The sequence below is a fragment of the Nuphar pumila genome, chromosome 1 (genome assembly GCF_984573655.1).
Source record: "Nuphar pumila chromosome 1, dmNupPumi1.hap1.1, whole genome shotgun sequence".
NCBI classification, from domain to species: domain Eukaryota; kingdom Viridiplantae; phylum Streptophyta; class Magnoliopsida; order Nymphaeales; family Nymphaeaceae; genus Nuphar; species Nuphar pumila.
Genome location: NC_143249.1, coordinates 24,565,357 through 24,699,916, shown reverse-complemented (window position 1 = coordinate 24,699,916; position 134,560 = coordinate 24,565,357). Strand labels below are relative to the sequence as shown.

At 37.0% G+C, this 134,560-nt stretch overlaps 2 protein-coding genes across 2 annotated transcripts; one reads left to right on the top strand and one right to left on the bottom strand.

Moving 5' to 3' along the window:
• The first annotated feature begins 15,421 nt into the window (after positions 1–15,421).
• LOC149848388 (KH domain-containing protein At1g09660/At1g09670-like) lies at positions 15,422–37,521 on the top strand. Its single transcript, XM_089994109.1, has 7 exons — positions 15,422–15,845; positions 16,577–16,668; positions 19,468–19,586; positions 34,410–34,544; positions 34,662–34,778; positions 35,366–35,509; positions 36,853–37,521. Exons 1-7 carry the CDS (start codon positions 15,730–15,732, stop codon positions 36,997–36,999), a joined length of 870 nt encoding a protein of 289 aa, XP_089850235.1. The 5' UTR covers positions 15,422–15,729; the 3' UTR covers positions 37,000–37,521.
• A 6,706-nt stretch (positions 37,522–44,227) lies between these two features.
• LOC149848387 (agamous-like MADS-box protein MADS1) lies at positions 44,228–73,808 on the bottom strand. Its single transcript, XM_090011394.1, has 9 exons — positions 73,797–73,808; positions 73,510–73,691; positions 55,338–55,419; positions 55,024–55,085; positions 54,571–54,670; positions 53,666–53,707; positions 52,964–53,005; positions 45,809–45,958; positions 44,228–44,455 (listed from the first exon to the last, which is right to left on the bottom strand). Exons 2-8 carry the CDS (start codon positions 73,689–73,691, stop codon positions 45,812–45,814), a joined length of 657 nt encoding a protein of 218 aa, XP_089867520.1. The 5' UTR covers positions 73,797–73,808; the 3' UTR covers positions 44,228–44,455; positions 45,809–45,811.
• Between the last annotated feature and the right edge of the window lie 60,752 nt (positions 73,809–134,560).

Below are 134,560 nucleotides of genomic sequence, written 5' to 3'. Positions count from 1 at the left end.
GGAGAATGGTAGGAGAATATTTATGTCATCAAGGAGTCTTCATCTGTTCGTGATGTTTCACCAAAATCACAGGCTGTCCAGACATTGCTGTCCAAAAATGATTTTAGTTTATCTCTGTATAATAAGCCAAGAATCTGGCATCGTCGTTTGGGTCATTGTAATCACTCATTTGTTGAGAGACTTGCGTCTGGTGGACTTATTCTACGGTCTAGTTTGAGTGTTGAGTATGATTTTTCACTTTATTCCGGTTGTCAATTATGTAAGAGCCATGTTCTTCATTTCAATTTAATAAATCAAAGAGCTTCTATGCCTTTTGAAATTGTCTATTCTGATGTCTGGGGACCTGCCCCAAAATTCTCTTTATCAGGTAGTCGCTATTATGTTATGTTTATCGATAGTTGTTCAAGATATACTTGGATTTACTTTATGAAGCATAAATCTGAGGTGTTAAAGCTCTTTTGTTCATTTCATGCTCTAGTCTGTAATCAGTTCTCGTCTAAAATTCAATATTTTTAATGTGATGGTGGTGGGAAGTATTTATCAAAGGAATTTACTAAATTTCTTCAAGATAATGGAATAAGTCATCAAATTTCTTGTCCTTATACACAAAAAAAAATGGTGTGACGAAAAGAAAATACCGACACATTATGAAAAGTGCATTGAGCATGTTACATGATACTCACATCTCCTTAAGTTTGTGGACCGAAGCTTTTCATTCCGCTGTTCACATAATAAATCGTCTGCCAATGAAGTTACTAGATAATCAATCTCCTTATTTTACACTCTTTGGTGTTCACCCTAACTATAATGAATTGCGGGTGTTTGGCTGTGTATGTTATGTTCATATTGATAGTTCTCAACATAACAAGTTTCAGGACAAAGCGTGCATGTGTAAGTTCGTTGGATATGCTGATCAGTACAGAGGGTATCGTTGCTATGATTCTACCACTAATCACATCAGAGTATCATGGAACGTTGTATTTGATGAGACTAATACCGAGGATTTAGTGAGGGCAAATAGGCACATCAAAGATGTTGAAAGCTAGCAACCATGGCTTGCGGCTGAGCTATTTGATCAGGTGGAGAGACACGACTCTTCACCACATCATTCATTACCTATTGAACATAATGGGCCAAATGCACAGATGCAAAGGGAAGAGTCACCAGATGCACATAACATTACAATGCCTGTCACAACTATCACAAGGTATCAAGGGGATGTCTACGTGTGATGGAATAAAAATAATGCTCAACTTCTTGATGTGCAACCTAGGAAGTGTGATAGGATTCATCATCCTATTAAAAAATGGGTAAGTTATGACAACTTTTCTAGAGAATTACAATTGTTCATTTCCCAGGTTAAAAAACAGAATGGACCCATTAGTTTTGCACAAGCTTCTATGTCAATCAAGTGGGTTGAGGTCATGAATGAGGAGATGGAGGCTTTACATGTGTCTGGGACTTGGGAGATTGCCCCTAGACCCTCAGACAAAAATGTTGTAGGGTCCAAATGGGTTTATAAGATAAAATATAAAACTGATGGATCTATTGAGGGCTACAAGGCGAGACTAGTAGTAAAGGGGTTTACTCAAGAATATGAACAAGACTATAAGGAGACTTTTAGCTCTGTGGTCAAGATGAGAACCATTCGATTAATCTTGTCTTTATCGGTTCAGTATGGATAGACTCTCAATCAGCCTGATGTAAAAAGTGTTTTTTTGTATGGTACCCTGAAAGAAGAAGTGTATATGGAGCAGCCTCCTGGTTATGCAGAACATCGTCCCAGTACACATGTTTGTAAACTACGAAGAGCCAACTATGGGTTAAAGCAGACTTCTCGTTCGTGGTTTGATAGCTTCTCACTCAAAATTCAAAGACACGGGTTCCTTAGGTCTCATCTTGATCATTCAATGTTCATTTTCCAAAATCATCAGGTGAACACTTTACTTCTCATATATGTGGATGATATTATTATTACTGAGAACTCTACTGAACATATAAAAGCTACAAAAGACTTGTTGAGTCGGCAGTTTATGATGAAAGATTTGGGTGTTTTGCATTATTTCTTAGGGGTTGAGGTCGATCGGCATGACAAATATCTTTTATTAACTTAGCACAAATATACATTGGATTTATTGGATAATACAGGTATGAAAGACTGCAAACCGTTGTCCACTCCTAGTGTACTTAATCACAGGCTGAGCTCATAGGATGGGGAGACATATGGAGATCCTAGGCAATATCGAAGTCTTGTGGGTATGGTCCAATATCTCACCTTCACTAGACCAGACATCGTGTATGCAATGAATTAAGTCTCGCAATTCATGCATGACCCACACACAGAACATATGAATGCAGTTAAGAAAATTCTTTGATATTTAAAAGGAACTCTTGGAGATAGCCTAGTCTATCATCAGTCTAAATCTAATGGTGAGAGACATCGATTTGTTGTATATACAGATGTCGATTGGGCTGGAAATCCAAATGATAGACATCCAGTTTCTGGGTACTGTGTTTTCATTGATGGAAACTTGATAGCATGAAGTAGCAAGAAACAATGGGCGGTTGCACGATCCAACACTGAGGCTGAATACCGATCCATGGCAGTAGCTACAACAAAGGTTACATGGCTGAGACATCTCTTGACTGAAATAGGAGAAAATATTCTATCCACTACCCTTTTATGTGATAATCAGAGCGCCATACAGATTGCCTTCAATCCTATTCACCACAGTCGCACTAAGCATATAGAATTTGATCAACACTTCATCCGACAAAAGGTAAAGAAGTGGAACCAACATACATTTTGATGATTGATCAGGTGACTGATTTGTTCACTAAGGGGCTTACAAGCATACGGTTTTGGTTCTTGAAGAACAAGTTGTCCATGGTATAAGACCATGCACAACTTGAGGGAAGGTATTGAGATTGTATGTTGTTTACATTGTTTGTTCATTGTTGTCATTATTGGGTTTGTCAGACCCGATCCGTGTCCGACATACCCAATCAAAATTGTAACATATATAATGTGGGAATATAGGGCACGACAAAGTGCATGGATTGTTTCTTTTCAGCAGCTGCCGCCCCTTGCTCAATGCACCTTCTCCCTTTTCTTCATTGACAAAACCCTGGTACGCATATTCTCATAGTTTTCAACTCATAAAAGAGCTCATTCTAACTTGTAAAGTACTCTTTTTTGATATTTACACGGAGAAACCATTCCTTGGGTCAAATACCTAGTCGTGTTCGCTCTACTTGTTATACTTAGGGTTGTTGTCCTGACAACGTAAAACTCCATGGGCTTAACCCTTGCCCTCAGGGAGTCTACACTTTTTGGCTTGCTCAAGGGGTAAAATAGACCTGACAAGCTAAACATGAACAATAGGTGTTCGGTTTGGTTTGGCTCGCATAAGCTCATTTAAGTAGTAATAGATATATTTTATATCATATAATATAATAAAACACATAATTAAAGTATTTTGTTTACAAGCAATAGGTTTATAGATAAATTTTTATTGCTGATAACTATAAAAAAATATATTTTTGCAATCTTATCACTTCCAGCTCTGAATCAATATATTTTTTCTTATATGTCGGTAGCCTTATCCAAACCTCATATATCTTAATCTTACTTTTAAATCTTATAAAAGCAAAAGCATGGGTAGTTGTGGCAAAAAAACTTTTTCTTTTTGTGACTTTTTCTCAAGTGATCTATATTACAAGTTCTCATAATGAAATTATAAATTTCTTTAGGCATTTGTAAATTTTGTTCCAAAAATTTGATTCTTCATATGGCAATTCTATAAATTTGCATAAAACTAATACTAGCATATCTAGTTAGTCAATTTTCATATTTCCCAATTGCCAATCATTAACCTCTTGTAAAAATAGATATTGAGAGTGCACAAGGGCTCCACTGGGAGGGGCAACTTGTGAATATCACCAAGTTAGGGGTCATCACAAGTTTGAAATCCACAAGTGGTGTTTTATATTTGCCTCAATGTTACTCAACTTAAAAAAACAGGCTATTTTTTCTTTATACATTTTGGTAATTTTTAAAATCAACTTGTTTGTTTTCTTTTTCATTCTCTTACTAGATTAAGGAGTAACCAAGATGGTTTGTTCACTTTTTAGAGCTCCGATCTTCAACTGCAAGTAGCATAAAAGGGTATTTATTTGCTTTAATATTTATATATATATGTGTTTTTAATGAAAATATTTAATTTGAAGTATTTACATATTTTATAATTAATTTTGTTTTTTCATAATAAAATTTTAACATAAACCATCTTTATCTAGAGCTCGACAATATAGACGGGCCACTACACTTTGCTAGTACAACTAAAGAGTGATAAAAAATGTTTTATGAGACACTATTAAGTTATAATGAGGCACAATATGTGTTCCCGACCATCAAGTTTTTCACTTTGTTTTTATCTAATGTAATACCTCTTCGTCCTCTCTAGGTGTTGTAATGAGCTTTGCCCTAAGATCTCCTGTGTACAAGTTGATACAAGACCCTTTGTACGTGCTTATTTTTTGTTAGAATAAGTTTCTGCTTTCTTGCCTTGCATTTTTGCTCTCTTTATGTGATTGTGCATACACGTGCTTGTGTTGTTGTGCCCGCCTGTTTGTTGAGCAACTGCTTGCATGCATCAGCCCCGCACTTGGGAGGCCAGCCTCCGGTGTTTGGGAGCACCGAGGAGTGTCACAGGGGCCTTCATTTTCAATCTTTGACAAAGTGGTATCAGGGCCTTGTTGAAGCTGGGAAAGGGTCTCGACAACTAGTGTTGAGCGATCCAACGACAATCGTTGATCATGGTTTCGAAGATGACCAAACCGTCTTACAAGGGAACTCACCTTCAAAAGCAGAAAGAAGCTGCTCAGAGGAGTCAAGTTCCTCCAGAAGAAGAGTTCACAATGGATGACTATGTGGCAACTCTAGTGCACGATGTTGCCAAGGTGACAAATATTATGACCAGCATGGAAAAGTTGGTTCACAATATGAATAATGTTTTTCTAATGCTTGATCACGAGATAAGTTTGTTGTGGAAGGAGTAAAAGACCGTGGACAATCTTATCATCAAATTTGAAGAACTGCACACTGAAGAAATAATCGAGCTTTGCAGGAAGAATGACTAGCTAGAGTGTCAATTGAGCACTGTCTCAACTAGAAGGAGTGCAATAAATGAGGATAGACCGCATATTAAATTTCCTGAACCTGCAAAGTACAAGGGTATTCACAATTCGAAGGATATCAAAAACTTTACTTACCTCATGAAATAATACCTCAATGTTGCAGGAGTTGAGGAAGATGCAGACAAATTGCATACCACAATAATGTACTTTGCATATGATGTGATGTTGTGGTGGAGACGCCGCCTAGGTGATGTTGGGTATGGTATTGCTATGATTGATTTGTAGGATGATATGAAGCGAGAGTTACACAACCACTACTTGCTAAAGAATAAAGAGAGAATTGCCTGTAACAAGTTGATGTCATTAAAGCAAAGTGGGTCAATTTATGACTATGTTAAGGCTTTCACCTCGGTGATGTTGGACAACGAGAATATGACCGACCAAGATCATAAGTATCACTTCATCTATGGACTACAAGGGTGGGTTGCTACAATGCTGAATCGGCAAGACCCTCCAATTCTTGCTTTGATGTTTGTTGTTGTCGAGCGATTGGTTGAGATTGATAGACATGATACAAGATTTTAATAAAGACCATTAAAAAATAATCATAAAAACAACAACAATCAAAGGGATAACAAAAAGAATGATCATGTGGATAACGCTGACAATGAGAACCGACAAGGTGATGACCAACATAATCATGACCATCAGGATGGACAAAACAACAATCGACACAAAAATAACAACTATAGAGGGTGAACTATCATCGTCATGACTAGTATCACTATCATGGTGACTACTGGGCGAATGACTATCCTAATAGGAATCATGGTTAGGAGAGTGCAAATAACTACAAACCCAAAGTTACGAATGCCATTCAAGCTGAAGAGAGGCATGCTGCTGCAAAAACACTGACTATGGGAGTTGTGCAAATGATGAATGCTATGAAGGTGTCACTTACCATCAAATCACCTATAAGCAAAAAAGCTGATGTACTTGAAAGTCCTAAACATGAGACTTACCAATGCCTTAGTAGACATGGGTGCCACACACTTCATTTTTCTCAAAGCAGAGCAATTAAGATTGTGTTGGGAAAAGGAGAGTTGAATGAAGGTGATCAACTTCAAAGCCAAATCTATCTATGATGTTGTCCGCGATGTGCCACTATGCATCCTGTTTTGGTCTAAAAGGGCTACATTTTTTGCAGCCTCAATGGATGATTTCAAGGTTATCTTTGGAATGAAATTCATGCGAAGTAACAAGGCAGTGCCAATGCCTCATTTGTGCATTGTTAGTTTTGAGGATGAGAAACAACCTTGCATGATTATCACACTGCTTGCACAAAAGCCTTATGAGTGTTTGGTGTTCACGCTCCAACTAAAGAAAGGTCTGAAGCGAGGTGATGAGACCTTTCTTGTGATGATCCCTGAAGTAGAAGAAGTGGGTGATGTTGTTGATGTCCCATGGGCCTTACTGCCAATATTGAAAGATTTCAGTGATGTGATATCGATCGAGCTGTCAAAGAAGCTACCTCTATGGCATAAGGTAGATCACCAAATTGTGTTGGTGTCGGGTGCATAACCACTTGTGATGACACCGTATTACATAGAGACTGCTGAGCTACTGGATCTGCAGAAGCAACTTCATGTCATGCTTGAAGCCGAGATTATTCGTCCATCCAAATCTCCCTTTGGAGTGGGCATGCTATTTCAAGCAAAACACAATGAGTCAAAGTGTTTGTGCATTGATTACTGAGTATTAAACAAATTGATGGTGAAGAACAAGTATCCACTTCTTTTGATGGCAAACTTGTTTGAACAACTTAGAAATGTCCGTATCTTCTCAAAACTGGACTTGAGATTAAGTTATTGACGTATAAGAATTGTTGATGGAAATGAATCCAAGATCATATATGTAACACACTATAGGGCGTTCGAGTTTCTCATGATTCCATTGAGCTTGATGAACGTACCCATGACCTTCTCCACCTTGATGAACAAGATATTTTACTCGTTCCTTAACAAGTTCATTGTGTTTTACCTGAACAACATACTTGTGTACAATAACTTGATGGAGGGGCATGCTCAACACCTTTAAATTGTGTTTCAAGTTCAAGGATAACAAAGTTATATTAAGATGACGAAGTGTCTATTCATCTGAAAATATGTGCACTTTCTTGGCCATGTCATAGAAGGAAGCATGCTAAAGATGAATCACCAAAAGATCAAGGCCATTCAAGAGTGGGAACCATCTGCTAAGGTTCACGAGTTGCACTCTTTCTTGAGGCTTGCCAATTACTATCAACGATTCATTCAAAGATATTCATTGATTGTTGCCCCATTCATTGATCTGTTGAAGAAAGACAATCCATAGTTATGGTCTGATGCTTGTCAAGATGCCTTCGAAAAGCTAAAGCAACCCTTGACAAAAAAACCCGTGATGTAGTTATTTAACTGCCATAAGCCATTTGAAGTGCAGACAAATGTGTTTGACTTCATGATTGGAGAGATGTTGCTATAGGAAGGACATCCCATCACTTTTGAAAGCCACAAGCTGAATAATGTCGAGTGACAATACATAGTACATAAGCGTGAGATGTTGACTATCGTGCATTGTCTTCACATATGGAGGCATTACCTTTTGAGGTCATAGTTTATTGTATGAACTGACAATATTACAAGAAGTTACTTCCAAACCTAGAAGAAACTGAGCTCGAGACAAGCTCGGTTGCAGAAGTTTCTAGCAGAATTTGATATGGTTCTGGAGTACAAGTCAGACATGACCAATGTTGTTGCTGATGCATTGAGTCGAAAGGCTGAACTTGCAGTGCTGCATAAAGGAGAATGCAACACTAGCCAATCGATGAGCCATCTTCTTGAGAAGGTTCAAGAAGGATTGAGGAATGATTCGATGACCCAACAACTTATCACTTTAGTGAAGGAAGGAAAAACTTGAAGGTTCTGGTTGGAAGATGATTTGCTCTGCAAACTGAGGATCGTTTGTACATCTTGTGGTGGGTTACTCTATGAAGGTGTTTGATGCAGGAGTGTCACAACATGCACTAGGCTGGTCTCTCAAGGCACTAGAGGACACTAACGTTATTAGAGTGTGTATACTACTGGTCATATATGTACAAAGATATTAGCGGATACATGCACACTTGCTTGATTTGTCAACAAGACAAGGCCATTAACTAGAGACCTACATGATTGTTGGAGCCATTACCTGTGTTGAGTCATTTGTGGGAGTGTGTCACCATGGATTTCATTGTTAGCTTGCCTAATGTACAAGGGTGCAACTCAATTCTTGTGGTAGTGGATAAGTTTTTGAAGTATGTTGCCTTCATGCCTACCTTTTCCACTTGCTTTGTTGCTAACACTATAAAGTTATTTGTGAAGCATGCAACCCAACATTGAGAAATCTCAAAGAACATTGTCAGTGATTGCGATGCTCATTTTACTTAAAAAAATTTGGCAAGAAGTATTCCACTTGATGGGGGACAAACTTGTACTTCAACACATGTTTTCATCTTCAGACTGATAGGCAGACCGAATAAATCAATGACATGCTGGAGGAATATCTTTGGTACTTTGTTAGTGTCAACCAAAGAGATTGGGTGGATTTGCTTGATATCGCCCAAATTCAGCTACTATTCAGAAGAACGAGTCATCTGACCACAATCCATTTAAAGTTGCAACATGACAACATACACAAACTACACACTTTTTTATTGCTCAAGGATGTGGGAAAACATCTTATGCATACTAGTTCGTCAAGAACTGACAGAACCATGTGGAGTTGGCAAAGGTATATCTGAACAAGGCGACGAAGCACATGAATAAATGATTGGACGAGAAGCGTCGACCTGCAGAGTTTCATGTTGGAGACAAAATGTTGATGAGGCTCTTATCAGAGCGCATAACTATCTTTTGAGGATACCATGAAGACCTCATTCACAAATATGATGGCCCTTTCACCATCACAAGGCGTGTTGAAAACTTAGAGTATAAGTCAGACTTACCAGCAAATTTTAAGGTAAATCCAGTCATTCACGTATCCAAACAGAAGTCGTTCCATGAAGATGAGGAGGATTCACAACAAAGCATACCTCAATGTGCTCCCATCCTATAGTGCACGCCTTCAACAATCAGCACACCTCACAAAGAACCAAAATTGATTTTGAACAATTTCAACAACTATATTGGTGAAGTGAAGAAGTATTTGATGCAGTGGAAAGGACTACCAGAGAGTGAAACAATATGAGAGAAAGCATCCACCATGAGTATGCTTGACCATCTACTGGAGGAGTACCATGCCCAATTGACATCGATGACAACAACTTAGGCGAAGGAAAATGTTACAGATCGCCAAGTTTTTACTTTGTTTTTACCTGATGCAATGCCTCTTTGTTCTCTCTAAGTGTTGTAATGGGCTTTGCTCTAAGATCTCTTGTGTACAAGGTGATACCAGACCCTTTGTATACACTTACTTTTGGTATAATAAGTTTTTGCTTTCTTGTCTTCTTGCATTCTTATTATCTCTTGCTCTATGCCTTTTTGCTTTCTTTATGTGATTGTGCTTGCATGTGCTTGTGTTACTGTGCTCACGTGTTCGTTGAATGACGGCTTGTGTGCATCAACCACACACTTGGGAGGCCAGCCTCCAGTGTTGGAGAGCACATGGGCATGTCACGGGGGCCTTCGCTTTGAGCCCATGACAATATTGATGCTTAGGGTGTCCTACGTGCAGGAGCCATCTGGGGCATGCCATCATCGTTTGTGAGATAGACTCTTGTCCTAAGCAAACACTAGAATTAATGAACACAATTATTAACTAAATGAAACTAAAAGCTAATCAGATATCTATTTTCTTAAATAGATGGATCTAGGTAGTGTCAAATCAAGAACATGAGCCCTCTTATACGCAAGTTAATAGGCAATATTTTACCAATTACTTCTTAACAAGAAAAAGAACTTAAGACATCGGCTGTGGTGTGTTGAGGTAAAATGACACAAACCAACAAAAGTAAGAAAAATTAATCCTGCTATCATGACAAGTATGGTCCTTTGTTCCTAGTTGTAAAACAAGACAAGGATACACTGCTGCCATAGGCAGAATAAACTTGGTGCTCTCCTTTTCTTCCATTGGATTCTACTTGTCCTCTTCCTTTGGCCAAGCTCTCAACCAGTCCAACTCTAGCATTTAGTTTCACACTTGCAAGCATCTTAAACAGTATTACAAGTCTACCCTTACTGCTCACAGGGGCTCTGCTCATCTAGCAGGGGCCAGTTATGAATCTTACCAAGTTGATACGACATCACAAGTTTAAAACTCACGGGTACGTGTCTCTTACCATAAGGTTGAAGCTCAGTGTACTCCCCAGTTGCCAATGAAGACATCAAAGGTTTTACCAATCAGAGGCCAACAAATGTGCAGTTGGTGATGGTGGGAGTTTTTCCTTGGATTAATCCAAAAAAATGTCTACCCTTAGTTCGAAACTTATGGCGTGCATCCCTTTGTGGTGAGGACGAAGCTGCATAATAGACTTTGTGATTATCATTATATATATATAAAGTTCACAATATTTTTTTCAAATTATCACCCATATTTGTCACTATGCTAAATGGAACGAAGTGGCCAAATCCATGGTAATAACATCCATAAAGTTAAACTTATTTCTTGCATGAATTTGATCTTATGCATCCAAAACCATATCCATGAAGCAGGATATATACACTTTTTTTTTATATATAAATGATGAGGAACTCATGCTGAAGCTAGAAAAAACCTTAGGTGGGGACTCACGACCACCCTGCTTTACTTGATCTACCTCTGAAAGCTACGGACACACCCATGTTCTAGCAAGGTTTGATCCGTCACCTTTATTTCAGCACCCTCATAACCTCATCGCTGGCCACACGGCGACACATACAAATGGGTCGGTCAACCCATTTGTGAGACCTACATACCTTTCTGCTTTAAGTGCCCATTTCACCATTATGGTTTGGACATGCGGCTTGAGAGATGCCGTCACCATGGCCCTATTTGGGTAGCTGCAATTAGGGATGTCAGTGGATCGGATTTTTTATGATATCCAACCGAATCCAACTTTGTTTAGTCAGACCAAAACCATAACCGATTATAATTAGATGTGGATAAGGTTTTGGGTTTTTGCTCGCGGTTTTGATGGATGTCCAAATTTGATTACATGTAAGCAAATATATTTGGTATGAGCTTTTCACCATCCAAATCAGTTTAGGCAACATCCAATTAGTTGATTACATGTAAGCAAATAGTTAGTTGTAACACAAGGTGGTCGGGGCCCCACCCGGGGGTTTTCTCGCTTCGGCGGGGGTTTCTTGTCATTAAAAAAGTTATTGCTTCATAACTCCCACATGTGAACAAGTTATATAGTTGCATTCCATTGGAATCTGAACCAGATCCACTTCCAAAATTGAATCCAACACGATTTGAAAACCCTAAAATGAGTCTGGACCCAGATTCACATGCACTAGATTAACCTCACTTAGCTTTGCCCACAGTTAGCGAAGCTAAGGGGTTGGGGTTGGAGTTGGATTTGGTTTGGGAGTGAGTAGAATTGAATCCAACATAATTTGAAATTGCCTGATCTGATTAGAAGTTGGATTCAGATATAGATGGGTAGACATGACCAAATTTGGATCCGACTAAGATATGTTTACATGTGTTTGATTTTGGATGATATTCAGGTTTGGATTAGGATTCAGATCTAAAACTGGAACTGAATATGACTTATTTATTTAAGCAAGGATCTTAAATACATCAGCGAATCTAACTAAATGGTAATTGGTCGATCAGATATCTGAACCAAATCCAATCGGGTGACATCCCAACCAAAACCTTTCGCCCCAATCCCTAAGAATGTGTTTCACTACCTCGGGTCTTAGATCCGAAGAACTAATGTGGCACGGGGCAGGAGCTGATGTTGCTCCTGATCCACACCCAAATAATTTTTTTGAAAGACAAGCTGGGGTTGGGCTGACCCCACCAGTTACTATTCAATGTACTACTGGGGTTTGAACATGCAACGTCCCACCACAAGGAGATGTCCACTAACAGCTCTTACCAACCACACTGGCCTCAAATATGCAGCGAGTGCTCCCACAGTTTTATATTATATGTATGTCAGGCTAAGTCCAGAGTGACTGGTTCTCCATCCTAGGTAGGGGTGGCAAAACCTGACACGACCGGCCAACCCGTTTAATAAATGGGTCGACCCGCGTAACCCGTTTATTAAACAGGTCGGGTTCAGGTCGGGTTCGTGTTTGCCACAGCCGACCCGTTTAATAAACGGGTCGGGTTCGGGTTGAGGTATGCTGACCCGCCAACCCGTAGGGTCGACCAGCCAACCCGCCAACCCGACACGATTGCCACCCGTATTCCTAGGGTGAAAAGATCATGTACAGGTGCAATATGATATCACGAATATTTGTGCATTAACCACCTGATCACCCTTCGTCTTGGGGATAGGGCCCATCAGGTGTGGGACCCAAGACCTGATGGAGGGCGATCACCTGCTTAATGCACAAATTTTTGTGCAATCATATTGCATCCTGAGGGTGGTTTCTTCGTGTCAAAAATCAATAAAAAAATGTCATATCTTAGATCTTTACTTTTGAATATCAGAGATTCTTCATTTTTGAAGGAAAACTCATGGACCGTTGGACTGACTTAAAGAGGTCAGGCTGCATCCATAAGGCATTCGAACACATTTTTTTTACTAGACCAAGAAAAAACCCTTCTATCATGGACTGCATATTGACAGGCCTCCGGTTGGTAACCCTTGAGGGTTTCGAACTCGTGACGCCCAGTCAACTAGGTGACATTTATAAGACGCTGACAACAGATAAGCGGAGCCCCAGTGGGCCGTTAAAAACACTTTAATTGAAGCACGAATGGTTGGTAGGAGTTGTCTCCTGGTGGGACGTTGCAAGTTCAAAACCCTATTGATACGTTGAATAATAATTGGTGGGGGGCCTGCCCATATAGTGACAAAAGTTTTTATCGGCAAAATCTCATCTTTCAAAAACTTGTGAGAAATTGAATTTTTTTCATAAATTTTGCATTTTTTGGCAAAATCTTGGACATAAGAAAATAAATTAAAAAATATAAAAAATATTTTTTATAAGAAAATATTAATAAAATTTATTTAAAAATAAAAATACATGATTTTTTCATAATAATTAGTCATTTAAAACATAAATATCACGTTCAAATCGTGGTATTTATGTTTTCCCCATAAATCTCATGAGAAATTGCCATTTTAAACTTTCAGGCAATTTCTCACGATATTATCGCGAGATTTTTATAAATCTCACCATATTTGTCACTATGGGTCTGCCTAACCAGGTCCCATCTCTTCAAGACCACATCTTCACACACTAAATAATAGCACCTCCTATCATACTCCTTTAAAAAGGAAGAACATCATTATCTTAACATGATTTTGATAATGACACTAATAAAATTCTATTACATTCGATGAACTATTGAAATAAAAAATCCCAAGTAATTAAAGCTGTTTCTTTTAACACTTTCCTCTTTCCTTTTTCATATTTCAATTTTTTTTTGAGAAAAAATTAAAATTGACCATGCATTTCCTCATAATTTAACTTTGAATATTAGAGAAAGGTATCATTTTTAACCAATACGGTTGCATCTCACTGTTTTACTGCAGTATCAGCTCTGCATTCAGCAAAAAGGAAACTTGTAAAGACTTGTTCACCATGTAACATATATATATATATATATATATATATATATATATATATCTGCAAGGTCAGATTTGCTAAAGACATCTCCCAAAATACCTTGCCCTTTGGGGGTAGGCGTCTAACATCTATTCTCCACTACATATATGAGAGAGAGATGATATAAAACATTCCGTTGGAGCATGTCTACTATGTTTAAGAGGAACTTAGCTCGGGTCAAACCATAGTTACCAAAAAATGAAATAGATACGAGAAACAATGCAAGGGGAGAAGCAAGTGTTAAAAAAATGGTATGAAGCAGGAAGCGAGATTCTTATAACGATTGTGCAAGTGCATGAAAAATGAAAAGGAAACACATAAAAAGCAATACTAAGCACAGGAGGAAACAATTAAGAATTGATGTGAATACAAATGTAAAACTAATTAATAAAAACCAACAGACAAGTTTGTTATAAAAAAAAATATATTTAATATGAAAAACGTAAGAAGTGAGGGACAAGAAACTTTGTTATAAAAAAGTATATATATATATATATATATATATATATATATATATATATATATATATATATATATATATATATATATATATATATATGAAAAACATAAGAAGTGAGAGAGAAGCCAGTGAGAAGCAACAAGAACAAGATACAAGAGGAAAACACTAAAGAAAAAAAAAATGGATTCAGGAAAATAAAAAGAAGTGAACTTTTCACTATAGGGAATTGAGTTTCACATATTTTTTAATTTATTTTTTATTTAGTTACATGGAGAAACCCAAGGTTTGGGAACAGGTGGATCATAGATTGACTCCTTAGGAGGGAAAACTCCCTAGCTAGGACCCTTGCCCCAGGGCTTATGGGCGTCATCTTGTGCATGCCCCTATGATAGCCAAAACTCATACTCACTACACCAAACCCTCTTTGAGACAGATTTCCATATTTTGGGAGTGGGTTTCTCAAAGCTTTTATTTTTTTCCGAAAAAACAAGAAGTTTCCTGCTTTGGAAGTGAGCTTTCCCATGTGGCAAAAAGTTTTAGATGCTCAATGGGGGCTCTGCGTGGTTGGTAGAAGCCGTCAGTACACGTTGTCTGTTCAAAACCCAGTGGTACCTTGAAGCTTTCGGTAACTTTGCGTCAAACCTACAGTGACTAAAGTTAAAAAACTGCCGCACAAAGGACAGTCAAATTTTTTTAAAACATGTAAATTTTGGTTTTTACATGCTTCTATTGGCAGAATATCGGTGAAAAATGATAAATAAATTGATTAAAGTTTACAGAAATATTTGTAAATCTATAGAAATAAAACGGGCCATCTTTTGTTTTTTTGGAGATGACAGTCGATATAAACAAATAATGAAAATATCGGTTCGTTTGACTCGTTTGCATGCGTCATGCATGTCATCATTGCAATGCATTTTGACGACATGGCACGCACGTGTGCATCCATGCAGGCGCGACACGCTACGTATGCAAAAGCCCGAGCCTCGCACGTGCGAGGAGCTACATGTACTACAGCAAGCGTATCCAAGGTCCTCTATTGGAGGGCACTGGTCCTCTCCACTCTCCAGAGGAGGGAGAGGTGCCCTTGGGCCTTGCCATTGCCTGAAAAAAAAAATAGTTTGTAAAAGACACACACAGACAAAGTCCGAGTTAGGTCATCCCGCAGAAAATCTAGCGTTGGTCTCACAATTCTCTGCTTCTCATTCCGATCGTTGTCTCTGTCTGTGAATCTGTTGTATTTTCGTGTGCCCACCCGTTTAACTTTTTTTCCTTCGAAGAGGGAAAAGAGAAGAGACCCATCAAAGGAAAACGGTGGGAAACAGAGGGAACAGTGACAGCATGGCTATGAATGAGAGAATCCCGCCGGGCACTTATTTCCAGTACTCTCCTTCCGGAGTTCAATCGTCGCCGTACAACACAATGAGGCCGTCGACGGCGTCGATGGATCGAGAGAGGTCAGTGTGCTCTTGGGTTCTTCTTCTTCTCTCTCTTGGTGGAATTGGTTTGTTGGGTGTCTCTGTATTTCCTTTTTTGAATTGGTTTTGGGGTTTTCTGATTTGGGGTGTCATTTGACTGATATTTTTGGGTACCCATATGGGATTTTGTGGGTAATTTCGTGTAATCTGATTGTGGATATTTATTCAACTTTTTTAACTAGTTGATTTTGATGGCTTTGGATTCAATTTTTTTTTTCATTAGTTGGTGGGATTTGTTCTTTGAGTGTTTCTGATCTGATTCATGGTTTTGTTTTTGTTCTTCTTCCATCTTTATCTACCATGCTCTTGGATTGAGGTTTCAGATTGTTTCTTTGTGTTTTAGCCTTTTAGGTTGTGTCCATCGATTCTAGCCATTTGCATGCTTTGTGGTATTATATTGGTTTTACAAATTTGTGTTTGATTAGTTATTAAGTCATCTGTGTTATCTTCTCTTGCTCCTGAGAGAATCAGTGGCTGGTTGATTCTTGTATTTTTTATTCATGGTTTTGCTTTTTAGTTACTCCTCCTTGATGCTTCTTTTTTTTTTTTTGTAATTTTTCATTTCATTCGCATTAGAGTTCGCAGCTAAATGGCTTAGTATTGAGTTGTTCTGGTTATTTTTCTATCTTTATATGAAGTGCTCGTTGTTGGTGGTGTATCTGTTTTCCATCTCTTGTTGGCTTATGGTTTCTACTGATTTGGTGGAGCAGCAATAGATATTTGGCTGAATTGTTGGCGGAGAGGCAGAAACTGGGGCCATTTATGCAAGTTCTGCCACTTTGCAATCGCTTGCTGAATCAAGGTAAGTCCTTCGCCCACCATCTGGAGTTGTATTTGGCTCTTAAATTCTCTTGTTTTTACGTATATTTATGAATTAGTTGCATAGTTGGCTTCTATTTGTAAATGCATCTAGCCTTAATGTTGGATTCTTAGGGTAGGCGAATGGAAGAGCAGTTTTTTTTCCTTCATAAGTTGGCCAACTGATGCCATATCTGGGTTTGTAGCTTCACTTTTATATTGTGGTTCATTGTTCATGTGGTATTTTTATCGAATTACTGGTATATTGTCAGTAATTTTTCTCTTACATTGAGTTATATGTTTTTAATCTCTTTCCTTTTGATAAACTTAGACTGCCTTAGCTTGCCAAAATTGTTTATATTTCTTTTGGCACATTTTTTACAACCTTGCTTCTGATTTAGGGCTTATAGAAGACTCTGATGAGCTGCTGCAGGCCCTAGTTAAGCTTAGGGAGTTTTTCTCTGAGTTGGGTATCTTGTCTTATCAAGTCATCCTGTTTAATAAATACTTATGATAACAATTCAGAGTTTGGTGGGAGTTGGGATTGCTGAGATATTAGTTTTATCATACTTGAACCTCGTAGAAGTGGTAGTGAACATTCAATCAGTCAGAAGTTCTGGTGCTTGTTTCCATGGTTTGATTACTGTTGACTTGCTACTAGAGTGGCATTATTGTCTCTCATACAGGTGGGTGCTGCCGCATTGCGAGCATATTGAAGGCCTACTATCGGACTATTTTCTTTTTGTCACACTACATTATTCTGATAGGCTAACATGATGTGCTTATCATTTCTATGCCATTGCAGTTGAATGGTTGGTGTTTTCTTGTCTGTTAAAAAAGTGCACATGAAGTGACACTGGTTTTGTTCCAGTTGTCCTGTATCTCCATTGGTATGGGTTTTGAGGATGGAAATCACGATTCTTTGATTTGGTACCTTTCATTAGTAATATATTTCATGATTCCTTGAATTGATTCTTTCCATATGTTGAAATTTTGTCGTGGAAATTGTTTTAATTTTGTTTTTTATTCTTTTTACTGTTTACACTATTATTTCCTAGTCCATTATGTAATAATGTCACCAGTGGTTAGACCTCTTTCAAGTTAGTTCTCTTAGAAATATGTTTATATTTGGGTTGATATTGTCTCTCATGTGGCATCAGAACATAATTTGAAACTTGGATCAACTTCTTATACGCATGTGTATTAATCCGCTTCTTTTATGTGTGAATCCAAAAGAATGCATTCTTGATGAGATGATCTTCTACTATTTCCACTGATATGAGAAATTGAGAATTATGAGCTTAGCATGGAGAGTGAGAATCATGGTAACAATTCCTTTAGATTCACAAACAAAATTAGTGCATTCTTTGTTTCTTCTAAGCATAGTCACCAATATCATTCTCAGCAATTTTTCAACAAGGTTTTCTAAGGAGTTTTTTGTTTTTCAAAAAGTTATTTTCTCAAAAAAATCTTGGGAAAATATTAGAACTTTTAAAATTTGAAAAAATATAAAGAATGACAAAAGAGATCGAAGAAACAAAAAAGACAAAGCAAATACTTAAAATATATAAGGTTTTTGAAAATCTTTGTCTGCTACTTCTTCCTACTTTTTGATGGTCACTATTTTCTTAAAATGAGAAAACATGTATCCTTTACTGTTTCTATAGAATAGCTTCATATGGACCCATTTACTTCAATTTGTATGTGCACCTATTTTGCAGTTATCTGATTTTGTGCTACTTTTGGCTACTTCACATCTTGTCTGTCATGGTCTGATTTGTTCTATTGACTACACATTCTCATCTATGTGAAGGCTGTGTTACTTGGACACTGACACAAGTGTCGGTGTCAGACACGGGAAGAAATGTTGGACACAGCGGGTCTTAAAAAACTAAATACTTGGACACAACAATATATATATTTCTTTCCCATTTGTAATTTGATCCTTGATAATTTACAGTTTTATGAGCATGTAAAATTGTAAGTATAAAAAGTAAAAAACAAATCATCAAGACTAATGGGAGTGTCAATGCGTGTTGAATACTTCCCAAGTAAGTATCTTCCACACCCTAGATTAATTGACACTTTCTTGTTTAACAAGGAAGTGTCCATAAAGCTGGTCACCCTTGTCCTTTATGCAAGAAATTGGCTAATGGGAGTGTCAATGCGTGTTGAATACTTCCCAAGTAAGTATCTTCCACACCCTAGATTAATTGACACTTTCTTGTTTAACAAGGAAGTGACCATAAAGCTGGACACCCTTGTCCTTTGTGCATGAAATTGGATACTCGTATGGACACTCCTTGGACACAGCGTGTCCAAACACAATTTAAGTTGTCGGACACCCGACATGCGTGACCAAATTTTTGGACACTTCTAATTTTAAAAAAAGTGTGTTAGTGCCGTGTACAGGAGTGTCGGTGTCAGGAAGTGTCCAACATCGACACTTCAGCTTAGGTGAAGTGTCCATGTAACATAGTGTGAAGGTAATATCTGTGTTGTATTTTTGCGATCTTGGACAATTTGGCTGGTTTGTGTGCCAGGGTAGTGCACGCCTTAGTCCACAATCACAGGTTTAGATTTTGTCTCTTCATTCATTTGCTTAATTTTGTTTTCAATTTTTTTGCATTCATTTGGAGAATGATCATAATATGCGGAATGGAAGGAGCATTTTGCTCATCAGTAACTATTAGATATTTTTCTGATTAACCAATAGGGTGGCATACAAAGAAGTTGCTGAATACTTTCAATGGTTACTCTTTATGATAAGGATGTTATTGTTGAGTTGTTTTCCTTACTGCAGAAATTGTTCGTGCATCTGGTCAGGGTTTCCTTGATCATGGAAGCCCCTTGCGATCAGCAGGCTTACTCTCAAATGGATTACCAATGGATTTGGAGGGATGGTCAGGCATGCAGGCAGAGGTAATGCTAATCCATAATATTGCTTTTAACTCTCATGTTTTTTTTTTTTTTTGGGGGGGGGGGAGAAGAGTACGAAAAGAGCTCTAATTCTCATTATAGGTATCAACTTGTGTTGCCAGGATATAGCTGTAGGACACTTGTGGGGAAATTTGTTGTTATTTTTTTTTTCAATTTCTCCCAAACAGAGGATGCAGTCTTATAGGTAGGTTGATGATTGAGGTGTATTGTGGTTGTGGCTAGTTACTTAACGGTGAGAGATCAACTAGCTGGGTTTGGAGAAGTCTGAGCTGGACTGTGGTGCAAAGCTTGATTTGGAGAATGATAGAGAGGATCCAAGTGATGGTTGTAGAGGAGCTAGGACATAATAATGTTGTTTGGTTTTGAGAGCATAAGATACATAGAGGCCTGCATATTGTGGAAGTTTATCTAAGTCATCCTTTTGTTTAAAATTCCTGTCCTTGTTTGTAGTTCAGAATTTTGAAAACTCAAAGAAAGGTAGCGAAATTTGATAAAATTAAGGGAGCTCATATAGAATATTGTTGTCGATGGAACAATGAAAATCTTGATTCTAATCCAATTTCATTTCTTTGCTTGACTGCTACTTGGGTAAATTCAGTGTTAAGATCTTTGATTGGTTTCCTTCGTAGCCTAAACACATTGCATTCCAGATGTGATCTTGATTTTAAATTTTAATGGTATTACTTGAACAAAATCATGGGCTGATATCAGTTCTCTAAGCGGGCTATGCTATAATCCTTGACCCTTGTGTAAAGCAGTCTCTGCCAGTCCAGCTGTCAAAATGTACTGAGCATATCTTGGTGTAGTAATGTCTACATATCCATAAACATGTACTCTAGACCTTGAGATGCCTGTGACAGTTTATATTGTTAGTGAACAAAGGAAACTCAATCTTTCTAATCCAGAGTGGTGCAGGAGGTTCATTTCTGCAAGATGTTAACAATAAAAGAGCACACATGGTCTTTTTTCTTGCATCATAACTAGAAATTTAGTTGTTGCCTCTCGGAGTTCTGAATTGCTGACAAGTCTTTGAAAACCTAGTCTATTGATGTCGCTTGCAGTATTTTTGCAACAATTGACTGTAAGTAACCGTCTGCATGGTCTGTTAATTTGATAGAAACCCGACCTATAGGGAGAGACAATTTCTACAAATTCGGCCTCGGGAAGGCTCTGACGCATGGAAAAACCAGGAAAGAGAGAAATCCATACTTGATCTAGCTAGGCTCTGCGTCAGATATGACCAACAGTGGGCTGCGTCTGAGGAAGACATGAAAGAGATGGAGAAAAGGTGTTCCCTCTAAGGTTAGGGCTCAAGAACAGGAGGAACAAAAAATGAATCAATCTACTATTTTCATGCATAATTAATTAAGAATAATAACACTTATTTATAGAGTCTACCAAAGAGTCCTAAAAAAATAAAGACCAAAAATAAGAATCCAAATAGGAAAGGACATTCTCCAGTTAGATTGGGCCTCTTAGGCGGATCTGGATCTACAACGACTTCTCCGAGTTGGACTTGGAGGATCCAAAACAATCCACTCCTCTCAAACTCGCTTTGTCCTCAAGGCGAGAGCTCTCTGAAAACTATTGCTGCAACCGATCCTTATCACCTCAAAGGTTAAACACTAGGCGTGTGGTTTTTCCATGTGCCCTGATGAGATAGGGTCTCGGGACATATAAAGTCTGCCTCCGATCTTGGTTTGGATATGGACTGGGTGGGGTTAAGGTTTTAGTTAATTTTGGATCATGGATTGAGTTGAAACCTGGATGGGTAAGAGAATGGTTTTGGATAAGATTCAACTGGATTGGGTAATGATCCATTTGTTTTAAATGAATCAATCTACTATTTTCATGCATAATTAATTAAGAATAATAACACTTATTTATAGAGTCTACCAAAGAGTCCTAAAAAAATAAAGACCAAAAATAAGAATCCAAATAGGAACGGACATTCTCCAGTTAGATTGGGCCTCTTAGGCGGATCTGGATCTACAACGACTTCTCGGAGTTGGACTTGGACGGTCCAAAACAATCCACTCCTCTCAAACTCGCTTTGTCCTCAAGGCGAGAGCTCTCTGAAAACTACTGTTGCAACCGATCCTTATCACCTCAAAGGTTAAACACTAGGTGTGTGGTTTTTCCACGTGCCCTGATGAGATTAGGTCTCGGAACATATAAAGTCTGCCTCCGATCTTGGTTTGGATATGGACTGGGTGGGGTTAAGGTTTTAGTTAATTTTGGATCATGGATTGAGTTGAAACCTGGATGGGTAAGAGAATGGTTTTAGATAGGATTCAACTGGATTGGGTAATGATCCATTTGTTTTTAATAGGGTTTTGGGTTAGTTGGATTATTGTGGGATGGATTTGATGGGTTTAGGGCAAAAAACATGTCAATATGGCTAGGATACGATCATGTTGGTTTGGTGCGGGGGTGGCAGAACAAAATTCTGGATCTAAGAAACGGTCTGAACCAACCCCGAACCGGTCTGACACTGGTAAAAACCAATACAAGTTTCGTTCGGATCGGGTTGAATAAGTGCAACAAGGCCGAACCTGTTCAAAAAGCCAATTCGACTTGTTAGGGCATCGGGGGGCTCCCTCTCATGTTGGGAATGGAGGTGCCTCCCATCGTGACCACACTGCCTACACCAACGTCTCCTCCGTCAGGCACGAGGATGTTGTTAGGCCAGGTCCGACCGGTGGAAGGGCACTGGTCAGAATCCGTCCGAGTGGGCCTCCTACGCAAGGAGAGGAACAATGGTGGGAAGCAATCCCACCCCAAGCTGTGGGCGGCCCCTTCGGTGAGATGGAGAGGGGTCGGTCGAATGAACTTGGTCGGTGGGTGCAAGCTTGACGAGACAACTTCTTTGGTCGGCGGACCGCTGTGAGTGGCAGGAAGGATGAGTAACGGGGGAGAAGATGGATTCAGCAGAGGGAAAAGTTAGGAAAAAAGAAGAGGGTTCGGGCAGGCAATGGGCTCGATCGTCCGACGATCGAAGGTGACGGCAGGAGCGCCATCCCGTCCTTTTCTTCTTCTGTCGTTCTCAGTTGCATCAAGGGCTGAGAGGGACGGGTTGCCCTCCTCCAGCGGTGGCAGTGACAACAAGTAGTCAAACAGGGTCGGGTTGCCCTCCTCCAGCGGTGGCGGCAGACGGCCTAATCAGGCGAATAAACGACCCAAGTAGAGCAGGGGCTCCGTTGTCAGTCATGCGGTTGATGCCAAGGGTCTGGTCGGCTTCCATGTTGTCGTGCAGGCGAAAGACGACTAGGTCCGGCCGACGAGAAAACGCCGGGTGAGTTTCTACTGATGGTACCCCTCTGTTAGAAAACAAAGGGTTCGATAATGAACCCATAAATGCACACTAAAGGTGCAAATACACAAACCCACTAAGGGGCAACCAAAAGCACATAAAGTGCTAAACCCACAAAGGGGTTAAGCCAAAAGGCTAAAAAAATATCTCTTTATTATGAAAAATAGGGTAAAAACCCTTTTACAATGGAGTTAAAGCTCCCTCAAGAATAATGAAATACAAGGGGAAGACCCCTATTTATAACCCTTTAGAGGAGCCACATAGGGGGCTCCCAAAGGAGTCGTTGGGAGCCCCCAACGGTCACATTTGTGACCGTTGGGGGCTCCCCAACGATTCTTTTGGGGAGTCTCCCTAGGTGGCGCAAACCACAAAAAGAAGAAAATAAAAATAAAAAATAAAAAATAAATTACAATCATATTCCAAATGGAATATACGTAAAAATACATGAAATGACTAAAGTACCCCTACGACTAATAATAGAGAAATATATATTTTATATATATATATATAATTAGGTAGATACATATGCATATATACCATATATGTATATGTATCAACCTTTATATATATAAAATATATATGATTATACTGATTAAGGAATATATTTTAACACCCCCCTCAAACTTTGCGTGGGGAATGAAAAGATTGAAGAATACAAGAGGTAGAATCTCAAGGCTTCAAGAGTCTTCAGTAAGGATGTCATGAAAATAGCAAATGTCTTCCTCCAAAAGTCTTTATTGGTGAGCACCTTCCATGATCTATCCAAGTTACTCCTTTCTATCTCATCTTCAAGATCCTGTGGAACAAACCAAGAACAGGTCCAAGTAAAATATATCTTTGCACTTTAATCAAGTGGAATATTCCAAACAAGATAAATCAATCAAAACCATATCAGATGATTCTTCCAGGACAAGATAATTACTTATGCATGCAAAATGATTTTAGAAGACCATCTTTCAAAATCATATACTTAAAAAATAATGAGAAAATTTCAAAGTGTATGCGGAAATGTATAGTAAGAATGCTTAATGCATTCACATGATTCAATAATGAACAAACAAAAGACCACAATGAGGAACATTGAGATAGTTTATGAAGTGACTGTTAGAAAGTGGCTTTGAATACATTAGGTTCAATAAAGAACCCATACACATGCACATGAAGTGCGAATAAACCCATTAAAGGGAACAACACAAGCACATAATGTGCTAACACATAAACCCACACAAGGGGCAAAAATATGACATAAAGTCATAAGTTGAATATTATTGAAGAAGAAGGAAGAATGGGGTATAAACCCCATACAATGGAGCATAAGCTCCTCTAAGGAGTAAAGAATACAAAGGGGGAGACCCCTATTTATAACACAAGAGAGGGGCCACCAAGGGGGCTCTCAAAGGAGTCGTTGGGAGCCCCCAACGGTCACATTTGTGACCGTTGGGGGCTCCCCAATGACTCTTTGGGGAGCCTCCCTAGGTGGCGCAAACCACAAAAAATGGAAAAATAAAAAGAAAATTAAAAATAAAATTACAAACATATTCCAAATGGAATATGCGTAAAAACTGTGAAATGTCTAAACTACCCCTATGCCTATAAATAGATAAATATATATTATATATATAATTAGGATAATACATATGCATATATACCATATATGAATATGTATTATCCTTTATATATATATAAAATATATATAATATTACAATTGTCGAATGATACATTTTAACACCCCCCCCTCAAGCTTTGCGTGGGGGAACGAAAAGATTGAAGAAAGCAAGAGGAAGAATCTCAAGGCTTCAAGAGCCTTCAGGACGAATGCCATTGTAAATGTCTCCCTCCAATGTCTTTAACGATGGGCACCTTCCATGATCTATCCAAGGTACTTCTTTTCCTCTTATCTTCAAGATCCTGAGGAACAACAACAAAGAACAAGTAAAAAATATCTTTGCACTTTACTCAAAAAGGAACATTCCTAACAAGGTGCAAAATTTATGCATAATAGGATAATTACTTTAGCATGAAAAGAAAATTTAGAAAACCAAACTTTTCAAAATCATATATCATGTTTAAAGAGTGAGCGAAAACATATTGCAAGAATGCATAATGCATTCATAAGGTACAAACACAACCCCATAATGGGAGAATAACAAAATAGCCCATTAAGGGACACCACAATAATCCTACGAAGAGGCATAAGCAATATATACTTTATTGAATGAGATCCTAAAAGGCCATAAAGAGCATATGCATATATTATCATGAAATGAATTAATACGTAAAGGAATCATTAATGAACATGCTTCAAACATGTAATGAAGTGCCAAACAAGAGAAACGAAGTCTTCAAGCATACATTAGACAAAAAATAAACACAAGAGTTCACAAGGTTTTAAATCCATTTACAAGGCAAAACGAATAGTGTTATTTGAGTAGAGAATCTTACCCATTTAGGAAAATCTCACTCAATTGACAAAAATGACACATTTTGCATACAAAAGTGGCCAAAATACCATAAGCACTTAGTATATAGATTAAATGCCAAAAAATCAATTTGATTTTAAAATATGCATATCAAAAATATGATTCACTTGAATATCTTTAAAACACAAGTCATGAATGAAATTTTGCAAATTTCAACAATAGTTCATCCATTACAAACAACTACCTCATTAGTCCTCCAAAACCCATAAATCAAGTGTATAAGCTACTAGATCAAGAATATAAATATAATGCCATTAAAGGTCAAAGACACACACAAAGGTGTGCAAAAGAATCTCTTGTCTACATATAATAATACTTGAAATGAGTGCATCTACGACAAGAACAAGAGAATACACGCCAACATGGACCAAAAGCATCTCTTGTCTACGTAAAAATACACTCAAAACCAAGTATGTTCAGCTACTAGAACAAGAGTACCAAGCCAACTATGGGCTAAAACACAATACATCTTTTGTCTACATAAGCTGACACTTGAAATGAGTGAAATAAGCCAACCATGGGCATACATCTCAGCGACTAGAGCAAGGACACAAACGCCAACATGAACTAAAATCACACACCATGGTGTGAATCAACGTGCCTTGTCTACATAAAATAACACTCAAGACAAGTGTGTTCAGCTACTAGACCAAGAGAGCAAAAGCCAACAAAGGGCTAAAAACACACGAAGGTGTAATAAAATTCTTGTCTACATATGATGACACTTAGATAAGGGGCATAAAAGGAGAAGACTTTTGAGGTAATCAAACTTGTAATGACAAACATATATATAAATCAAACCTTGAATCAATAAAACAATATTCTTCAAAAAAGAATACCCATAAAAACAACATTTTGGAATAAACTATGTAAAAGTATCTTCAACAAGATATAATAACCGATAGAACAATATTCTTGAAAATAAATGTGTGAACATACGCACACCAAGTTCATATGGAACACTTGTGCAAAAAATCACAAAATCACAAATGTGCAAATGCACTCATAATTTTCATAAACAATGGAAGGTTGGGCAATAATCCCTAAAACCTTGATTTCAATATACCTTAAAACATTTTAAGGTTTCAAACATCATATATCCATCACATTTATATATAAATAAGAGCATCCATAAGATCAATGGCCAACATCAAACTAGTGACACACTCATATACCAAATCATTCTAGAGTCCCAAGGTGCCCATAACTCACCTCAACCCCCATCTATAATATGGTAAGTGGACAATCTAAAAAGACATAACAACGAGTGTCACACTCATAATTAGAGATCATATATCAAATCATTCTAGAGTCCCAAGGTGCCCATAACTCACCTCAACCACCATCTATAATATGGCAATTTGGACAATCTAAAATGATATAACACGAGGTGCCCATAACTCACCTCAACAAACATCTCTAATAAAACAATAATAAGGCCAAAACAATGATGCATTAAAGAAACATGTGATGGACAAATATAAATGCCACAAAAAGGCAATAAACACTTTAGGAATCATTTTTCAAAGAAGAGGACCGATTAAAAATTGAATCAAAGGTCCAATATAATTCATTACAATAATATGCTTTATAACAACAATTTTGCATAAACATGAATTATGCTTAATCCTAAAAGAAGTCATTTATACAAAAAAGACTTATTATGCAACTAACACAATTATGAAATATTAAGCAACATCATGCGTAAGAACCGATTTGGAATAATCAAATAGTCAAAAACAAGCCTCAACTATGATAGATATAAAGTGCAATTAAATGCACACCAAATGATAATAGATGCACTTTTATGCAATGCAAGATTTTTAAATGACAATAATCTTGAATAAGCAAATAACAAACTTAGGCCAATATAGACATTCATAAAGATGGTGAAGTTTGAAAAATCTTATGAAATCCACTATTGTAACTTAAAAAATGATGCTCACAACCAATCTCAAAAGATCCACAAAGGGTTACAAGTATTAATGAATCGTTGAAGGATATTATGCAAGGAAAAAGATACTCACAAACAATCTTCTCACAACAACCATGAAATCTTCATAAAAGAGTATATACTCACAAGAAGATTATAAGGACCGAAAGGCTCCTTAACGAGAGCTCAAAACACACAAAATTCTTAAAGAAGGGGGAAACTCCACTAAAGTGAGAGAAATTCCAACAAAGAAGAATAATAGATTTGTTAAAAAAACCTTATGATAAAGTAAGATTGTACTATGGCATAAATCTATAAAATTAAACATTTATTGAGGAAAAATTCAAAAGCTTTTAAGTTTTATAAAAAAACATCACTTAATAGATTATTACGAACTCCTAATGTAATAAGTACGCAACAAACATTAGTGAAGACCATAAATTTTATAATGAGACAAGCTCTTTAAATCAAATTGAAAAATCTTTTAAGAGTATAAAGATGCAAAGAAAATCACCATATTCCATAAGACTATTTTAAAACTTAATTCAACCGGAATTATATAAAAAAAAACTTTCTTAATTAAATGTTGCTCATATAAAAAGGACACATTGGGTAAGTGAATCAAAACTTATTAAGGAATTTAGCATTTTTCGAAAAACTACATCTCACAAACATTTTAATTTTAACATACCTTTCTTTAAAGTCTTACCATATATAAAAGGTATTCTTATAAACAAAGTTAGATTTAAAATATAAATTCAAGGCTCCAACGGTCATAAATCTTTACCGACCTATTAAGTTTTGAGCAATTATATATCTAATTTTTTTTTCGCCAAACAAGTTATCATTTTCAAAATTTTCAAAGAAAAAACATACGAAAAAGTATGTATACGAAAAAGATTCAATAGAGTATCAAGTAACTCAAATTTTTTTAAGAAGACATAATGACAAAGAGTACACATAAAAAAACACATTAAATTCTTCATACAATATTTAAGGAAATAGAATGCATACCTAATAACTTTAAGAAAGAAAAGAGAGAAAAATAAATACTTCACCATTTTTCTTTAAAAATTTCTTGAATACCACGCTTTCCGATGCACCAAAGAGCAACTCGATCTCAACTTGGCTCTGATACCATGTTAGAAAGTGGCTTTGAATACATTAGGTTCAATAAAGAACCCATACACATGCACATGAAGTACGAATAAACCCATTAAAGGGAATAACACAAGCACATAATGTGCTAACACATAAACCCACACAAGGGGCAAAAATATGACATAAAGTCATAAGTTGAATATTATTGAAGAAGAAGGAAGAAGGGGGTATAAACCCCATACAATGGAGCATAAGCTCCTCTAAGGAGTAAAGAATACAAAGGGGGAGACCCCTATTTATAACACAAGAGAGGGGCCACCAAGGGGGCTCCCAAAGGAGTCGTTGGGAGCCCCCAACGGTCATTCTCCCCAACGACTCTTTGGGGAGCCTCCCTAGGTGGCGCGAACCACAAAAAAAGGGAAAAATAAAAAAGAAAATTAAAAATAAAATTACAAACATATTCCAAATGGAATATGCGTAAAAACTGTGAAATGTCTAAACTACCCCTATGCCTATAAATAGATAAATATATATTATATATATAATTAGGATAATACATATGCATATATACCATATATGAATATGTATTATCCTTTATATATATAAAATATATATAATATTACAATTGTCGAATGATACATTTTAACAGTGACAACATAAAGAGCCTTCAAAGAGCCAATACATAAGAAAATATATGAATCTTAATCAAGTGAGAACTTAAAAAGCCATTATGAGCATATGCATATTGAATCAACACTTAAAAGAGTCATTAAGAGTCATTAATGAACACGCTCCAATCATACTTTAATCAAGTAATATTACTTGAGCTTACAAGATAGGAAAACAAGTGTTTATTGATTTGAGTAATTCTCTTGAAGGCGGTTTCACAAAGGAAATGCTCAAGAGCATAAGATAAAAGAGAGTGTATAAAACACAAGAGTTCAAAAAGTTTTAAGTCCATTTACGAGACAAAACTATCAAAATATATTCTTTGATTTGAACAATATGTGCACATAGCAATTGTGCTATAAAGTGAACATTTAATACCGAATTTCAAATTCCCATAAATATGCAATTTTGTAAATCTCAACAATAGTTTATCCATTACAAGCAATCACCTTATTAGATCTCCAAAAAACCTACAAATCAAGTGTATAAGCTACTAGAACAAGAACATAAACATAATGCCACTAAAGGCCAAAGACACACACGAAGGTGTGTATAAACACATCTTGTCTACATATAATAATACTTGAAATGCGTGTATCAACGACTAGAACAAGAGAATAAATGCCAACATGGACTAAAAAACATCTCTTGTCTACATAAAATAACACTCAAAACAAGCATGTTTAGCTACTAGAGCAAGAGTACCATGCCAATCATGGGCTAAAAACACATACGAAGGTGTGACAATACATCTCTTGTCTACATAAAATGACACTTGAATTGACTGAAAGAAGTCAACCATGGGCATACATATCAACGACTAGAAGGACATAAATGCCAACATGGACTAAAAATCACACACAATGGTGTGAATCAACGTGCTTTGTCTACATATAATAACACTCAAGACAAGTGTGTTCAGCTACTAGACCAAGAGAACAAAGCCAACAAAGGGCTACCAACACATACAAAGGTGTGAATAATATGTCTTGTCTACATATGATGACACTTAGATAAAAGGCATAAAATGAGAAGACACTAGAGGCAATAAAGCTTGTAATGAAAATACAATTAAAGAACATCAATTTCTCAACATACCTTGAAACACTAAGGTTTTAAACTTTAGACATCTATCACAAGTATACATAATTAAAAGCATTCATACAATCAACGGCAAAAAAACAAATGAGTGACATACTCATAATTAGAGATCTCAAAACAAGTCATTTTAGAGTCAAACTACAAGTTGACAATCTAAAATGACATAACACGAGGTGCCCGTAAGTCACATCGACAAACATATCTAATATATCAAGGCCAAAAAGGATTGATGCATCATATAACAACTTGTGATGGACAAAATAAGGGCTTTAAAAGGCAAAAATACTCTTTCAAAAACACAATGACACAAAGAAATCATCTTGGGATAATCAAGAGAAGAAAACCAAGCTTTTAAAAAATCACAAGAACCATAACGGTTCACAAAGAGAGCTTTAACACAATACCCAAAGAAAGAATATTCAAAAGTACTTGAAAATTTATAAAATTGAGATTAAATTCCATACAACAAGTTTTAATATTCTTTGATTGTGATGAGATATTCGGAAACATATAAAGTGGTATAATCACTTACAATGTCTATTAATGATTAAACAAAAGAGTCAATATCCAAGTCCATTACACTTTCACAAAAAGAAATGTGCACAAAAGCTTCACAATGTAAAAATGTCGACGAAGAGACAATACACATACAAGCACAATGGCTTTACAAAAGATGTGCATGAAAACACTCACACAACACTTGAACAAATACGCACAAAGGCGTAAAAATAGCAAACATGCACTAAGGCATGTATTTCATAGAAAAGAAGGAATGCTTGAGACCCTCAAGCCTTAATTATGCAATTATATGCTTAACAAATGCAATTTAAGACAAAGAAGACCATATTACGGCCAACGTAGGCATCCTTTTAAAAGAAGAGATACAATCAAGAGGTTTTGAAACCTTATGTGAAAAATACAAACAAACAAGTTTTTAAAGTTGCATCATTAGAAGAAAATCAAAACTAATGAAATCTTTTATACCAAAAGATGCAATAGACACACTATGCATATTAAGATTCTATATAGTGTGGGAAGTTCTTTCAAAAGATCTTTCTTAATGAACACAATGGTTCATACAACATATTTAACACACAAAAAAAAAAAATTCAAAATTCTTTAAATAAACCAAAAACAGTGAAAGACCATTAGGAGTTCTCACAAATAGTTATTATTAACAAGAACTACTTAGGATTCATAAAAAAGTGAATAACAAAGATTTAGATATGAGAAATTCTCATACAAGAATTATATCAAATTTTCACAAAAAATGCACTAAAAACTATAAACAAGAGAGGACCTCAAAACAAATTAGGCTTCATATGAGAGTCTAGAGCTTTTAAGCAAAGATCATTAATTTAGCAAGAAAACATATATAATTTTAGAAGTTAACTTATAGGTCAATCATGAAACAATTATGTAAAAAATCATAAATCTCACATAATTGAAGACAATTTTGAAAAACATAAATTACTATTATATGTGATGGGTAATCGATGAATGTATAGAGAAGTATGTGAATTATCACAATCCTTCATATACAAAAAAATTTCAATCTTATCTAAACTTTCTTTAAGAACTTCTTACACATACAAAAGATTTTTATCACAACCATATATGCTCATTTATAAAAAATCTCTAAAAAATATTCGTGTATAAACACAATGCTAAGAAGTGTGCACAAGGGTACAAGGAAAACTCTCACAAATGCACAAAGGCACGGATAGTATGAACTTCAAGCTTTTAATACTTGAAGTCAACATAATAGAAAACACCTAAAGCCATACGAGTTCAAGAAGGATTGACATCAAATTTTAAAAATATAATATACGACCCATTTTTGAGCAATCATATATTTGAAAAACAAACAAGTTTACCAAATTTTAAAAGGAGATATTTTAAAACATGCGAACACGTGAAATGTGAAAAGAAAGGATTCTGTTAAAATGTAAACTGTAATATATATATATATATATATTATTTATTATTATTATATTTTCTTTTATTATTTTCTTTTTCTATTTTTCTTTATTTTCTTTTTAAGCATCTAGTTCAATAGAAACTAGATATTTGATGGAACTTGACTGTGCAAATAGCTGTTGGACTGTAGTCCAACAACTATAATAAATGCTGTTGGACTGTAGTCCAACCGCTATAATAAGAGACATTGGACTACAGTCCAACGTCTCTTTTGGAGAGCTCAAAATGAGCTTTCATCTCTCTTCCACTTTTTTGTATATATAGGGGTGAACCCCTTCAATGTAAATGACTATGCTTCTTAAGCATTTTGTTCATGAATAAAGTATTATTTATTTTTCAAGTGTTCTTCCTTTTATACCCTTTCAAGGGTCATGCTTGTAGTGTCTCCAATAGACACTTGTTTGTGAGTTATTCGTGCATTTGTTGAAGACCACCATTTTATTACAGATTCAACTATCATAAATACTAAATGTACAAAATATATGCAAGAAAAATAATTTCATAATGCATAATACTTTAAGAAAGGGGATACATACCGAATAACGTCAAAAAAGAAAAGAACAATGAATACTTCACCATTTCTTGAGCGACACGCTTTCCGATGCACCAAAAGACAACCCGATCGTGACCTCGCTTTGATACCATGTTAGAAAACAAAGGGTTCAATAATGAACCCATAAATGCACTAAAGGTGCAAATACATAAACCCACTAAGGGGCAACCAAAAGCACATAAAGTGCTAAACCCACAGAGGGGTTAAGCCAAAAGGCTAAAAGAATATCTCTTTATTATGAAAAATAGGGTAAAAACCCTTTTACAATGGAGCTAAAGCTCCCTCAAGAATAATGAAATACAAGGGGAAGACCTCTATTTATAACCCTTTAGAGGAGTCACGTAGGGGGGCTCCCAAAGGAGTCGTTGGGAGCCCCCAACAGTCACATTTGTGACTGTTGGGGGCTCTCCAACGACTCTTTTGGGGAGCCTCCCTAGGTGACACAAACCACAAAAAGAAGAAAATAAAAATAAAAAATAAAAAATAAATTACGATCATATTCCAAATGAAATATGCGTAAAAATACATGAAATGACTAAACTACCCCTATGGCTAATAATAGAGAAATATATATTTTATATATATAATTAGGTAAATACATATACATATATACCATATATGTATATGTATCAACATTTATATATATAAAATATATATGATTACATTGATTAAGGAATATATTTAAACAACCACCCCATCCCATTAGATTAGTCACGAGATGGAGAGGGGGTCGTACCCGAGCTCTGCAAGCGCTCGTTCTATTCTGTCGAACTTTCATATGTAGTGATCATGAGACAATCTATGCTACTATTAAGATTGTCAGGGAACTCGTTAATCTTTTCCATCGCTTGAGTAAATTTCAGACATGCCAAGGTTTCAATTAATGTGATGATAGGAACCTGAATGAAAACCGTGAAGGGCATGAGCCCTTATTCTCACGTCCGACGCAAGCGGTTGGTCGGCGTGATTCTCTGGATCGCCGCACAGAAATCGAGAAGGCTGCACGAATTTTGAGGCAGATGCTCTAATACCACTAATAGAAACCCGACCTCTAGGGTAGGACAATTTTTACAAATCCAGCCTCAGGAAGGCTTTGACGCATAGAAAATTCGGGAAAGAGAGGAATTTGTCTGGATCTAGCTAGGTTCTGCGTCAGATAAGGCCAACAACAGGGCAGATGGAGAATATCGACTCCTCTGGATGGGCTGCTGCTGAGAAAGACATGAAAGAGGAGAGAGAAAATGCGTTCTCTCTAGGGTTATGGCTCAAGAACAAAGAGAACAAAAAATGAATCATTCTACTATTTTCATTCACAATTAATCAAGAATAATAATACTTATTTATAGAGTTTACCAAATAGTCCTAAAAGAAATAAAAGACAAAAAATAAGAATCCAAATAGGAAAGAGCATCCTCAAGTCCCTATTAGACTGGGTCTCTTGGGTGGATTTGGATCCAGAATAGCTTCTCGGGGTCGGATCTAGGATGGTCTGTAACATAATTATTCCATGCGGCTCTTATATTTGAAAGTTATCACATTGATATCTTAGTAATGTTCCCCCCACCACTCCCTTTTTTTTTGTTTTAACACAGTCTTGATCTTCTAATTGTCTTTTGAATATCAAAAAATCGTATATGCTAAACTGGTTTTCTCATATCTGGGTTCATTTTATCAGGAAAATGGATCCCTTCAGAGGATGAGTATTTTGCAAGCATCATCAATGGGTTGGCATGGAGCACCTGGAGTTCCTACCACTCCTGTTGTAACAAAAGTTGTAAGATTGGATGTTCCTCTGGATAAGTTCCCCAACGTATGTATGAAAAAATAAATCTGATCTCCAAATATAAAAACAAGTTCACATTGGTCTCCTTGTTTTGCTGATCTTGTCTTTGTTTTCCTGTTTTCCTCTGATTTGCTTCTCTGCTAGTATAATTTTGTTGGTCGATTACTTGGACCACGGGGGAACTCCTTGAAAAGGGTTGAAGCTACAACACAGTGTAGAGTGTATATAAGAGGTCGAGGCTCAGTCAAAGACTCTGTAAAGGTACTACTTCTTGAGATATTATCCGAGTTACATTGGGAGGTAGATATTTCAGATTTGACTGCAGTTGCTTTTTATTCTGAAACTGTTGAGTTATCTTTCCTTTTATATTTTTCATTTTCATATTCTTCTTGTACATAAAGAGGTAAATTACAGGTATTCACTTTATGGTGATTGAAAATTTGTCCTGGCTTACTGCTTTCTAAAATAGATAGATCGCCCATCTAGAAGCTCTTGATGTTTGGTCCCAGTTGCTCTCTATAATGTATGGTTCATCTATGATTGGGCTGATGACGGGGATTGAACATGAGTTTATGTACCATCCACTGCTTGATCCACACCAACTGGTTCACCATTCTTCGTTGATATGCCAAATTGCTGACCAGCCTACTGCCATTCTCGTCAATAGTGCTCTGTTTCCACTCTTAGCTTCATCAACTTCTATTTGTCAAACCTCTTTTTTATTTTGCTTCAGTATGCACAGAAAGCTGATGGAAATTTTGATTAGTTTTGTCTACATTGCTATCAAAAACATGTTCTTGAATGTTTTTGTTTTTTTTACCTTCTAATGGATCTATTTGTGTATGCAGGAAGAAAAACTGAGGGACAAACCTGGCTATGAACACCTAAATGAGCCACTACATGTTCTCGTGGAGGCTAAATTACCTGCTAATGTGATTGATTCACGACTAAATGAGGCTATTGGAATATTGGAGGATCTCTTAAAGCCAGTGGTACTAAAATGTCATTCATTCCCTATTATTCATGATCAAATCAAATTAATTAGAGACAGCTGGTGATTTATCAGATTGAAGCTGACTTTTATCACTACGGCCCTTTTTGCAATCTGGAAAAGCAATTGGAAGACAAAAAATTGCTAAACTTTTTATGGAGAAAAAAGTTGTATGTCCTTACATCCGACTTTTGTTTTCCCATAAAAGAAAACTAAAACAGACAAAAAAGTGAAGTTAAATTTTTTCCATGTTTGATAGAAACTTGGAAACACGGAAAAATGGTGGGTCCCACCTGTTTTGGAAAAAGTTTTTCCTTCTTTCAAACCTTTTACCTGTAATCAAATAGGGCCTAATGGACCTAGGCATCTACAGCTGGCTCTGTTCTCAGTCCATTGGCAACTATAACATGGAAACTTGTATGATGCAATGATTCCGCTGCCTGGAGTTGAAACCAAGTTTCTCCAAGCTCAACCAACTAGGGATGAATTCCTAATGCCCTGGAGCTGAGTTGCAGGTTTATGGGTAAATCTTACTGCGGTTACCCAAACTATAGCTGGTAACTAGTTCAATAACAAATTTACAGTGACCTTTGATGTGAATTTGGTTGAGCTATACGGAGTTGGTGGTGTCCTTGTTCACATTTCAAGTCGTGTCACTCTTGACTTCATACTCAAGGGGAATGGAGCCCGAACATATTGGCATATTGCAGCTTTTTATAATGTGACATACCTAGTTCAATTTCTTCATACTGTTTTCTGCAACTCTCTCTGTGTGTATATATATATATATATATATATATATATATATATATATATATATAGAGAGAGAGAGAGAGAGAGAGAGAGAGAGAGAGAGAGAGAGTAATGGGTAGGTGCTAAATGATTCGTGCTAAATGTGTTTTTCAGTTTTTTTTCAATTTATTTTTAAATTCTGATCATACAGATGAGATCTATGTACTTGATTTTATAAGTGTATCATTCCGACACATGGGTGGGTTTTTATAAGGTTCAAAAAATCAACGGTCCAAAATCTTTGTAAAATTTTGAAGCTCCAAATATCATTTTTTCATCAAAAACACATCAGGTGTGGATTCCTTGTGAATCGACCATGTCCAACACATTTATGGGGTCGGAACTGCGAAAAAACACCAGAAGAGCAGAAAAACTCTTTTTTAGCACGTATCATTTAACATATTTAATTTATCCCCTACCCATTACTCTCTCTCTCTCTCTCTCTCTCTCTCTCTATATATATATATATATATATATATGTGTGTGTGTGTGTGTGTGTGTGTGGTGCTGTATTTTTTGTATTGATTTGTTTATTCATTTACTTGTTCATAGGATGAATCCTTGGACTACTACAAGAAGCAGCAGTTGAGAGAACTGGCTTTGCTGAATGGCACTCTTAGAGAGGAGAGCCCATACATGAGTCCCAGTGTCTCCCCCTTTAACAGCTCTGGGATGAAGCGTGCTAAAACTGGACGTTAACCATATACACTAATGCTTCAGTAGCATCTGCATATTCTCTATGGTGTTATTCAATGGGTGGCATGGTTTGGCATAGGAATAAGATAGTCATTGTGGTGCTGACGTGCATGAATTGGAAGTTCACATACACCAGAAAATGTGCTGAAAACGGTCACACATGCACGGTTGGGGTCTCAATGGAAGATACTGCTGGATATGCTGGTGGGAGCGAAGAAGGGTCAAGGATTCTGGTGTGTGCTTCTGAGTTTGTAGAAGCTTTTCGTCTGTCACTCAGAACATTCATGTGTTAGCTTTCTCCTCCGTTCATCCATTGTTAATTCTTTTTCTGAATCCTCTGCCAAAGTTAAATTTCGGTTGACTAGATAATATTGGGAAAGTTTCACTTGGTACTCCCTTCGTTAGCACTAGTTTTTTTCTGAGTTGGAGACAGACTTGCATCTTATTAAATTAATGTTTATTCTTAGTTTGGGCTATCTTTTGAGAGCATTAAGATCATAATCAGAATTATTTCAGTAAAGAAAATGTTGTTTATGCTTTATATTTTTCAAGCCTGTTGTTTTATATGCCAGATGACCATCTTGGGGCACAACTTGCAAATGGTTCAATCAGCTAGGTTCAGAAACACTTTGGTTTGTTCTATGCAAATACACTTATTTTCACGTATTGCCCTATTCTGATACTGCATAACCAGTTATCCGAGTTGTTGCTCTACTGTCTGTACTATTCAAGACATAGAAAGAATGTGTAAGCTGTATTCTCAATGAGGTCCAGTGGGGATCAAACCTGGTCATTGTTCAGTCAGCAGCATCTACCATAGAACTATGGCTTAACCCCGTCTGCTGCATGACTGCATCAAACTAACTGGTTTACTTTAACAAAGTTGGACATTTTGTACATACGATGACAAATTTGTATCCGAAAATACAGGTCCCTTGTTTTTTCTAATTTTGCAATGGAATATATTAGGTAGCATTGCATTATTTAATGTGATGATGTTTGGTTCTCCATTCCTCACACCAGAATTATCTGATTCTTTTAATTTATGGCTGTAGTCGTGCGGTAATGTGCCATCCTTGCCTCATTTGGTGAATCTAGATTTTGGGAGTTTGTGATGAAAACAAGCCGGTTTGTTAGGAAAGCACCTGAAAAAGAATAGGTCTGGAATCGACATATTGATTAATTTGATATTTAGTAGTTCCTTTTGATACACTTGAGATCTTATTATAATGCAATCTTGGTGATAGGACTCTCTCTCTCTCTCTCTCTCTCTCTGCAGGTTCATTATTTTATATTAAAGTGATGAGATTTATTAGATGAAAATATATAGGTTGGACTTGAATATTTTTTCTTAATACAGAACATTTCCAGAGAGAGCCAAAAGTAGACGAACAAAGGAAACCCTGCTGTAGGCTTCTTCCTGCTCCTTCCCCTATCTCTCCCTTCTAAGCAGATCCTATATATGGTAATATAGCTATAACTTAATAATGCAGAATATATTCTTGGCGCATTTGAAGCTGCTTTAAAATTTGGACAAAAATGAATCATTCATGAACTTACCATTTGCTTAGCAGAGATTGTGGATGGTTTAGTTGCTCAAAAATAATTTTATATTCGTTTGTACATGCAATCTAATAGAAAACACTAATGTTTTCACAAATTCTTCCATTTTTTGTAGATCTGACCTTATACATGTGATCTAAATAGTTTATTTAGTAGAAAACAGGTTTTAGGTCATGTTTTTGCGAAATGTAAGTTGGTTTCCAAGGGCTTCAAAAGTCCATGGGCTACGATGTACCAAAATTTCATGACTAAAAAATCATATTTTTATGTCGAAAAAAGATGATTGAAAGTATGATCTCTACCAAACAAACTATGCTTAACACATCTATAAGGTGAGATTGGGTGGATGCAATTTGCACCTATGTTTTTCTAAGTCAGTAAATTTTGGTACATTATGCTACGAGGATGCAAGAGTGAAAAGCAAAGTTAGTCATATTCAACAAGGGGACTCTTTTATTCTTTATTTTCCATAGCTATTCAACAAGGGAACATGGTAACTTCTATATAGACAGTGCAATAAAGCTTTCTCTGGTTTGATGGTTGTACATGCTAAAAGTCCATTCGGATACGCTTCTCATCCTAGTGTCTTGCAACACTTATGGTTTACTTCCTTTGTTAGGTCTCAATTTCTCCCCTATAAATCTCCCCAATAGTTAGGAACAATTGCCACTTCATTCCCATACATGTTAGCTTTATTGTGGTGAAGAACCAAAATTGAGTGGTGCAACCTCCTACCAAAATCCCAGCTTTTGAAGAAGCTTTCTTTTGTATTCTTTCATGGAAACGAAGTCCTTTAAAGAAGAAAGCTGGTATGACTAAAACTATGCTTGGAAAGAAGTTTGGATGACTAAAACTATGCCTGGGCAGTTCCTTCATTGAGCATAACAGAATGAGGACAAATTTGTACCGTATCAAATCTCTATTCTTATTGGAGAGAAGAAATGAGATAAATTGAAGTCTTCCTATTTGAACCATGTCCTATTGTTACTAGAGGAAAGATCAGGTGCAATGTCATTGCACACTTTTGGTGTGCTGCTGCACCTGATCACCTTCCATCTGCTGTTGGGCCCTACTGCTGACCGGCTGTATGCCAAAAGTGGAAGGTGAACAGGTGAGCACCACACCTGACAGGACCTGTCCCTCAAGATGGAGGGTGATCATGTGCTTAATGCACAAATATTTGTGAAATCATATTGCACCTGATCTTTTCACCTTGTTACTAACGGTCTGTTTTATAGTAATTTGGACTACTGCCTTGGATCCTTTCATGGGTTTGCTACAAAGGGAAGAATAAGTCTAGATTGTTGGTACTTGACTGTGTCCAATTTGCAGATCCACCAAATCTCTCTCTGCCCAATAACTAATGCCTCAAATTCTGGGAGGAATGAAAGAATGAGAGCCACGTGTTCCATGGCCAAATACGATGTGTTTACGTGCACCATGACTAAATACGATGTCTTTAAATTCATGCCCAAGCGGAGCGATGTCAAGCATTCGAATTTTATCCGGTATTCTATTCCATTTAGTTGCATTTAGTAAAGCCAAAGCCATATCTGATTATAATTGGATGCAAATATGGTTTTGATTTTTTGCTACCATATCCGAAAAATATCTGAATTTGATGGGTATCTGATCTATTTACATATAAAAAAGCTGATTTGGTATGAGCTTTTCACCATCTGCATTTGAATCTGAATTGAAATCCATTTAGCCCACATCCAATTAGTCGGATATGGTATTGGCCACATCAGAACTGTTTACATCGTTACTCTCGTGACAAGGTTTTTTACTTAATCAGAAACTATTGATGTGTTTATTAATGCTTATTTATTAGTAACATGATTTAAATCAAACTAGTGTAAAACAATGTTATCAGTATCGGTGCTTTTCTGCCGATACGCATTGTATCGGCAGAATTGTGATACATTGTAGGCCTGGAACGGTCATTTTTTAATAAATGTAAAAAATACCAAAAAATATTTTTAATAGTATTTTAAAATTATTTCAATGGTGCTAACAAGTATCAAGTTATGATTGACACATAATAAATTTTTTATTATTTTTTGGCCGATACAGAACAATTCAGTTGAGTATCGATATCGGCCCATACAGTTGAATTGGTGGCCCAACGATTCATGACCGATACCGATACTGACAACATTGGTCCAAAGATAATTTTGAATTTTTTATCACAGTTTTAGTGCAATGGGCCAATCATTTTTTTTTGTTTTGACGTATCTGTAAATCCATGTGGACACAAAAAGAAACTATTCTGATACAATTTAAGTTACTGGCGATACATAACTACAAATTAATTGTTGTAACAGTGTTTTTTGTAATTGGTTAGGACGGTTAGGAGATTAATTGAACAGGGCCTAATAATCTCTCCCTTGATTTTTAGAGGAAACTAAAGATGAATCAATGACAGGTTAACATAAAGAAAATCTTTATATATATATATATATATATATATATATATATATATATATATATATATATATATATATATATATATATATATATATATATATATTATGACATTTTTACCCTTCACACTAACATACTTCCTGAGGTTTGCAAACTTTCTTATGGATCAGTCATTTAAAGGAGCTTCGTATCGATAGCTCACAAATATCATACTATATATATATATGCAAATGTCACCACATATTTGCAGACCTCCTTGACCATCAATAACTTAAAGAAAACACACACACACACACACACATATATATATATATATATATATATATATATATATATATATATATATATATATATATATATATATATATATATATATATATATCACCACACATTTGCTTACTTCCTTGACAATTAGTTACTTAAAAGAGATTCACATGGTAGCTTGTGAATGTCGTACTATATATATGCGAATGTTGCCACACATTTGCAGGCTTCTTTGACGATCAATTACTAAAAGAATATTCACATGGTAGATCACGAATGTCGTACTACATATATGCTAATGTTGCCACATATTTGTAGTCCTCATTGACGATTAGTTACTTAAAGAAGATTCGAATGGTAGCTCGCAATTGTCGTATTATATATATATATATATATATATATATATATATATATATATATATATATATATATATATATATATATATATATATATATATGTGTGTGTGTGTGTGTGTGTGTGTGTGTGTGAATGTCGTACGATAATTGTGAATCGTTTTGAGAAGCTACTTTAAGTAACTAATCTTCAAGGAGGTCCATAAACCTCAGGAGGTTCGCTATGTGAAGGGTAAAAATGTTCTAAAAAGTAGGGCATCGGTCATTGTGGACATGGGGTGAATTTCACAAATTGAAAGGCATTTAAGAAAACATGTCATTTTGTAAGGATAATACAGTTATATATATGTGTGTGTGTGTGGTGTGAGTACACACTTGATTTACATAGTTCTAAGCTCTAAAAGATATCATTTTCATATGTTAAAGTTGACTGGAATATGAGATTTTATGCTATTTTTAAACCACCTTTTTTTCATGAATTGTAAGCCATTGATTTTTATTCTCACAAAAAGGAATTGTATGGTGTATTAAACACATTTAAACCTTCTAATATAGTAAATAAATCATGGCAAACACATGTATATGATTAGATTTATTTTTTGAAGCCCTTAAAAAACTTGTTTATATGTCACAATCATACGATTCAAAATTCATTTCCCACTCAACAAACATTGTAGATCATATCTATAACATTTAATTTACAAAAAAATCTAAAACCTATGATTTTCAGCTTAATAGTTTCATATAATTTGGTTCTTTTAATGCCACCAAATATTAACTCTTTAACAACACCGAGGTGGTATCCCATGTAGTAAGCGGGGTCCTGTGCCAAGCTGAAGGCCGATGTTTTGCTACATGAGGCTTAATAGGGATGGCAGTGGATCGGAGGGAAACGGGCCCTACCTCGCCTCACCCCGTTTGGAGCCGGGATAGAGGATATGAAACAGGGATGGAGGTGGGGATGAAGGTTAAAATCAAAACCGGTGCAAAGATAGAGGTGAGGATGGACTTACACTTTTCCCTGCCCCACCCCACCCCGTCTCTGATTTCCTTAGTAATAGCTAAAATACGTTTAGGGATTATAGTGGGAAGGAGGACATGAAATGGGGATGGAGATTAAAATCAAAACCCATGCACTGATGATTTTGTAAACATGTCATTTTGTAAGGATAATACAGTTATATATATATATATATATATATATATATATATATATATATATATATATATATATATATATATGTGTGTGTGTGTGTGTGTGTGTGTGTGCCAGTACACACTTGATTTACATAGTTAATCTAAGCTCCAAAAGATCATGTTTAACATATTTTACGTATCATTTTCATATGTTAAAGTTGACTGGAATATGAGATTTTATGCTATTTTTAAACCACCTTTTTTCATGAATTGTGAGCCATTGATTTTTATTCTCACAAAAAGGAATTGTATGGTGTATTAAACACATTTAAACCATCTAATATAGTAAATAAATCATGCCAAACACATGCATATGATTAGATTTAATTTTTGAAGCCCTTAAAAAACTTGTTTATATGTCACAATCATACGATTCAAAATTCATTTCCCACTCAACAAACATTGTAGATCATATCTATAACATTTAATTTACAAAAAAATCTAAAACCTATGATTTTCAGCTTAATAGTTTCATATAATTTGGTTCTTTCAACGCCACCAAATATTAACTCTTTAACACCACCGAGGTAGTATCCCATGGGAAGCAGATCGCGTCATGCTGAAAATGAGCATTTTTGCTCATGCTGACATCGTGGCCATCCGATTTGCATTTTAAAAAGCTCGAAAGTCAACAAAACCATGTGGCATTCATCCAAAATGCAAACAGACAGCCATGATGTCCGCATGAGCAAAAACGCTCATGTTCAGCATGACCTGATCTGCTTCCTATCCCATGTGGTAAGCAGGGTCCTGTGCCAAGCTGAAGGCCCAGGTTCTGCCACATGAGGCTTAATAGGGATGGCAGTGGATCGGAGGGAAACAGGCCCTACCTCGCCTCACCCCGTTTGGAGCCGGGATAGAGGATATGAAACAAGGATGGAGGTGGGGATGAAGGTTAAAATCAAAACCCGTGCAAAGATGGAGGCGGGGATGGACTTACACTTTTCCCTGCCCCACCCCACCACGTCTCTGATTTTCTTATTAATAGCTAAAATACCTTTAGGGATTATAGTGGGATGGAGGACATGAAATGGGGATGGAGATTAAAATCAAAACTCATGCACTGATGAAGGCAGGGATGGAGGGCAAAATTTTGGGGTGGATACCTTGTCCCCCTTATCAGCCCGGGTCCACTGCCATCCCTAGGGCTTAAGAGATATCTGGTAGGGGTCTGCCTAACCTCAGCTTGCCTTTCAAAAAAAAAATTTATTCTCTTTAATACCACCTACAATGAATTCTTTTTTAATCTGACTATATGGATGTGATCTTTAAAAAGCAAAAAAAAAAATGATCTGGCTATCCTTGCAAGTATTATCAGTAAAACAAATCATGGTGAACGCATCTATAGGGTCTGGGTAAATAATGCCTGCAACTATGGCTTTCTTTCTGTCAAAAAAAAAGAAGAGCTATTCATAGATGTACGTCATACAATAACAGTCTCTATCTTTATTATTACAAGTCGATAATAGAGGGCAACCGTTTTCTTTTGTTCCCGTTGTTTCCACACCGGTGGAGCGTTTAGATAACAACATAATATATTGTGCATTATTTATATAATATTAGATAGTACATAGGTAAGGAACTTACATAAGCACGCCATTGCCATCATCGCTGTTGCCTGTAGAATACAGGGTCATAGCTCCATGGGATCGACCTGCATGTATTTGCAATGAGTAAGCAATTTGCATCGGAGAATAAGTAGGCAAAATTAAGTTTGGGAGGTTAAGTGGGCAGTCAATCATGAGTAGGCTCCATCCTGAATCTCCTAGTAGGGCTCAATAAACCTTATGGGCTAAGCTGCGTGGGATCTGAACCCAGTTTTCACCTGGGCTGGGTGTGCATGTGATGCACTCACATGCTTATCTTTTCAATGAGAAACCAATTGGATCGGACGTGGGTCATGACAGATTGAGCCCATGCAAACCCAGCCTGGGTTTGATACTGTACAGCTTCAAGGACTATCTGTATGTATCCGGACGTTGTGGGTTCAATTCCCATTCACAACCATATTTGGATCCATGAAAGAATCATACCTGGGTCCTGAACACTGTGACCATGTCATGATCCAAATTGGAACAACACAGATAAGCGCCATAATTGCCTCAGATCTGAGATCTGAGGCAATGGATTTGAGATCCTAGGATCTCAAATCCCAGGTTTTCTGGTCCGACGAAAGCCATCCCCCTCAAATCGATCCATAAAACCTCAGATTTGTGATAATTTAGGGATCTCAGATCCGGATCGGGTCTGAGATCCCTCGTTAATTTGCTTGAGGGTTGGATCTGGCGTGGTCCCCTCGCCAGATTCCACCTGGAGACAACACACCAAGAATCTGTAGGACGATCAAATGCACCCTTGTAGAGTCCATTAGTGGAGTCTAAGCTCGGTCTCACTGGGTTCACTCAAGTTTTGTACCCAAGACAACTGTAGCATATTGGGTCCCTCTCAGAAATTCCATCCTGTAACCGAGTGCTTTTATTTTTTCATAGAGCTTTTATTTTTTCGACGGAGGAAAACTCACCGAGAACGGGTCACTTAATGGGCCCGTGTCCCTGCGAGGTAAAACTCCAGGTTGAGGATACAACCACCCAGCCTTACGTGCCCCAACCACCATAAAGCAACCGCAGCCCCCATGCGCCAGCAGGATTCGATCCTGGGCCTTCAGCTTGGCACAGGACCAATGTTATCAGTATCAGTATCGGCCAACGATTCAGATGAATCGACCGATACCAATTCTCAAGTGAATCGTTCTGAATCGGCTAAAAAACAATTAAAAAATATTTCATGTCCATCAGAATATAACACACGTGTTAAAATCGTTAAAATAGTATTAAAAAAATTAAGCATTTTTTTTTACATTTATTTAAAAATAGCCGATTCAGGTTAGTATCGTATCGATTTTCTGCTGATATGATACCGATACTGACAACATTGCGCAGGACCCCGCTGACCACATGGGTAACCACCGCGGCGGTGAGTGCTATAGAGAGTTGATCATAACGCATACTTGCTACCCAAGGTGCAGGGCAGTTTGGTCCTGGTTGGAGTAGTGGATCATGTTCACTGGAAAGAAGTTGCGGGAATCAAACGTATTCATGGCTTCGTAGTCGGATCCTGGCAACATGTTTGACTGCTGTGCTCGTTCACTCTCGGCAACCTGAGACCAGTGTTTCAAACCTGTTAGGCTACCACTGTAGCAGCAACAAGGAAAATGGTACAGTGGATGCTAGGTTATCACAAGGAGCATGAAAAGGTGGAGACCATGGGTGCTAAAACCATCTCTTCAAGAGTTGATCCAGTGTGCACATGTATCATAGGAGTGTGCGTGCATGCCACAAATCGCATTAAGATTTTAATAACAAGGAAAAATCTTTAAATAAATTAAAATTTTGTTTTTTTAGGAAATTCTAGCATATATAAACTTAGCTATTTTGGTCAAAACTGATGGGAAGACTAACACTAGTTTATTTGTAAGCATAATACCAAAGCATCTCTCTCTCTCTCTCTCTCTCTCTCTCTCTCTCTCTCTCTCCACCCAACACTAGAACCATACTAGGAATACAAGGGTGCTGGTAATGGCACAAAACTAACCCAGGCAACCCCTTTCAATATTGTTTCAAGATCTCTCTCTCTCTCTCTCTCTCTCTCTCTCTCTCTCTCTCTCTCTCTCTCTCTCTCTCTCTCTCTCGACTCAGACCTAGATTCAGATATAGAAGTACTATAACCGAATTCGAGTCTTGATCACTAACCCGATACAATTTTCTCTACCGAACTGACCAGCCATACTCGGATTCCAATAGATAAGATCCAAACCCTGATCTCTCTCTCTCTCTCTTCCGGAGGGAAAAGCACCGCCCTAGCGGCTTGGTCCCCCGTGATGTTTACTTGTCAGACTCGGCACCCTGCCCTCTTCCGTCAACCTCTGAGTCCGCGTTGGACACCGTCGGAGGCCCAAGCCTGAGCCGAGTTTCGTCGAAGGAGCCAAGCACCGCCGGAGTCCCCAACCCCCGCAGGTGTGCCTCTCTCTCTCTCTCTCTCTCTCTCTCTCTTTCGGAGGGAAAAGCACCGCCCTAGCGGCTTGGTCCCCCGTGATGTTTACTTGTCAGACTCGGCACCCTGCCCTCTTCCGTCAACCTCTGAGTCCGCGTTGGACACCGTCGGAGGCCCAAGCCTGAGCCGAGTTTCGTCGAAGGAGCCAAGCACCGCCGGAGTCCCCAACCCCCGCAGGTGTGCCTCTCTCTCTCTCTCTCTCTCTCGAGTTCCCCTCTCTTTCCCTCTCTGCAACCCTAGCACCAGGGGAAAAGGATGCAAAGATGGTGGCTTCGATCGCCCATAGTATCTGCATTCTGTTCGGCTGATCATCTTCCTCAACGGAGCTTCTTTCCACTCTACGACTAGGCTTAATGAGCGATTCCTTCTTCCCGGTGATGGATCGATCGTCTGATCGTTTATCGGCGTTCTTCCATAATGATCGAAGTGTCTGCCTTCAGAATTAGGACTTAGGGCTCCATTGTTTCCTTTTATGGTTTGTTGTTAGCACAAGTCCCTGATTTGCTCTATCTCTTTCGTCTCTTTTCCTTTTTCAAAGATCTGTAGGCCCCACCATCGATGCTCTTCTTCATCTGGATGTTCATGGTTTCGTTATGCGCCCCTCATTGAGCTTTTTCTAGGAGCTTACTCCTAATCTCCCATTGAGGGTCAACCAGCGAGTCCTTCATTTCATTAAGGAGGTTGTGAATGACTGGGGTGCAGTCTTTGTGCTACGCCGGTGGGGATTCGATGTTGTCTTGCTTAGATGTGAGCTCCCTTCGTATTTCGGACGTCAGGCATTTTCTACAAGCGATTAGGCGGGAGCTTCTTAAAGCATGTTTTGCTAAGGCGATGCTTATTCTGCCTTTTTTCGTCTGTGAGCTTCCAGAATGGGTTGCTAATTGGGGATGGCAACAGGTCCCATCTTCTTGGCAAAGCTCCTTCTACGTTGTTCACTCCAGATCTCAGTTGAGTCATGCCAGGCCGGGGGATTGGTGGTATGTTGTTTGTTTCTCTCTGAACTTTAAGAAACGCCTTGATTGTCATAAGTGCGGCTCATCTTTTATCTCTCGTCAACACCTAGTCTGAAAGCGAAGGAGATCAAGCACCTCTCATTTCCATTCGTCGGGGAAGACTCTTGTCACTCAAGATTTTTCTGGACTGGGGCATCATCCTGCAAGTCAAAATTCTAAGTGGCCTCCCCGTCAATTATTCTTCTTGTCGTGGGTGCATATTGACGATCTTCAGAAGTCGACGAATTCATTCCATGTGGTCAAGATTGGGTCTATCTGGGTCCCGGTCTGGCCGCAGCACATCAGGTTTTCTTTTTCCGTCACCTGCTCCGGTTATTCTAGCCCCATCACCGGCGTATGATCGCATCTCCCAGCTGTCGAAAGTTCTGCCAGGGGTGGCCTCCCTAAAATCTGACTCTACCAGTAATATTTCCTCTCCTAGAGATCTGCCACTCATTATTTCTCCTGCATGAAGCTCGGTGTCTGATTCTTATTGCACCGATTCTTGAGGCAGATTGGTGTCATGGTTGGGTAGGCATGCTCATGGGGAGAAAAGATGATTTTGCCCTCATCACCCTTGAAAGTTCTGCCAAGGGTGGGCCCAAAAAATTATGGCTCTGCTAGCAATGTTTTCTCTCTTGGAGTTCAGTCGCTCATTATTTCTCATGCTCGGAGCTCGGTGTCTGCTTCTAATTGTGCCCCTTCCAGTAACAGCTTGGAGACGCGGTTGGGTACGCTTGCGCGTGGTGGGCAAATGACGATTTTGCCATCATCTTTCATTATTTTTCCCTCCAAACGTTCTGATTATTTGGTTATCAATCTTATCACGTTTAATGTCAGAACCAACCTAGCAATCAGATGCATGGTGCTTGGCTTCTCGGTTCTGTGTCCTCTTTCTTTATCGTATTATGTCTCGGAGGTTTTTCCTCTGCCCTGACTTTTGGTCTTCCGCCAAATGGTGTCTCATTCGGTTGTCCATCAAGAGGTCAGGCTAGCCACTTGTTTATGTCTTTACTTTGACAACGTCCCAGTTTGCAGCCTCTGGGTGTTGAGGTTGTCGACGCAGCTAAGTTGCTAGATATCTCTCTCTCCTCATTGCAATTGCAAGCTATAAATACTAACATGGATTCTATGATTTCAGCTATCTTTGCTACTATTGGAGACTTCCTTTGCCACTACGGTGGGGCAGAGTGCGAGTAGATGGGCGTTTCCAATGGTCACTCGAGGTCATCTATTTATGTCGAGGTGTTCGATAAATCATAAAGGGTCAGCAAAGAAAGAGGAGGCCTTCCTCAATTATTTCGACTACCGATGCTAGGTCTCTAAGAAGGTTGTTTGAGTCCCACCAGCCCTGGGGTTTTCCAGATTTTGTGCCATGAAGACTGTTTGTTGGAATATTAGGAGCCTGAATTATCCCACGAAATGCCTATTTTTGGCTAATTGGGTTAGAGAGGAGAAGCCCAACCTGCTTGTTTTATGTGAAACTAAAATGAAGGTCATCCCGCTCGCGGTCGCCTCTAGCATCTGGCGAAGAGCTGATTATTTCTTTAAGCCTACGGTCAACCATGCCAGAGTTATCCTTATCTTAGGGAAACAATCTTTAAACTGATCTTAGCTGGACATGGGTCTTTTCTCTTTGTTTGTTGCTTTCAATTTACAGGCAGTTACTAGAAGGGTAGTGGTTTCTGTTGTTTATGGCCCTAATCTCGTTGTCATGAGGCCCACGTTCTGAGATGATTTAGATAGGGTTGTCATTTTTAGCACGGAGTGTCACCTTCTTATGGGGGCTTTTAATAGTTTGCTATCTATTCATGACTCTAATAACCGTGTCATTCTTAATCTCTCTATGCGAGGTTTCTAAGACTTTGTTCATCGACATCTCCTATACTCTATCCCTTTAACCGGAGAGCGCTTCTCTTGGTCGAATAGGTGGTCTCGCTCGTGCTGTAGGGTCTTTGTCACTCTTAATTTAGTGAACCTCATTCTTGACGTTAAGTATGTGTTGCTTGCTCCCTTAATCCCGAACCATGGGTAGATCATCACTCATTGGGAGGATGACTTTAAATATACCAGGAGCTTTGCGTTTGAAGAATGATGGCTCTAGGAGCTAGATTTTCTCACGGTTATTGCTAATTCTTGGATCAATCCTTTTGATGAGCATTGGGCGGCTCTCTAGGTTCAAAAGAAGCTTTCTCGTCTAGCTAAGGATATCAAGGACTGACTTCATAGTCATAATGTGGAAAAATTTTAACAAATAGATGCATAGGATCATGAGATTTCTGCGTTGTATTAGTCTATGTCTTCTCCCGGCTCTCTCTCTGATTTGCAACTTCTCAGTTTTCAGGTCAGGTCCTTGAAATTAACTATGCTCTTGAAAAGCTGGAGGGTCAAAGAGAAAATTCGTTGGAAGCAAAGGTCTAGGGTGAAATAACTTGCGGCTAGTGATGAAAACACTAAATTTTTTTCACTTATATGCTTCTCAGCGTCATAAGAGGAATGCTGTTTCTTCTATCTCTATTGGGGATGTTCTCTATCTCAATCAGCACGTTAATCCGACAATCACACTATATTTTAAAGCTTTATATTCTGCTTCATTTGCTGCAGAGGGTGTTACTGGTAATATCCTAGTTGGGTCGATTCAGCATGAGCAAGCCAGATCTATGAAAAGAAGGTTCTCTGAAGATGAGATTTTTAGAGTCATTAAGGATTTGTCAGGTTAGAAAGTGCCCGATATTGATGGATTTCATGTCAACTTTTTCACAATCTTTTGGGACTATGTTAAGTCGGATGTAGTGAGCATGTTTGACGAGTTCTATCGTAACTCCAGACTGCCTTATCATTTTCACTTAGCTATTATTTCACTTATTTCAAAAGATGATGAGGCTACAAATATTTCTCAGTTCCACTCGATCTCGGTTATGAGTACTTTCTATCAGATGTTTGCCAATGTTTTGACAAATAGGCTAAAATCGGTGGCTCATAAGATTTTTTCAGACTCTTAGTTCACCTTCATCCGTAATAAGAAGGTCCAACACTCATGGCATCCGAGGTTGTTCATTCCTTGCAGCATAGCGGTTAGCCTTATTTTATCCTTAAATTAAATTTTCATAAAGCTTTTGATTCCGTGCATTGGCCCTTCTTATGTCAAATGTTATCAAATTTTGGTATTGGTCATCATTTTCCTGGTTGGGTGAGGGAGCTAGTCTCAAATGCCTAGGTCATGTTAAATATCAATGGTGTTAGAGGAGATCAGTTCATGCTAGGGCAGGGTCTACGACAATGGTGCCCTCTCTCACCTTTGTTGTTCAATGTGGTTGCTGAGGGTCTTGTGGTCTTCCTTAAGCGAGTCACAACATCGTGATTTATTGATCCTTTGCATGTTTCGAACTTTTCAGGTCATATTCTTACTTATGCTGATGATATGATCATTTTTTATCGTCCAAATGTTCAGCAAATGCTTAGGTTCAAGCTTATCCTTCAGTTCTTTCTCTGTCTATCCAGACTTTCTCTGAATGAGAACAAATGCTCTCTTACTATATTCAATGTTCACTCCACTATGATTGCAACTGAGAGGAGGATTTTTAATTGCATTATTTTTTAGTTGCCTATAATGTACATGGGCTTGCCGTTACAAGTGAAGCGCCTCTCTTCGGTTGCATGGGCTCCGACGCTTCAAAAAGTAAAGCATAAATTACTATCATTGCAGTGGTCTTATGTCTCCATCGTTGATCCTATGACTTTAGTCAAACATTTTCTTTTCACTTTTTCATGTCTATATTTATGATGTATGTGGGAGTGGAGAAGCAGCTGACACGCTTGCTGGCAGATTTCCTATGGTCTGAGTGTCAACTCAAGAGTAAACATCACTTGATTTGTTGGCGTTCGGTGGTCTTACTTCTGCGTATGACTGGCTTAGGTGTTTCTGCACCCAGATTGTAGGGCAATGTTCTTGTCGCCAAGCAATGTTGGTTGGCCCACCAACCGAATAACCCTTGTGCTCATTTGCTTCTTGCTAAATATGGGGCTCCTGCTCTTATCTCGGTTCTCTTGGGAACCCGGGGTTTGGCATTCTCACATTTGCGTAAATCGTGGTTGAGGGCCTTAGCCTTCTTCAGAGACCATTTTGAGGACTTCAGAAATTTTGGTCAGTGGTTGTACTGGGCGCTTGCGCCTAGCGGGGAGTTTCTCACCTCCAAAGTCTATAGATCGTTGCTCTCCCTGGGGGCCGATTGGTTGCTCGAGAGTGTGCTTTGGGTGAAGGGCCCTTCTCCCCGTTCTCGGGTCCTGACTTGGTTAATTTTGCACGATAGGATTCAGACCCACAGTAATTTAAAGAAGTGAGGCCTTAAGCTCCCGAGTTGGTGCGTGCTTTGTCAAGCTGCAGAAGAATCTACATTTCACTTGTTCTGGTCTTGCCCAATATTTGTGGATCTCTTTAAGAGGACCTGGAGGCATCCATAAGTGTTTGTTAAGGAGGAGTCCTTTGGGCTCGATATGATCTTGGGCTCAGTTTGTATTAGGCATAGCACGAGGTGGTGGTTGATATGGCGGATGCGGTTGCTTACCTCTTGGTGGTTTGTTTGGATGGTGCGCAACGATGCTCATTTATGTCAAATTTCGGTTAACATTCATAATCTAGTGCATAAAATCTTTGGTGGATGTTTATGTGATCCTGCGTATGCATCTTACTGATCTCCCGCTCCCTCATGTTGACACTCCCCTTCTTTTGCCGTCCTTTGGGCCAGCAGCTCCTGCGTGAGCTCGTTTTTCATGAGTGGTAATGTTATATTTCTTTCAGCTCTCTCTCTCTCTCTCATTTTTAAGTTTTCACTATAGGTGCACTAGGAGAGAAATTATATCCCTTCTTTCAAAGTTCATAAAATATATGCTGTAACCACATAAAGTCAAGACTAGGCACCGTTTTAATTCACTAATGAACTTTATGAATTTCATCAAACCAAAATCGAGGAAATATATTCCTGTTCTTGAAAGGGCATAACCGCAACAATGCATGATGATCATATAGCAGTGCATAAGTGACAAGTTCAACCCTTATCATACATTTCTGTGCCATACTATCTTGCCATTGAAAGACAAAAGGAGGTTCAGTTCTTGTGTACCTTAGCTCGAAGATACATGTTATCACTTTGAAGTTCCAGTTCCTGCACAAAAATGGCAGGAGAGAGAAGATAAAAGATGAGCAGAAGATCAATTAAATAAATCAAATAAATATTAAAAAATATTATAAATGTGAGTATCCTTATTGCAGATTCTCAAAAAAGGGGTGTAGTTTTTTGCTGATATGCAACAACATTGATCAATAAAGGATCGTGCATGTTTCACAATGCCAATAAGATATCTGGTTTTCTTTTTTTTTATTGTGCCAAGAAGATATCTTTTTTCTTTTTGAGTGATAAAAAAAATCAAAAGTAGAGTGAGAGAACATATAATAAAAATAAATGAACCATATGGAAAGAGGAAAAGTGTTGGAGAATTGAGATTCTCATCAAGTTTGGGAAACATAGAGTATCACTTCTGAAGCTGGCTTTCCACCTATCTAAGAAGCTTTTGGTAACTATAGGAATAGCCCAAAATCCTGCCTTTTCTTCAACTCAATTGCTTGGATTTCGAGGTGAAGGCTAGTTGAATATCTTCAAATCATGACTAGTTCAATAGGAATTACAACATTGGCAGCGGCCAATTTTTAGTTCTGAGAGCTTTGACATCCAAATTCAGCAAAATGCCTAAGCATCTGAGGAGCTAAGATCAGACTTACAGACGATAAAGCACGCTGACATCAGAAGAAAAATTAAGAAAATTACCCTTTTCTGCATATATTCAATTTCTGCGAACAGAAGTTCGTTCTGCACAGAAAAAGAAAACGTAAGCAGCTACCAGGACATAACATTGCCAAAATACAACAGGAAGCGCCAACAAAATACCAGGGGCAACCCCAAATATTTGCTCGATGTAGCACTATTGAGGAAATAATCCTTTCAAGAGTTACTGTCATTCTATCTAGCTTCCAAACTTGGTGCTTTTATCTTAGTTTATATATATATAGATAGAGAGAGAGAGAGAGAGAGAGAGAGAGTTGCGTGTTCTCCCCAGAACACGCACTGTAGCTACAGTGCATGTTGGGTTAGTACTCTGATATTACAGTTTACCTTCCAACAATTAGAATATACTCCGTCTTGTATTCCAACCTGGGTTTGAAAGGCTTGTGAGTCGTGCCACAAGAAATTGGTTCCTTATAGAAAAGTTAGATGGAAGTTTGAAGTAGAAGAGATAAAAGTGATTTTAAACAGATCATATTTGAGATTTCACCATAAAGTCAACTCCAAAACTATTCTTATTTTTTTATTAACCAGAACAAAGTTTATATGCATTTTTTGATAAAATTTGATAAAAACGTAGGTGCCTTTTTTAATTATGCTGACTTAGGTGCCAATTTGGAATTACCCTAAGAAAACGATGCATGCAAGCTAACATGAACATATTATCATCCTTAGGACTTGTAGATCTTCGAAAAGGGTTAGACCTTTAACTAACAAAGTGAATTGGAGGGTCAAGAGGTTAAGGTGAGGGTTTAGATTGTGTGTCAACCACTAGGATTTCAAAAGCTACGTTTGATAGTTTTTGGTAATCGTTCCAAACACAGGAACTGTGGACAGACTTGGAATTCCAATTCGGAATCCAAATCCCAGCTAAAAGGAGTGATATATACCTTCTTCGATCTGATCCTTGTTATGCCCCGTTCTATTTTGTTCTCCAGCTGCTTCAGTTCCTTCACGCTGAGGTTGCTCAAAGAATCTCCGATCAAGTGCCTGCAAGCGACAATAAAGAAACAAGAAGTTACTCCATTCACCTGAAGCTCAGCTGTCACTGAATATCCATGCATCAACGGTCAACCCAATTGTTTCCCCCCAACTTTTTCTTACCAAGAAACCAACAGAAACTAACCACCGAGGTGGTATCTCATGTGGTAAGCGGGGTCCTGTGTCAAGCTGAAGGCCCAGGATCGAATCCCTCTGCCACATGAGGTGGCTGTTATTCTGGTAGGGGTCTGCCTAACCCCAGCTTGCCTTTCAAAAAAAAAGAAACCAACATAAACTAACCTAGGTGTATTTGTGATAATAAGTTCCTTCTCAAACTGCGGCGGTAAAATAGCTATGCGTACCTGTTTGCATTTTGAAGAATTTGTATCTGCTGCCTCAACTTGGTCGATTCTTGTTGATAATACTGGAAATTAAAGAGGCCACAAACAGAACATAAGAGAATGATTTTTGGACAAGTGAAGATATGTGCACCAAGCAAAAGAACCAACTGGCGGGTCCCAGAGGACCCTCAATCTGTATCATCAATTACCACATTTGTGCCCTGGAGCTCAGTGGACAAGTATCCAATTACTTGGCTTGACCAAGTTGATCAGGTCCCTCATATGGCCCGTGTGTGTTAATCATTCAATTATTTGGGGGTTGTTAAAGTATTTACCTGAGCATTTGCCTCTGAAACCGAGTTGGCGTTTGAGCTCTCAGCACATGCCTTCTTGTACCTTTCAATCGTGCCTTTAATGCTGTATCCCATACATGCATAAGATGACAAGTGTTTCTTCGGAGACAAATATTATGCAAAATGTTTTTCCATTAGGCACATCCAGGATACTAACTACGTAAAACAAAACTTCATGACATTTACTATTTTCACACGTGAAAACTAGTTTTATCCCCTAAATACCCTAAACACTTCCAGAAAACACAGTTCTGGTATTTTTTGCTTATTCTATATAGAAGTGTTTGACATTGCTTATTTACTAAAACAAATGTGCTTTGAATTGAATTAATGTAACTAAAAATTTGATTTTTTTCATCTATTGTGATGTAAAGTGCTGATTTTTTCTCACTAGAAATTCATCTAAAGACGAAAAGTATCTCATCTAAAGCATGTTGTTTACTAAAATTAAATGAATACAGATTCAGCAAATACTTAGGCATATACCTTTTTAAGCTGTTTAAGATGATCTAAGAGATAACAACATGATATTTAACGGCTAGAAGATCTCGCCCTTGCACACGGGCCCTGAATGCCTTGCCCTTGCACACATTTCGTCGTTAAAGACATTATAACGGCGAGATTATCTGGCCATTAAATATTACATTTAAAACACTTTAACAGCTGTATTTAACGGCCAAAATATCTCGCTATTATAGATCAATAACGACGAGATTCAAATCTCATCGTTATAGAATTTTACTCTATAACGATGAGACTTCTATCGCTCTTATAGACATATGTATAACAACGAGATTCTTTGATGTTAAATATTGCCATTAAAATACTTTAACGATAATATTTAATTTACACAAAATGTCGCTATTATATATCAATAACGACGAGATCTAGATCGGACCATTATAAGGTTTTACTCTATAACGATGACAATTATGTCATCGTTATAGAGTCGTATTTAAAAAAGACCTGACGAGCCCTTTTTATATTTCTCTCACTCTCTATTTGTGATTTGTCCCTCTTCCTCGCTCTCCTTTTCCCTCCCTTTCCCTAGGCCGGAGCGTCGCCAAGCACCCCTTTCAAATCAGGTGTGCCCTTTTCCCTCTCTCCACCTCCCTCTCTCGATCTTTGCAACCCTATCTCCCCCCTCTCTCTCTTGAGCATCAAGCGAGTAGGACCTCGCCTCAGTCCTCTCTCTCTCTCAATCGATTTCTCATGAGCTATTGAGATTGATTTGGTTTGTTGGTAATGTTTTTGATAATGGAGAATTTCAATGTGTTGAGATGATTCTCTTTTATGTTTTAGGGGATTTAAGGTTTTTGTGTGAACATTTTCTTTTTTTGAAAATCTTGTGATTTGAGGAGGTGATAGTAGAGGGTTCTTTTGAATTTTGTTGGTTCTTCTTGTGCATCCGGTTTTGGTTGGGTTTCTCCTTGGATTGCTTTTTTTCTTCTTCTTTAACTTGGAGGTTCTCTTTGTGTGAATAGACTAGTCTATTCACAATGATTTCTTGAGGGAGGGTGGAAGAGTGTTTCAGTTGAAATGAGTATTAGAAGTGATTGTGTAGTATTGGCTAAACAAGAAGTAATCAGCTCATGGATTAATGACTAATAGGACATGCCCATGATGTACACCAGTTCATTTTTTGCTATTCATAACTATATGGGCATAAGTCAATTGTTTGATGTTTTGAAGCATAATATAACGTTGATGGATTACTCATGATAAGTTTGTTATAGAGTTGTATCATTTTTAATATTATTAAACAAAAGAGTAGTCAAAGAATACTTGTGGGCTATCAGATGAAATATGTCCAAGATCTTGAACTCCAATGTCTCAATCAAATCTAATTGATTACAAAAAATGTAGCAGAAAGACGTGCTTTTGTTATTGACAACTGAAAATATAAACTTAAAAAAAAGGTTTGCAATCTGTAAAAATATCAGTATATAAAAATATTATAAATATGTGTATGTGTTTGAATAATATAGAAAGCTTTGATATATATATATATATATATATATATATATATATATATATATATATGTATATATATATATATGTATATATATATAGAGAGAGAGAGATATGGGTAGGTGCAAAATTGATACGTGCTAAATGGGTTTTTCTAGCCTTCTATTATTTTTTTTGCAGTTTTGACCCCATAAATGTGTTGGGCATGGTCGATTTGTGAGAAATCCACACCTGGATCATGTGTTTTTGATGAAAAAAATGATATTTAGATCCTAGAAAATCTACAAATATTTTAGATTGTTGATTTTTTGTACCTTATAAAAACCCACCCATGTGTCGGAATTGAACATTTCAAGAGCTGATCCCTATAAAATCAATTTTATAGATCACATGTGTACCGTCAGAATTTAAAAATAAAATGAAAAACCTTAAAAAACTCATTTATCACCTACCCATTACTATACATATATATATTTGAAAAGCAAGCTAGGGTTAGGCATACTCATACAACTATAACATTGGTTTTTTAACCTCAAACGTCCCAACACAAGGTGACGTGCACTAGCTGCTCCTACCAGATAAGTGAAACCCCATTGGTGCATATTATATATACATGGGGTTAATATTTGGTGCTATTTAAGGCACAAAACTAGAGTACAAATCAAATTTTAATATATTATTATTATTTTCATATATATACATGTCTATGTGGTTAGACCACCATATACTTTGAAACATCTGTAAATATTTGGATACATCTATGAAAGTGCTTGCTAGCTTTTGAAAAAAGAACTGAATATAAAGTAGCCAACTTATTAAAAAAATTAACACAAACTAATCTCCATCTCTACATTCTACAAATTTAAGGAATTACATAAAAAAGAAGAGAGAGACATCTATCTACGCAATCCAAAAAAACAAAAAAAAAAGGTAGTGATTTTGTCCTCATATCTATATGAGCATGTTTATTGACTCATACCTATATATCATCAATACATTATGTGTTTATTTACTCATGTTAATCATGTTGAGATACCTTGATCATTCTTCAAAATCCAATACCTTATTGATAATAATTATTGACTCATTCTGATAAAACTACATTATAAGAAATAGAACTAAATTCAAAGAATCGAGAGAAACTGATATTGCTAGAAATGCCATAATCCATATTTACATAATGAAACCCCTATAATTTGAAAACATACAATAAATCTAGGGCTATTTGATGATTATGAAAGACCCTGGAAATAGTAAATGTGATTAAATAATAAACATAACCAAATTGGGCATTTTTTAATATTGTAGGGCATTTTTGTTACTGCAACATGTCTCTATCATAAACGGAGAAAGAAGACCATGTGTTGATAGAAAGTCATAATTGGTTGGAGTACTTATAGCTAGACCAAAAAATTGATATAAGTGCAGTTGAATATCTACCTATTGAAGAATTAACAAACCATTTAGGGTCACAAATGAAGGGTAATGTAATTGCATGTGTTATTGCTCTGTTTTTTGCCTTTGTGTTCTTTTTACCTTTTAAAAGCAAGTTCAAATATATATATGGCCCTTATTTATATTTTATAATTGTGTTATATTAACTTCATGATCTTGTTGTTGCTGTTCATTTGATTTAATATGATTCTTGTATGATAATGAATATTCATGTATGATTCATGTACAATGTAGTTTGATATAATATTGTTTGCATGAAATTAACAAATGTGTAGTGTGGTCTAATATAATATTTTCGTATTATAAATGCAAAAATCGTGAAAACTATCCCAAAGTGTGAAGAGTTTCACATCAAATATCATGTAAAATCCATGAATTACGCTAAAAATCGTGTGAATGTCATTTTCAGTGATATTTGGCGTGATTGGGAGAGCATCATGATGTAACACACGAAACTCTGGAAATTTGCTCGCTTGAAGGGTAAAAAGGTCCTAAAAAACAAGATAACATGCGACAATTATCGTTGTTAATAAGCTAGACAATGATAAATATCATCGTTAATATATGATACACAACCGACGATAAATATTGTCGTTGATGTTAAAATTTTAGATTTTGGCAGGAGCCCTCTCTCCATTTTTCTTTTCCTTCCCTTCAGAAAACCTCACATCCTTCTCGCCACCCTCTCTCTTCTAAGCTCCCTCCGTCCACCACCGTAGTCGGTGACCTCTCTCCAACCACCATTGTCGCATGCCCCCAATCTATCTCTCAACCGAGCTCTCTCTATCAGCGGAGTCCACCATCGTTGCTCTAGAGGATCTCTTCTCCACCCTCAATCACCATATCTACAATAGAGTTTGAGCAACCCCTCTCTATCGAAACCCACAAAGGTATTTTTCTTCTCTTTTTTTTCTCTTTTTTGAGGGTTTTAAGACATTGTTTTTCTGTGATTCAACAAAACCCTAAATTTTTCTAAAGATTTCTCGGAATTTTAGTCTTGGGCTTATAGAAAACCTAGGGATGAGTTTTCTTATTTTTCTGTTTAGGGCTCTTGGTGGTATATATCATAGAAAAAGTATGTCTGAAGATTAATTTATTATGAGCACTTGCATACATTGTGTCGAGCTTGCAGAAAACAACATGAAAATACTTCAATGAAATCCTTAATTTTACTTAAGATTTTTTTCTGCTATAATTTTTTATACTTTAAAAAAATCTTTAATTTTTTTAAGCTATTTTGGGTGTTTATTGTTGAGGCTTCTAGAAAAACTAGGCATTTTATTGTTTGTAGAAACTAGTTTCAGTTAATTTCATCTTGTTCATCCATGTGTTTGGGCTTTTCTCTTCTAATATGAGTGCCTCATTATGTTGATGTTGTCATTTTGGGGTCACTTCTATGGAATTGAAAATGACTTGATGATGAACATGTTTGTTTGTATTGTTGGTTGTTTGCAATGAATTATGCTATTTGGTTATTTGGGAGATGGTAGTTGGCACAGATACACCAACTCCAACTGATTGCCAAATATCAGCTCTCAAACACTTGCAGGAATTGTCAATTCCCAAATACTAACAAATCTTGGATTTGACACTTCACTACCAATTATAAGTTCTCAAATAGAGCATAATTGCCCATAAACAACTTGATTATTACAAGGAGACTAATTACTATTCTTTTTTATGTCAAGTTAAATTTTCTAAAAAAAAAGAATCCCAAAAGTAGTGAAACTGGTGAAAAATAGACTTTTGTGGTTTGATTCTATCAATTTTCATTATCTTTCAATCTCGGGTTTTCCACCCTCATTCTCCTACAATTTCTTGTGGTTCTATTTTTTTTTTCTTTTCTCTTTTTTGGATTTTTCGTGCTCATTATGGCCAAGGAATGCACTATCGATATTTGTCTTCCATTGTTTCATTTTAGACATGCTTGTTTATTATAAAATGATGCAATTTTTTTCCCTAAGGCTTAAAACTAGTGACTTCATTCATTTGTTTGATGCTTGTGTATTGGCTATGGGTTACAGGATGGGTAAGAGTTGATTTTTTTTTAAAGATTGACATGGGTTTGAATACATAGACGGAGTTCAGGCGTTTTGTAACCTAGCCTATAATCTCATAGATGGGCATTGTAGGATCAAGTGTCCATGCATGAAGTTCAAGAACAGATTGTACATGAAAGTAAATATGGTAGACACTCATTTGATTCATCATGAGTTTTATCAAGAATACATAAATTGGATCTATCATGGTAAAGCAGAGGCACTAAGGGCTGTGAATGAGCATGTCAAAAATGATGTGTGATCATGGGCACTATGGAAGTTGATGATGACGGAGATGAATTGGTGAATGACATTTATATGGGGACACACATATCTTCTAACATTGGCCAATCTTCTACTGCACCGAGTGCAACAAACAATGATAATGAAGAGAGATTGTTTGACAAATTATGGGACTTGTCTCAGTATGAACTTTATCCAGGATATAATAAATTCTTAAAACTCTCTTTCATCATTAGGCTATTTCATTTAAGGACACTTAACAATTTGATTAATAAATTATTTGATATGTTGATTGATTTCATTTTGGACATCAATCGATTAGAGAACAAGAAAGCTTTGAACGTTCAGTTCGCTCGAGCCTATAAAGAGATCCACCATGACTACAACAATATCTATAAGGGATATGTGACTAAGAATGAAGCCATAGTCAATGTTCCAAAGCATATTTCTAATGTGCGGTGGGAGGATATGCAATAAATTATTCAGCGATCTGAAATGGATAGAAAACTACCTGTTGGAGGATATATGTAGTCGGTATATATATATTTATTTATAACAATTGATCTTCATTTCATTCAGGACAAGTGTAAAAGAAACAAATTCAATAGAGTTGGATTGGGGGTGAGTCATACTAGTGGAGCAAAATTATATATGGGACATTGAAGCGAGAAGGTATAATCATTTGATTGTATAGGTGTATGGTAGAAATTTGTTCATGTTAGAAGGATTGGTTCATTTCTATATATACATAAATCATAACTTAATTTTGCTCTCTCACGTTTGGAGCAATGCTTTAGGAGAAGAAATTGGGTTGATTGAGATGTATAGATCAACCCATACAAATGTTAACAACGACTTTCTGAACAATACTACATCCAACAATTATTTAAGTAATTGAATCATTCCATAATCTTCGTGTTGAAGCATGAGATGACACAATTGGCATCGTAGGACTCCAATATAGAAGATTCTACGTTACTTAAAGAGGTCCTTAGTATATGACCTAGCTATGTCAGAGGCATGGATAGTTGTACAACACCTACCCAAGCATCCATTTCTATCAATACATAGAAACATGTCATTTTTTCATACCATTTAAAAGATATTGTAATGCCAGTTTAATAACTTTTTCTTTATGCATGTATCTTTACGTAGTTAACTGCTCAGGTTTGTTAACTAAATATATATTTTATTTTCTATGTATTATGATTGTTCATATTAGACTGAAATCCTCATGTTCATTTTTTTTTTGCAGGTGTGGACATGTGTTGGATTTGAATGATTTTGCTTTGTCCTTATTTTTTTTTCGATGAAAAGAAAGTGAATGAAAAAAATCATGATGTATTTTAATGTTTGATTGATGATTTGGGGTATGTAACAATTGAAGTTTATTTTCTATTTCAGCTATTTAGGTTGAGCAAACATAAGATGTTTGTGTCTGAGGATATAATGCACATTTTTACATTTTACTGATTATTGATGAAACTTCGTATTGTGCATTATTGATTTTTTTTTAACAATTACTGTTATGGACTATTTTCAATTGTATATGCCTGATTATTTGAATTGAAGAGCAGTTTCTATAATAACAAGAAAATCTAAAATTTGAATTAAATTTTGAAGTATTTTTTAAGTGTTATGTAATAGAAAAGTTTGAAGTGTTATGTTTTTCTTTAATAATTGAAGTGTTATGTAAGAATTGAAGTGTTGTGTAATAATCGAAGAATAGTTTTTGTAAGAACAAAAAAATGTACACAATTTTATGTAAATTTCTCAAGAATTGTACAAATTTCTATTAAACTATGCGAAAGTTCTATGAAAATTTTATTGATTCCATGCACATTTCCTTCTAATTGTGTGATTTTTTATCAAATTATGCAAAAGTTCTATGCATATTCTCATCATGCAATTTTCTTTCTAATTGAGCGAATTTTCACCAAACTATGCAAAAGTTCTATGCAATTTTTTACGATTCCATCCAAAAATTGTGCAAGTAAAAATATAATAAAAAATGACTTTTGCAGATGATAATTATCGTCAGCTATATCAAAGTTACGAGCGATGATATTTATCATCGGTTTTCTTAATCTAACAGAGGATATTTATCGTCGGCCATTTGGACATATATGACTTTTCAATATATATGGCGATAATTATCATCAAGTTTAATCTATACCTGATGATATTTATCATCGAATATTTTTGACATATATATATTTTAATATAAATATGATGATATTTATCATCGCCTTTAAGAGAGAATCGATGATAAATATCGTCAGTGTTATTAAATTTACTCGATGATATTTATCATCACATTTAATTACTATAATCGATGATATTGATTATCATCTATTTGAACATATACGATTTTTCAATATCTCTACAATGATAATTATCGTCGATTTTTAAAATATAACTGACAATATTTGTCGTCGACTTTCAATAATATAAGCTATGATATTTGTCATTGGTTTTAATTAGTGTAGTTGACGATAAATATCATCGCCTTTAATTCTTATTAACGATGACATTTTAGAGTCAACCGTTTTATACCGACTATACCATATTGTCGAGTTTATTTTTAGATACACGATGATATATAAATATCATTCGAAAAGAGTACTATAAATAACCATAAAGGGACGACAACCCGGGTGACAATATTTATCATCATGATAAATATTATCGGCAATGACTTGTTTTCTTGTAATATGTAAAAGAGAAGAAAAGAGTGCAAACCACTTATTTTGGATTTGTCAATATGCTCAAAGGTGTCGCAATTACCTTGTGGCTTTTGGGAAAAGAAGCTTGATATTAGGGAGGTTCTTTTGTCTTCCTTAGTTCGGCCAAGGAGCGCCATGATCGTGTTCGCTTTCTCACTTGGCAACAAATTTGGTTGCAGCGTAATGCTAGACGTTATTTGGGTAGCGAGCTCCCAAGCAACGTAATAGCTAATATGGCATTGTGGGAGCTTACCTTCAATTGGCCTAAAACCAATGAATATTTTATGCTTAAATTTTCACTTTATATGTAAAGTACATGCGAGTGACCCCTAGTCATTCTCTATATATCTATTCCCTTCTGATTTATGAATTTCTGATTATTTTTTCTTAAAAAAAAAGGTACAAGGTAACGTGCACCAGCTGCTCGTACCAGATAGAGCCCCGTTGGTATTAGTTCTCATATTATATTCTAGTGACTCTCTCTCTCTCGCGCGCGCTATATATATATATATATATATATATATATATATATATATATATATATATATATATATATATATATAAGCGAATAATGTGAAACCAAAAATAATATTATTTTTATTATATTTTTCTCTTGAAAATGTAAATGTCAAAATAAGTTCATGTTTTTTTGTTTTAAACGAAAAATACCACAATAATCGCAAAATATCAAGTGAAAAATTATCTTTTTTTTTATACTTTTCCAAAACATTCCATTACTGGTCCCTATGTCCATCGTGCTCAAGAAATCATAATTCATTGGCCACATCCAACACCCTCAAACAAAGTGTACACTGTACACCTAGAAGACCCCAGATACGCCTACATTCATTTCAGCCTGCATGGGACCTTTTTCATGGGGTCCCCTCATCTCAGCCATATGAGATGACTCCTGTGCCAACATCAAGCAACTCAGAAACCCACCAGAATCACACAATATCACCATATCTCAACCCCCGAACCTGCCACGTGTCCAATTCTTAGTTGAGCACGAAACCTGCAGGCTTAACTACAAGAGTACGACCGTACGGAGATGATAATCGGAGGGAATGAGACTGGTGAAATGTACCGATACGATCTACGGTGCTGCCTAAAAAAGATGGTGGACAGTTCAAGGGACTACCCTCCCCGACTCGGGGTTTCGTAACGGTGGTGGCGGTTCTTGGAGCTCAAGCAACTGCAGATTTCTCTATCTTTCAAAGGAGGCAAAATCAGTGATATTTTTAAAAAAATTATGCGTATTTTCAACATAGAACATATTTTTAATATATATATATATATATATATATATATATATATATATATATATATATATATATATATATATATATATATATATATATATATATATATATATATATATACGGGGATATTAGAGACGCAATAACATCTTTCTAATTTTTATATGTTTATATAATCTCATAGAATTCAAAACTTTATCGATATATTCTTGATTTTTCAAGAAAAAAATCCACCATGTTGCCATTTGTCTTGTCCTCAAGGCAACTACTTAGGTATGTAAAGTGTAGTTTGACTTGATCTTGCTTGTACCTTTCTTGTATCCAAATGTACTCAAGTAAGTCTTCATTAGGTCTTCCCGGTGTCAATTTACTACATGTTTTATCTTATCTAGGAAAATCACCAATTACAAGATTTGTGGCATATGTTTGGTTTTTGCCTGACACCCTCTAGGGTTTGAGTCTCCAAGGAGATCAGGCGGGTAATCTTTATGCTGACCGATGTATCGGACTAGATTCACCACATCGAACCAACTCAGGGGAGTGAAGGAGCTATGCGGTATACTCAAACCCACCGGTCAATGAATAAAAGTGGAACTAAAAGCTAGGTAAATTCCTGACAGGATTTAAAAAGATCCGGACGTATTAGGATATGGACCATTGGCTAAAATTATACCTAGCTGAGTTGGTAGCCTAGCAACCTCGCACATTACTCGAGAATGAATTACGTATGCTCAACCTCGACGCACAACATATATGGACCCAAAAACTTGGTAAGTAAAGCCCAGACTCAACAAGGGGCTTGAGTTACCCATGTTGCCCCAAATTAGGCCAGGTTAGGTTTTAACTTTTGACATTGGAAATCTGGCACGAGTCCGGCTTGTTGTGTAACAGGCCCAGATATATATATAATTACACGCCTATAAGAGCCCGTTTGCACCACTGTGTTCAATTGTGTTCTTTATCCAAATCTTGGATCGGATTGATTCAGGAGCAGATGAATGGAATAGGGCGAGTTCCTCTATCTACTGTGGTCAGACCAGGCCGAGTTCAGTTAAGTGGTCCGAGCCATATGAGTTCAGAATGAGTGGACTGGCTACGCAGGTAGCCCCTATTGAGGGGCTCTGCGGCATGGGTAACGAGTGACAGTTGACAGTACTTCTCTAAAAAAAAAAGCAGTTGACAATAATAGAGCAGTACCCCCACTCCCTGTTTAGTGTTTTCATTATCGCTGCCCCAGAAATTGAGAGTCTGATGCAAAGTTATTGAGTGTATCATAGAAAGGAAAGAAAATCGTAATTAGATCAACAAAGGGATCGGCTGACAGAAAGCTGATAAATTTGTGTAAACTTTTGTCCATCTCAGGACGTGATGGAAAAATAAGAATCAAGGAGCTTACAATGCCACCAATCACAATCATGTGATACTGTCTTAACAGCAGCAAAGAAAGTAATACAGTAGGAGTGACATTATGTTATCCACAATCGTAAGCTGCATGTTTCTAGCTCAAAAAAAGGTAACGGCATGACCATAACTAGGAAAAATAAAAGGTAATTCAGAATTTTTTTTTAAAAGAAAAATATTCAGATGATTCATTTCTGATTGCAAGAATTACAGCATGGAGTGATGAGAAGTCACATTAGGAAAAGATCAAAGAGACCGTAAGTCCGGTAGAAAAGTAAAACTTGAATCAGGCCGTTTAAAGTTATAACAAATAAGGAGTTCTCGAAGAGATGCTTTGGCAATAGAAATATGACTTTCATGGCCATCCGAGTGTAGTCGATGGTTTCGATGCAGCCATATGAGATGCCAAAGGATGAGCACAAAACACTGCCAAGCAAAGGTGAAATTTGACCGTTGAATTTGAATGTGAAGCAATTAGGACGTCTCTTAGATTATCTAGCTTTTGTACTTTAGTTGAGAACATTGTTCTTGAGTCTTCAACCTGAAAACCCACTTATTCTTCAAGGCCCTTCTACATTCTGGTAGTTCCACCAAGTCATAAGTGTGGTTCTTCTGCAATGCATCCATCTCATTGTGCATAGCTATTAGCCATTGCTCTTTCGGCTCACACTCTTGTGCTTTCTGGTAACTCTCTGATTCACCTGCATCAGTAAGCATTATATACTCATATGGAGAATACCTTATGAAAGGTTGTGACTCTCTAGAAGATCTTCTCAGTTGGGGTTCTGGAGGAGGTTGCTCTCTAACTTCTTCATGCTCAACATGACATGCAGGTAAATCAACATCAGCCTCTACTTCATCTTCCTGCACTGCTCTTCCTTCAACTTGTGTCGCTGAAGGAGTAACTGGATCCAAGTGGATAGATCCACCTGCAGAAGTCTGAATTGGCACATCTTTTTTTATATCTTCAAGTGTCTGGTTTTTAAAGAATACCACATCTTTAGATCTGAATATCTTATGCTTCTCTAGATCCCATAGCCTGTAGCCGAATTCAGCATCACCATATCCCAGAAAAATGCATTGCCTCATCTTATCATCAAGCATAGACCTCTCCTCCTTGGGGATATGTGCAAATGCCTTGCATCCAAATACCCTCAGATGCTTGTAGGACACATCATTTCCTGACCACACCCTATCTGCAACATCATTTGCTAAGGCATGCGCATGAGACAGGTTGATCACATCAACTGTTGTCCTTAAAGCCTCGCCCCAAAATTTCTTTGGCAGCTTAGACTGTGCAAGCATACACCTGATTCTCTCTGCAATTGTACGATTCATCCTTTCTGCAACTGCATTATGTTGTGGGTACTTGAAACTGTCAACTCATGGCGAATTCTATGAATTTTATAATATTCATGGAATGGAGCTATGTACTCGCCACCATTATCTGACCTGATGTATTTCAGTTGTTTTCCTGTTTTCCTCTCAACCATAGCATGAAATTGCTTGAATACATCAAGAACCTGATCCTTGGTTTTTATAGGGTATGTCAAACCTTTCTAAAGAAGTCATCTATAAAAGTAACAAAATAAAGCGCACCACTAAAAGTTTTCACATCAGTAAAACCATTAACGATTTTTTTCTCAGAGGACCACAAACATCAATATAAACTCGCTCTAGAATGTGAGATTTTCTATGAAAGGCATTTCTAACAAAAGATACTCTATGTTGCTTACCAGCTAAGCAATAAATACACGAGTTTAGATGTGTATCTTTTAACTCTGAAAGTTGCTCCCCCTTAGCAAAAATCTGTAATCTCTTCTCACTCATGTGGCCTAATCAACTGTGTCACAAATCAATAGAAGAGTCATCAGCTGTATTCAACTGTCTCTTGTATACCTTGTCTTGCATCTTATAAAGAGTATAACACCTTTTTTCTCTGGCCTGAACCAATGATCCACTGCTGAGTTTTCACTGTTCTTGTCTGAAAACACTACTTCTGCCCTCTTCAACAAGCTTTTCTACTGAAAGCAAATTCAACCTTAAGTCTGGAACATGTCTGACATCTTTGAGCACCAACATGTACCCAAGACTGGTCTAGAGATGAATATCTCCAATCCCTACAATTTCTGATGTTCATGTGTTTTTCATTCGGACAACACCAAAATTATCGGTCATGTATGTACTCAAATACTCTCTCCGTGGTGTGGTATGGTACGAGGCTCCTGTGTCTAAGACCCAATCTGTATTCTGGCACACACATATACATGAATCATTAGTAGTAGACAAAATCGCAAGCTCACATTCAATTGTGATTGTGGTATCTTCTTTGGTTTCTGATGATTCTGTCTCTTTCTCTTTTTTCTGATTTTTCTTTCGCTCTTTGCACTGATTCTGGAAGTGCCCATTCTTTCCACAATTGTAGCAAGTGATGTCTTTTCTTGACCTGGACTTGCTCCTATATCTGCAGTCATTTTTCCTGTCTTTTGACTGACCCTTGCCTTTGGATGAACTCACCATCAATCCTTCACCAGAATCTTCATTCAGTGATGGTCTTCTCCTAATTTTATTTGAAATGAGCGTACCTGCGTCATCTTCCATATCAAATATTTTTTTTCATAAATTATGGTTGTCACAAGATGCTCATAAGATTGTAACAATAAGGTTAGTAACAACAAAGCTTTATCCTCATCTTCAAGTTTAACATTCAGACTAAATAGACTAGCAATAATCTTATTAATCACATTAAGATGGTCAAGAATGAGAGTATCTTTCTTCATACGAAGACTATAAAGTTGTTTCTTGAGGTGTAACTTGTTGGACAAGTTCTTGGTCATATAGAGGCTATTTAGCCGCAACCATAATCTCGTCGTTGTCCTCTCTTCCATCACGTTACACATGACTTCATCTGATAGACACAACTCATTCACACCAGCGGCCCTCAAGTCAAGATCATGCATTCATCATCGGTTATGGTCTATGGCTTATTCGTCTTTCCGACAAGAGCCTTGTGCAACCCTTGCTGTGCAAGTAGAGCCTTCATCCTTTTTTCCATAAGGAGAAGTTTTCTTTATCATCAAACCTCTCCACCTCAAAATTGAAGCTAATTGACTTAGAAGACATGACTTTCCACGAACCTGGCTCTGTTACCACTTGTAGAGAAATAAGGGTAACAAAAATATTCGTGCAGAAGCAATATAGGATCTAATAAAGGCACAATCAAATCACAACATAAGGGTTTACGTGGTTCGGTCAATACGACCTACATCCACGGGGTACGGAGAGAATAATCCACTATAATAAGAGTAGAGAGTACAACGTTCAATAGCTAGACCAAAGCTAAAGAGAATAACAACAAAGGAATCACAGGAAGAAAGGGATACAGGATTACCTCTCGGGTGCATAACCCGAGTAAAAACCCACACCACAATCAACACTTCTCTCTGAGGATCAATGCGTGGTGACAAACCTTCTTCCTTCATCTTCTTCTCTCTACTCTCTCTCTTACTTCTTCTCTCTCTGCACGCTTCACACAGCCACTCTGCTCACAACACTCTGCTCTCCTACTTATAGATAGCATAGAGCCTTCTAGATGTGAACCTTCTAGATGTGAGTCTTCTAAACTCATTCCAAAAACTGAATGGGTTTTGGCCCTTCAACTTCTCCTGCATTAGTGAGAAACAGTGGGTGGCTATTTCACTTTCTCACACCATTAATGAGGGATAGGGCCGGACCCAACAGGCTACCCAAGCATACGGTAACAAGAATCAATTGAGAAATCATAGTTTTGGGAGTTCTTCCAACACAAGACGTCCGGTGAATCAGATGGCCTTAAGGGGGGAAGAACCCGCATGAGACCCATCCATTCTTGAAACAAGGTGGAGGAGGGATTACTTCGCAATTGGATCTCATAGCCATGCAGGTAATTCAGAATTCAGAAACAGGAGACCAATGAATTCAGAATTCAGAAACCGGTGAATGACTAATTTATGTTTGGCTAAGGCTAATAGGCAAGTAAATAATTTCGGCTGGGTAAAGGTAACAAGAGCGGCTCGAGCAATTTCTGAAAGAAATGAGGGATCTTCTCTGAATATTTGAATCCTAAGGTGGCTAAATATAAGTCCACGTATGTTAGGCACCTATATGGAAATCAGCCAAAAAAGAAAAACCCGAGCTTATTTTCTTCAGCCTAGTATATTTCTGAAGATATTCGGGATGGCCACTAGGGCCCTTCTGGTATTTTTAAATCAACACAACAGAAGTGGCTTCTAAATTTGAAAGTCCCATAATAAACTCGCTTCCCACTTTCTCACCATCGGAGAAATAAGCCAGAAACTGCACGAGATTTTCGGAGTTGGACTTGCTGCATGGTCAAGGACCAAACACAAGAAAAGAAAGAACTATTTCCATGCTTCCGGTGTTTTGCTTAACACCAGAAAAGAATAAAGGACAGAGCCGGCTACAAGCCATTAAAGAGAGAAAAAGAACTATTCTACAGAAAGGAAGAGTGAAGACAGGATAGAACGCATGTGATTGGGTAGTACTATGAGATCTTCCCATCTTATCATTGCCCATCAGCAGAAAGTGGCCTCTCCTGAAGATTGACAGTAGCTGCATTAAATTCTCTAAACCTTGGAAATCATGAATGCGACATCAGGAATTGCCCACACTCTCTGATTGAAAAGCAAGGGTAGAAGAAGGGAAAAAGAAAATTAAAAAAGAAAAAGAAAATAGAGTTTCTTGGGTGGTTTGGCTTGACGGAAGGCCTTCAATCTCATCTTCGTCGAGGATCTGATGCAGGACGGGGGAACGAATGATGTGGCGTGGGGTCCCACGCTCAGACGCAATGCGTTCAACGGAGGGGTTCAAACGTAACCTAAATGAGTGAAATCCAAAGAATACAGATGCCACGGAATATAAAATATGTCGAGTTTCATACTCCTTCCCTAAAACGAATCTGTGGCATATTGTTTATCATTGTGGGAGAAAGGAAGATCCCAGGGAGAATGGGAATGGGGAAAGGGTTAGGGTGGGAATAACAAAGGATGGCTGAAACGGTTGGGGTACGAATATTACCCACTGAAGCATAGAATATAGAAGACATGGGGGGAAATGCTTTGTGTTCTTCCTATAAATACAGAAACCAGAGAGGGCATATGATAATAAATACAGCAAAATGAAAACGAGAGCAATTCTTCACGCACTGAACTCGTGATACAATGGAGAAAACTCAAGCACGAAAACATCCATTACCTCTATCGGCTATCTTACTGGCATAAAGGGTTCCATGGAATCTCTGGGGAGATAAAGAGAAACTAAACGATAACAGTTAATGACCTTCACTCGCACAGAAACGAAACGGATAATACAAATGACAGACGATACCACAAATTCTTTCTACTTATCTAGAAGTGCAGCAAGTAGAAACGTAAGAAAAATGAGACATAATAGCATTTATTTTGATTGTAGAATCTAAATATGGCAAGGCGCTAAAATCAAGTTAAATCAACACATATGATCAGAGACCAAATAGAAAAGTTGAATAAATATGACACAGTGGGAACAATGTTAAATAAAAAAAAGGACCATGGAAGTCGAGCAACTCCTTGGCATGTTTAAGAATCTAAGAATGAGAAAAGTGGAAACATGCAGGATGCAAAGAGAAAAAGAATAACAAGAAACACAAAAAATGCTCAACATCTATGAGTTTTCCCCTTGTTTGGTAGAGTTCGCAAATCAATTTAGAGATAAATAAACAAATCGAAAAAGGCACTAGTAATGCCAAAAATAAGTAAATGGAAAACAAGAAGCCACGGAACAGAAATATATAGAAAAACTGAAAAAATACAAGGGTGATGAAGAGACTCACAGAAGTATAAACTTCAGATCTGTAATCATTTGTGTTTGCTTGTTAAACATAAAGTGAACAACCAGAAGCGGAAAATGCACATGTTAAATATTAAGCGTAAAAACGTAAAGTACATAAAAAATGAGAAATGTATAAACGTAATCCTTCATACTTTTGAATTGTAGACACTGACAATAAACATAATAAATCTTTGAGAAGTTTTTTTTCGAGAAGAATGAACATTAATGAATTCTTATTGTGACATGATCAATTCGTGACGCATGAAATACGTGCGCAATCTAGTCTTGAAATATTAATTTACAAATACTCAAACAAATAAAAACAGAAAAGGAGACGCGAATTAATGCTTAAAAATAGCAACTAATAACACGGACCGGACGACTAGTTAGTAAAGCTTGAACAACATTTAAATTCCTAAAAGCTAGTTTTATGTTTAAAAATGCTATTCCGAAAAAAAACTCCTCAGCATAAGAAAAGCTGAAAAGCCTAAAAAGAACGCTGTGAGAGAGAGGGCATTTTTTCATGTTTGGACATCCTCCTGTAATGTCTCCTTTTCTAGAAATACACCGCTCTTGAATTTCTTTTTAAAATAAAAAGAGAAGAAGGAAAGCAATCATAATCATTTACAACGCTATGAACGAGGAAAAATCAAGAATTTTTCATTTTCAACAAGTAAATCTTTAAAATAACACTATTCTCCGTTTTCGTAGCATCTCATAACACTTCTTAACCCGTGATCAAAGTTTATCATACCAATAATTCTTATGGATTTTCCTTCCTCCCTCTTGGAATCTAGCAATCTCCCTATTGTTCTCCATAAATCAAAACATAACAAAATAAATGTCATGAAAATTCAACCTTTCCTGTAAAAGATCATAACTAAACTACTAAAGATAAAATTTTATGATTCTGAAACAAGTTTAACCTCTCTCTCTCTCATGGACATCGATCTGATCGAAAACCCTAAGACTCCTGCAATTTGGTATCTTCTATCATCAATTAAAATCCGACGATGACGAACAGATAGATGCATGTAAAGACGGTATCGTTCGCTAAAAATGGAAGTAGCAGCGAGGTTAAACGATAGCCCGTACGAACGACAGAGAGAAGAGAATTAACAGAAAGCTTTTCAGGAAAGAATCAACGGAAAGAGACGCATCCGCTGCGAACTAAATCGGGGGGACTTTTCACCTGTTGTTGGCGTACTCGTAGAGGCGGCCTCGGCTGGAGAAGACGATGAGCGCGACATCGGCGTCGCATAGCACCGATAGCTCGTAGGCCTTCTTGAGCAAGCCGTTCCTCCGCTTGCAGAAGGTCACCTGCCGGTTCGTCGTGTTCTCGATCCGCTTGATCTCGATCTTCCCTCTCCCCATGGCGATCGGGCGTGAGATCCGCCGGGAGCGAGCTTTCAGTAGGGTTTTCGAGCTTCGGAAGAAGCGGCGAGCGCGAGGATCTCGCCGTAAACGGAGGCGATGGAGCTCCTTTTGGGGAGATTCCCGGCTAGGAGTTCCGGCCTGTTCCCGGCGAGTTATGTGCTTGTAGCTTGATCTTGAAGCGCAGATTAATGCATAAAGAGAGAGAGAGAGAGAGAGAGAGAGAGAGGAAAACGACGGAAACAGGTATCTATACGAAATCATTTCATGGGAATCAAAAACTCAGAAAATAGAAAAAGGGAGGGAAACCTGTTTGTTTTTTTGGGGAACGTCTTACTAAGGGGGTCTTGAGGGAGAGCGAATAATCAAGGCCGCATTTTTACTCAGCCACGTCGCATGGGGAAAGCAGGGTATAAAAACTTTAGTTTTAGTAATTTTTTTTTTTCAGGTGGCAATATATTATTGGCTCCCTTTTTTAAAACATAACTCGAAGTTCATTTATTTTATGAGAAAAGAAACCAACATTCCTTGCAGTGTTCTTTGGGATGTAGACGGGCCGGTCTCGGTTAGAGGTTCGGGTCGGATGTTTCGGACAGAGATGGATCTATTATGGCATGAAACCAGGTCCTGGTTTTGATCCGAAGTTTATGCCCAGGATCCGATTTGGATGTACCAGAGTTGTGCTAACATCTAATTGGATCTCCCATGCAGGCCAGGGTCCGGTGCAGTTTGGGTTTGGGGTTTACAATCTGATTAGGCCCGTTGATCATGTTTTAAGTGATGTGGTAGACTTTCGTTTTCAAGTAGGATCCGGACTTGGACAACGAATACAAACAGGACCTGGATAGAGTATATCTAATTAGGATCCCGATCCCTTATTTGGCTAATATTGAAAAAGGTAAATTTTACGGATTGTACCCTTAACCCAGCCAAATTTTGTGTCAAAAGAAGTTAAAAAAGGTAAATAAAAATGATGAACACTTTGGATGGTATTTTTTGCCTCTAATTATTAATCCAGGTCGTTGGCAATAGTTAAGACCGATTGACCTTTTATCGCAATGTCTTAAGGTCAAGAAGGTCCGTATATTGTTAGGTCCAAACAAAGTTTGGACAATTATTGACGTGGTGTTACTAAAGATAAAAGAAGGCTCATGGCTAGGGGTGGGCATGGGCCGGCCCGGCCCCGTTTAGAGCTCGTTCCGCTAGGCTTTAAGTGTGGCCAGGCCCCGAGATGGCCCAACTCATATACTAACGGGCCAGGTTTGGCTCGGTTCTTAAGGGGGCTCATTTTTGAAGAGCAACATTTGACCCGGCCCATTGGAAGCAGGTCGGGTTTATCCTGGCCCAGCCCAAACCCAATTAATTAGTGCAACTAATTAAGTAAATAGTAAATAATTAACAAGTTCTTATGTAACCAATTAATTATCTTTCTAGTTTTCATAAAAGTAATGCAACTAATTAGGTAAATAATAATAGTTATTAAGTTATATGCAATTAATTATTTTTTTAAATTTTTATATTATTGAAATGCTGATAAATAACTCAGGCTCATCGCACCCACCTGGTAGCTTGGGGGCTGACTCCAACCCGGTTCACATATATAATGGGTCAGGTTACGACCCGATAGCTAATGGACCAGGGCCTAAAACCTTGACCCAAACCTGGCCCATGGCGAGCTGGGTCGGCTTGGCTCATCGGGTGGCCGGGACCTTTGTCCACCCATGGCTGGTAAACTTGGCAAGTCAACTTGTGACTCAGTCACCACAGTTTTGTCAATTCTCAAGCCAGCTTGTGCCAAGATTCAATCTGGCAATTAGCACGTCACGAGTTAACTTACAGCTCGTCGGAGTATTATCATTAAATCATGACATGCATGCATGACTGAGCTGAGTTTGAATGTGTTAACTAGCCCTAAGTTTAACAATTTACCCATGCAATTATTACTTAACTCTAGAGTCGTATAGTAAATATAGTGGAGCCGATAGTTGTACATGTCTTTGTGATGGTATATGAAGAATAGTTATTATGCATGTAGGGGTTATAATGGTGCACGTCATTAATAGTCATTAGTGATATTAACTTAAAATTTGAGAGTTAGAGCTGGTGCCCATGACAAAAGTTTAAAAGCCATCATATGAGCACTAAAAGTGTGTAGAAAGGACCGCCACCACTATATATATATATATATATAATTTTGAATATGCATGAAAAAACATGATGAAATAATATTAAGGTAAGAAGGTAGGCATTGCACCCATTGAAAATAAGATGAGAGAGAATCGTTTACGGTGGTTTGGACATATTCGACAAAGGCCTAATGATGCTCCAGTTAGAAAGATGGAGAAATGGGAAAATATATTAGTTAAAAGAGGTCAGGGTAAGCCTAGAAAGACATGGATGGAGGTGATAAGAAAGGATATGAATGCTTTGAACCTCACCGAGGACATGGCATTGGATAGAAATGAATGGAGGAGAAGGATTCATGTGGAAGACCCATAATGATTTTCTTTGTTGGTTCATATCGCCGACCCCAATTGTTTTGGGATGAAGGCGTAGTTGTTGTTGTTGTTTATTCTCTTTTGTATAAATGTGAGTAGGGATGGCAGTGGATCGGGTGGGGGGAACATGGCACCACCAGCCTCACCCTGTTTGGACCGGGGATGGAGGACATGAAACAGAGATGAAGGTTAAAATCAAAACTCGTGCAAGGATGGAGGTGGGGACGGACTTATGCTTTCTCCCGTCTTCATTCCGATCCCCGCCCCCTCCCCATCCCATCCCGTCCCTAATCCTTCTTTAGGGATGACAATAGACTAAAAGGAAACGGAGCCCTACCCCGCCTCGCTTGGTTTGGACCGGGAATAGAGAACATGAAACGGGGATGGAGGTCAAAATAAAAACCCATGCAGAAATGAAGACAGGGATGAAGGGCAGGATTTTGACACTGGGGCGGGGGTGGAGTCCTTGTCCCCACCCCGGTCCACTGTCATCCCTAAGAGTGAGAGCCCCTCTATTTCTATGAAAACAAAGGGAAGGCGCCAAAGTCTCAACTTGATCGTAAAGCAGATCAGGTCATGTTGAACATGAGTTCTTTTGCTCATGCCAACATCGTGGCCGTCCGTTTTGTATTTTGAAAAAGTCAAAAAAGTCAACGGAACAGTTATATGTTACGTGGCATTCATCCAAAATGCAAACAGACGGCCACGATGTTGGCATGAGCAAAAAGCTCATGTTCAGCATGACCTGATCTGCTTCCACTTGATCGTAGTTATGCTGAAAACTGGGTTCACAACCCTGATTAGTGGATCTTCTCTTCATCTATTTCTCTAATTGACAATGCCCATCGTTAGCATCGAGGTGGTCATAGTTGTTACGAGTGAGAAGTGATGACACTCATCAACTCATCCCCAGAAATTCTTTAGAATTTTGCATATGTCATGTGAATCGATTCATGGAGCTTTAACATATACAGATGAAATCATGATGGTCTAAGACCAGATGATGATGATGTTTATATTTTCACGGTGAGATGAACTGAAAATGTTACACATATTAATTTATGGTAAAAGGAGAACGAGTATGAAAAAGTAAAACGACGATGGGGAGTTTGAAATTGGGAGTTAAAGTTGGCGTGGAAAAATGTGGGGAAGGGAAGAGAATTTATTGATATTGTGAAGGGGACGTCTCTCTCTTTCTCTGCATCGAAGGATGCGTGTTGAAGGTGATGGCCATGTGAGGCCTCTGCACACCTTAGCACTTGAAAGCCTTTATTCTTGGAAACCCTTGACAAGGACCCGACGTCACTTTCCAATTTCCATTTCTTCTCTACTCGCTTTGCCATTCTCTCTTTCTCATGGTTTCGCCTAACGAAATCACGAGCTCCAGTTGCTAACAATATTTTTTGAAAAACTTTTATTTATTCGTCAATCGCAAAAGAAATTCAAGGTGCAATGTGATTGTATACTTTTAGCATGCGACTGCAACTGATCACCCACCATCTGCTGTTGGGCGGCATAGCTATATATATATATATATATATATATATGAAAGATGGCTGGTGATGATCTGGTGGAGCAGCACACTAAAAGTGTGCAATCACATTGCTTGCACCTGATCCTCTCTCTCACTCTCTGCTAATATGAATATTAAATAATGCAAAGGCGTTTTGAAGTATTATTATTTTGATGTTTTAGTGGTATTTTCTTTTTAGGGGTGCGCCAGGTAAGGCAGGGTGGTTGTGGGCCCTACTCGGGGTTTTTCTCGCTTTGGTGAGGGTTCCTCGTAATAAAAAAGAAAAGAAAAATCTTTTGTGATTCCTGAATAATTCAAATCCTCAAAAATTGTTAGCCATTCGATCATTGCTTTCTCTAGAATTAAGCAAAAAACGCCTCTCTCTCTCTCTCTCTTAATGTTGATATTCTTTCGGCTCTCTCTCTCTCTCTATATATATATATCTATCTATATATATATATATATATATATATATATATATATATATATATATATATATATATATATATATATATATATATATATATATATATATATATATATATATATATATATATATATATATATATCTGGTTGCCATTCTATATCAAAGTGGGACCACGTCTGGATTGTTGGTGAGCCATCTAGTTGCCATCATTTATGTTGATTCAATACCACCAGCTTTTTCTTTTCCTATTTTTGGCAAGATTTCTTGGATAGGAAGTCTATATGGAAATGGAACTCAGCCAAAGAAAGCAGGTCAAGTTTTGTGTTCACGTCCTCATTATGATGCAGATCAGGAAGGTACCTATAATGCCTGAAAATTTATCAATATACTTTTTTTTTTATCATTCTTGTTGCTCAAGAACTATGCTTAATCTTGTCCATTACACAGTGAATCATTTCTTAGTCAAGATTAGCATCTAAGCTGGTGTGTGCAAATGAGCCATGATTAGGAGGAACATGCTTGCAACTCCCTTGTTATAAAATTATAATAGACTTCAGAAAGCTGGGATATTCAGATAGCATCTCATTCTTTTTGTGAAGCCTATCTCATGCCTGCCCAAAGTAACACACAATTCCCTCCCTTATCCTCCAAAGTAACACACAATTCCCTACTTATTCTCATTTCTGTTTGGGAGCATTGCATTGAGATGGAAACAAACACCATTTTCATGTGTTGCCAAAACATCGTTTTGCCAAAATGCCGTGTTTAGGATGGAGTTGCCAAAACCATCCTCTTGTGAATGGCGTTGAAATGTGTTGGGGCTGCCAACTCCATTCCCAGAGCAGTGTTTTGGCAATACCACTGCACTCAATCAGCAGAGAGCGTGAGAGGTAGCACTGGGGGAATCCACAGCACACCTCCGATTAAAGGCTCCCAAACAGAGTCATGAATTCATTTAAATTTGTTCTTTACATGTGCCTGTGTGCATGAACACATGCACACACACAGCAGACGACGAAACTCCTTAGCATTAGATAATCTGTGTGGATGGTAACAAATGGGACCGACCTTTTCTCAGTAATGGAACGGTATCTTGTCTTAATCATATTGGGTGATACTAACGATGTTTCAAGTATATCTAGATTTTATCATGACAGATTTATAAAATGACAAAATATGACACAATTGAGATGTTTGCAAGATGTCATGATTCTATAACACATTTAACTTCTTTTTTTATGTTTTTTGTATGTTCTTAAATCTTTTACGTCTTATACTTGCTGATACTTCACCAAGATTTTTCGCAGAAAAACCAAATGAATGTTTCAAGTTTGTCAAGAGATTTTCACTCGCCAAGAAAAACCCAATGTCAATATTTGCAACATTGGTTTTTAATCAAATAGATGATGCGCCCCCGAAGGGGGTTTGGCATAGTGTGATGGGACCTTAGCCGCTAAGCAGGTGGTCTAGATTCAAATCCCATGAGCGTCACCCATTGTGCAAGCCGAAGCGTGGCGACTCTTTGGGGACAAAGGGTAAGCCCATGAAGTTTTATGTGGTCAGCACAACGACCTTAAGTATGGCAGGTAGAGCCAGCGTGGTTAGGTCTCTAATCTTGTGGGTGGTTTTAATTTCCTGTAAATATAAAAAAAAAAACAAATAAATGGTGCATTATTAACGTCCACCGACATTCCAATATCTATGAATAGACATGTTATATCATGTCTCAATGCATACATGATAAATACACTGTGTGACAGTTCCATATACACATGAGAGGATGTTGCATGGACTGGGATTCGTTATCCTATAGAGTCATAGACATGCTTATGTAATGTAAAATGATGAATTCCCAACGTTATTTTCTTGAATATTGGTTGCAAAAATCAGACCAGAACAGCAAATCCTTCTGTTTGTCCTCAACAACAAATGAGCTCTATATCCATCTTATATGCAAATTTTGACATTTATTTTGCAGAGAATTTGCTTTCTTAGGAATATTTGAAAAGAATCAAGGTCCATATTTTTCCATTAGGTGAATGGTGCTTGTGATGTTCCTCTATAGATGTATAGTTGGAGCTATATATACCATCCTCATTACAGGTGAAACTCTTACATATGCTAAGATATGGCCAATAGAAACATGTCTGTTAACCAACCAAGATTAAATATTCTTTCTGAAACAGGACAAACCAACAGCATGACTTTATGGTTTTGTTCCCATCATATTAGGTCTATGGCAAATCTTTAGCTTGTAAGTATTGTCTTCCTAAAGTGTAACATAACTTGTGGCAGTATCAAGGACGAGTGAAATCAAGTCTCTGATTTTTAAAATTTATTGAATTGAAGGTCAATATATAGTGTCACATGATGTGATCTTGGTGACTTCGGATCAGGGCTTTATCTTCATCCACGGGAAGCATGCCAGGCCCAAGATGTATGTCACAGGTTCAATCAAACATGATGGTTCCTTTTCCAAGGAGAGGCGGTCCAGTGATCGGACCAAGTACCTGTAAGGTATCGGTCCAATCACTGGACGCCATGCCATCCAGGCGTGATAAGGTGATTTAACCGAGTACTTAACAAAGTACTCGTGCCACACAAAACACAGAAAATCGCTAACGTGTGTAGTGATTTTCTGTGTAAAACACAAATACAAAAAAAATCACTACGCGGGCAGAGATGTTCTGTGTAAAACACAAAACACATAAAATCGCTATACGGACAATGATTTTCTGTATTTTGTGTGGCCTGAGTACTTCGTAACGTATTCGGGACTGATCGCTGGATCTGCTTCTCACCCATTTGAGAGGAGGGAGGGAGGGAGGATGTGTGGCATCCATTCACTCGGTCATGTATATCTGATTAGGGATGGCAGTGGACTGGGGGAAAGCGGGGCCCCACCCCGCCTCGCCCCGTTTGGACCGGGGATGAAGGGTATGAAACGGGGATGGAGGCGGGGACGAAGGTTAAAATCCATCCCTGTCCGGGGGTGGAGGCGGGGATGGATGCGCACTTTTCCCCGCCCCGCCCCGTCCCCACCACGATCCCCGCCTCATCCCCGCCCCAACCACTTTTCCCCGCAATATCCCCGTCCCGCCCTGCCTCATCCCCATTTGAACCGGGGATGGAGGACATGAAACAGGGATGAAGGTGGGGGTGGAGGATAAAATCCATCCCCGCCAGGGAGGCGGGGTGGGGGTGGAGGATAAAATCTTGAGGCAGGGCGGGGGTGGAGACCTTGTCCCCCGCCCCACTGCCATCCCTATCTCTGATGCAGGACTAGCGCAGGATGCACCTGGGTGCAGGATCCATTTGTGGGTTCATTTTGTTTTTATGTTTAGATCATAGTTAGAGTTTGGATTCATATTAGATTAGGGTTTGTTTTCTATAAATTCTTGTTATGTGGGAGGATTAGATATGGGTGATTAAATATTATTATTTTCTCTGAATTTTCTGCAATTTTCATTATTTTTTTGCTTTTTTTATTTTCGTGGGTAACATATAGGGATTTTTCCGCATCTTCCAGAGTATAGGCTAACTTTATTTATGCATGATTTGTGTATTGCATGCACACACACACATAAAGCTTAGCCTTTTTAGTTCACAAAATCAGTTGTCCTACCTATAGTAAAATGGCCGGACCACTCGTGTGCAATAATTGAGATCATCCATCACCAAGTACATTCTCATGCAGCTTAAACTCCGTAAGTGGTTCGAACTAGAAGAGCCCTTTCTTTTCATACCACCAGTCACTTCAAAATTGGCTGCCCCTTCCATGACATTATGCATGTTAACTCTATCCTTTACCTTCACAACATGCCAGATAGTTTCCTTACCCTACTTGGCATTAGTGCCGTGCTGTCCACCACTAAATGCAGCTACTCAAGGAAAGGGTATGATGGCTGTGTCAGCTTGGCCCATATGGTTCAGCAAGTTTGATTGCAAAATTGAAGAGATAAAGGCAACGCAGTATGGCCGTTCCTCTGCCAAAGTTTTTTCCATCTTTTGCACATATGCAGAAAGCCAGGTGAAAGAGAAGGACTCTCTTTCTCTCTTTAAAAAATCATGAGGGCAAAATTTGGAAGCAAATAATTGATGGTGTACTTTAACATGTGGAATTAATATAAATGCTCTGCCTAAATTTGCAAAAGTATCTACGCTGCTCTTCTTCAACTTGGCCAGCTTGCCTTCTATAAAAGAAACAGCCTTTGCATCCTTTCCTGTGCTTTGTATGAGAAAAATTAAACGTTGGTTTCGTTTCTAATTTTAAAATGATGACTGAAGACAAAGCCATACATCAAGCAAATCCTTTGATGTATAAAAGGAAAAAAACTATAACTAATGTCGAACGACTTCTTTCATTGAACGACTGCTCTGTGTGTGTGTGAATAAGCTCTAATGAGCACTAGCAGGTTTCTCTATTTATTATAATAGTTAATTTTAGTTGGCATTGAAGTTAACTAGGAAATAGATACTAAAGAAAAAGGAGAAGGGGAGTGCTATTTTCAAGTAAAGAAAATGATTGGTTCCTGTGCCATTAAGTTTTTCCTCATACAGATCTCTTTTTTCTTAATTAAAAAAAGTAACACAAGACTAATAAGGAAAAGTGACATATCATATTAACCTCTCTCTTATGCATGTAATTTTCCCCTGGTGAGCACTCTGCACCAATGGGTCAATAAAACCTAACCGACCTATGTGACTAATTATCTGACAATGGGGTAAATAGTTCGAGAATACGTTGATGCTGTAAACATTTAGCTCTATACGTGAAAAGCATTCTATCCTTTGATTTTTTTTATTGGCTAGTTGGGGTTAGGCAGACCCCACCAGATTACAAATCAAGGCTCATTACAATGTATAGGGATCAGGAAACCATTCAAGTGGTTTGTCTTTCCAGATCCTATCATAATCAAGAAAGCAAAGACAAGCTAAACTGAGAGCCAAGTAGTTATTCTCCTTCTCCACATGACGACATATAAATCTTGGGAACCTATAGCAAAGATCAATCAAAGCAGAAGACTCCTTGGATGGAGCTACTTTCCCTTCAATCAGTCTATTTACATAGCTAGCCACTTCTCTTTTAGAAACTTCAACAATAATCTTCTGGTGAAGAGGAATTTGACAAAGAATATCAGGTAGCCTCCTCTCTAACCATCCAACCAATTAGTAAATGACGGTCTTTCGAGTTCTAAGCAATACTGAATTGCTATTGTTTGTATTGCAATAATTCTTCCTATCATTAATGGAAGTTTTGTTTTCTCTCAAAAAGATATTTGATGGCCAAGTAGTGGCGCTGCAATGTGCTTGATGAAAACCTGAAGATGGACCTTTGAACTTATGAGAATCCGCAGTACAATCTTGAACAAAAAAGGGCAGCATCTGCCTCAGTGAATTGGACCAGCCAATTGTAGACCTCAACGTGATCAAATTTGTGCAAATCTTTTCATTCTTCATCTATATGACCCCCCCCCCCCCCAACACACACACACAAAAAAAAAACACCCACAGACAACTTTAACACATGAAAATAGTAAATTAAACATGCTAAACATGATTTTGCTTTTATGAATTAGGTATGTGCAAATGAAGTTTGTAATTTTGTAAGCTATACTTATTCAGTACAAAAATGTTAGCACCCATACACACACAAGCACACATGCATCTATTTGTTTATTACTTCTGTTATGGGCCTTCTTCTTCGCTAGGCCAGTGTGCCACGACAGTCCTTCCTTACTGTTGCAAGCCATTCGGTCGCTCACTTGTAGCTGTGAAAACTTTGATAACTGAAAGTGCAAGAAAGCGAGAGAATAGAGAGGGAGAGAAATCACAATTACTCAAAAGCAATCATGATGAGAGTGAACAAAAGAAAGCTCTTCGCATTTACATTCATTCACATTTTTGCTCAAAGGCTCGTTACAGTTCAGATCTACGGGCTGACCCTTTAAGGTATTTTTCAACCTGAATCAAAGTACATGGGTGGCGCGAAAAAAGTTACAAGTGACTTGACACTTTACATCAAGACTCAACCAAAACAAAACAGACTTTAGATACAATTGAACAAAGTAGGTCGCAAAAGAACAGGTTCCTCCCTTCAAGTCATGTGTCGCCCTCAACGCCATATGCTTCGTAGTAGGCCCTGACTTTGGCCGGATAACGGATCTTCATTTAGAATGTTGGCTCCCACACCGGCTTCGTTGTCTCTTCCGACTGCATTAGATACTTCTTCACTTCGCCCAAGTAATTGACCTTGTAGCAAAGGATCTTACTGAGATGGTTTTCGGCCCGTTGTGTTGTCGAGGCCCTCTGTATGATAGAAGCGTATTGTGACACACTACATTCTAGATCTTCTTCATTCGCATAGAACGGTTTCAGGTTGCACACGTGAAACATCAAGTACACCTTGAAGTTTGGGGGCAGGTATAACTTGTAAGCTAGATTGCCCACTTTCTCGGTGATGGTGAATGGTCCCTCGTACTTTCTTATCAATCTGTGGTGTCGTCCACTGAAGATGCATGTGCAATCCAAGTAGAGTTTTACCAACACCTGGTCCCCAACACGAAACCCAGCAGGACAACAGTACTTGTCCACCCACTTCTTCATCCTCTTGGCCGCTTTGTGTAGAAACGCCTTCGCCAGCCTGGACTGCTCGTGTCAATCTCGAACAAACTGATAGGCAAATTATGACCTTTTTTTCTCATACACAGCTAGAGTGTGTGGGGTCAGCAACTGTTGTCCCGTGGCTATCTCGAATGGGTTGTGGCCTGAAGACTCATTATTCTGAAGATTATAGTAGAATTAGGCAACGTCTAGGAGCTTTACCCAGTCTTTTTGATTGACGCTAACAAAGTGTTTGATGTATTGCTTCAATATTCTGTTGATGTGCTTTGTCTGCCCATCGGTTTGTGAGTGGAAACTTGTTGAAAATAGCAGATCATAGCCGAGTAGCCGAAACACTTCATGCCAAAATTTGCCTGTGATATGAGCATCGCGATCGCTCACAATGCTTCTTGGTACACCCGAGTGCTTCACCACATGCTTGACGAATATCTTCGCTATCAGTGGCAACAGATACTTATTTTTCACCATAACTTTGTTTAACGCACGATAGTCCACACATAATCGTTTGAAGCTATCATGCTTAACTTGGAAGTGCATTGAGGCACCAAAGGGTGCTTTAGAAAGATGAATAATACATGCCTCCAATATCTCATTTAGCTGCCTGTGTAACTTTTTCAATTCAGCCAACCTCATATGATAAGGGACCATGGCAGAGGCCTTTGCTCCAGGGGTCAACTCTAACTTATGGTCGACTTCGCGTCTCGGTGGCAGACACTTCAGCAATTCTAGGGGCATCATTCTGCGAAACTCAGCCAATAGTGGAGCAGGAGTCGGTGGCACTGCTGCTTCCACCTTCTCTTATTCAATGTGCACGACGACTAGGAATGTCTGATCTCCATGCCTGACACCCTTCTTTAATTGCATAGCATATATCATTAAATACTTACCTCCAAGAGTAAGGTGTTGTACTGTGTGTGAAAAGTTTGGTCTCATGTTTGTCAACGAGTTGAATTTCGGCAACATCATTACATTCTAGCTGCGAAGAAACTACATGCCTAAAATCATTCTAAAGTCATCCAGGGACACCACTGAGAAGTTGGCTTTGCCGGTCCAACTCTAAATTTGGATAGCCCCATCCCTTGTTTCACCAAGGATTGACTTGGCCTCAGAGTTCACTGTCTTGATGGTCCTCTGCTTTGGCCCAGACTTTAAGCCCAACCGCTCCACCTCTTCTCGTAAGATGAAGTTATGCGTAGCCTCAAAGTTTACCATTATTGTAGTAGACTTCTCATTCGCAATGACTTCTAGATACATGAGCACTTGGCTAACCGACATGCTCTTGGCTACAGAACTTCTAACTGCGTTGGTCGTTTGTATTGCTCTCATCCTTGGTTGCACGACCTCGACGTCACTACTCTTTGCCTTCATTGCATTAACTTGCTCATCGTCCTTCACGAGATACTTTGGATATTGCCTGACAATATGTCTCTCGCCACATAACCAACAAGTCACAACCGACTCTTTGTTGCCGTTATTGTTGTGATTTCTATAATTCTACTTCTTGTCAGAATGGTGTTGGGTTGACGACTCACCTTTATTGTCACGCTAATCCTCCTTCTTGCCTCCATGGTTCAACTTCTTCCCAACCTTAGTCGATGGAGTAAAGGACTTGCATTGTGTATCCACTAGTCACTTGACCGTCGCATATGTATCTTCCAAAGTCTGGGGATTGCTTCTTTTCACTTTGGATTTTGCCCAAGGCTGTAGTCCCACAATAAACCAGTTGAGTTTGTCTTCATCCGCCATATTGGGTATATCTAGCATGAGCTTCTTAAACATCTTTATGTAGTTTTGCAAGACTCTAGTGTGCTTGAGTTCTGTCACCATCCAATAAGCTTGGCATTGTGCATTCCTTGGCATAAAGTTGTTTTGTAGCTCACTTTTGAAGGCTTCAAAGGTATTAATCATGCAGTGACCCCTTTCCATGTCGCTACGCTTCTGTCTCCACCAGGCTATAGCTTCTCCGTCGAGTAGAGTTGTTGTCGCCTTCACCCTGAGGTCTTCAACCAATATATTCTAAATATCCAAGTAGTCTTCCACCTAGAACAAAAAGTTTTTTATGTCCTTGCTATCCATGGAACCATTGAATTTAGCTAGCCTCGCCACATCTATCTTTAATGGCCTATCTCCATTTTTGTCATTGACGGTAACTGTTCGCTGTGATTATTCAACTCAAACTCTTCAACTTTAGTCTGCAGGGTGGTCACTGTCATAGTCAGTGAAGTAACCTATCCCATCAACATGTTTACCTGCTCTTGCAGGCTCGTCACCTCGTCATCTAGACAACTTAACTGCACGTGAAATTGCTTCTTCACGCAAAGTCACATCAGCTACCAGTCTGTTGAAGGTCGCGGCCATCTTCTCATGGCCCCAAGGTGAACTCATCTCTTTAACCTCGACAACTACCTTTCCTTTGGTGTTTCACAAGTTATAACAGTGTACCATGATGTCTTGCTCATAAATTATGACTTATCGGCGCGTCTCTCAACATCGACTCCTGAGTCACTTCTCCAGCTCGAGAACTGGCTTTGAAACTATTTGTCACGGGCCTACTGCTTCAATAGGCCAGCGTGGTACGACGGTCCTTCCTTACCGCCATAAACATTTTGATCGCTCACTTGCAATTGCAGAAACTTTGGTAAATGAAAGTGCAAGTAAGTGAGAGAATAGAGAAGGGGAAAAATTACAATCACTCAGAAGCAATCACAACGAGGGTGGACAAAAAAAACTCTTCGAATTTACATTTTTGCCCGAATGCCCGTTACAGTTCAGATGTACGAGCTGATCTTTCAAGGTATTTTTCAACCTGAACCAAAGTACATGGGTGGCCCGAAGAAAGTTATAAGTGACTCGACACTTTACATCAAGACTCAACCAAAGCAAAATAGACTCTAGACACAAATGTACAAAGTAGGTCGCAGGGGAACAACTTCATCTATAAGACCCCCCCCCCCCCCTCACACACACATATATATATATATATATAGAGAGAGAGAGAGAAAGAGAGTTAATTTTAATGCATAAAAAAGTAATTTGAACATACTAAACATGATTCAATGGTTATATTTGTTTTTTAGTGTTAGATCCATGTAAATCAAGTGTCACCTTAAATTATGGTAGTTTAGTGCCACAACAGAAGTACCCACATATATGAGAGAGAAAGAGAGACAGAGAATTAGGTAAGGAGCACTCTTAACATGATTATTGTTTATATGGAGCTTTTGAATAAATTTATGCACTAAAAAGTGGAGACTCATTAGCGACAACAAAAAAAAGTCATCGTTATTGCTGGAGTTGAATTGTCGTAATAACGATGACTTTATATATTGTCATTATAGATATATCTATAACAATTACTTTATATATTATCGTTAAAGATATGTCTCTAATGGTGATTAATAAATGTTTTTGTTATAGATTGTCTTTAACGTCGATATATGTGGTAGTTAAATATTGTCATTAAAATACTTTTGATGGTAATATTTAATGACTACTATTTATTATCGCTATTGATCAATAACGGTGACATTAAGGCATCACCGTTATAGATGTGTCATTAACAATGACATGTGCAGCCGTTAAATATATAAAAAAAGATCAAAGTCAATAGTGGCAACACTTTAACGATAGCACTTATGTTGCTGTTATAGATTACTCTATAACAGTAACATATAAATGTCAACGTTATTGAGTCTATAATTAAGGCTCAATGGACCCTTTTGAATTTTTCTTTCTCTCTCACTTTCTCTGGTCTCCTTTCTCCCTATTCGAGTGACACTGCTGGACCCGACGTCCCTCCTCCTCCCTTCTCGTCTGATGTCGTCGGACCCGGACCCCTTTAGGTCTCTCTCTTCTCTTTCTTCTTCTTCTCGGCCTCTATCGAACCTAGCATGGGTTGGGTTAGTCTATACGTAATTATTAGTTTAAACTTTAGCTAAACCTAGTTTTTTTTTTTGAGACATACTCTGGAATCATTTTTTCTCTTTGCTGATCGTTCCTCTCGAATTGAGATCCATAGAATACAAGTGGCGCCTCCCTAGAAGCTCTTTTTAGGTTAACAATTTCCTTTTATTTTTCGCTGATCTCCTTATAATTTGGCTCGAATTTTGTCATTTCTGTAATATTTTTGGGGAAAATCTGGTGTCGGTCATGGAAAATACTTTTCAGAAGGATATTTTCCTTTTTTTTGAGTTATTTGTTGTACTCTATCGAACTCCTCAACCATAGTGTATTAGTGTGAGCATTACTAATTGCTTGTTTTTGTCCTTTCTGTTTGTTAGAAGATTTTTTGTTTCTCGTTTTATTTTTCATTTATCATAATTTTAATAGTTTTATGCATGATTTCTGTCACTGACTGTTAAAATCTGTGTAGTGTTGGCATATTTGCAAAATCAAAGCTGAAATGCAAATGCGAATGTGGTCTCTCCACATTCACGTAACTTCCACCCCACTAACCCTTATTAACTACCCACTAACAATGTCAAACCGGGACACCTTTATGGGTTGAACCCAGACCTAAAATGTCCAACATTCTCCCACTTGACCCATTGACACTTAAAGTGTACAAAATTGAGGTTTGTATCGTTATCTCGATTTAATTCTTCATGTGGGTTCACATGTTATCCTGTTTCACAAGAATGAATTATATGAGTCATGAAGAAGAACACCTCTTTATGAAATGTCATATTTTCATGTACTACAATATAATTCATTATCAGTGCTTTAGCATGTTAAGATTACCTTTATGAATAGGTTGGTCTCTAACCCATTCTATTGATTCTCTAATATTGTTATTATGCTATTCTTTCTAACCAAATGAGAGATCCTTTATGCAAAATCAATAATACATAAAACTGTAGAGAATCAATTGATTTTTATAAATGTGATCACATAATGTATTGTCATACATCAGAAGGAAAAAAAGATCAATCCCCTTTACATGTTGGGGATACAATCTCAGTGTCGGGAGTCATACGACGATGTGGGTCGCTATGAAATGATATGAAAAAGTACAATGCTAGGCTTGTTGCAAAAGGTTTCACACAGATAGAGAACATTGATTATAGTGAGACTTTTTCTCCTGTCTTAACTAATGAATCGTTGAGGATAATCATGACCCTTGTAGCTCATTTTGATTTAGAGCTACATCAAATAGATGTGAAAACTGCTTTCCTGAATGGGGATCTGAAAGAGGAGATATACATGCAACAATCCCCTAGTTTCAAAGATGAAATATAAATATGTACTTGTAGACGCCAAGAAGCAACATGTGGATGCTCGACGTTCTCCTTAGCCTATCGATGCCCACGATGAGCCTAGGCCTTAGGTCGATGGTGAGAAGGACCCTGAACCCACTGAAAATTACCAGAATATGGGCAATAGGGCTTTTGGCTGATAGCTCTCATCATACATATAGCCCAACCCCTCCTTTTATAATAGGAGATAGAAGTGGTTACGTGAATGTGGTCTCTCCACATTCATGTAACTTCCACCCCACTAACCCCTATTAACTACCCACTAAACAACCCACTAACAGTGTCAAACCGGGTCACCTTTATGGGTTGGATCCAGACCTGAAATGTCCAACATATAGATCTTGCTTTTTACGAACTTTTGTAGTTCTGGTTTATAAAATATTTTAGCATCCATTTGCATATTATTTCTTTTAATTTTCTTTGACTGTTGCTTAAAGAGAAAATGGGAGTGCATAGATTTTTTACGATTTCCACTATTATGGAGGTTTATGGCAAGCTTCATGAATTTCACGTGTTTTATTTGAGTTCCTTGAATTTCAGAGTGTGATGATTTTTCACTTTCTTTTCTTGTTCTTGCAATAATAATGCAAATCTGGCCGTTGATGCTATTCATTTCTTGAATTTATTTAAATTTTGTTGATAAATTTGTTCGAAGGTGACAATTGAGAATTATTTTCCTGCCATTCTCGAAATGCTCCATAGTTTTACATCTTCTTGTGCTCTTGAACAATGACAGACAGGGTTTTAGTCTATGTTTTGGTTGCTCAAAAATGTGGAACTTGATGCCTGAATTACTAATGTTGAAGCCTTTCTTGAATTTTAATTCTACTTTCCATTAAATTTTCCCAATATAGTTGCTGATTAGTGCTTTTGTATACTACAATAGAGCCGCATGTCTTGTTTTTGTTCAAGACCTTCTCTTCTGCATGTCTTATTTTCCAAATGAACTTACAGAAGCTGAGAAGTTGTGATTGTCTGCAAGTACTACAGTCTTTTGTAGTCACAGAAGTTTGGGATTATGCAACTTTTTTATAATTTCATATTGAATGATAATACAATGGTCCTTTGGTCTGTTAATGTGGTATTCAGTGTGAAAAGTTTCTTGTTGGAAATTCACAATCCAAATGCAAGTGTTGAACTTTAACCCAGCAGTTATCACTAGATTTGTATATGTGAACTTAAGATTTAATGCTTGAAATTTTAGTGTGTTGATAGAATATCCAGATATCAATGTAAGTTTCCTACTGTCGCTTGCTGGAAATTTCTGTTGTGAATTAACAAAATAACGGAAGGTAAAAAATGATAGTTATTTTAGAGTTTTAGATTCTCACTAATCCAAATTAAAATTTTCTGACGAGTGATACAAATGAGTTCTGATGTCATTTGTGGAAGATTGGATAATATTTTATTTCAGATGGGTTAGAACTTAACAACTTTGAATTGTCACGTGCTTTAACTGTCTAGAAGTGAACTTCTATTTTTATTGTCTGAAATGCTACCATACATCTAAACTTATTAATCTCTCTCTCTCATTCATTTTGGTGTTCATCATATTTCATTCAGCCTTAAATTTACTGATGTCCCTATCATTATCATCATCATCTTTCATTAGCATGTTAAAATTTACTGATATCCCGATCATCATCATCTGCCATACGCAAATAACAAACTAGTTGAACTTCGAAAGGAGGGATGTGATGTCAAGCTCTAGACAAAATGCAATGTATGGTTTAAGTGTATATTTGAGATTTTTCTGTGAATGTAATGTCAAAGTTTTCTGAGAAGTTGTGATTGTCAAAAAGTATTACAAAAGTTGAGAAGCAATTTATTTGCTTAGCTTGTGAGTTGTAATAGATAATTAAAAATATTTACAGCGGAAGGCTATGCAGATTTTGAAGCCGCAGAGCTTTTGTGCATGGAAAGCAAACCAACCCCGTTATTTTGGGGACTTTTCCAAGCTAAAATGACTTCTTTAATTTCTGTGACACATAAATATTGTCATGTTTTTGTTCCTTATATATAAATATAGGAAAGGGAACCTTTCAAGCAAAGGAATGTCCAAAATCCATACTTATAACTATATATATATATAATGGGTTCATTTTAAATGAAATATGCTAAATCAAATGTCCTTTCATATTTATATTTACCAACATGTTAAGCTGCTTGTTTTCTTGAGAAATAATTAAGTGTAAAATAATGTTACCTAATTTGATAATAGAACTAGTTTTCGAAATACTCTTATTTATTTATTTTTTGTGGCATTGTTGTGCAACAGGTAAATGAGCCACATTTTTCTGAGGGCACGTTCAACTTTGACTACAAGGTAAGCCTCTATCAAGTGCTTTGTTGGTATATATTAAATTCTCATTAATGTATAGCTGAATAATATTTTTGTGTGTTTTTACATTTACTTGAGTGATTACGATTTTGAGCATTATATTTTTAATAGTTATTATAGGTACTAACTAACATGTTATTTTATTTTTTTATGGCAGGAGAGCAGAGAAAAGTAAGATTAGTTCGTTGGCACTAAAATTCATATTTTTATTAATTCACTATTAAGTGATTCCATTAGGTCACTGATGAGAGATTCCATCCAATCATGTTAATGATTGGACAACTTGAACTAACATGCTTGGGTAACTTGAACTTCTATTTTTGTTAATGAATATTAAAAGCTATCATATACTTTCATTTGACTGAGTAATTGTTATTGTTTAAATTTTGTTGAATGTAATGTTTGAATTGTCATTGTTTGAGTGATTTCATTTGCATTGTTATTATTTGAATTTTGTTGAATGTAATGTTTAAATTGTTGTTGTTAGAGTGATTCCATTTACATTGTTATTGTTGAATTTTGTTGTATTGTTATTGTTTCATATGCAAATTTCGTAAAAAAAAAACTGATATAAAAATTTATTTATTTTTATCTTTAAGTCCTATAACAACGACTATGAGGTTGTCATTATGGGCTATCGTGACAATATTCTTGTGTCGTTGTTATAGGTCTTAAATCTGTCATGGCCTATAACGACAACTATGAGATCGTTGTTATAGCATATAACGATGACTTCATGCTTGCATTTATAGGCTATAACAAAATTTAATTATAGACATTATCTCCTATAACAATGACTATGAAGTTGCCGTTATAAGGTCATCGTCGTTATAGGTCTATAACGATGACAAAGAGAGCTATAGTGGCTGCTTTTATCGCCGCTATTGACACTCATCCCTCTAGTAGTGGTGCTCATCTAAAATATAAGACATCCAACAAAGGTGAACAAATGCCATTCATTCTTAGGTGAGATAAGTTTTACATCTAGCATAATCAACTTTTTATATTCAGAGAGAGAGAGAGAGAGGTTACCTTTGTTTTTTTTATTTACTCATTTCTTGTAATACCAAAAAATGAGTGTAGCTGAGATGCGTATGCTGAGATGGATGTGTGGAAATGCAATAAAAGATAAGATTCGGAACGAGGAGATACGTAAGAAGGTAGGCGTTGCACCCATTGAAAATAAGATGAGAGAGAATCGTTTACGGTGGTTTGGACATATTCGGCGAAGGCCTAATGATGCTCCAGTTAGAAGGATGGAGAAATGGGAAAATATATTAGTTAAAAGAGGTAGGGGTAGGCCTAGGAAGACATGGATGGAGGTGATAGGAAAGGATATGAATGCTTTGAACCTGACCGAGGACATGGCATTGGATAGAAATGATTGGAGGAGAAGGATTCATGTGGAAGACCCAAAATGATTTTCTTTTTTTGTTCATATCGCCGACCCCAATTGTTTTGGGATGAAGGCATAGTTGTTGTTTGTTTGTTTTGTAATACCAAAAAATGAAAGTTATTTGGTGGTTTCCATCCATGAATGATTTATAATGTTTGGAGATATGGATTTGTAACAGGCAGGGGTGTGACTAACCCCTACTTGCCAATAAAAAATTTTTTGAGCATTCCAACTAGTATTGGTTAAAGTAGATTTAGGTTATTTCTTTATTTATTTCGTTGATATTAATTCATATTTAAAGCAAAACACATGATGAAAGAATCAATAAAGAGTTTTAATGCTTTTAAGGTTACTCATTGATATAATAGTTGTGGAACATATCCGTCCGGGCTTGAGAAGAAGGTGATGAAGACACGTTTGTGAAAAGAATAATGGTGAACCCGAATGCACCAACCTAGCTGATGCTCAGCCTAAATCAAGCCGGAAGACTAAAACACTTATTTTTGAAATTTATTTTTTAGCATGTTGATAATATTTTATCCGAAAATAAGTTTTAAATATTTAGATTTTTATTTTAAACTTCTGTAATTTTTATTTTTTTAGGTTTAGATATGATGACCTGTTAGGATCCCTTTAGGCCTTCTAGCCGTTGGACCTCAAATCCAGGCCCTTTGGGGTTATTGGCCGGGACTTCTACCCGTTAGAAAACAACTCACGGCCATAAGCCTTTGTCGGTGAGTTAGAAACCCAAGGAGCTACTTCCTCCCCGATTTTGCTGCTAAAAAACGAAAACGAGAGGGGTTGGGCCTTCTTGGGCGGCAGCGTGAAACCCAAGAAAGAGAGGCGTTCACTCTCCCTTTTCTCTCCCTTGTGTTGCTTAAAAAGAAGAAGGCGGAGACGAAAAAAAATCTTGTTGCTGTTGTAAAACTTCCATTGAATAACCGGGCATGTGGTGTGAAGGACACCCTCGTTCGATCCCTTGATGACCGGCTGAACATGAGAGAGCTACCGTCGAGTTTTCGGTCGGACAACAACCATCTATGGTCTGTCCGAGTGCTCTGGAAACAGAGGAAGGTGGAAGACGACTTGGCCAACGTCCCCACGTCGGAGCTAAGCCGTTCATTCTGTTTTTTTTTTCTTCTTTCTTGATGCATTGGTTAATGTGGGAACATCCTTAGACTGATCAGACGTTCTCCTACATGTTGGAACTTTACATTTTGAACCCGAAATCCCTGTTTAGGTATTCTTAGATTCATGAAATTTTTGTTGCGGGAAATGAACGTATAGATTGAATTTTTGTGTGAACTTGAAACTTGTTGAATATCGAGTTTTTCGACTAAGAATGGACATCTATTGTTGCTTGATTGTTTTCTGGATTAACATTGAAAGATCATAATTTTTTTTCACCAAACATTCACACATTCAGTTCTGTTAGGTTTTTCTGATTGCACGGTGAAAGGGTTGAGTTCGTATCTGTGTGTTGATTGCAGGATTGAACAGACATCTTGAATGCTGAAGTGTTCTGTTTTGAGTTTTTAAATTTCCTGTCAGCGTATAGATTATTGGAATCATTCTGCAGGAATCGGTTGAATGAATCAACTACTAAAATATTTGTGAACTGTTTTTTTTAGCAGTTGTGAATGCTTTGAGATTACATCTGATTTTTTTTGTTCAGAAATTTCAATTCCTATTGGACGTTGATTACAACCCTGAAATCTGATTTGTGTTTAGTGGTTCTCACACTCAAACAGCACTCACGCACCAAGTTGGTTACGTTAAGCTCTAGCTTCATTAATTGTGAAACAGATTTTTGGGCTGATTTCTGTTGTGGCCCAAACTGTTACGGCTGAACTGAATCTTTGTTTTGATGTTGGCGTTCACTGCTAGGTTGCGTGTGCTGAGATTGATGTCAAACACGTCCACACGTGGATTCAGTCCTGACGTCAATACATGCTCACTTTTGGGACTGATTGTGCTCTAAATTTATCTTCGTTGAATCTTATTTTATGCGCTGATATTCATACGCATATCTATTTTTGGATTGAGCTGGGCATTGATCTTGTGCTTATAAAATTCACTTTGTGTAAAGACTGTTTTTCCCTAAACCAGTTTGACGATGAAACTGATTATAATTTTGACTATTTATATGTGATTTGATACAAGTTAAATTCAGTATTGTACCTATATTTTTATTGCAGAAGAACAGGGAATTCATTTCACTAATTTTCGTGTTGAACCCCAAACGGTTTACATGATGTCTTTGTGCGTTGTGAGGCGCCCACTAAGTGTTTGGTGAAACGCCCTAACAACACTTTGAATTTTATTTGAAGTTAAACTTTTAGGGTGTGTTAGGGAAAACTCTAATGACGTTACCCCCATGCGTTGTTGACGTTATCAGCCTGTTTGGGACCCTAAACTGGTGTCCCAAAATCATCCACTGAAGTTGTGTTGAACTGCTCTAGTTTAGGGTTTGTTTAGCAGTGTGCTTGTTTGGTGCACACCTAGTCCTTGATTGTGTCTTCTTGGTCATCCTCAACCCTAGTTGTTGTCAGTTCTTTTCATTATTTTTTCCTCCCATAGAAGGAGGATATTTGCACATTGGATTCACCTAATAAATGTGGCTGATAATAGATTTCTAATTCATTATAAAATGATAAAGACATCATAAAGATTACAACTACCATATGGTGAGAGCTAGAGTGAAGCAAAAAGTTTTCAGTCACTATGACCGGCGTTCTTCTTTAATTATGGTGAGTGGTTAACAAAAAATAAATTTATTATTATTATATTATAAAAATTAGTTTCAAAATAATTTATAAAATTATTTAAGAGTTGCTTTTAAATGAGATTAAATGTAACTTCTAAAATTATTTAAAAATCTCTTATATTTTGTTCATTTGTAGTATATGACCATTGAGGGTCATAGTTGTCCAAGTCTTATAATTATAGACTTCTACGTGAGTGTAGAGAGTCAAACTTGCATACACATAGTGCCTTTTCACATGGATGGCAGTATGATAATTAGACTCTCAAGAGGCAAGTAAGTTCCATGTGGGTGCCTTTCACATAAGATATGATTTATGATGCATTGACTTTGATATTCAAATAATAGTGTGACTCACATTTCAAATGGAAAAAAACATCCAACCGTTGGCGTCAGGGGCGTAGCTAGGATTCATGTGAGGGGGTGGGGCAAACAGGGGTGTAGCAAAAAATTTTTTTGTGTGCAATAGTCGGGGGTTCGGGGGCAGCGCCCCAGAATTTTTTTTTTGAGATAAAATAAAAAATGGCTACAATTATTAATAAAAATCTATTTCATATGGACAAATCAAGCTATTTGCTGCAGTCAGGGCTGGGCTAGGACTGGGCTGGGCTACAAAAATGGATAAAAAACTATTTCATATGGAATCAGGGCTGGGCTAGGACTGGGCTTTTAAATTTTTTTTTTTTAACTGTTTCGGGAGGCAGGACTGGGCTACAGCCCAGTCCTGCCCCCCCCCCTAGCTACGCCTTTGGTTGGCGTTGGTGGTGTCTCTTCACTATGCATGTGGATGGAGGGGCATGAATGAGTGAACATTACTACCCATTTTTGTAAAGGGGTGTCTCACATGAGACACACCCTTTGACATTACTACTCATTTTTGTCTACATAAAGACAACCGAATAAACTAAATATACATGAGTTCTATTTCTACTTTCTCTCACTTATATCTTTTTAGTTTTGTATCTATTTCCAATCCATTTTTTGCATCAGATTTTTGAAAGTTTAGTCTTTAATCTGTAGTAAAGAGGTTTTGCTTTAGGGGTCTGATAATTTGTTATTGAAGTGTTTCAGCATATTATAACACTTCTATAAAGTTGTGCAAGCCCTCGGGCTGCAGTAGGTAAGGCTGTTCGTTGAATTCCCAACGTAGACATCAAAACCCCCTGTTCTGTTGTGGGGGACATTCAGAGCCTTAAAGAAGTGAATGTATGATGTGCCTCGGGTCAGAACTCCTGCTGGAAAAGTGCGGTCCCTACACTTTATTTTCATGATTTTCAACCTATTGGAAAGTGCTTCGACACTCTTTATTGAATCGGGAAAGTTAATTTTCTAACTGTTGTCATTTTGATATTTTATTAGTTATTGTTTTTCCAAAATTTTGACAACAATTTTAAGGTAGTGAACAATATATTTATACTGAAAATGGATATTTACCAATTCATGAAGCCTATCAAAGCCATAGACTTGTGTTGATTGGTAAACATTCATCAAGTGGAAGAGGCTGCAATATATTGATGGCTATCAATAAGACTTCACGGATTGAAAAGGGCAGTTTATTGTGAAGAGCCTATCATGGATAGTCAATGCATCTAATTAATGAGGCTGCATTAGCCAATCAAAAACGGAAGTACCGGATTTTTTTTTTTTTTTTGGGCAAGATTTGTCTTGTGGTTTTGCAATTAATAAAAGGTATTCTCTGTAGTAGGCTAATCTTTGTGTGTTTGTTCCATTGTGCTTCTCGATACCTTGGGCTGAGTGGATTCCATTGTCCAAAACATTTGGATCATCTTGCTTTAGGCGGTCTTGAGGTGAAACCATTTGCATATGGACCCTTCCACCTTGATGGTAGAGAAGGGTTGACATGAAAGCATAGAGTTATCTGTTGGATTTTTTTGGATCGGATCTAACCAAGATGTGATCCATATTGACATACGCACATCAAGGGACAACATCGCTTTTCGGTTATGGGTAGGAAAGTTATGAGAATGTGAAGAGATCTCATAATTGTCCATGCATGATAACCACCCATATGAGAACCTTTCACCAATCTCCCACTATAAGTAGGCTACCATGGGAGCTTGATGAGAGCTACATGTGTGATACCAGTTTTTCATTCTTTCTTGGGTTCAAGGGTTCTGCTTACCTCTGGATTTGATGGTCTGGGCTCATTGAGTGCTTCAATTGGGTGAGGAGAACGCCGACAACCCAACTCTATCGAAGCTTCGTTCGAATCGACCACGGCCGCTTCTGGTAAGTGGCACTTCCATTGATTATTCTAACATTAGGTTATAGGCCCACACCTTGTGTTGCTTCTGTTGCGGGTGTCCTGGTTGTGGGTACGCTGATGTCCATGTCATGCTCGACGGATTTGTTGGTGTCCTCTTCTCACTTACCAGAAGCGTTCTCATCTAATTGTCCATGCATGATAACCACCCATATGAGAACCTTTCACCAATCTCCCGCTATAAGTAGGCTACCATGGGAGCTTGATGAGAGCTACATGTGTGATACAAATTTTTCATTCTTTCTGGGGTTCAAGGGTTCTGCTCACCTCTGGATTTGATGGCCTGGGCTCATTGAGTGCTTCAATTGGGTGAGGAGAACGCCGACAACCCACCTCTATCGAAGCTTCGTTCGAATCGACCACGACCGCTTCTGGTAAGTGGCACTTCCATTGATTATTCTAACATTGGGTTATAGGCCCACACCTTGTGTTGCTTCTGTTGCGGGTGTCCTGGTTCTGGGTGCGCTGACGTCCATGTCATGCTCGACGGATTTGTTGGTGTCCTCTTCTCCCTTGTCGGACTTTCATTTGGTTTTGAGAGTCAACGATGAAGGGAGGGAGGTGTCGATCGACGACACAACATCTGTCGGCATGTTGTTGATGTCGTGGAGGCCCTGGAAAGGTCGGTAGCGATTGTCGTCGACGAGCAGAGTAACTGGGAGTCAAGTCGTCTCTCTTTCCCTTCTATTTTTTTTGTTGTTTTTGCTGCCGCAGCCGCCGACGGACGATCGAGATCGTCACTGATGTCCATGGTGGCTGGCCGTTGGTTACAAGGTTTTAAAACCCGTGACTCGGAACTCAACTCGTTCTTTATTGACTCGTGACTCGGCGGGTCAACTCGGTGACTCGGACCGGGTTTTGTTAACTTTTGATTTTAAAAGAAAAACAATATATAAATTATCATTTAAACATATAAAAGTTTGTAGAATGACTTAATTACTAGTGTAATTGATTAATAAGTAAAATAACATCAAGTAAAACTATATCTAACTTATAATTACTCATCTAATAGCAAGAAATCGAACAACCAAGCAAAACAATAATTCAATATTTCAATAGAAACAAGCCTTAAAGTAAAGTTAAGTTAAAAACTTACAAGAGTAAGAGTAAAAACTAAAGTAAAGATAATCATACTTGAGCAATCTGCCAATGCATCTCAGCAATAACCATACTAGACCCATGGCCATATAACAAAATTACAAAGTTCATAAGTATAAAGTTAGATCATAACACAATGACAAAATCAAATTTTAAAGTTTCAAACATCCAAAATTCATCCACTTTTACAAAATATGATATCTCAATTCTCAAGTCAAGAGTCAATGGCTCAAATCTCAAATAGCGGCGAAGTGCTATTATTTGGAACTTCATTTGATTCAATTCCTGAGTTGAAAGTAGAAATTAATGGCTGAATTGGAGTACTAGTGGTTGCATTTTCCCTTGCATCTTCATCTTCAACTCCATCACCACCTTCGTCATCAATAAGATTAACTTCTTCAATGTTTTAAACTTCCATCTCCAAGTCTCTTAAGAAATCCTTCATTCAATAAAATATGACACATTTGAGTTAACATGCAATAGAGAAAGACAAAAAACTATTTTTTTTTTAATTAAGTTAAAATATCAAACAAACTTTTACAGTTTTACCTCATCTCCATCTAAAACTCCTTCTTGCATGACCCATTCATCTATTGGTGTTTGCAAATATATATTGTCCAAAGAAATTGGGTCAAGACGTGATCTCTTTAATTGCTTTTCTCTTAGACGTAAATTATAATGGACAAACACTAAGTCATTAAGTTTCTTTTGAGCTAATCTATTTCTTCTCTTAGTGTGAATTTGATCGAAGGTACTCCAATTTCGTTCACATCCAGATAAAGAACACGTTTGACTAAGTATACGAATAACAATTTTTTGAAGATCGGGGGCACATATTCCATGCATTTTCCACCACATTGTTGCATAAAGCCAAAACACACAAAAATGTAAAGTTGATTAAAGAAATATTCTTTTGCACAACACAACAATAATGTTAAAGATAGATCACTTGGCTTGTGCTCATCTCTAGTTATAACAGCTATAGAAGTACCAAAATTTGCACTTGCATCTTCAAATAACTCAAGTTGCTTGCATGCTCTTACTCTAGCTGAAATATTTGGCTCCAACTTCTCAATACACTTAATTAAACCACGCCTTACTTCAGGATGCTTTGTGAATTGCATGAAATAGTGCAAATAGTCAAATATATTAAAATGATAATTGATAAAAAAAAGTTCATATTCAAAATTTAAAATAATTAATAAAAAGATATAAACAAATACATACCTTAGAAAATTGTGCCTATAGTGGTATTTGGGATTGAGATAGTATGTTGCTGCATGAAGAGGGTGATGAAGTTGATTTTCCCAACGATTGTCAATTGTTTTCCAATAAGGTTTATACTTTTTCTCCTCATTGTCATGAATTTCTTTTATGGCCTCTTTGGCTCTATCCATAGCTTCATAAAGATAACCCATTGTAGGATTTTCTTCTCCATCGACCATTCTCAAAACTTTGACCAGAGGTTCTATAGTTTTAACAGTTGATTCTACAACTCTCCAAAAATTACTATTCAATATAATATCCTCCATTTCTTTCCCCTCAGCAAATAATGAATATTTTGAATTGTTCCATTCATCTGATGCCATCATTTTTCTAAGACCACTTCGATGTTCTAGCAAAGATTGAAGCATGACAAAATTAGTGGCAAATCTTGTAGTAACCGGTCTTAGAATTTCTTTCTTATTAGAAAATTGCGTCCTCATTAGGTTCAAAACAAAAGTATTAAATGAACTTCGTGATCCTTTTTCTACACATCCAGCTATGCTTTTTATCTTACACAAATCTTCAAGCATGAGATCTATGCAATGTGTTGCACAAGGAGTCCAAAATATGGTTTTTCTCCTATCCTTCAACATCTTTCCAGCTGCTTGATAGTTGGCTGCATTATCTGTGATTATCTGTCATTTTTCAATTTCAAAACATTATTAACATACTAGACAAATTATAAATATCAATGTTCAATAGAAAATTACAAAAGAACAAAATGATATACCTGAACAACATTCTCTGCACCTACTGTTCTCACCACTTCATTAAATAATTTTAATAAATTTTCTCGATTCTTCACGATACTTGTTGCATCAACTGATTTCAAGAAGTAAATGCCCCTTGGACAATGAACCAAAAAAATTATCAATGTCTTTTGTGTTGCATCTTTCCAACCATCAGCTAATAGAACAACCCATTTCAGCTCAAGACTCCTTATATTCTTTGAAATAATCATCAATTTTTTTAATTTCTTCTTGTAATAATCTTCCAGAAATCTCATATGAAGAAGGCGGCTTCAATCCCATTCCTACTGAGGAACAAACTTCAATCATCTTCGTAAAGTGAGGAGAATTGGTTGCGTTGAAAGAAATGGTTGAATGATAAAAAAATTTCGCAATAGCTGAACATAACCTATCTCTAGCTTTTCTATCCAAAGCTGCTTTTATTTCAAGTTATTTCATTGATGGAGACCCTGCCTTCACTTGAACAAAAGCATCAAGATTATGCTTTTGGGCATCATTCATCAATTTTTTTCTTTTATATATTTTTTCTCAGTAGACTCATCACTTTCATCTGACAAGTCCATATCATTATCATTTACTTCAACAAAGGAACCAATCTCATTTACAATATTTTTCTTATATAATTTATGTTCCTTAAATGACTTCGAATTCTTATGAATTTTTTTTCTTACAGATTCTTCAACTTTGTCGCATAATTCCACCTCTCCTTTAATACCAACAAGATGATACTTAAGTCTATTAATGCCACCACTCATCTGTTTTGTATACCAAGTACATTGTACCCTCTTCTTTTTCTTATCAAGAGGTAATCTAAAATCCTACACAGGGTCCTTTCCTTTAGTGAATGTTGTTGGAGTCCTTGAAGATCCTTCTTCTGACATTTCTTTGATGATTTGATAAATCTAAAACTGTTAAATTTGAAAAGTTAAAAACATACGTACAGTTAGTAGATTATGCACAAACCCACCAAGGAAAGTTAAAAACATAGTGTCATACAAGTATAAAACTAAAACTATACATGGTACACTACATAATGCACACAAAGTGAACATTGTATATGCTCATCAACATAAGCAAGTTATCATTTTTTTTATATTAACACTAGCACGATCAAGTTATCAACAACAAAAAAAACCATTAGTGCATGCTTCGTTGCCAAAAAAAAAAATTATACAGGGAGAATCCAAAATCGAAACCAAATCATAATCCTAAAAACCTGTACCCGTTACCCAAAACCGACAGATTTGGACTTTTCAGAAATCATGCCCCTTGGTCTCTAATATTCTTCATTAATTGTTTTTGTGTTCCTTGGTCTCTGAAGAGAAAAATGGCCTAAACAAAAAAAAAATAATCTTAGTGATTCATATAAATATTTTTTTCTTGAACATATCAAATGCATACATGCAATAGAACTATCATGAAACTATAGTTTTTCAGCAATGCACTTTTGCGCACATCTCTTACTTATATACAGGTATATGTAAATTTAAGTTAGTTATACTAATGCAAGATTTTTAGTGGTTTACCACCACGCAATTAATCGGGAGCTATTAATGCTATTGAAACTTGCATCAAACATTTAACTGAAATCATAGTGAGGGCAATCCAAACAATGATATATTTGAAATTATTTTAGATAATTATGTATTCAAAGCAATTCCAGAATGCTTCAGGTACTGAGGGTGCGCCTCGCCTGTGAGGCGTACGCTTCAAGTACTGAGGCGTACGCCTCTCACAACACTGGTCGCAGCAGCCGAAGAACCACCTTGAATCCTTTACAAAACTCGTCGGAAAATCTTGCCGAAAATTATCGCAGCGGCAGAAAGAAACACAAAAGGGGAAAAATTGAAAAAACATACCTGGTGGCGTAGAAAAATCTCGCTGATGCACTATTTTTGCTGGAGAAGACACGTCGGAGTTGCGACGATGTCTTACTATTTAGTATTCACCGTCGATGTGCCTTCGTCGGCGTCACTGTTTACGTCGGAGTTACTGTTTGTGATGCAAATACAAAACGCAAAAAAATAAACACTGTTCACGCCAGCGTCACTGTTCACGTCGGCGTCACTATTCATGCCGGAAACTCCTTTCCGACGTCGCTTTTCTTGCCAGAGTTCTCGTTGGATGGCTGGAGCTGCAGCCGCACCTTCTCGACTTTTCCTCTCTTCAGTCGAGGGTTGAATACAATGAACAGTGAAAACCTTAAGGGTTTTCGACTTTTCGTTAACAACTTAAAGGGTAAAAGAAACAATATTGCAAAAATGCCATTAACACAAACCATCCGAGTTGTCCGATTCTATTTGACCCATGACTCGTCCCGAGTTGCGCGAGTCCAAGCGATCCCTCCAGCGAGTTTTGTAAATCCGAAAACGACAGAACTCACCTGAGTTCAACGTGACTCGTGACTCGGCCGAGTCAGGCCGAGTCAAGCCGAGTCAAGCCGAGTCTTGGCAACCCGAGTATGCCTTACCGGGTTGACTCGCTGGAGGGCCGAGCCGAACCGAGTCAGTCGAGTCAACTAGTTGACTCGACGAGTTTTTAAACGTTGGTTGGTTATGATTGCAGGTAGCGAAAGCAGTAGACGGTTAGAGGGGGAATGGGGCAACATTTGTTTGGTTCTATTTCTGCCGCTGCAACCATCGATGGACGACTAAGATCGACGACGTCTGGCCATCGTTGCCTTCGACCATCGATAGCGGCTACTGGCGGCAGAGACAGTAGAGCCAAAAAAACGAAAGTGGGGGGTTGCCCACACCCCCTTTTTGTTTTTTTTGTTTTCACCATTGCAGTCACCGATGAATGACTGGGTTCGACAATAGTTGTCACCGTTGGTCCTGGACTCGAACCCAGTATTTGGGGTTCTTATTGGACCGGGTCTGTCCTTGACCCGGTCTCGGACCCATTCTAGGTTTTCGGGTGGACCGGGTCTGTCCTTGACCCGATCTCGGACCCATTCCAGGTTTCCGGGTGGACCGGGTCTGAGTCTTAGGGACTCGGGACCCGTATAAGGGCAACCCGGGTTTGGGTTTTCGATTTGGAGGATAAGTTTTGGATCCTTGAATCTAGCCTGGGTTACATGTTCGATTTGGTGGACTGGGTCAGGATCCATGAGTTAGATCAGGTCCAGAACCGTACCTTGTTAACCCTTTATGGAGCAAAACCGGTTCAGGAACTGACCAGATCCTTCTGGGACCGATTTTGGCTTTCTGGAACTAGTTCTGAGCCTTTTAAGACTGGTTTAGGGCTTTCTGGGACCAATTCAGGGTTTTCATCAAGGTTTTAAAACTCGCTGAGTCAACTCGTTGACTCGACTGACTTGACGGGCTCGGCCCTCCAGCGAGTCAACCCGACAAGGCAAACTCGGTTTGCCAAGACTCGTGCTTGACTCGGGCTGACTCGGCCGAGTCATGAGTCATGTTGGACTCGGGCGAGTGCTGACATTTTCGGCTTGACAAAACTCGCTGGAGGGATCGCTTGGACTCGCGCGACTCGGGCCGAGTCACGAGTCAAATAGAATCGGACAGTTCATGATAATGGTAATTTTGCAATATTTTTTCTTTACCTTTTCAGTTTTTAACGAAAACCCTTAAGGTCTTCACTGTTCAACCCTCGACGGAAGAGAGGAGAAGCCGAGAAGGTGCGGTGCGGCTGCAGCTCTAGCCATCCGACAAGAACTCCGGCGTGAACAACGATGCCAGAAAGGAATTTCCAGCGTGAACAGTAACTCTGGCGTGGTTTGCCATCGTGTTTTTTTTTTGCGTTTTGTATTTGCAGCGCGAACAGTAACTCCAACATGAACAGTAACTTCGACGAAGGCACATCGACGGTGAACAGTAAGGCATCATCGCAGCTCCGACGCATCTTCTCCAGCAAAAACAGTGCATTGGCGAGATTTTCCGATGCCACCAGGTATGTTTTTTCAATTTTTTTCTCTTTGGGTTTTCGTTCTGCCACCGCGAGAATTTTCGGCAAGATTTTTCGACGAGATTTGTGAAGGTATGTATATTGTATGCACACACTAATCAAGTTAGTGGTATGTATTGTACACACGCAAATCTGATTTCTTTTGGTGTGTGTCATAGTCATACCCACATAATCTAAGTAACGGGTACAAGTTTTTAAGATTCTGATTTGGTTTCGATTTTGGGTAATGGGTACAGGTTTTTAGGATTCTGATTTGGTTTCGATTTTGGGTTCTGCCTGTATAATTTAATTTTTTTTGGCAACGAAGCATGCACTAATGATTTTTTTTTGTTGATCATGCTAGTGTTAATAGTAAAAAAAATGATAACTTGCTTATACTGATGCGCATATAGAGTGTTCAGTTTGTGTGCATTATGTACCATGTATAGTTTTATGTGTGTATCGATTTTTGGGATCAGGTGCAGTTTTGACCCACTTGTAAATCTATTTGCAAGGTTCAGGTGGACTCCTCAATCGATTTGAGGATTCATGTGGACCGAACCTCAATCGATTTCAGGTTACATTTCACTGATTTTCTTTGATAGGTTTGGACTGATCCATAATAAAAATTAGGTTGACCAACTTTCCTTGGTGGGTTTGGACTGCAACTACAATGAAAATCGAGAGTGGTTGGACCAAATTAATCATGGCATTTTTTTAGTTCTTTCAATCATTACTTTGTGCATAATCTACTAACTGTACGTATGTTTTTAACTTTTCAAATTTAACAGTTTTAGATTTATCAAATCATCAAAGAAACGTCATAAGAAGGATCTTCAAGGACTCCAACAACATTCACTAAAGGAAAGGACCCTGTGTGGGATTTTGGATTACCTCTTGATAAGAAAAAGAAGAGGGTACAATGTACTTGGTATACAAAATAGATGAGTGGTGGCATTAATAAACTTAAGTATCATCTTGCTGGTATTAAAAGAGAGGTGGAACCGTGCGACAAAGTTGAAGAATCTGTAAGAAAAAAAATTCATAAGAATTCGAAGTCATTTAAGGAACACAAATTATATAAGAAAAATATTGTAAATGAGATTGGTTCCTTTGTTGAAGTAAATGATGATGATATGGACTTGTCAGATGAAAGTGATGAGTCTACTAAGAAAAAATATATAAAAGGAAAAAATTGATGAATGATGCTCAAAAGCGTAATCTTGATGCTTTTGTTCAAGTGAAGGCAGGGTCTCCATCAATGAAACAACTTGGAATAAAAGCAACTTTGGATAGAAAAGCTAGAGATAGGTTATGTTCAGCTATTGCGAGATTTTTTTATCATTCAACCATTTCTTTCAACGCAGCCAATTCTCCTTACTTTACGATGATGATTGAAGTTTGTTCCTCAGTAGGAATGGGATTGAAGCCGCCTTCTTCATATGAGATTTCTGGAAGATTATTACAAGAAGAAATTAAAAAAATTGATGATTATTTCAAAGAATATAAGGAGTCTTGAGCTGAAATGGGTTGTTCTATTATAGCTGATGGTTGGAAAGATGCAACACAAAAGACATTGATAATTTTTTTGGTTCATTGTCCAAGGGGCATTTACTTCTTGAAATCAGTTGATGCAACAAGTATCGTGAAGAATCGAGAAAATTTATTAAAATTATTTGATGAAGTGGTATATCATTTTGTTCTTTTGTAATTTTCTATTGAACATTGATATTTATAATTTGTCTAGTATGTTAATAATGTTTTGAAATTGAAAAATGACAGATAATCACAGATAATGCAGCCAACTATCAAGTAGCTGGAAAGATGTTGAAGGATAGGAGGAAGACCATATTTTGGACTCCTTGTGCAACACATTGCATAGATCTCATGCTTGAAGATTTGTGTAAGATAAAAAGCATAGCTGGATGTGTAGAAAAAGGAAAAAGGATCACGAAGTTCATTTCATACTTTTGTTTTGAACCTAATGAGGACTCAATTTTCTAATAAGAAAGAAATTCTAAGACCGGTTACTACAAGATTTGCCACTAATTTTATCATGCTTCAATCTTTGCTAGAACATCGAAGTGGTCTTAGAAAAATGATGGCATCAGATGAATGGAACAATTCAAAATATTCATCATATGCTGAGGGAAAAGAAATGGGGGATATTATATTGAATAGTAATTTTTGGAGAGTCGTAGAATCAACTGTTAAAACTATAGAACCTCTAGTCAAAGTTTTGAGAATGATAGATGGAGAAGAAAATCCTAAAATGGGTTATCTTTATAAAGCTATGGAGAGAGCCAAAAAGGCTATAAAAGAAATTTATGACAATGAGGAGAAAAAGTATAAACCTTATTGGAAAACAATTGACAATCTTTGGGAAAATCAACTTCATCACCCTCTTCATGCAGCAACATACTATCTCAATCCCAAATACCACTATAGTCCACAATTTTCTAAGGTATGTATTTGTTTATATCTTTTTATTAATTATTTTAAATTTTGAATATGAACTTTTTTTTATCAATTATCATTTTAATATATTTGACTATTTGCACTATTTCATGCAATTCACAAAGCATCCTGAAGTAAGGCGTGGTTTAATTAAGTGTATTGAGAAGTTGGAGCCAAATATTTCAGCTAGAGTAAGAGCATGCAAGCAACTTGAGTTATTTGAAGATGCAAGTGCAAATTTTGGTACTTCTATAGCTGTTATAACTAGAGATGAGCACAAGCCAAGTGATCTATCTTTAACATTATTGTTGTGTTGTGCAAAAGAATATTTCTTTAATCAACTTTACATTTTTGTGTGTTTTGGCTTTATGCAGCAATGTGGTGGAAAATGCATGGAATATGTGCCCCCGATCTTCAAAAAATTGCTATTCGTATACTTAGTCAAACATGTTCTTCATCTGGATGTGAACGAAATTGGAGTACCTTCGATCAAATTCACACTAAGAGAAGAAATAGATTAGCTCAAAAGAAACTTAATGACTTAGTGTTTGTCCATTATAATTTACGTCTAAGAGAAAAGCAATTAAAGAGATCACGTCTTGACCCAATTTCTTTGGACAATATATATTTGCAAACACCAATAGATGAATGGGTCATGCAAGAAGGAGTTTTAGATGGAGATGAGGTAAAACCGTAAAAGTTTGTTTGATATTTTAACTTGATTAAATTTTTTTTAATTTAGTTTTTTGTCTTTCTCTATTGCATGTTAACTCAAATGTGTCATATTTTATTGAATGAAGGATTTCTGAAGAGACTTGGAGATGGAAGTTGAAAACATTGAAGAAGCTAATCTTATTGATGACGAAGGTGGTGATGGAGTTGAAGATGAAGATGCAAGGGAAAATGCAACCACTAGTACTCTAATTCAGCCATTAATTTGTACTTCGAACTCAAGAATTGATTCAAATGAAGTTCCAAATAATAACACTTCGCATCTATTTGAGATTTGACTCTTGACTTGAGATATCATATTTTATAAAAGTGGATGTATTTTGGATGTTTAAAATTTGATTTTGTCATTGTATTATGATTATTAACTTTATACTTATGAACTTTGTAATTTTGTTATATGGCCATGGGCCTTATGCTTTATACTTTATATTTCTTGCTTGTACAGTTGTACTAGATTGTGGTGAATGGTTTACAACTTTACTCAACATCTTTAGCTTATCATGTGATGATTTCTAAATTTTCAATATATTAAGAGTTGATACATAAATTTGCAGAATTGTTGTCACTCATTAAATTTGCAGATTACATATGATACAATACGAGTACAAATTGAAGTGAAAACTAAAAAGCGAAAGTTGATTGCTGAGATGCATTGTAGATTGCTCAAGTATGATTATCTTTACTTTAGTTTTTACTCTTACTCTTGTAAGTTTTTAACTTAACTTTACTTTATCTCTTGTTTCTATTGAAATATTGACTTATTGTTTTGCTTGGTTGTTTGATTTCTTGCTATTAGATGAGTAATTATAAGTTAGATATAGTTTTACTTGATGTTATTTTACTTATTAATCAATTAAACTAGTAAATTAGTCATTCTACAAACCTTTATATGTTTAAATGACAATTTATATATTAGTTTTCTTTTAAAAACAAAAGTTAACAAAACCCGGTCCAAGTCACCGAGTTGACCCGCCGAGTCACGAGTCAATATAGAATGAGTCGAGTCTCGAGCCACGGGTTTTAAAACCTTGGTTTTTATGACCGGTTCAGGCCTTTTGGGGACTTGTTTAGGCCTTTCTCTTACCGGTTCAGGGTCTTTAAGGACCCGTTCTGGCCGTTTTTAGACCTAATCCCAGCTATTACTTTTAAAAGCATGTTTTTTGGTATTTTCATCATGGATGCATGGCTTTAACCTGATATTATGTGTATTTAATGTAGTTTTGAGTTATCCATGATATTTAAGCATGAGATTATGATTATATTCACTATATAAATGATGTGACATGCTTTGCAATATGAATTTACTTACAGTAAAAGATCCCGATCAACTTACTCTTGCAATAACCAAAGTGATCTGAGTTGTGTTGATTAAGGGTTCTTTGGATCATGTTGAGGTTGAAATTCGGTATTGCGATTGTATGTGACTTTTATGAAGCAATGGTTCTAGCTAAAGGTAGGTCATTGTGTCTCTGGTTATATCAACTCATGAAGCATGTTTGTACCCCAAAGGTTGAAATTCACACAGGGTGTAATGGTAGGTATGTACACCAGCTCATGAAGCATGTTTGTACCCCAAAGGTACAATGCCGAATTGTCTCTGGTTACATGATTTACCAGTTTCACCAATTAATTATCAATTATTGAGAATTAAGGAGGCGAAATAGCTTTTAATATTATTGGTATTCCTTGTTTGCTCCAAGGATGGCAGGGTCTGCTGACGAATGGTTAGATCAACGGGGATTCGTGATGGATTCCCTAAGTTCCTTGACAGCGGCTATGCGAGACCAGATTCGTTCCCAAAGGGAACCAACGCCCATTCCTGAGCCGATCCCGCATACCGCAGTGACGTATGAGAAATTTCTGAAGCTTGACCCCCCGACCTTCGACGGCAAGCCTGACCCAGACATGGCCGATAACTGGGTGAAGGAGGTGGAACGAGTGTTCGAGGTCTTGTCAGTGCCCGATGACAAGAAGGCATTATTCAGGACCTTCAGGCTGAAGGAGAATGCCCGCAGTTGGTGGGACATGGCCCGGGGTGTGCAGTTTCCAGGAATTTCGCCCATTCCTTGGGAAGCTTTCAGAAAAGCTTTCTTGGAGAACTACTTCCCGCCTCACGCGAGGGAGAAGAAGAAGGTGGAGTTCTTGGAGCGCTCATGAAGCATGTTTGTACCCAAAGGTACAATGCCGAATTGTCTCTGGTTACATGATTTACCAGTTTCACCAATTAAGTATCAATTATTGAGAATTAAGGAGGCGAAATAGCTTTTAATATTATTGTATTCACCAAAGTGGTGAATAATAAAGGGTCTTATATGTTTGCTTTTTCGATATGAATATTGTATGAGCATTTTTTGGTCTTTTATTCCGTTCTTGCAATATCAGGTCCCTTGATCGTTGATGATTCTAGCAATATCTTTATTTTAGACGGATCAAAATTTTTTTATCGGAAAGAATTTGTGTTGTTCACTTTTGGATACATGGACTTAGATTTATCTTTAAAAACTGGCGAACCTCTTGTTCTTGCAGAACAAAGTACAACAGATCAGAAGGCCGTCTATGAGAAGTGAAAACGCTCAAATGGGCTTAGCCTGTTGCTTTTGCAATCAAGAGTGGTTAAGAATATTAAAGTTATATCCCTCACTGTAGAACAGTAAAAAAATTTTGAGAACCATTGAGGCTCAATTTGTCAGTTCTAATAAGGCTAGGGTCAATATCTTGATGTCTAAGTTGTTATCTATGAAATATTATGGAGATAGTGACATCTGACAACACATTTTTTAAATAAAAAATATTGCATCTCAATTGATTGACTGAAGCTCACAATTTTTGACTCCTTAATACATTTGGTTTTGACCTCACTGTCTCTATTGAATACGAACAATTATGTGTGCTTCAAGATTTCTAAAAGCACACATAATGATGAGTGAAGGGTAAGAAGGTGCAAAATGAACATATGACTTTTTATCACGCAGAGTATAGGCATGGGGCAAAAAAAGGTTCTTTCAAGAAGAAAAGTAAGAAGAAATCATGTAGGGAGAGTTCCAACTCTCAGGCAAAAGTCAAAACCCAAGGTAATGGTTATTTCTATAAAGTGCTTTTGTAAAAAGAATGAACATAAGGTTGAGTGCATGAAGTATAAGAAATGACTCGAGAATAAAGGTAATTTGTTATTCGTTTCTCATAAAAATAAAGGTAAGAAATGTGTATGAAGTACACATATGGCTTTTCATCACGCAGAGTATAGGCATGGGGCAAAAAAAGGTTCCTTTAAAAAGAAAAATAAGAAGAAATCATGTAGGGAGAGTTCCAACTCTCCGACAAAAGTCAAAACCCAAGGTAATGGTTATTCTATAAAGTGCTTCTTTTGTAGAAGGTTGAGTGCATGAAGTATAAGAAATGACTCGAGAATAAAGGTAATTTGTTATTCGTTTCTCATAAGTGCAATTTAATTTATGTTTCATTGCATAGCTGATAGATTGATTCTGGTGTCACAATATACATTGTCAACTCTTTGCAAGCATTTCTTAACAAAATAGAACTAACAGATCATGAAAGAAACATCTTCTCAAGAAACAAGATGCATTCACATATGAAAAACGTTGGGACCTGCAAAGTTGTTTTGGAATCCAGATTCATTTTGGATTTGGCTGATACATTTTATGTTTCATCTTACAGTTATAACTTTATTTCAATTTTAAAACTTAATAAGTTTGGTTTTGCTTTTAATTTTAAAAACTTAAAACATCATAAGAAATAACTCAAGAAGAAAGGTGACAAGTCATTCATTTTTCATGAGTGTAATTTAATCATGTCTCATTGAATAGTTGGCAGATTGATTCTGGTATCACTATATACATTACCAACCCTTTGCAGAGCTGTTTTGGAGTCTAGATCAGAGTTACTAGAAATGCATATACACTAGGTGAAGCGCGCTTCAAAAGCGTGAAACGTGGCGCTTCCGAAATGCACGGGAAAACGCACGATTAAATTAGGAAGCGTGTTTTCCTTTAAAGAGAAACACATACGCCTTTAAAGGGAAACACACATCCCTTTAAATGGGTATGCGTTTCCCTTTAAAGGGGGAAATTTACTTAATTAAAAATAAAATTAATGGACAAGTTTGCCCTTTTTTTCAACCTTTTTTACCAAAAAAATGTAAAGAAAAAGTTTTCTTAATAAGGGCAAAATGGAGATTTTTAAAAACTCGTAAAAAAATAAAACTCGAAAGGGGCTTTAGGGTTTTTCTTTTTCACCATTGCTTCATCCGACTCCTCCATCTCTCTCTCTCTCTCTCAAGATTTCGGCCACCGATCGCTGACCTCTAGGACTTTCAGCGACGACCACCACCGACGTCCGACGACCTCCACCGACCGGAAATGAGGATCTTCAGGTACGTTACTCTCCTCTCACTATCTCTATCTCTCCATCTCATGACTCACGCTCTCCCACGGAATACCCACTCAACCCAACCAACTTAGGTTATGTGGCAATCTGAAATTAAGCCTGAAGCCCATTTTTGACCCCAATGTATGCTTGGACCAATGGCTTCTAATCATTTGAAGATCAAATTAAGGGTGTGCACAACATAAGTTGACTAGAAAATATACTTATACGTTTATTTCAATCCTTCACTAGCTAACTTGCAATTTGCTGCATTGTCTGTAATCACTTGCACTACATTAGAAGTTCCCGCAATTTTAAATCCAGTCTTTAAAAACTTGGCAATATTTGCAGCTGATTGTTGCACATTAGAAAAGTCGCTCACATATAAGAACATCGAGCCAAAATAATTTGATGCAAGTATATTTATAACGTGTTTGTTCTTTATATTTGTCCAACCATCTGAGACAATGGAAACTTCAAACTCTTGAAAATAATTTATGTTATCATTGACAAAATAAAACATAAGTATCTAAAAATTAAATCATATATGCAAAGCACAACCATTTAACAAATACATTTGTTGCAAGCATTTAATAATTAATAAATGAAGCAAAATTCATAATTCATAATTTCATATTCATGTTGAAACCATTTAAAAAATGCATCATGTTGCAAGCATTTAATAAATAATACATTAAAATGATCCATAATTTATAATTTCGGCCTTGGGGAACTGATGGTCGCTCTTGTATATCTGCACTAGTTCTACTAGCTCTGTTAGATTGATTTGTATCTTCTTCAACCTCATTTGTACGTATGATTATCAGAGGCAATGGAGCTCTTGACTATGCATTTTTTGTGCTTGATTGTTGTGCACTATCATCCAAATCTCTAATGCATGTCTTTAATCTCAACGTATTTTCTTTTATAATAGGAAGTTTCAGATTGATATCCCATTTTCGACTCGGTCCTTCTTTATAGTGATTGTTGTATCTTTTTATAACAAGAATATGAAATATGAATGCTAACAAATAATCAATGATAGATAAATATTTTACAATATATCAAAACAAAAGTACAATACTTTAATTATACCTGTCATTCAATCGAAGATTCGAATGAATATACACCAAGGTATCAACATGATCTTCATTGAGCCTATTTTTTTTAACATCATGAATATAGCTATAGGTGCTCCATACTCTTTCTGCAGAAGATGTGCTAATAGGTTGAGATAAAACCTTAATGGCTAATGCTCTCTACTCGGTCCTTCTTTATAGTGATTGTTGTATCTTTTTATAACAAGAATATGAAATATGAATGCTAACAAATAATCAATGATAGATAAATATTTTACAATATATCAAAACAAAAGTACAATACTTTAATTATACCTGTCATTCAATCGAAGATTCGAATGAATATACACCAAGGTATCAACATGATCTTCATTGAGCCTATTTTTTTTAACATCATGAATATAGCTATAGGTGCTCCATACTCTTTCTGCAGAAGATGTGCTAATAGGTTGAGATAAAACCTTAATGGCTAATGCTCTCTACTCGGGTGTATCGCCATCATAAAAATGCCATCAATTAAGGATCGTCATTATAGGATTCAATGCATTCATTTTTGCTGCATTCCGGCTAAATCTTTCATTTTTTAATACAAAAGCTACAAGTTGTGACATATAAAGTGTAGAGAGTTCTTTATTTCCAACAGATATGACTTCAAGCGCGAGCATTGAACCATCTAAGATATCATTATCTTTTTCTGCAGAAAAAATGTTTAACTATAATAAGAAAATGCAAATAAAATAATAAAATAATTAAATCATTAAACTTTAAACTTTATTAAATAGATAGAATAAAATTTTTACAAGGAGAAATTCGTTTGACCGCTCTTGGTGCTGGGATCTTGAGATACTCTGGCTAAAAATATTTTGGAGTAAGCATGTGGGCTAGACTATAGAGGGGCACATTCATTCTATTCCATCTATTTGAGACAATCTTATGAATCTTTCTATACAAATCTGGTTGTCCTTTTAGATTCTCTTTGATTTTTTTCAACATGTTGTCCATGTCTTCGTGCACTTCACCAATTATACGGCCTTCTTAATCATAAAATTTGATCATGTTATAGATGGGATTCCTAATCATTAATGCTAAACGAACAGAATCTCAGTATTCTTCATCAAGAACAGTTGTTTCTATTATAACAACCCTTATTTTCATAATCTCATCAGTGCATGATTGTATTCACTCACTCTATCTATCTAATATTACTGTAAGTTTCAAGCTCTCCCTCACATCAAGTAAGCGCTTCAGAGTAGTAGAATGTGAAGCAAACCTTGTTTTTGCAATCTTTATGAACTCTCATTTTTTATTACTTCTAAAGATTGTTAATGCTTTCGAATGATTGGTGATATATTTCACAATTTTTTTACTTTACAAATATGTCTCTCCCAACCACTGAAACTCATATGCCAAATCTTTGAAGATCAAATTAAGGGATTGCACGACACAAGGTGACCAGAAAATATACTTATACGTTTGTTTCAATTCTTCACCAGTTAACTTGCAATTTGCTGCATTGTCTGTAATCACTTGCACTACATTAGAAGGCTCTACAATCTTAAATCCAGTATTTAAAAACTCGACAATATTTGCAGCTGACTATTACACATTAAAAAAGTCTCTCGTATAAGAACATTGAGCCAAAACAATTTGATGCAAGTATATTTATAAGGTGTTTGTTCTTTGAATTTGTCCAACCATATGAGACAATGAAAACTTCAAACTCTTCAAACTTTTCTTGAAATTCACTCAACTTCTTGTAAACACACTATTTTTCACTGTCAAGCAACGTTGTTCAAGCTTTTTCATATGATGGGGGTTTATATCCAGATACTTTACTAACCGCAGATATCATCTATTCCCACTACGGTGATCGAAGCACATTGAAAGGTATGCTATTTGCACAAAAAACTTAATAATTTTAAGATCTACATCGTCTCTTTCTACATTTTTAAAAGTATCGTGAATATCAATTGTGTTTTAGCTTCCAATAGAAGCAAAAGAAGATGTAGTCATACTATTAGGCTTCGGTTTATCAATTCTTGATCTTTTCAACTCAAATGCACTTGATGATACTTCCACTCGTCGAACTTGCCTCTTAATTTTTCTTGCCAACTCTGTATTTTTTGCAACTATACGATAAAAAGCATTCCCAACACTTTGTCCCTTTGGAGCTCTCATGCGATATAGAAAAACTCGAGTATATGACCTATGATAAATATTTTGCAGTGCCTGCACATAAAAACCTGAGTTCAACCTTGCTTTCCTTGCCCACTTTTCTTTTGTTTCAATACATGACATCATAGCACTCTTGTTTTATGCATGTTAGGTAGTTCTACTTCTGGGTCATCTTCATCATAATACTCATCTAAGTCATATTCTTCTTCATCTTCCTCATCAAAACAATTTTCATTTCCTTCCTCAAACTGATATGGACAATCAGACCCCTTACCCTTTCCGGCATTGTCATTCTCAACGGTACTAAACGATTCATGCACCAAATTGCAAAAAGAATCATCATCGTCATCATAATTATTGCGAACGTAGTTTGTGATGGTCATTAGTGAATCAAATAACAAGCAAATATACCTGCATCATAAAAGTATATGCATCAGTCTAAAACACTTTAAAAAACCAATTACTAATAGCAAAGGATGGAGAGTGAAGAACACAAATCATTACTCTCATAATTTACCAATTACTAAAACAAAAAAATAAGCATCATTCAAGGAGGTGAAAGATCTATAATTCTATATACTATGATGAAGCATACGAAATTAAAAAGAAAAAGGAAAAAAGAAAGGAAGTTCTTTCAAAAGTTTGCATTTATGAAAAAATGTTAAAGAAAGACAACATAAAAATGAAGAAAGACAAAATTCATACTGGCATACTTATTCTAGCAAGAATGGTGTTTATTTAAACAACTAGCGGCTCAATATCAACTATCTGCCTCCTGTCTCTACTTTGTCAAATATATAGGCCAAACTTAAAAAGCTACAACCACATTAGCACATAAAAGCACACGGTAGAAAAGGATGAAAAACATGAGATCAAACATTTGAATTACAAATCTGATGTTCACAAAGGATAAATCAGATTAAACGCATGCAATGATCGTCTTGAATATAAATCAGATTAAACGCATGTAATTTTGTAAGTTCCTTTGGAACCCAATAAAGATGGTAATATGAAACTATGACTTAACCTCATACAACATGGGAAGGAGAGGTAGCAGGCTTAAAACCATGGACTAATCAGTTTGGGACAGAATATTGACATTCGCCATGTTCATTAAGAAATAGATATAAAGCTAGTTATGTTCACCAGATTGCATTTATGCTAGGAGAAGAAACATGTACGCAACCAGTTCTTATTCAAAAAAATTCTTTCATCAATAGCTTGCCATCACGGATGCAACTCATACTGCTTAAAATAGAAAAACGTTACAACAATGGATAACTAGGAAATCAGAGTGATCAATCGTGGACGTGGCACATGAGTTTCAGTGGTTAGGATGAACATTTGCAAAGTAAAAAAAAATTAGAAGTAATAAAAAATTGAAGCTCATACAGATTGCAAAAACAAGGTTTGCTTCACATTATACTACTCTGAATCCCTTGCTTGATGCGAGGGAGAGCTTGAGGCTTACAGTCATATCAGATAGATGGAGTGAGTGGAAGCAATCATGCACTTATGAGATTATGAAAATGAGGGTTGTTACAACAGAAACAACTATTCTTGATGAGGAATACTGAGATTCTGTTCATTTAGCATTAATGATTAGAAATCCCATCTACAACAGGATCAAATTTTATGATTAAGAAGGATGTATAATTGGTGAAGTGTATGAAGGCATGAACAACATGTTGAGAAAAATCAAAGACAATCTAAAAGGACAACCAGATTTGTATGAAAAGATAAGATTGTCTCAAATAGATGGAATAGAATGAATGTGCCCCTCTGTAGTCTAGCCCACATGCTTACTCCAAAATATTTCGAGTCAGAGTATCTCAAGATCTCAGTACTAAGGGGGGTCAAATGAGTTTTTCCTTGTAAAAATTTTATTCTATCTATTTAATAAAGTTTAAATTTTAATGATTTAATTATTTAATTATTTTATTTGCATTTTCTTGTTATAGTTGAACATTTTTTTTCTGCAGAAAAAGATAATGATATCTTAGATGGTTCAATGATCGCGCTTGAAGTCATATCTGCTGGAAATGAAGAACTCTCTACACTTTATATGTCACAACTTTTAGCTTTTGCATCAAGAAGTGAAACATTTAGCAAGAATGCACCAAGAATAGATGCATTGAATCCTATAATGACGATCCTTAATTGATGACATTTTTATGATGGTGATACACCCAAGTAGAGAGCATTAGCCATTAAGGTTTTATCTCAACCTATTAGCACATCTTCTGCAGAAAGAGTATAGAGCACCTATAGCTATATTCATGATAAGAAAAATAGGCTCAATGAAGATCGTGTTGATACCTTGGTGTATATTCATTCGAATCTTCGATTGATTGACAGATATAATTAAAGTATTATACTTTTGTTTTGATATATTGTAAAATATTTATCTATCATTGATTATTTGTTAGCATTCATATTTTATATTCTTGTTGTAAAAACGTACAACAATCACTATAAAGAAGGATTTAGTCGAAAATGGGATATCAATATGAAACTTCCTATTATAGAAGAAAATACGTTGAGATTAGAGGACATGCGTTAGAGAGATTTGGATGATGATAGTGCACAACAATCAAACACTATTTTCAATTCTAAAACCAAAGATGCAGAGTCAAGAGCCCCATTGCCTCTGATAATTATACGTACAAATGAGGTTGAAGATGATACAAATCAATCGAACAGAGCTAGTAGATGCAGAGCGACCATTAGTTCCCCAAGACTTAGGAAGCGAAGAACAAAGCGACCTAGGATTCAAGTAGGAAGCTAACAAGAATTAAAAGGGAAACGAAATGTAATTATATATTTTTAATTGATCAAAAAATAAGTTTTATGTTATTTTTGACAAAATAAAACATGAGTATCTAAAAATTAAATCATATATGTAAAGCACAACCATTTAGCAAATACAATTGTTGCAAGCATTTAATAATTAATAAATGAAGTAAAATTTAGAATTCATAATTTCATATTCATGTTGAAACCATTTAAAAAATGCATCATTTTGCAAGCATTTAATAAATAATACATCAAAATGATCCATAATTCATAATTTCGGCCTTGGGGAACTGATGGTCGCTCTTGTATATCTGCACTAGTTCTACTAGCTCTGTTGGATTGATTTGTATCCTCTTCAACCTCATTTGTACGAATGATTATCAGAGGCAATGGAGTTCTTGACTGTGCATTTTTTGTTTTGGATTTGGAAATAGTGCTTGATTGTTGTGCACTATCATCCAAATCTCTCTAATGCATGTCCTCTAATCTTAACGTATTTTCTTCTATAATAGGAAGTTTCAGATTGATATCCCATTTTCGAGTAGGTCCTTCTTTATAGTGATTGTTGTATCTTTTTATAACAAGAATATAAAATATGAATGCTAACAAATAATCAATGATAGATAAATATTTTACAATATATCAAAACAAAAGTACAACACTTTAATTATATCTGTCAATCAATCGAAGCTTCGAATGAATATACACCAAGGTATCAACACGATCTTCATTGAGATTTTTTTTTTAACATTATGAATATAGCTATAAGTGCTCCATACTCTTTCTGCAGAAGATGTGCTAATATGTTGAGATAAAACCTTAATGGCTAATGCTCTTTACTCGGGTGTATAACCATAATAAAAATGCCATCAATTAAGGATCGTCATTGTAGGATTCAATGCATCTATTCTTGGTGCATTCTTGCTAAATGTTGCACTTCTTGATGCAAAAGCCACAAGTTGTGATATATAAAGTGTAGAGAGTTCTTCATTTCCAACAGATATGACTTCAAGCACGAGCATTGAACCATCTAAGATATCATTATCTTTTTCTACATTAAAAAAAATGTTTAACAATAACAAGAAAATGCAAATAAAATAATAAAACAATAAAATCATTAAACTTTAAACTTTATTAAATAGATAGAATAACATTTTTACAAGGAGAAACTCTCTTGACCCCTCTTGGTACTGGGATCTTGAGATACTCTGACTCGAAATATTTTGGAGTAAGCATGTAGGCTAGACTATAGAAATACACATTCATTCTATTCCTTCTATTTGAGACAATCTTATGAATCTTTTCATACAAATCTGGTTGTCCTTTTAGATTGTCTTTGATTTTTCTCAACATGTTGTCCATGGCTTCGTACACTTCACCAATTATATGACCTTCTTAATCATAAAATTTGATCATGTTGTAGATGAGATTCCTAATCATTAATGCTAAATGAACATAATTCCAGTATTCTTCATCAAGAATAGTTGTTTCTGTTGTAACAACCCTCATTTTCATAATCTTATCAGTGCATGATTGCATTCACTCACTCCATCTGATATGACTGTAAGCCTCAAGCTCTCCCTCACATTAAGCAAGCGATTCAGAGTAGTATAATGTGTAATAAACCTTGTTTTTGCAATATTTATGAGCTCTAATTTTTTATTACTTCTAAAGATTGCTAATGCTTTCGAACTATGTCACATGGGTGTGGGTGCGGGGATGCGGCACTTCCAAAAAACTCGGGTGCGGGGGTGCGACAGGGGTAAAACTGTAATATATATATATAGAAGGGGGGGGGGGTCCGGGGGTTCCCCCTGCGCGAGTGAACAAGAGGGCCATGTGGGTCCCCGTCTATGTCACATGGGTGTAGGGGTGCGGCAAAAAAAAAAAAATATATATATATATATAGCTTTCGAATAATTGGTGATATATTTCACAATTTTTTTACTTTGTAAATGTCTCTCCTAACCACTGAAACTCATGTGCCAAATATTTGAAGATCAAATTAAGGGTGTGCACAACATAAGTTGACTAGAAAATATACTTATACGTTTGTTTTAATTCTTCACTAGCTAACTTGCAATTTGCTGCATTGTCTGTAATCACTTGCACTACATTAGAAGGCCCCACAATTTTAAATCCAGTCTTTAAAAACTCGGCAATATTTGCAGCTGATTTTTGCACATTAGAAAAGTCGCTCGCATATAAGAACATCGAGCCAAAATAATTTGATTCAAGTATATTTATAAGGTGTTTGTTCTTTATATTTGTCCAACCATCTGAGACAATGGAAACTCCAAACTCCTCAAACTTTTCTCGAAATTCACTCAACTCCCTGTGAACACTCTTTTTCACTGTCAAGCAACGTTGTTCGAGCTTTTTCATATGATGGGGGTTTATATCCAGATACTTTCCTAACTGCGGATATCATCTCTTCCCAGTGTGTTGATCGAAGTACATTGAAAGGTATGCCATTTACACTAAAAAACCTTATAATTTTATGATCTACATCGTCTCTTTATACCTTTTTAAAGGTATCGCGAATATCAACTGTGTTTTGGGCCTTTCGGCTTTCACTAGAGGCAAAAGAAGATGTAGTCGTACTAGGCTTCTGTTTATCAATTCTTGATCCTAATTTTAGTGCCTGCACATAAAAACTTGAGTTCCACCTTGCTTTCCTTGCCCACTTTTCTTTTGTTTCAGTACATGGCATGATAGCACTCTTGTTTTATGCATGCTAGGTAGTTCTACTTCGAGGTCATCTTCATCATAGTACTCATCTAAGTCATATTCTTCTTCATCTTTCTCATCAAAACAATTTTCTTTTCCTTCCTCAAACTGATATGGACAATCAGACCCCTTACCCTTTCTGGCATTGTCATTTTCAATAACACTAAACGATTCATGCTCCGGATTGCAAAAAGAATCATCATCGTCATCATAATTGTCGAGATCGTAATTTGTGATGGTCATTAGTGAAGTATAGAACAAGCAAATATACATGCATCATAAAAGTATATGCATCAGTCTAAAAACACTTTAAAAAAGCTATTACTAACAACAAAAGTTGGAGAGTAAAGAACACAAATCATTACTCTCATAATTTACCAATTACTAAAACAAAAAAATAAGCATCATTCAAGGAGGTGAAAGATCTATGATTCTATATACTATGATAAAGCAAACAAAATTAAAAAGAAAGAAGTTCTTTTAAAAGTTTGCATTTATGAAAAAATGTTAAAGAAGAAAGACAAAATTCATATTGGCATATTGTTTCTAGCAATAATGGTGTTTATTTAAATAACTAGCTGCAACATACTATCAATATCAACTATCTGCTCCCTGTCTCTACTTTGTCAAATATATAGGCCAAACTTAAAAAGCTATATCCATATTAGCACATAAAAGCACACAATAGAAAAGGATGAAAAACATGAGATCAAACTTTTGAATTACAAATCCGATGCTCACAAAGGATAAATAAGATTAAACATATGCAATGATCGTCTTGAATATAAATCAGATTAAACGCATGCAATTTTGTAAGTTCCTTTGGAACCCAATAAAGATGGTAATTGTTAAAATGTATCTAATATATATATATATATATAGATATATATATGTATATATATATATATGTATATATATATATATGCTGTATATTACATCAATACCCGATAGGGGTATTTTTGTAATTTCACATAGTTGTTTTAGAAAACAACTATTTATTCTTTTTGTCCAAATGTAATTTCTTTTTTTCTTTTTTTAATTCTTTTTATTTCGGTTTTTGAGGACCTAAAGGGGCTCCAACATAGAGTCGTTGGAGCCCCCAACGGTCACAAATGTGACCGTTGGGGGCTCCCAACGACTCCATGGGAGCCCCCTTTTGGCTCTCCTTTTGAGGCCCTCCTTTTTCCTCCTCTTCCTCTTGTATAAATAGGTGTGAACCCCTTATGTATTCTCATCTTGGAGAGCTTCTCTCTCTTTTCAATAAGAGGCTTTGTATATTGTTGCCTTCTTAAAGGCTTGTGCTTGTATTGTCCCTTCGTGGACTTGTGATATTGTCTCTTTTATTCATTGTTGTTAGTGCTTGTATGCACTCTTTATATTTCCGCAATATTTCATTACATGGTATCAGAGCCACTCGATTCTTGAAGGAAAGGTGTGGTTCGTGTATCTCATATTTAGTGGACATCTTCTCACTTCTTGGCAACATCATGGAGACAAAGATTGATCTATCTTTCAAACTCAATGGAAAGAATTATATGATGTGGGCATCGGCAATGGAGAATAATCTCAAAGGAAAGAAGCTTTGTGGTTTTGTCATGGGGACCATTCCGGAACCCAAGCTTACGCTCACGAAGATGGAAGAAGATCAAGAAAAGGCTCTTGAGGGAGATGCTCGCCTCAAGGCCATTGAAAATCATCAAAAGGAAGCGGAAGATTGGGAAAGCAATCACGCAAAAATCCTTGCGTGGTTTATGAATAATGTGGAGCTTAAGGTATGTGCTAATATTGCTAAATTTCGTAGAGCCAATGAGGCTTGGTCCTTTATGAGAGGTATGTATACCCAAAAGGATCTTGCAAGAGCATACTTCTTGCAAGAAAAGATTAAAACCACCAAGCAAGGTGATTCTAGCATTCAAGACTACTATAGTGCCCTAAACCCACTATGGGATGAATTGGCTCTCTTGGAGCCAAAGTGGGTTTCTATGGAAGATATTGATTTAAGACAAAAACAAATGGAACAAGAGCGATTGTTTCAATTTCTATTTGGGCTACGTCCCGAATTTGAGCAAGTGAGATCCTCACTTCTCTATAGATCTATTTTTCCTCCTATTGAGGATGCTATTGCCGAAATCACTCAAGAGGAGACAAGGCTTGGCATGAGTAAGCATGTTGATGAAGTCCTTGCCGTATCCAAACCGGGTAACAATGTTAGAACCTATAAGCCTCCTCATTTTGGGAAACACAAGGGAACTACAATGGAGGAAGAAAAATGATTGTTTGTCATTATTGCAATGAGCCGGGTCACATTAGACCCGCTTGTCCAAAGCTTATTGGAACCTTCAAGCCTAAAGTGGCCTCTCTTGAAGAAACAACCACCAAAGAAGATGAAGGCAAGAACAATGACATTAAAGAAACTCTTGGACAAATATCTATGGCTTTCCAACAAATGCTAAAAGTTTCTTCCTCCACATCGGGTGCGGCTATTGCTTCAACATCATCACCCGATACGTATTCTTGGATCCTTGATTCCGGAGCTTCTTTTCATATGACCCCTCATGAAATTGCCCTTAGTGATGTTTGCACCAATTCAAAGGACTCTTGTGTCTCTACGGTCGATGGAACTTTTTTGAAAATTTCAAGTATTGGCTCTTTTAACGATTCACAAAATTTTTGTGTTCCAAAAGTAAGAGTTGTTCCCAAATTGATTCTGGAGCTTCTTTTCATATGACCCCTCATGAAAATGCCCTTAGTGATGTTTGCACCAATTCAAAGGACTTTTGTTCACCCGATACGTATTCTTGGATCCTTGATTCCGGAGCTTCTTTTCATATGACCCCTCATGAAAATGCCCTTAGTGATGTTTGCACCAATTCAAAGGACTCTTGTGTCTCTACGACCGATGGAACTTTTTTGAAAATTTCAAGTATTGGCTCGTTTAAAGATTCACAAATTTTTTGTGTTCCAAAAGTAAGAGTTGTTCCCAAATTAAATTTAAACCTTTTTTCGGTTTCTCAAATTGCTGACCATGGATGTGAAATATCTTTCTCATCTAATGGTTGCTTTGTGCAGGATCTCCGGTCCGGGAAGCGGATTTGGCAAGGCCATAGAAAGGGAGACCCCTATTATATGGACCATCTTGATCTCCCTACAAACTTTTTTTTTTCTTATGTCCAAGAAAAAAACATGGAAACTTGGCATAAAAGACTTGGTCATCCAAGTTATTCCAAAATGTATCTCTTTCCTTTTGGAAACAAATTTTGTAAGGAAAAATAAATTAATTGCAAAGATTGCATTTTTGGAAAAATGAAGTCTATTCCATTTCCAACTAGAACTTTTCTCTCATCAAGGCCTTTTGAATTGGTGCATTCGGATGTTTGGGGGCCTTCTTCGGTTATGTCTAAAGGGGGCTATTCATATTATGTTATGTTTATTGATGACTTTACTCGGTATGTTTGGATTTATTTCCTTAGTCATAAGTCGGAAGTATTTACTTTCTTTAAAGATTTTCATAAAAAGGTTCAAAATCAATTTCAAAGTAACATATCTATTTTAAGATCCGATTCCGGTGGTGAATACTTATCTCACGAATTCCAAAACTATTTAACCCAAAATGGCATTTGCCATCAAAAGTCATGTCCTAGGACTCTTCAACAAAATGGCCTAGCGGAAAGGAAACATAGGCACATTATAGAAACCGCTAGAACATTACTTGTATCTAGAAATATTCCAAAAAAGTTTTGGGCCGAAGCCGTTCTTACCTCAACCTATCTAATCAATAGAATGCCCTCTTCTAAGTTAAAAAATGCTTCTCCCTATGAGAAACTCTTTAAGTTTTCACCCGATTTTAATCGTCTTCGTATTTTGTCCTACTACATAAAAGGGATAAGTTATCTCCAAAAGCAATTGAATGTGTATTTTTCAGATATGGTGAAAATAAAAAAGGGTATAGATGTTATGTTTTTAAGAATGATAAACTATATGTTTCAAAAGATGTAACATTTCTTGAAGAAGAAAACGGTTTTGATAAAATAGAAGAGACAAATGAAATTGATTATATATTCTTATATGATCTTATTGATGACATACAAGAAGATTCTCTTGAAAACATAGATGATACTCATGAGGTATCCCCTCTTGACATAACACTCTCCAATGATAGTGATTCAAATACAAATGTTCATGATAGTGATGCCAATATAAATGTTTACTCAAGAAGAAATCAAGAAAAACCTATTAGTGCCCTCGAAAAATACTCTCAAATTTTTGAATCCACTGAGGAACCACAAGTTAGGCATTCTTCTAGAATATCAATACCCCCAAATAGGTTTGTATCCTATGATTCCTTAACTCCCAACTATCGGGCATGTTTGATGATAACCCTACATTCTTATTTTGAACGGGCTCACTATAATCAAGCTAAATCTATACCTCATTGGGTTGAAGCAATGCAAGTTGAACTAAATGCTTTAAAAAAGGCCAATACCTGAGAAATAGTTAATCTACCCTCACACAAAAAACCTATTGGTTGTCGCTGGGTCTTCAAAGTTAAAACTAAAAGCGATGGCTCTTTAGAACGATATAAAGCCAAATTAGTTGCTAAGGGATACTCTCAAGAATATGGCATTGATTACGAAGAAACATTCTCTCCCGTAGCTCGAATGACTAGTGTCAGAACCTTAATAGCTGTCGCATCAACCAAAAAGTGGCCTATTTATCAACTTGACGTAAAAAATGCTTTTTTAAATGGAAGTTTAAGTGAAGAAGTGTATATGGATCCGCCACCCGGAATAAATATTAAGCAAGGTCAAACACTTCAGCTTTTAAAGGCATTATATGGTCTTAAACAAGCTCCTAAGGCTTGGTATGATCGCTTTAGTGATATCATGATAAAGTTAGGATTTCATTCTTGTTATACTGACACTGCTCTTTTTGTTAAAAATGCAGGTTCTAATATCGTAATTTTGTTGCTTTATGTTGATGATATGATTATCACTGGGAATGATCAAAGTAGTATTATTAATGTTAAAAATATGCTAAAAGATAATTTTGATATGTTTGATTTAGGTTTTCTCAGATATTTTCTTAGAATTGAGGTTGCATATTCTCCTAGAGGATATATTCTGTCACAGTTGAAGCTTGCTGCAGATATATGTTCTAAGTCTGGGATTTCTGATGATAAGAAGGTAGAGACTTCCGAGGTTATTAATGTCGAATTGCGGTTAGAGGATGGGGTTCTTCTGGAAGATCCCACACCCTACAGACAACTCATTGGGTCTCTTACCTATTTGACCATCACCAGACCAGATATCACTCATGCGGTTCACTCAGTCAGTCAATTTCAGCATGCTCCTACAACTGTGCATATGAGTGCTGTTCTCCGAATCATCTGCTACATTCGGAATACCATCAATAAAGGGCTATTTCTATCCTCCTCTTCTTCCTTGAATCTTCTTGCTTATACTGATGCAGATTGGGGAGGTAATCCCAATGATCGAGTCTCAACTACTGGTTTTTGTGTCTTTTTAGGGGACCCGTTGATTGCCTGACGATGCAAGAAGCAGCAGAAAGTTTCACTATCATCCACTGAAGCTGAGTACCGGGCGATGGCAACCACGACAATGGAACTTGTATGGCTTCACAGTTTGCTTAAAGACATGGGAGTTGATATTACTGAAGCTTCAAAGCTATGTTGCGACAACAAGAGTGCCATCTATATTGCGAGCAATCATACTTTTCATGAACGTACAAAACATATCGAAATGGATTGCCACTATGTTCGTGACGAATCTTACGAGGAACTATTGTTCTGCCATATGTCATTTCAGAATATCAGTTGGCGGACTTCTTCACTAAAGCTCTTCCGGCTCCTCGCTTCATGTTTCTTCTTGGCAAACTTTCCGTCATTCCCCCGTAAAGTTTGAGGGGGGTGTTAAAATGTATCTAATATATATATATATATATATATATATATATATATATGTTGTATATTACACCAATACCCAATAGGGGTATTTTTGTAATTTCACATAGTTGTTTTAGAAAACAACTATTTATTCTTTTTGTCCAAATGTAATTTCTTTTTTTGTTTTCTTAATTCTTTTTATTTCGGTTTTTGAGGACCTAAAGGGGCTCCAACATAGAGTCGTTGGAGCCCCCAACGGTCACAAATGTGACCGTTGGGGGCTCCCAACGACTCCATGGGAGAGCCCCCTTTTGGCTCTCCTTTTGAGGCCCTTTGGCCCTCCTTTTTCCTCCTCTTCCTCTTGTATAAATAGGTGTGAACCCCTTGTGTATTCTCATCTTGGAGAGCTTCTCTCTCTTTTCAATAAGAGGCTTTGTATATTGTTGCCTTCTTAAAGGCTTGTGCTTGTATTGTCCCTTCGTGGACTTGTGATATTGTCTCTTTTATTCATTGTTGTAAGTGCTTGTATGCACTCTTTATATTTCCGCAATATCTCATTACAGTAATATGAAACTATGACTTAACCTCATACAACATGGGAAGGATAGGTAGCATGCTTAAAACGATGGACTAATCAGTTAAGAAATAGATATAAAGCAAGTTATGTTCACCAGATTGCATTTATGCCAGGAAAAGATACATGTACGCAACCATTTCTTATTCAAAAAAAATCTTTCATCAATAGCTTGCCAGACCTCACGAATGCAACTCATACTGCTTAAAATGGGAAAAAGTTACAACAATGGATAACTAGGAAATTAGAGTGATCAATCGTGGATGATTAGAAGCCATTGGTCCGGGCATACATTGGGGTAAAAAATGGGCTTCAGGCTTAATTTCAGATTGCCATATAACCTAACTCGGTTGGGCCGAGTGGGTATTCCGTGGGAGAGAGCGTGAGAGATGGGGAGAAAAGATGGAGAGATAGAGAGAGTGAGAGGAGAGTAATGTACCTGAAGATCCTCATCACCGGTCGGTGGAGGTCGTCAGAAGTCCTGGAGGTCACTGGTCAGTGGCCGAAATCTTGAGAGAGAGAGAGAGAGGGAGGAGTTGAATGAAGCAATGGTAAAAAGAAAAACCCTAAAGCCCCCTTCGAGTTTTGTTTTTTCATGAGCTTTTAAAAATCTCCATTTTGGCCTTATTAAAAAAACTTGTTTTAATTTTTTTTTGGTAAAAAAGGTTAAAAAAAGGCAAACTTGTCCATCGATTTTATTTTATTTTTAATTAAGTAAATTTCTCCCTTTAAAGGGAACACATACCCCTTTAAAGGGATGCATATTTTCCTTTAAAGGGATACGTGTTTCTCTTTAAAGGGGCACATTTCTCTTTAAAGGGAAACACGCTTCCTAATTTAATCGTGCGCTTTCCCACGTGTTTCGGAAGCACCGTGTTTCGTGCTTCTGAAGTGCATCTTGGGGAAGACCGCTTCTCCTGGTGTATAGGCGCTTCTGGTAACTCTGAGTAGAACATGTTGATGAGGATATACAACAACATGATACAAAGGTTTTAATTGAACCATTAGTTGTACCTGTATGGAGGTCCACGAGGATAAAAAAATCTGCTATCCATCTTGATTATGTGGTGTATTTGCAAAAGCCCAATGATTTCATAGATATTGATGATGCAAAATTTATTGCTCTATACGAGACTTCGTCTCAGGCTATATGAATTATAAACTTTATTTCGGATCTTAGTATTGTGGAATTTATTGAGAAGTCATTGAAGATCTTTTATGATAATGAAGCTATTGTGTCTTTCTTTAATAAAAACAAGATCTTCACTTTATGGAGACACATGAAGTTATAGTACTTTGTTGTTAAAGAAAGAACTGAGAATCATTTAGCGTGTATCGATACAATCAGTACAAAGAAAATAATTGTGAATCCTCTTACTATAAGGTTAGCACCAGAATTGTATTCACATGTAATGGGGGTGTGTTTATTTGATTCCTTCTGATGTATGACAATGCATTATGGTTTTATGTAATCACATTTATGAAAGTAAATTGATTATCTATAGTTTTGTGCATTGTTGATTCTGTCTAAAGTGTCTCTCGTTTTGAAGAGAAAATAGTAACAAGAGCAAAAGAATTGGTTAGATACCAACCTGTTCATAAATGTACTATGAAAATATGATGAGGATATACACTTAAAATAAATATGATAAACACTTAAAATAAATAATATTGTAGTATATGAAAATATGACATCTCATATAAAAATGTTCATCTTCATGACTCGTATGATTCATTATTGTGATTCATTATAACATGTGAACCCTCATGAAAATTGAATGCGATAACAGTAAAAAACCTCGATAATGTGCCTTTCTGTGTCAATGGGTCACGTGGGAGAATGTTAGATTTTTTAAATCAGATCCAACCAAGATGTGACCCGTATTGACACGAGAGCACATCGAAGAACAACGTGACTTTTTAGTTTTGGGCAGGACAGTTATGAGAATGTGAAGAGATCTCATAATAGTCCATGCATGATAACCACCCATTATGAGAACCTCCCACCAATCTCCCACTATAAGTAGGCCACCATGATGAGAGAGCTACAAGTGTGACGTCAGTTTCTCATTCTCTCTAGGGTTCAAGGGTCCTGCTCACCTCTCGACTTGACAGCTTGGGCTCATTGAGGGCGTCGATTGGCTGAGGAGAATGCCGACAACCCACCTCCACCAAAGTTTCGTTTAAATCGACCATAGCCGCTTCCGGTAAGCGGCACTCCTATTGATTCTAACATTATCTTGGCTGGAACAACTTTGTCTTCCTCAGGGAAGTGTTGATCGCGACTCACGACTCATCTAAACCACGAAGGAAAACACTGGTAATTTATTTGGAGAGTTTGGTCTCCAACAACATGGAAGCACCTTTGGAATGAGAGAGCTACAAGTGTGACGTCAGTTTCTCATTCTCTCTAGGGTTCAAGGGTCCTGCTCACCTCTCGACTTGACAGCTTGGGCTCATTGAGGGCGTCGATTGGCTGAGGAGAATGCCGACAACCCACCTCCACCAAAGTTTCGTTTAAATCGACCATAGCCGCTTCCGGTAAGCGGCACTCCTATTGATTCTAACATTATCTTGGCTGGAACAACTTTGTCTTCCTCAGGGAAGTGTTGATCGCGACTCACGACTCATCTAAACCACGAAGGAAAACACTGGTAATTTATTTGGAGAGTTTGGTCTCCAACAACATGGAAGCACCTTTGGAATGAGAGAAACAACCATATTCAGGGGTTGGCAAAGCGACAGGGATGCTATCCTTGATATGATATGATGGGAGGTGACTGAAAGAGCACAAAAGAAGTGTCCAGGCGGATGCAGAGCAATCTGCTTATTAAGTGAAAACAACACCATCTGCTGTTATTTTACTCTTGCTGCTCCATTTTTGCTGCTCTACTCTGCTCTGTTTTTCTGGTACCCAGGTGAGGCCTATTTGCTGGGGCTGGAGAAGGTTCTGAAGTCAGCTGTGTGGGTGATTGTCGGCTCAGACGATTGGTGGACCGGCGAGGAGGACAAGGCTATTTCAACCTGCTGCTGGCATTTTTTGTCTTCTGTTTTTCATGTTGTTCGCCTCTTGCATCTGCATTTTACTGTTTTCCTGTTCTTTGAACTTTGATGACCACTCGTCAGCGGTTCCAACCTACTGTTACTGTTTTCTTTGTTAATGTTATTACACTCTCTCAAAAAAAGACACGAAAGCATATAGTTGGTGGTCTAATGGCGACTCTCAAGAGTCCAAATGGTCTGGATGTTGATGGACTATCTGGAGAAAAGGTATCCTAGGATTGGAAAGGTAATTAATATAAATCTTTTTTATTTTAGTAATAATCAGTTTTGGATGTCTATATTTATCCAGTGAGTATACACTTGATCATGTTCACTAGTAATTGTTTTCATAATTATTTGTCAAATATGTGTTAAGCATGAATCTGAACCAAACCGCTATTGGCTGCTCTCATACTGCAAATTGAAAGAGTTCGAAACAGATCATGTCTCTTTGGATAGTTTCTTTAATGAACATTAAAGAATCCAAAAGAAAAGTTGAGTGGTCAAACTTTGCCCGATAATTGTAGTATTATTACATGTTCGATTTATATTGTTTGGACAGGTATGATCTCCCTGATTGTAATAAATAGAGAGGTTTACTTTGCTAACATAAGTTAGACAATTAAATGGCTTTCCCATTTTGCAAGGCATGTGTTAGTAAGAAAATTCTCTGATTGTTCTTGAATGTATAAAATTATTTGGTCTTGAATTGCCTTGTTTAAATTTTCTATAGGTGATCACTAACCAAAGAGAGCTGGTCACTCGAACATCTAAGTCTTATTTTTATATGGAACTAGCTCTATGTTTTGAACTACGTATGACTTAATATCAACATCTAACTTAGCCTTTTTTTTTTGAGAGAGAGGATAATATCATTAATCGAGAAAAATAAGTATACATTGCAGATGAAAAAATTGAGTGATGGAACCAGCAGATCAAGCGCCTGCCCTATTGACACCCAACCAATCAGCTTGGCTGTCCGGCCATTTGTGAAGAACTGGTTCTTTTATCTTCGACTGCAGCTGATAAAGGATGGGCTTCCAAATCTCTCGCTTTTTCCTTGAATATCCGTTGGTTCCTGTCAAGCCAAGTGAGCCTCCAAGCCGTCAAGATCCAAAGCACGCCACACAAAAATCCACCGGGAACCTTTTCAGTGCATTTGAGCTTTCATGTTGCAAAGGGGTCAAGTCTTTACACACTTTAATCAAGTTTATGGTGTGTCTAGATCTGCTCGGGTCGATTGTAGTATCTAGATCCAGGTTTAATCTTGTAATCTGGGTTGAGTTAGAGTCTTTTGATCATGAGTCCGTTCCATATCTGGATAGAAAGTTATTGATCCATCTACTTTTGTATGTGGTCATCCATATCGATAATTCTGCATGACTGCAGGTTCAGATCTAGATGAAGCCACAATCCGATTGCACCACCAAATTAATCCAGTAAAAAACAGTAAATAAATCAATTTGAGATGTACGTTGGTCCATTTCATAAGAAGGAACTTGTGAGGCTAGATTTGATTTGTAAGAAGGTAATTTGGAGCTATATCTATGATTCATATTAGCTAGAACCAAATAAACTTGTTGATTGGACTAGTTTTAACTAAGATTAAGATTCCAACTGATTGAGAAGTTAAAATTAATGGATCATTGGTTTTTTGTATTATTTCATACTTCATGGTGGATTAAAACTTGTGATGTTGAAAAGTAATTCATGCAAATGTGCATGATTTGTGATGGCATCCATCTTCTGATTATATTTATGTTTGAATTTTGTCTCATGCTCATATATATTAAACCATACATAATGAATTGTTTGGCTATGGTTTTGAGTCTGGCGATCAACTTTGTACTGGAGTCTAGGCCTAGCATAAACTGAATCGGATCTGGATCCACATATATGATGTAAACCAGTTCCAAATAGTTAAATTGGATTTACTTCATTAGAGAATCCATATTTTATTGGATCTGATACTATATGGACAGATTTTGAGTCATATCCATTTTATTGACAGGACTAATTAATTGCTAGTGTATGTTGGTAGGTGCTTATAGGAAATCATTTACTATAAGTTTCATATATGTAATGCCATGAGAAATGAAATATATACTAAGGGAATTTTTATCATGTTGTGGAAGCATTTATTCCTTGATATTAAACTAGATGAATTTTTATTTCGATGTGCACAAGCCATAAGATACTATCAAATGATGTGAATACGAGTAAACAGGCACCAAAAGTTCTTGATCAGCATAAGCATGTACTAGTTGTCATGCTATGGTATATGTATGTGATTCAATAAGAGATCTATGGTTGCCTACCTTAAGGCAATAAAATATTTTAAATCTCATCTTGGGATGGGAAAGATTAGTTGAGAAACTTTCAGATGGGTGGCTAATCAATATCCAATTACAAAATAATAGCAATCAAACTGATAAAATGAAATGATGGTTTGCTAAAATTGAAACAAGGATTTGTTAATTATGATGTTTGACCTATGGTTTTGGCAATATAATTATCGAAAAAAAGATAAATTCTTACTGGTTCTCAAAATTTCTAAAGTCATTAATATATATATATATATATATATATGCTAAATGAAACATGCTAAATGGGGTTTTCAGCTTTTTCTTTTTTTTTTGCGGTTCCAACCCCATAAATGTGTTGGGCATGGTCATGTGTTTTCGATGAAAAATGATATTTAGAGCCTAAAAAATTTACAAAGATTTTGGACTGATGTTTTTTAAACCTTACAAAAACCCACCCCATGTGACGGAATCAAATGCTTCAAGAGCTGATCCATGTAACATCAAGTATACATATATCATATTTGTACGATCAAAATTTAAAAATAAAATGAAAAAATCCAAAAAACTCATTGGGT

Excerpts from the sequence above, each read along its gene's own strand:
- LOC149848388 (XM_089994109.1), top strand. The coding sequence starts at position 15,730 with ATGGCTATGAATGAGAGAATCCCGCCGGGCACTTATTTCCAGTACTCT. Across the intron at positions 15,846-16,576 it reads GCGTCGATGGATCGAGAGAG|CAATAGATATTTGGCTGAAT; the intron begins GTCAGTGTGCTC and ends TTGGTGGAGCAG. Across the intron at positions 19,587-34,409 it reads GGTCAGGCATGCAGGCAGAG|GAAAATGGATCCCTTCAGAG; the intron begins GTAATGCTAATC and ends TCATTTTATCAG.
- LOC149848387 (XM_090011394.1), bottom strand. The coding sequence starts at position 73,691 with ATGGGGAGAGGGAAGATCGAGATCAAGCGGATCGAGAACACGACGAAC. Across the intron at positions 53,708-54,570 it reads CAAGGATCAGATCGAAGAAG|AACGAACTTCTGTTCGCAGA; the intron begins GTATATATCACT and ends TTTTCTGTGCAG. Across the intron at positions 53,006-53,665 it reads TTGAATATATGCAGAAAAGG|GAACTGGAACTTCAAAGTGA; the intron begins GTAATTTTCTTA and ends ATTTTTGTGCAG.